This window comes from Gossypium arboreum, chromosome 5 (assembly GCF_025698485.1).
Source record: "Gossypium arboreum isolate Shixiya-1 chromosome 5, ASM2569848v2, whole genome shotgun sequence".
NCBI lineage: Eukaryota > Viridiplantae > Streptophyta > Magnoliopsida > Malvales > Malvaceae > Gossypium > Gossypium arboreum.
The window spans coordinates 75,898,861-76,043,039 of record NC_069074.1 but is presented as its reverse complement, the minus strand read 5'-3'; the positions used below and the strand labels follow the sequence as shown (position 1 = coordinate 76,043,039).

General features: G+C 36.0%; 1 protein-coding gene across 1 annotated transcript; it reads left to right on the top strand.

The window, feature by feature from the left end:
* The first annotated feature begins 40,903 nt into the window (after nucleotides 1–40,903).
* LOC128292697 (uncharacterized) lies at nucleotides 40,904–43,115 on the top strand. The gene is made up of 7 exons (XM_053027589.1): nucleotides 40,904–41,005; nucleotides 41,081–41,194; nucleotides 41,327–41,421; nucleotides 41,938–42,010; nucleotides 42,232–42,405; nucleotides 42,929–43,001; nucleotides 43,096–43,115. The coding sequence occupies exons 1-7, from the start codon at nucleotides 40,904–40,906 to the stop codon at nucleotides 43,113–43,115; spliced, it is 651 nt and encodes a 216-aa protein (XP_052883549.1).
* Nucleotides 43,116–144,179: the final 101,064 nt, after the last annotated feature.

Here is a 144,179-nt window from a genome sequence, read left to right as displayed (position 1 = left end):
CATATGCATTATTTTTAAGCATATATAATTATTTCCTATTATAATTCCATTTAACCAAATGTATAAATAGTCAAAACCAACATAGTATCATTTATCCACCAAAGCCGAATATTCCTTTTACACTTAGTTCCTCTACACAAAATGCAAAACTCTTATATTTAATAAAATTTTACTATATAAGTTAACCATATAACTGCATATATACATTATCACTCATACATATATACACAAGAGCTATTCATAGTATATTTACTACGCATTCACAAGTCAACTATACACATTTATATAAGCTCAAAGATCCGGTTATATGATCATGTACATAATTTACTTTCATAGCCGAATATTCATAGGCACATATAAATGCAATTAAAGAATCATTTCCATAATAGATACACCATTCGTTCAAGGCCGAAAACACATATTTGAACCAAGGAAGTTTATCCTTTATATCATATATAACACATTTTATCAATAAGTCACATACTTCCCTTATCATCGATAACCAATAAACTAAAACATACCTATCCCCTTTTGCTCATCTAACACATCCAATTATGTTTTCCTTTTCCCGATGAACCACTCAGAATTAGGTAGGACACTCAAATAATTCACACATATATCATACAATGCCAACGTCCCCGACGTGGTCTTACATGCAGCCACATATTGATAGCACTGTCTCAGACAGGGTCTTACTAGTAAACACATATCGAAATCACAAATTGATGTCATGGACTTACTCGCACTCATATATTGGAATCCTATGTCATGACATATGTATCCTAGCTATTCCTAAGTTTCATACGGGGCTTTAGGACGTCGTAACTTGGTCGAATCGAACTCAGAAGTGTAATAGCCACATTCAATCACATTCGGCCATAATATATTTAGTTTCTAACATTTCAAAACAGCAAGTAAATGTAACATTAAGTTACCAATAAACATGTCTATTTGCTTATAAACTTACCTCGGACGTCGTAAAATGGGACGGGGCTGCTAGTCGATAACTTTCATTTTTCCCTGATCCAAATCTGATTTCTTTGGTTCTTGATCAAAAAAGATTCAAATTAAGCTCATTCAAACATATTTTCATTCAATTTAGTCCAAAACACATAAATGGGTAAATTACCATTTTACCCCTAATATTTACAATTTTTACAATTTAGTCCCTATTACACAAAACACAAAATACATCAAATTTCTCCACACCCAAGCTAGGCCGAATATTACCCATGTCCATACAAGCCCTTATAATTCATTAATTTCACATTTTAGTCCCCCAAATTATTATTTTTGCAATTAAGTCCTAATTACTCAAAATCATCAAAAACTCCAATACAAAATATGTTAATCTAAAATACATGTTTCATTTTTCATCATCAAACAACAAATATCACAAGTTATCAACAATGGCACAACTCAAAATATCCATCAAAATAAAAAATTCAAGCATGGGTTTTGTAGTACTTGAAGCAATGATCTCAAAAACGTAGAAATTATCAAAAACCGACAAAGAAGGAACCTTGATTTTTGCTTGAAAGATGGCCGAACCTAGTCTTGTGCTATTTCTTTTTCTTTTTGTTTATATTCAGTGCAAGAGAGAATGAAAAACATAGTTTATTTTATGATATTATATCATATATATGCTTTAATAATTAACTTACTTTTATAACCTTAATAATTTAATATTAAAAACCACATATTATAAGTCTTTAACCATCCCACTAATTTCTTTATAGGTTATTTACAACATAAATCCCTCATCCTTAAAAGCCACTAACAATTCGACCCTTTATAAATTAAACTACCAAATTTTCAATTTACGCGATTTAGGTCTTTTTTTTTTAATCGAACACCTAAACGACGAAATTAATTCACGAAAATTTCACCAATATAAATTCACACAAAATAAATACAGAAAATAATTTTAAAATATTTTTCGGGTCAGATTCGTGGTCCCGAAACCACCGTTCTGATTAGGGTCTAAATCGAGCTGTTACAACTCTCCCCCCTTATGGATTTTCATCCTCGAAAATCTTACTAGTGAATAGGTTCGGATAGCGTTCTTTCGTTGCATCTTCTGATTCCCATGTTGCTTCCTCAACACCGTGCTTATGCCACAATACATTAACTAACAGAATTTTCTTATCCCGCAACTTTTTAACCTCATGAGTCAAAATACGAATTGGTTTCTCTTCGTAGGTCATATCAGGCTGAATTTCAATCTCAGACGGGCTAATCACATGTGAAGGATCAGATCGATACCTCCGGAGCATTAAAACGTGAAATACATTGTAGATCTTTTCTAACTCAGGTGGCAACGATAGTCTATAAGCAACCGGCCTGATACATTCTATAACCTCATACGACCCAGTAAATCTCGGACTGAATTTGCCTTTATGACCGAATTTGAGTATTTTCTTCCATAGTGAGACTTTCAAGAAGACTTTGTTTCTGATCTGAAACTCTATATCTTTACGTTTCAAATCCGCATAAGATTTCTGACGATCTGACGCTGCTTTCAGACTTTCATAGATCACTTTCACTTTCTGCTCAGTATCTCTGATCAAGTCAACCCCGTGTATCTTATTTTCACCGAGCTTAGTCCAGTACAATGGTGTACAACATTTACGACCGTACAAAGGCTTGTAAGGTGCCATTTTGATACTCGAGTGGTAGCTTTTATTATATGCGAATTCAATCAGAGGTAAGTATCGTTCCCACGTACCTTCAAACTCAAGAATGCAACATCTCAACATATCCTCAAGTATTTGAATGATTCGCTCAAACTGGCCATCTGTTTGTAGATAGAAAGTAGTAATGAAATGTAATTTCGTACCTAGTGCATCTTGCTATTTCTTCCAAAATCACGATGTAAACCTCAGGTCTCTATCCGAAACAATAGATATAAGCACACCATGTAGTCTTACAATCTAAGAAACATACAATTCAGCCAGCTTATCAAGTGAATAGGCTGTACATATCGGAACAAAATGAGCTGACTTAGTCAGTCTATCAACAACAACCCAGATTGCATCTTTCTTGCTCGGTGTCAATGGTAAACCAGATACAAAATCCATCGTGACTCTGTCCCACTTCCATTCTGGTATCATAATCGGCTGAAGTAACCCTGAAGGTACCTGATTCTTAGCTTTCACTTATTGACAGACTAAACATTTTGCAATAAAGTTAGAGATGTCTCGTTTCATACCATGCCAACAGTAAAGCTGTTTCAAATTATTATACATCTTTGTACTACCTGGATGAACAGATAATCGACTACTATGAGCTTCATTCAAAATTACCCGAATCAACTCTGAATTCCTTGGAACGCATATTCGGTCTCTGAATCTGAGACAGTCATCAACATCAATTCTGAATTCTGAATCAGTATCTGTCTCGCACTGAACTCGTTTTGCAATCAATTCCTTCGGGGCATCACATATTTGTTGAACGAATAACGATCTTGCTTTCAATTCAGTTACTATCGAACCATCCTCAGACATAGTCATATGCGCATTCATTGTACGCAAAGCAAATAGTGATTTTTGGCTTAAAGCATCAACAACAACGTTAGCCTTTCCTGGGTGATAGTCAATCACAAGCTCGTAGTCTTTTAACAGTTCTAACCATAGGCGTTGTCTCAAATTTAGATCTTTCTGAGTCATCAAGTATTTCAGGCTTTTATGATCAGAATAAACATGACATTTCTCACCAAACAGGTAATGACGCCAAATTTTTAATGCGAACACAATAGCTGCCAATTCCAGGTTATGTGTCGGATAGTTTCTTTCATGTGGCTTTAACTGTCTCGAGGCATAAGCTATCACTCTGCCTTTCTGCATCAAAACACAGCCCAAACCGTTTGATGATGCATCACTATAAATAAAAAATTCTTTACCTGATTCTGGTTGAACTAGTACTGGAGCTTCGGTCAAAAGGGCTTTTAACCTATCAAAGCTTTTCTGGCACTTCTTTGACCACTCAAACTTAACATCTTTCTGCAATAGCTTTGTCATCAGGGCTACAATCATAGAGAAACCTTTCACGAACCGTCTATAATAACCAGCAAGTCCCAGAAAGCTTCGAACTTCAGAAACATTCTTCGGAGGTTTCCAATCTAGTATAGTTGAAATTTTACTCGGATCCACCTGAATACCTGATGTTGATACTGCATGGCCCAGAAAACTAACTTCACTTAACCAGAACTCACATTTACTGAATTTCGCATACAACTGCTTATCTCGTAATGTTTGCAATACAAGTCTCAAATGTTCGGCATGTTCAGCTTCACTACGAGAGTAGATCAGAATGTCATCTATAAACACAACCACAAATCGGTCCAGATACGGTCTGAAGATTTGATTCATCAAATCCATGAAAATAGAGTTACATCAGTGACTCCGAAAGGCATAACTAAAAACTCATAATGTTCGTACCTCGTTCTGAAAGCACTCTTTGGCACATCTGAATCTTTAACTCGTAACTGATAGTAACCTGATCTCAAATCTATCTTCGAAAATACTGTGGCCCCTTTCAGTTGATCAAACAGATCATTAATCCGTGGCAACGGATACTTATTCTTTATAGTCACCTTATTAAGCTTTTTGTAAACAATGTACATTCTCATAGTTCCATCTTTCTTTTTCACAAACAACACAGGTGCACCCCACAGAGAGAAACTCGGTCGCGCGAAACCTCTATATATCAATTCTTGCAACTAAACTTTCAATTCTTTTAATTCTGTAGGTGCCATTCTATATGGAGCTATGGATATTGGAGTCGTCCTAGGCACTAACTCAATACCAAACTCTACTTCCCGAATAGGTGGCGCACCTGGTAATTCTTCTGGAAACACATCTGGATACTCACACACAATAGGTACTGATTCAATGTTTCTTTCAGCCATTTTACTGTTGAGCACGTAGGCAAAGTAAGCTTCACACCCTTTTCTCACATATTTCTGAGCTAGCATCGAAGAAATCACTGTTGGTAAACCATACAAATCACTAGATTCGATCTGAATAACTTCATCATTCTGGCTCCGTAGATCAATGGTCTTTCTTTTACAGTTCACAATAGCATCATGTAAAGCCAGCCAATCCATACCCAGAATTATATCGAACTCATCGAATGATAGCAATATTAAATCAGTTGGAAAGCATAGATCTCGAACCATCAAGGGACAATTCTTATACACTTTATCAACCATAACATATCGGCCCAAGGGGTTTGACACTCTGATCACAAACTCAGAAGACTCAACAGGTAGAGTCTTGTTGAATACTAATGTCTCACACATATAAGAATGAGTAGAACTAGGATCAATCAATGCAATTACATTAGTATCATAAAGAGTGAATATACCAATAATAACATTTGGGGATGAAGCCTCCTCTCGCGCGCGAATAGCATAGGCTCTGGCAGGTGCACGAGCCATAGATCTGGCTGCTGTATCTTTAGTCCCTCTCTGACTGCCACTCGTATTATCAGCATTCCTGGGTGGTCTACCTCGAGCTGCAGTATTACTCGATCTCGTATTTTGCACTGGATTTTCTTCAGCTAACATTGGGCAATCTCGAATATAATGATCTGTCGATCCGCATTTAAAACAGGCCCGATCATGCAATTTGCAACTGCAAGGATGTCATTTACCATAGTGTTTACACTCGGGTTGATTTGATCTGACATTACCCACACTCACTACCAAAGTAGCTCTCGAGCTCACTGGTGGTCTATTCTGATCCCGTCTGGAATAACCTGAAGTGGCTTTAGAACAGCTGAAATCATCTCAAAACTTCTTTGATGTCGACTGGAATGACTTACTGGGTGTTCTTTTGTGTGCATCTCTAGCTTCAAAGTCAGCTTTTCTTTTCTCTTTCCCGAGCTCTTCAGCTTTGCAGGCTCGCTCAACCAGTACAACGAACTCTTTTATCTCAAGTATGCCAACTAACAGTTTAATGTCTTTATTCAGCCCATCTTCGAATCTTTTACACATTATGGCTTCAGTGGAAACACACTCTCTGGCATACCGACCGAGTCTCATGAATTTTTGTTCGTACTCCGTCACGGTCATTCGAACCTGTTTCAGCTCCAGAAATTCTTTATGCTTCTGATCAATAAATCTCTGGCTGATATATTTCTTATGGAACTCAGTCTGAAAGAATTCCCAGGTCACCTGCTCTATCGAAACCATTGATACTAGGGTATTCCACCAGTGGTATGTCGTGTCTCGAAGTAAAGATATGGCACATTTTAAGCACTCATCTGGTGTACAGGACAACTAATCAAACACACGGATGGTATTATCAAGCCAGAACTCCGCCTGCTCAGTGTCATCCTCATTGGTAGCTTTAAATTCTTCATCCTTATGTTTCCTGATTTTATCAACAGCTGGCCTATATAATCTCAACGAATCAGTTACTTGAGGTACAACAGGCATCGAAGATGGATTAGTTGGGGGTGGAGGTTGTTGTGCAGCCGGGCTAGTCCGGATATATTGAGTAAACCAATCATTCATAATCTGATAGAAGTCTTGTTTAGCCTCACTTTCTTGATTACTCGAAGTCGGTAGAGAATCAGCAGGCGCTGTCCCTTGCACGGGAGTAGGCGCTACACTCTCGACATCATCAGCTACAGCTCTATCGGGATCCATTTACTATATGAAAACACATTTCAAATGTCAGAAGTCATCACACTATCACAGTATATAATTATGGCATGTATAGTTAAACTCACACACGCTACGTTAATCCTAGAACTGACTAAATCGTAGCTCTGATACTAATAAAATGTAACACACCTAACCCGTATTCGTTGCTGGACTAGGGTTAGAGACATTACCAATCATACAAATTACTTATACAAATATTTATTAATATAAATGTCTATACCGACTTCATTAATAAATCGGGACCATTTCATACAATAGTGTAAACTTTACACACAATTATCCCTATCAAAGTTCGAAACATTTTGAACGCCTAAAATAAATGAGACAAGATAAATTGTATTTAAACCACTAAATTACCTAAATTATGTTCGATCATTTTATGCATCCATATTAAATCATTAGTGCGGCTTTTATTCCTAAATTTTTATCAACTTTGCATGTATTATATAATTACACAAACTAAAGTCAAACATTTAGGAATATACAAAGAAAATCCATTCCATTCTATAGCTATTCGGCTATCACAAGCTAAATTGCATAATTTCGTAGCTTTACAAAAAAATTCAATGAATCAATATAATCATGCATGTTTGCAACCCAATCATAATACAAACATCTATAAATATATATAACAAGACATACAAGGATCCATCCGTATGTCATGATCAAATACTCAGTCACATATATCCATTTCTAATATCCAACTAACTTAAATTTTTAACTACCTAATACTAAGGTTGATTTAACCCATACGACGACCTCATAAATACACAAAATATGCATGCAAATATATTAATTTATCTAAATGACATTCTCATATATATATATAATCCCATACAAAATATCAAAACCAAACCAATAAAATAAGGTACACATAAAATATATGTGTCTTACTCGCAGTAGAGACCTTACTTAACATAAAGTATATAATTTTAAACACATTAGTTGTCCACAAAATATCTATACACTATTTATCATCAATCAAACTTAGTGAACATTCAATACCATTTGCATAAACCGAATAGGAACATGGCAATATCCATATTTCAGCACATGCAATACCTAACACAAGTGCATGCAAACATGACACATAATTTTATAAGGCAGAGTGGGCAAAGATCGAGCTTAACACAGATAATTTTTAAGGATAATTGCTTAGCCATTTTTGCATGGCTTTATATACAACCCCCAAATTAACATTTCCAAAACATACTTTAGCTTATACATGCCATAATTTCTAATTCAACTTATAAAAGTACCCAAAGTAGTGGATAGTGTGATGAGCTTCATAGACGATCCCTGAGCTTGTAACTTGATTTTCCAAAATCTATAAAACAGAAACAAACATTCACACAATAAGATATTTCAACTTAGTAAGTTATAAGTGAATAAATAACTCAATGATAATAACGAATTAGAAAAACTAATCCGAATATTTTATCATTGTACATTTAAATATAATCATTTATAGGTACGTTCATATGCAGTATTTTTAAGCATATATAATTATTTCCTTTTATAATTCCATTTAACCGAATGTATGAATAGTCAAAACCAACATAATATCATTTAACCACCAAAGTCGAATATACCTATTACACTTAGTTCCCCTACACAAAATGCAAAACTCTTATCTTTAATAAAATTTTACTATATAAGTTAACCATATAACTGCATATATACATTATCACTCATGCATATATACACAAGAGCTATTCATAGTATGTTTACTACTCATTCACAAGTCAACTATACACATTTATATAAGCTCAAAGGTCCGGTTATATGATCATGTACATAATTTACTTTCATAGTCGAATATTCATAGGCACATATAAATGTAATTAAAGAATCATTTCCATAATAGATACACCATTCGTTCAAGGCCAAAAACACATATTTGAACCAAGGAAATTTATCCTTTATATCATACATAACACATTTTATCAATAAGTCACATACTTACCTTATCATTGATAACCAATAAACTAAAACATACCTGTCCCCTTTTGCTCATCCAACACATCTGATTATGTTTACCTTTGGCCGATGAACCACTTGGAATTAGGTAGGACACTCGGATAATTCACACATATATCGTACAATGCCAACATCCTCGACGTGGTCTTACATGTAGCCACATATCAATTGCACTGTCCCAGACAGGGTCTTACTCATAAACACATATCGAAATCACAAATTGATGCCATGGACTTACTCGCACTCTTATATCAGAATCCTATGTCATGACATATGTATCCTAGCTATTCCTAAGGTTCATACGGGGCTTTCGGACGTCGTAACTCGGTCGAATCGAACTCGGAAGTGTAATAGCCACATTCAATCACATTCGACCATAATATATTTAGTTTCTAACATTTCAAAACAGTAAGTAAATGTAACATTAAGTTACCAATAAACATGTCTATTTGCTTATAAACTTACCTCGGACGTCGTAAAATGGGACGGGGCTACTAGTCGATAACTTTCATTTTTCCCTGATCCAAATCTGATTTCTTTGGTTCTTGATCAAAAAAGATTCAAATTAAGCTCATTCAAACATATTTTCATTCAATTTAGTCCAAAACACATAAATGGGTAAATTACCATTTTACCCCTAATATTTACAATTTTTACAATTTAGTCCCTATTACACAAAACACAAAATACATCAAATTTCTCCACACCCAAGCTAGGCCGAATATTACCCATGTCCATACAAGCCCTTATAATTCATTAATTTCACATTTTAGTCCCCCAAATTATTATTTTTGTAATTAAGTCCTAATTACTCAAAATCATCAAAAACTCCAATACAAAATATGTTAATCTAAAATATATCTTTCATTTTTCATCATCAAACAAAAAATATCACAAGTTATCAACAATGGCACAACTTAAAATGTCCATCAAAATAAAAAATTCAAGCATGGGTTTTGTAGTACTCAAAGCAACGATTTCAAAAACGTAGAAATTATCAAAAACTGACAAAGAACGAACCTTGATTTTTGCTTGGAAGATGGTCGAACCTAGTCTTGTCCTATTTCTTTTTCTTTTTGTTTATATTCAGTGCAAGAGAGAATGAAAAACATAGTTTATTTTATGATATTATATCATATATATGCTTTAATAATTAACTTACTTTTATAACCTTAATAATTTAATATTAAAAACCACATATTATAAGTTTTTAACCGTCTCACTAATATCTTTATAGGTTATTTACAACATAAATCCCTCAACCTTAAAAGCCACTAACAATTCGACCCTTTGTAAATTAAACTACCAAAATTTCAATTTATGCGATTTAAGTCCTTTTTTTTAATCGGACACCTAAACGACGAAATTAATTCACAAAAAATTCACCAATATAAATTCACACAAAATAAACAAATAAATAATTTTAAAATATTTTTCGGCTTAGATTCATGGTCCCGAAACCACCATTCCGATTAGGGTCTAAATCGGGCTATTACAAGAGTATTGGCTAACTATGGGTAATCGTTAAAGGGTTTCAATGAGACAACAACCAAGGGTTGATGAATGCTGAAATGGCAATGTTTTGGGTGAATAGATCTTTTACAAGGAATAAATAAACAAATTAGTTGAGTATTCTCTAGCGTATGTGGCGAACACAAAAGAATGAGTCATTTAAGCTTGAATGACTAAATTGAGTAAGGTATCTGTCTGACAAGATATGAATGAAAGATCTATGAGTGTCTATGAACTCCATGAATAGTTAAAGAAACGATGTTTTAGAATAGGAACGTAAAAACAATAGTACTCTGCCTAAATGGATTTTTGAAATGAGTCTAGTTAAGGAAAACATGAGAAGGTGAAGTGATGAACGTGAGTATTGCATAAGGAAATGAACAAATCTAAGGTATGATGTTAGGGTAAGGCACAACATTACGGCATAAAGAAGAAAAAACCTAGAACAATATATGCCAAAGTTAAGTTGAAGAATAAGTATAAGGAGGTAGATAAAGGAAGTGTAAAATACAATTCAGGTAATTGATGTTTGCCTTACTAAGATCACATGAACTTAATTCTATGCCTTATGTTTTAGGTGAGCTGAATTGGGTCTACGCCTGGAGGGACGATGCCAAGAATATGCCAAAAAAGTGGCAAGATGGGGCTATTACGTTGGAAAATCGGGTTTGTAACACCCCCTGACCCGTATCCATCATTGGAATAGGGTTATGAGGCATTATTGAACAATACAAATCATTCATATACATAATACATACATTTATGCATTCCTTAATCAAATACATTCAACACATTCACATTGTCCCTAATAAGGCCTTACATGTGACAGCCCTAATTTGGCCCCAGTGGGAAAGTGGTTTCGGGATCACAAAATCGAGTCACAAAAATAATTAGATGTTATATTTTGTGTTTGTTTCATGTGAAAGTGCATGTGTGAAAATTTCATGCTTTGATTTTGTCAATTGTGAGTGAAATTATGAAACAGGACTTATGTGAAAATTTCTGAAAATGCTATAGGCTAATTTGTAGTGGCCAAATAATTTGTAGAGCAAAATAGGAGGATTTGCATGTCAAACCTCCCATTTTATGTGTAGTGGCCGCCCATCATGTTGGTGGTAGACAACATGTGCACTTGATAATAATAAATTAAGACACGAAGTTATGGTACTAATTGATATGTGTCACTTTATGTCATAAATAAAGAGTAATAAAATAACAAAAGGAAGGGAAGGGCAAAGTTTTGTCCATCTTTGTTCATCATAGCCGAAAATAGGAGAGCAAGAGAGGAGAAAGCTCTTGACAAATTCGGTCGCTAGGGGGAAGAAGGTGCAAGGTAAGTTCATGGTAGTTTGCTTCTATCTTGATGTTCATGAGTTCTTCTTGATTCTACCTTAAATCATGAAGCATATTTTGATTTTTTGGTTGTGTTGTGAGCATTCGGTCATGAATTGAAATGAGAGAAATGGTTGTTGTTTCATGTTCTTTTGATGAAAATTGGAAGATAGGTGAAGTTGAGCCAAGTAAATGAGCATGCATGTGCCTTAGATGCTAAGGGGGAAAATCGGCTAATATGTTGTGTGTATTATGGCAGAATGTGAACTTGGATAATATTGAGTAATGTTTGTGCTTTAAAATGATGAAATAGAGATTATGCTTAAGTGAAATCATAGGTATGTGATGATTGATTTGTGATATGCATGTTTAAATAACATGCATGCAAGGTGTGTGTGAAAGAGTGATTTGGTAATAAATTTGCTTGGGACAGCAGCAGTAATGTGGTTTTGGAAAATCACCATAAATTGTGGGAGATGAGTTAGAATAATAATAAATTATGTAATTAAAGCTTAATGAGTCTAGTTTCTTATAAAAGAAACCATGTCAGCAAAAGAATTTCCGATAATGAGATATTTGAAGTGATGTGGGACAGGGTCAAAATGACTTCTAGATCCTCTGTTCTATTTTTATAAAATAATTATAAATTGTAAAAAAATGGTTACACAATTAAGTTTATATTCTTAGACTCCTTAATGAGTCTAGTTTCAAATGAAATAAACGAAAACATATTTTGAATTCTGTACAATGAGAAATTTGATTCGTAGTGAAGAGTGATCAGATTAGTCAAACAGTGAAACAAGGGAAACTTTAAGAAAAATCTGGTATTGATTGGCCAAACAAAAAATTCTGAAAATTTTATGGATGGAATGTGTATGAGTCTATTTTCAGGGAAAATTAACGGCAATTGATTTGGGGTTTCGTAACTCCAGTTATAAATGATTTAGTGACTATTTCTCAGGAAGATAGCTTACAGTGAAATTTTGATTATGTGGTAAACATTGACAAAAATTTGTTAATGAGTTGCTTATTGATTTCTTATAAGCTTACTATGATCTGTAGGTGTGGAATTCGAATATATATATATATATATATATAATATTTTGAAAGTGATGCTTGAATAGTTGAATAATGACTAAGTTTAAAATTGTTGAATTTAAGCTCAAGAGCATAGAGGGGCAAATTCGGATAAGGGAAAAGAGAAAGTAATCGAATAGTCGTTGTAATCGTTCGGCAACATTCGAGGTAAGTTCTTAAGTGTTTAAGCTTGATTCCTTTTTATATGCCTAAGAGTTAAATTAATATGGCAAAGAGAATGTAAATTTTATTTAGTTAATGTGCCAAATATGTAATGATTTAAGGCTATAAGCCGATTATGGCTATTATGCTTAAGTTGAATTGGATTTGGAAATTTGATGCACTAAATGAGTGTTACAATGAATAAACTATGCCGTATATGTTTTGGTAGAGATATTACGATATGTGGATTCGTTTCGTAAAGTAAATTATTCATGTACGAACAACCTAATTAAGTACATGTGAATTAAATGAATTTGATGATTGATGTGAATCGAACATATAAGAAATGGTTTCATGTTTATGTTCAACTATGAGACCTTGTGTTAAATCGACAATCGATTTTGTTCAATACATTAAGTTGGTCAGGTATACGATATGTACTTATGCATGTTAAATCGATTGGAATTGAATCATGAATGTGAATTGAGAAGCATAGGTGAAAATACCTATGACATATAAGTGAGTAAGGGTAAAACCATCGTAAATTATCAATAAGGATGGGCTATGTGCGGAACCATCTTATAATTGCTAATTTGAATGGTTGCGTGCGAATCAGTGAGCAAGATGTATTGTATTGAGATGATGCTTCAGTGAAAATATACATATGTTCTTTGTATTGAATGAACATTAAATTTAAGTTATGAGCCGTATGTGACTAGCATATCTAGTCGAATTTCATACTATTAACTGATGTACTAAGACATGTGTTCCAATGTGAAATTAAACCCTATGTGGTTGAAAGGATGAAAATCTTTGTTCATAGATATGTGTTTCAGTTATACATGATTGAAGTATAAGTTATGAAAGTGGGAAAGAACAAGTGAATTGTTTATCGAAATATGATATCCGGGTTAAATCCCGCAGGCTTCGTGCTAGTATTATATCCGGGTTAAATCCCACAGGCTTCGTGCTGGTATTATATCCGGGTTAAATCCATGAGCTTCGTCTTGGTAATATATCCGGTTAAATCCATGAGCTTCGTCTTTGGTATTATATCCGGTTAAATCCCGAGCCTAGTCTTTGGTATTATATTAAGACCTTTGAGCCTAGCAGACTATTATGCGGTGAGACATTATTCGGGCCTTTCGAGCCTAGCAGGCTATAATGCCGGTGAAATGATATCGGGCCTCGAGCCTAGCAGGCGAAATTTCGGTGAATGAATAAAAGTCTAAGGTTAAGGCACCTTGTATTAGTTTGACAAATGAATACATTCAATACGTTAAGTGGGCCAGGTACGCATTATGTACTCATATGTGAGTTCGATTTGAATGGAATCACGAGCGTATAATGTGATACATATGTTAATAAATGTTATAACTATATCTATGACCATGATACATTCGGTCAAGGTGTGAAAGTATTTTATTTATTTATATTATATGAATTCAGATTAAATGTTATAAGAATGCTGAATGTGCATTATGTGCTTGTGTATATTCGGCCAAATGGTAATATACCTAGAAAATGGCCTTTTGAGAAATTGAATAATCGAAATATAATTGCATTTAATTGTTTGCACTGCTTAAAACTTACTAAGCTTATGAAAGCTTACTCCGTTTGTTATGTTCTCTATTTTGTAGATTGTTGGCTCTAGTTACTTGCTCGGGTTGGAGTTCGCCGGAGATATTATCACACTGTCGAGCTCATGCTATTGGTGTAAGTAAATCCTAGTATTTCGAGTCTATGGCATGTATAGGGTTTTAATGTTGAGTATATGATATTATAATTTAGCCAAAGGTGGTGGCTTGTATTGATAAAGTGTTTTGGCCATGTAAATAGGCCTATGTTGGCTATTGATGTTTTGGGCCTCGTAAGCCCATATATGGACAGATTACATGTGAAAAGAAAAGTTTTAAATTGATTGAAATTTTTCGGCATGGTTTTTGTGTGATTGACTGAGTTTAAGTTGGGTAACACCTCGAACCCTGTTTCAGCAAGGGATACGGGCGAGGGGTGTTGCATTACAAGACCTTAAAACATGCTTAAAAGAGGTTGGAGACTAAATCGATAACATTTGAAAACTTTGGGGAAACACCCTTGTGAACAGGCTGTGTGCCTCATACGGCCACCAGACACGCCCGTGTCACAGACAGTGTGAAAATAGGGCATACATAGTAACTTGCACCACACGACTGGAGAGATGCCCATGTGCTATGGTAGTGGAAAAACTGAAGGGGTTACTGACTTGAGTCACACGGGCAGTCACACGCCCATGTGCTAGCTCGTGTGCTACACACTGCCAGAAGACACGCCCTTGGGTCTAGGCCATGCCAAGCCTGTAGGGTATACTGACTTAATTCGAAGGGTTATCCCAGGGGACACACGGCCGTGCACCAAAGCCATGTGTCACACACGGTCAAGCCACATGCCTATGTGCTCGACCGTGCAGAGTGAAAATAGGCTTGGTTGAAGCCACATTTCTCACCCTTTCTCAAGCATACTTAAACCACAACATTTGTACCAATTAAATACATTAATAGGCAACCGAAACATGCTATTTCATACAAATTTCATGCTATTTAAAAACCATCCTCTTATCTACTCAAATCCATAGCCAAAACATACCAAATCAATATGCCAAAATCATCAAATTTACATAACATCTAAATGCATTTCCTCATCATCTTATCATCTATTTCATGCTTCAAAACATACCATTTCATCATCTCAAAATCAAGCCACAACATATCATCTTTCAAGCATTAGCTCACCAAATGACAACCAGCTACTTGAGCAATCATATAACCATACCAAACATACTAAAACATAACGCAACTTATACATCATGTATTACTTACCAAACACCTAATTCAAACCAACTTAAATGGCCATACACACCAACATTTACATCATTTCACAATCCAGCACACATGGCTAATATCATATCTCAAAATTTATCATCAACTTACTAGCCTATACATGCCAGATACCATATTTACAAAGCATTCAAAAATACCAACAAGTAGTCGATAGTGTGATGATGTTTCCGATGATTCCTAACGTCCGAGCTAGCTTTGATTATCTATAAAACAGGGAAATAACAAAGAAAGTAAGCTTTAAAAGTTTAGTAAGCCATATACAAATAAAATTACCACATGAATCAACATTATTTCCATCAATAGGCAAAATAAAAGTAAACACATATAAGTTTACAAAACCTTTCTCAATGAATACTTATTCAAATTCACATGTAACTTCATCAAATACTTCCTTTTTCAATACTCGTATGAATCTCATAGTACCTGTGTCTCTTAATTCAATCTCATAATCTTTCTTGTCTTGACTTTACCCGTTGAACCATTTGGAATCATTAAGGATACTCAGAAATCACATATAGCTCGCACAACACCATATCCTAGATATGATCTTACATGATGTCACATATCGATGCCACTGTCCTAGACAGGGTCTTACAAAAAATCATATAACGATGCCAATGTCCCAGACATGGTCTTACATGTAATCATAATTCAATGTCAATGTCCCAAACATGGTTTTACATGTAATCACATCTCGGTAATCCAAATGTCATGACATTTGTATCATATACTATTTCTAAGGTTCGTACGGGAATTTCAAATATCGTAACTTCGTTGATTCTTACTTGTATTTGTTCGTTCAAAATCCATAGAAATTCAATGACAAATAAAGTTATATAAATCAATTTAAAAGCATTCATTTGTATATGAAGTTACCTCATAGTCAAAATAGAGGGACTGGATCGATTATTCGATAACATTCGATTTTCCCCGATCTAAATCTAATTTCTTTCGTTCTTGATTTATATATATTCAAAATTAACTCATTTATTCATCAAATTACCCAATTTAGTCTACAAACACATATTTGGGCATTTTTACACTTTAGCCCCTAAAGTTTCACATTTTTACATTTTAGTCCTTATATCATAAAAACACAAATTACACAAAAGCTCAATATTCCATGCTAACCCGAATTACCCTTAGGACCCTAGCAGCCCATATTTATCAACATTCCACACATTTAACCACACATTTTACAAATTTCACAATTTAATCCTATTTAAGCATTTTCATCAAAAATCACTTTACAAAACATGAAAATCTATCAATAATTTTTCATTTTCCATCATCAACATTCAAAAACATCAAGCTATTAGTAATGGCACTTCATGAAATCATCAACAACTTCAAAAATTAGGACATGGGTTAGCTAGAACACGAAGGAACGATCACAAAAACATAAAAATCATCAAAAACTGAGCTCAAAACATACCTTAATCAAGAATACAAAAAGCTAAACCCTAAAATGCCTCCAAACTCTCTTTTCTTTCTTTTTATTCGGTTAAGGAAGACAAAGATGGACTAAATTTGGCTTTATTTTTATTTAATTAACCTTTATTTTCACAATTACCAAAATATCCTTAATTAAAACATTAATCAAACTTATAATGGATGACCATTTATGTCATAATCCACTAATTATGGTCTAGTCATATCATAAGGACCTCACATTTAATAAATCATAGCAATTAAACACATTTAATATATAGAATGCCACTTTTGCATTTTACGCGATTGAGTCATTTTCTCTAATTAAGCATTCAAATGCTAAAATTATTTCACGAAACTTTCACACACATATAATCACATGATATAAACACCAAAAATAATATTAAAATATTTTTTTACCTCAAATTTGTGATTCCAAAACCACTGTTCCGATTTAGCTAAAATCGGGCTGTTATAAGGTTTGGAAAACGCATCGGAAAATAAATTTAGGGAAAAACGAGAGTTTTAAATTTTTTTTTTCTAAAAACAAGAACTTAGTTGTGATATCTAAAGTAATAAACACTTAATCAAAATGACACCTTTTTTATTTTTCTAAAATGAACTCTTCGACCGAGTGGTCTTTTTTGCAATCCTCAAGGTCATGTCTGTCGAGTGTGGGCTAGTAACGAATCATAAATTTTTTCAAAAAATTACTAGTGGGGTAGTTTCACAATTTCTCTAAACTTTTGAGCCAAATTGTAAATAAGAAAAATACCTTTAGAAATTTTCTCTCAACTTTCTCTTGAATTCAAGTGTGTAAATAATGACCAATGCTTTCTTTATATATGGATAGTTTAGAGAGTTCAACTATGATTAAACTTAATCTTTAATATTAAATTAATAGAATATTTATCTACAAGATAAACATTAAAGAAAATTTAATATTAAGATATTAACCTTAATATTAAATTAATAAAATAATATTAAGATTAGTACTAAATTAAATTAAATATTAAACCTATTAAAATAATATTATTTTTGGAATAGTTAATCTGAAATCAAATTCTCTGATAGAGTCCTAGTAGGAGTGTAATTCTTCTACTGCTCAACCACTGAAGACCCATGCTCGCTGATCATTTTTCGGCTACCGTCATAGCCATCGATAGCCCGAGCAGGTTTTGTTGCTGTCGGTTCGGTCCTGGGTCAGTGACAACTCGACCGATCAAGTCCAGCCACCTGTTGGACCATCGACTCGATTTCGCATACGAAGCCCTATTCAACAAATTTTTGTGTCTTGGTGTCAGTTTTGGCCACCTATGCCCAATTTACAATAACAGGTCCAATTTTCAAGTTCAATTACCCAAGCAAATTGTTTGACTTGAAAATTAATTTCCAAAAAAATCATATTAACTTTAATTAATTTGATTAATTTAATTTTACTTGATCAAAATTAATTTTCCAAAAATCTCTAAGATTTTCCAAATTAAATTTTCAAGAAAATTATCTAATCAAATTCTCTAGTTGAATAATTCTTACGATCGCCCAATTTAATTCCACATCGAATAAATCAACTCAATTAAATTATTTTTGAAGTAGTAGAATTTTCTTCTAATTCAAAAGCAGTTTGATCAAGCTTTTATTGAGCTAGTAGAGGGATCAATCAAACATATACAATTAAGGTCTAGTAATTGCAATTATGCCCAGAAGCATTGTTCTGATAATTCGTAATTACTTAATCATGGAGTCAGTGCATAAGAAGTACCATGATTAAAAACTACATATTGTATACTCTTCATGAAAGTAATTCATCCAACTACTCTGTCCAATGACCTCGTCATGTGTGTGTTACCCTTATAAGATATCTTTGATTCCTTTGAGTTAAATCCGTTCACTCAATACAATCTTATTTCTCATTGTCATCATTATGTCTTAATGTTTAATATGTTCACTATCAATAAATGACTGTGATAAATTGATCGTTCGAGAGCAAGCAATCTATGGACACGATCCATATTTATTAATTCACACAATTCCAATGAGAATATATCATTAACTCTTTAATTTAGCTATAAATTCTATTGTTTCTAGTAAAGCCTTGTACCCAACATACCAATTATCGGCTAGATCATCTTTAGAGCATAAGCCTCCACTTATATCAAAGCACATGAGTTACATACGCATGGTTAGTGGCTAACTCAGGATTTAGGTAAATCACACCATGAACATCACAAGTGAATTAATTCACAAATGGGTTTAGAATTAATTCATCTTGGGTTCAGTTTAATGTATCATTCTACCAATAAATACATCTATGTCTCTACCTGTGGAGTCAACTGCTTTGATGGCCAAGACTAGCCATCTCCTCAAATGGAATCTTAGACGACATAAAAATCATTCTCAGTATTTGAATCAAATGCTCACTTTGATTCTTTTACGGAATTACGGACTCGATTAGATTATCTAATGAAGTAAGTTGTCTTTCTGGCAATGTAAATGTTCTTGCAATGCCACTTATAATCAGTTTGAACTTAGACACTCAATGAGCTAATATTTGCTTGTTACAATTTTGCTAGCATGCAAAATATGAAAGACAGAAGTAGAAAAGACATAATAGTGAAATGTGAAATTTATTTATTCATCATTCAAATACATAGAAAACAATTACATGTTTACTACAATACGGACACATTTCCCAACAAATGTTACATAAATTTCATGGCAAATTGATCATTTACTAACCCTATTCAATTTAACTAACAATACTTAACTTATTTAATTACTAAACATATTTCACATATTTCTATGTTTAATAAACTTAAAATTTCATAAGCAAAACATTTTACAGATGTAAAAGCCCATTTTTTAGCGGTGTCAGAAATAGTGGTTTCGGGATTACAAATCTGATGAATGAGTTCATAAATATTATCATTTAAAATTTATGAGTCAATTGTAATATTATATTGAATGCTGGTTTAATAATTTTTGCAAAATGAACGAATAGTTAAAGTACAAGTGGCTGTCCCTAAAGTCAAGTGGTTTTAGAAAATGAGGTATCAAGACCTCATTTCTATAAATCGAGCTCGTAAAATTTTCATTAAATATTTATAGAGTTAAAATTTAGGTATATTAAAATTTGGTCCAAAAATTTTGGTAATTTGATAGTTAATTAAAGAAAAAGGACTAAATCGTAAAACCTGCAAAAGTTAATTGCTATTAATTATTATGGGTTAATTGAGCATAGAAACATATTTAAATGGCTTTATATGGCAATTTAGCCATAATTATTAATATTGGACGGTTTGCCCATGCATGGTTGTAATATTTGGTTGTTAACTAAAGTTAATTTTGTAATTTAATCATCGATTTAAGAAAATAAAATGTAAAAATGCTATCATCTTTCTCTATTGACCGAAATTGAAGGAAAGAAAGCCATAAAACTCCATTTTTGAATGCTTGAGATTCGACCAAGTTTATAATTCATGCATGGTAAACTTTTTCAATTCCACTTTTAGTGATTTTTATGTTTTGAGATCGTTGTAGCTTCTATCCCAAGGACTAATTCGTAAAAATTTTAAATGTTTTAAATTATGCCATTAATGAATTGGTGATGTTTTTGAATTTTTATGATAGATTTATAAGCTTGATAGTTAAATGGGACAATTTTGTAAAGTGATTTTGGTTAATTTTTATGTTAAAGGACTAAATTGATAAAAATAGTAAAGTTATATGATATTATTGTAAAAATATGATGAATATGGGCTGTATGGGAATTATATAAAATTCTACTGGCCTTGTTTGGATTAATTTATGATTGAATTGAATATTTCGGGTTTAGCAACTAAATTGAATAAAAATTAAAGTTTGTCGTAAAAGTTTAAAATAATGATTAAGGGTCATATATATGAATTTCATTATTTTATGATGTTTGAATGGATTAATTGAACAAAAATATTATTTAGATCAAGGAACAAAATAATCAAACTTGAATCATGGAAAAGTTAAATTAACGGATTAATCATCGGCCTTGTTTTTGCAACGATTTTTGTCTAGGTAAGTTCATACTATCTTCCGTAATTACAATCAATTATTAGCTGTTTCTAATTAATTGTATATAAATTTATAAAATTGGAAATTAGACTATGTGTTAATAAATCAAATTCTGAGATAATTCCGATGGATCGGGTAAAAGTCTCATACACGAGGTTCTATATAATTCCCATTTTGGATCGAGCTCCAACATTTGTTGTAGACTCGGATATACATGTGACATGAATTTAGCCTGGATTGGTAATCTGTTGTCATTTTAAAGGTTTAGCTTGGACTGGTAACCTTACATGTATACATAGCCTTGGCCAGGTTATTTTTTGGTGTTGTCACTAGTTTACCCCGGACGGGTTACCTGACACTTAATTTTATATATCTGATTAGCTCATACAAGCATAATTTGTTTCCCAAACTTGTGTATTGAGTTCTTTTACAAGGTTCCATCGGAAAAATAAATGATGTACAGTGCTAAATTGTTTTATTAAAGTGAACAAAATTATGAATTCTGAATATTCGTATAATTTTTGTTTACTGACTTGGAAAATGTTGAATCATGTAGAGATAAGGTCGAAAATTGAAATGAGTATATCTAAATTTATTTATGTAAGAAACAATTATGAAATTGCTATATGGTATCTAGCTTTGAATGGAATGTGTCACATATTATAGATTGAGAGGGGTGATTGAATTGCAATTGTTATTTATGAACATTATATGATATGATATGCTTTAAGTTCTTATATATGTAAAATGAAAAGAATATGCAATAGCTACAGGAATCATTCATTGAAAGGAGAAATTGGACATGGTTTAAAAAAATGGAATGTGATTTACCATTTGATTATGAGTTGGAAGAATTGATTGGAAAATATAGCATTTGAATGTTTTTGCTATAGTATGCTCAAGTTTCATGTATATATGAGAACTCACTAAGTTATGAGAATTGTTGTGTGTGTAGGAAATGAATGAATTCATAAGATTGTTAGTGAAATTATGCATGAAATGTACAAAATGATTCAAATTTGGTAAGTTTAATTTCTGTTATGTACTATCTTACTAAGCATTGATTTGCTTACATTTGTTGTTTTCTTTCTTTGTAGATCATCGAAAATCTTGATCGGTTGGAAATTCAAGTTGGAGCATACACATTATCTGTTCCCAAACTGGCAGAAGTTTTAATCATTTTGAAATTGGGTTGTAAATGACATGTACTAAGAGTTTCAAATTTAACAATCTATAATGATGTTGTTTTAAACTTTGGTTAAGTGAGGTTTGATGATGTGTATATATTTGGTAATTTGGCTCATGTATGTTCATATGAGTGATTTGGTTGTTTGGTTCATGCCTTATGAAAGTGTTGACGATATGGTATAATGGATGTGTTGAAATGGATGAATTGGTATGTTGGTATATCTTTAAGGTATTAACTTGAGATGATTCAATGTGTGTTTAGTTTGGTGTACGAAATGTGGTGCTAATGAGGGCATATTGTTTAGGCACTTAAGTTGAATGTTTTAATATGTTTTAAGCTTGTTTGAATATGTTTTGAAGATATGATAATGGATGATTCTTGTTTGGCTTGGCACCTAAGGAATGGGAAATGTTTTGGCTTGTTTTAAAAGTCATTTTAGGTGCACACGACTTGGGACATGGGCTGCCACATGGTCATGTGTCATACACAATCACTTCACATAAACGCATGACCCTATTTCGAATCGCACATGATTTGGCACATGGTTTGAAACACAACTGTGTGACCCTATTTTCGAACTGTACATGATTTGGCCACATGGTCGTGTGACCCCTATTTTTAGTTATTTTTTCTGCAGTTTTTTATTTTGTTTCAAGTTAGTCCCTGTGTGTTCCCAAATTGATTTTAAGGTTCCGTAGGCTCGGTTTAAGGCCATTTATGTATAAATGTTATGATTATTGTATGGACATTGATTTATGATATTTTTAATGATTCTTTAAATTGTTTTTAAGTATTATCAAATTTGTTTTTAAGTATTATCAAATTTATTATCAAAGGAAAGGCTTAAAAAGTGGGGGGCAGTTGGAAAGATCATGTGGAGAAGTCTAGGGGCTGTTTTTTTATAAATATTTTTAATTAGCTTTGGATGCTGATTTAGGAAAGTGAATGGACAGTTTGGGCTGCTGTTGGGCTTGTGATTCTTTTCTCCTCAATTGGACACTTTAGGCCTCTTCGTTTGCATCAGGCTGTAAAATTTCATCAACCCAATTTTCTAACTGAAAATGAATTAAGAGAGTCCAAGAAGGTTAATTTGAGCATTTGTGGCTATCTAACAATCAAATCTCTCTTTTATGATGAAGATGCTTCAATAATTTGATCTTCCCAAGGTGACTTCAAGGTTGGTTTTCCTTTCGTTGCATAAAATTACTTAAAATTGACAGAATTTTGTATGTTTAGCATAGAAATAGATGAAAGTAGCAATTTGTCCAAGTTAGATATTTTGTAATAAAATTACAAAAATATGTGAAAAAGAACTCGAAATTTACAAGAATTGTCAATCAAAAGGTACTGAAAAAGTCTTTATATTTTCAAGTTTCCAGTAGGACTATTAGAATTAGCTCATTTTTTCCATCAAATTTTGACCATCCTCTATAGACTTCAATATAGACTTCAATGCCAAATGTTGCACAAAAACCATGTGAATCTACTCCAGCAAATTTTATTGGGAATCCAGTAATACCATAATTCTAAAGCCATATAGGTCCTTTCTATTTTTACCAAGATTACTACAACCATTCTTAATTTGTTTCCTTTTTTTTCGATCAACTACAATATGTGGCCTGCGTTTCTCTATAGTTGTTTGAGAATCCATTTCATCAGAATAGTAATTTTTGGTGATGTTTTGCCATATCATTTAGTTTGATTGGTAGGGTTCACCTCTTTGATATGCTTAAAACAACAAAGCTTTTGATAAATTCGGGTAATCAAAATGTAACGCCTTAAAATTCTTATATCTAGTTTTGTGAAAATCTGACACAATTAGGTATCTGCTGTAGTGGTTTAAGTGTTCTGGGAGTGTTTGAGACGTCCCAAGTTCAAGCACTGCCTTTGGTAAATTTTGGTATTTATCTGATATAAGCCTTATACTTGTTCAGTGGGCTTCTATTAATTTATTTGTAGAACTATATCAGAATGTGCCTGCTGGTCTGAGTGGTAAGGGTTTTGGTGTGTTGGGGGTCTTGTGTTCGAATCCCTGCGCGAACAAGAGAGTTTATTTTTTCTCATTTGATTGAGAGAGTTTTGGTCAAACTGGAAGTATGAGGAAGTTATGTGTAGTGGGATTTGTGGGAGTAAAATTAGGGGAAAGTAGTTTTCTAATTTAATTTTTGTTCCTTTCCCAAAAAGTTTCTTTTCTTCTCTAAACATTTTCTTCTCCTTTTCTTACTATTGTTATTTCTTTTCTCTCTTCCCACTTCCAAATTCGAGTTCTTTTTGAATTGCTGTCATTTTCCTTGGTTGAATTGTTTCTATTGCAGGGGTTCTTAAATCGGTTTGGTAAGTGAAGGTTTTACTATTAGCAATTAGGTTTTAAGTCTGTGCAATATTATGATAAACATTAGTTGGTGAGTAATTGATATTTTTGTGTATAGGTGAAGGCGGTGAAGCATAGATTTTCACTTTAGTGGACTGATTCGAAGTCGTGGTCATTTTAGTAAGTGTTAAGGTTGATGATTGTGTAGTTGCGTAACCGTATTAAACTCATAATTTTGTTGCTAAGGGTTTGAATACTCTATTGTTAGGTTTTGGAAGGCCCGAGAGTCATTTTGCATCGAATCGTTACCAGGTGTGTACCCGAAACGCAAGAAAATGAGGTTTCAGCAAAAAGCAAAAACCTCACTGTCGATGCCACACGGCCATGTGGTAGGCCGTGTGCCACAACATAGCCGTGTGATCGACGAAGGCTAGGCCTTGCGCAAGACACAACCGTGTGATGGCCAGGGTGTGGCCGTGTAGGCCACAAGGGCTATGCCAATTTGGACGTCTGGGCTACACAGGCATGAGGACCCACACGGGCTTGTCTATTTGGGCCAGGCCGTGTGATCCAGACTGGCAAGGTCAATTTGGACGTGTGGGCCACATGGGTGTGTGGACCTATTATACTGAAATTTTTCATAGGGTAGCATGGGTCGTTCCAATTGACTGTGGGCCTACCATAGGGTCGGTGAACACTATCCAACCCTAAAACTAAGTGATATGTTAGGCTGAGATATGACCATGAGCATGCCTAAGATTGTATATCTGTACTAACATGATTTGTTTGTTAATTCTGTATGTATGATCTGATATTGTGATTGGGGTGGGATGATATATATTGGAGGAAGTGTTCTGAAAGGTAGGTTATACCTATTATTTGGCAGCTCAGCTGCATTATATTTGGTATGTGCCGCAGTAGGTACAGCATGGTGTGTAGGGTTGGGTGGGTGTTTTAAACCCCACATGGTGTGTAGGGATGACCGAAGATGGTGTGTAGAGGCTGGGGGTAGGATCCTAATTTCTTTTTCTAATTGCATAGTTGTATCTGTATCTTAGATAGGCCAAGGCCCAAATCTGCATCTGAATCTATAATGGGCTTAGGCCCAAGACAGTATCTGACTGATATCTGTTATTCTGTATGTGTGCATGTTTAACTCTGCTGGGTTACACACTGAGTTTACGTAAACTCACCCCTTTTCTATTCATCTGTACAGGTAAGCCATAGTCTTAGGCGGATCGGAGTTGTGGAGTCCTTCCGTGACCACATGTTTAGATTGGTTTAAGTTTTAACCAATTTATATGTTCTAGTTTATCCTGGGTTTGTTTTATGTAAATTGGACTTTATGGACTGTTTTACTTTAAATTGGGCTAGACTACGAATTTATGATTTAATAACTACAAGACACTTTTTAACTTGGATTTTATCAGAAGCATGGATTTTTTTAAACCTTGAATGATTTTCTAAAAATAACAACTTTTAAAGCTTCTACTATGAATTACGTTTTATCGTTAGATAATTAAATGAAAGAAGGTTTTTGTAACACGCCGTACCCGAGACCGTTGCCGGAGTCGGACACGAGGGGTTTGCAGACTTAAATCACTTATTTGCACAGTCCATTTTAAATTTCCAGACGAGCTGGCTAATTGCGTCACTGTCACCTTAAAAATCATATCTCGAGTTCCAAAACTCGAAAACCAGTTCCGTAAATTTTTTCTGAAACTAGACTCATATTTCCATCTACAAATTTGTTTCTAGAATTTTTTGTTGAGCCAATTAGTACAGTTTATTAGTTAAAGTCTCCCCTGTTTCAGGGTTCTACTACACTGACCTTTGCGCATTACGACTTAAATATCTCCCTGTACAGGGCTTCAATACTAATGCCGTTTGTTTCTATAGAAATTAGTCTCGAAAAAGAATCTATACATATATGGTATGACTTCTAATTATCTCTGGTTAATTTATAATGAATTTCCAAAGTCGGAACAGGGAATCCAGAAACTGTTCTGGCCCTGTTTCGCAAAAACTTAAATATCTCATAATATACTGTTCATATGATTGTTTCGTTACTTTCCTATAAAAATAGACTCATCAAGGTTCGATTACATAATTTATTCACTATTTAATTCCATTCCTACTATTTTTAGTGATTTTTCACATTCACGTCACTACTGCTATTAGCATCTATTTTTAAGGTAGACTTTACCTATTACATAGTTTCCATGATTCAACTAGCCCTTTAGCATATATAGCACAAAATATGATCATGATTAACCATTCCAACGGCTAATCGTTCCCAAACATTTCCATACCTCTTAATGAACATCATACAAGACGATTATAATACTAAGCTCAAAGTGTATATAAGCCATTTTCGCATGGCTATCCAAATTTATACAAAACCAAAGGGTCCATGACCAACAACAAAACGGGTAGTCCTATACATGCCATTTCAAAGTTCAACCAAAAGTGTACCAAAGGGGGGGGCTTTGATAGTGTGGGCGACTTCGACTTCAATAATCCCGAGTCCGATAGCTGACGAACCAAAATCTATAAAACAGAGATTCAAGGAACGGAGTAAGCATTTAATGCTTAGTAAGTTTGAGCCATAAAATTAGACACAACTAAAGTGTAGCATTCATATGGCTAAACAGATAATTTCATATGCACAAATTCTCAATATCATACTTACTTCACATTACCAACCCTTATATTCATACACAAAAGATCAACTTAGCCAAAGGCCGGTAGCTCATTTATCGACCGAGCGAATACTAACTGTAAGGGATCAACTAATTCAATGCATATACGAGACATACCTCATTGCTGGGATTTTACGAGCATATTAATTGAAACTATTACAGCAAGGTCGCTCATTCCCAAGCCAAGTACCTTCGGGATTTAACCGGATATAGCTACTCGCTCAATGCCTTGGGACATAGCCGGATATAGTAACTCGCACCAATGTCTTGGGACTTAGCCGGATATAGTAACTCACACAAATGCCTTGGGACTTAGCCGGATATAGTAACTTCGCACAAATGCCTTGGGACTTAGCCGGATATAGTAACTTCGCACAAATGGCTTGGGACTTAGCCGGTTATCATCCAAATATTCATGCATATATCAATAAATCATGACACATCTATATTTCATTTTCATAATTAGAGTTCAAACACAAGTCACGTATTAAGCAATCCCATTTTCGGCTCACTAGCCACATACAAACAGCATGGTTTAGTTTGCTTTATGACACGATCTCTATGCACATACGGCTACCCGTCATACGTATAGACTAATTAACTCAACATATAATTCAAGTAGAATCATCATATCACCGTATATTTGTTATGCTCATACGTCATGACTTAATCAAATCGTAAACTAAGTCTCGTTACTCGAAAACTTACCTCCGAGGTGGTCGAACAATTTTGGCGGCTATTCGATCACTTTAACCTTTCCCTTATCCAACTGTGGTCCTCTAAGCTCTTGAGCTAATTCAAACAAATTTAACTTATTAAAGTCTCATTATGCTTGCTTATGGCCGAATATGACAAGGAGTTTGATAGGTCATATGGCCACCTTTAGCTCAAATACAAAATGGTCATAGGCATTTTTAATCACATTGAGCAATTTAGTACAATTAATCAAACATTTCCTCATGTGCACCTTTATGACCAAATACACACATCATTAACCTAATATCAATTAACTAAGCACTTAACCAATTCTCCTTGAGCCGATTGTCTAAGTCAAGATAGGATCATCATTATGCTTACCTATAGCCGAATGTACAACATCAATCTATGCATTCATTCATGTGGCCGAACAAGCATGTCTATGTTGAGGTCGATTGCATACTTAATACATTCTACAAGTATGGTCACTTGTATTGACCAAATACCATTTTGTTTCAAGTTCAAAACTTGGCTAATACACATATATGCACTATTAAAGCATCCTCTCCATTCCATCAATTCAACACATGCATTACTCATTAATATACAAAATTATATTCGGCCTTAGCACACATCTTGCTGGCCAAATTTTTCTCCATCTAGCAACATTTTATGTACTATGCCGAACCAAAAGATCAAACACCTAGCTTAATCATTTCCAAAACACTTAACCGACCTTTGACCAAGACTTTAAACAAAGTCTATGTTCGGCTATCACACATATGGGCATTATTAGTTCAATGTTTTAACAAGATTAATTTCTTTGATCTTAACCTAAGTGACAACCCCCATTGTTCATTAATTTCTTTGATCTTAACCTAAGTGACAACCCCCATTGTTCATCTAGATTTAGCATGAAACAAACACCAACCAAGAAAACAACACCCATGGCCGAGTATCATCTTCATCACATAGCAAGATTTAAACCATGGGCTAGGTAGAACTCAAACTAACATAAAAAATATGCATGAATCTCATGGAACAACATCAAACTTACCTTAACCTAGCTACAAGCATGGCCGAATCTCTTCCACATTTCCTCCTTTCTTTCCTTTTGAATTTCGGTCAAGAAGAATGAAAAAGGATGGACATTTTTTTTTCTTTATTTTCATCATTTTCCTTTTTCCATTTCTTTATTACTAGCTTTTTATTTTATTGTTTCCTACATACCACATTAGCACACCATGCTTAAAATATGCTATGCCCCATAGCATGGTTACCACTAGCTCAAATATTGGGCAACTTGACATGCAAACCCACCATTTCTATAACATGCATTAATAGGCCACTTTACATTTGCCTAGCACATTTCCAAATTTTCTCACATAAGTCCTATTTACTAAAATTCACCTACAATTAAACAAAATTCAAATATGAAATTTTCACACATGCATATATACATATAATAAGCATCAAATATGACAGCTAATTATTTTTATGACTCGGTTTTGTGGCCCCGAAACCACTTCCCGACTAGGGTCACATTAGGGCTGTCACAACTCTCCCCCATTTAAGAAATTTTCGTCCCCGAAAATCTTACTGGTAAATAGGTTTGGGTATTGCTCTTTCATAGAGTTCTCAGGTTCCCAAGTAGCTCCTTCCATCCCGTGTTTTAGCCATAACACTTTTACTAAAGGAACCTTTTTGTTTCGTAACTCTTTCACTTCACGAGCTAGGATACGAATCGGTTCTTCTTCATAACTCATATTGGCTTGAATTTCAACCTCTGATGGACTAATTATGTGAAACGGATCAGATCTATAACGTCGAAGCATCGTAACATGAAAGACGTCGTGAATCTTTTCAAGTTTAGGGGGCAAAATCAATCGACACGCAACTGGACCGACTCGTTCGAATATTTCATATGGCCCGATGAACCTCGGACTCAATTTGCCCTTACGCCCAAATCTGAGTATCTTTTTCCAAGGTGAAACTTTAAGAGACACTTTATCTCCCACCTGATATTCAATGTCCTTTCGTTTCAAATCCGCATACGATTTACGACGATCCGTGGCGCCTTGGACTTTCACGCATTACTTTTACTTTACATTCGGCATCTTTAATCAAATCAATTCCAAAATTTTACTTTCATCGAGCTCGGTCCAAAACAATGGTGTACGACATTTACGCCCGTACAAAGCCTCGTAAGGTGCCATCTTAATACTTGATTGAAAACTATTATTGTAAGCGAATTCAATCAAAGGTAAATACCGCTCCCATGAACCACTAAACTCGAGGATGCAACATCTCAACATATCCTCAAGTATCTGAATTATCCGCTCGGATTGACCATCGGTTTGTGGATGAAAAGCGGTGCTAAAATGCAGCTTGGTACCCAAAGCTTCTTGCAATTTCTTCCAAAATCGTGAGGTGAATCTCGGATCTCTATCCGACACAATAGAAATCGGTACCCCGTGTAATCTCACAATCTGAGAAACATACAATTCAGCTAGTTTATCCAATGAAAAATCCGTACGTACGGGAATAAAGTGAGCCGATTTAGTCAGTCTATCAACAACAACCCAAATCGTATCCTTCTTACTTGCCGACACTGGCAACCCAGATACAAAATCCATCGTGACTCGATCCCATTTCCATTCAGGTATCATGATCGGCTGAAGTAAACCCGTAGGCACTTGATGTTCCGCCTTCACTTGTTGACATATTAAACACTTCGATACAAAATTGGAAATATCTCGTTTCATGCCACGCCACCAAAACTGGCGTCTCAGATCGTTGTACATTTTTGTACTCCCAGGGTGAATTGACATTTGGCTACAATGAGCTTTGTTCAGAATCATCGAAATGAGTTCTGAATTTCTTGGAACATGCAAATGACTTCTGAACCTTAAACAATCGTCGTCACCAATTTGAAACTCTGATTCCATATTCGGAACACATTCAGCCCATTTTGCAACCAATTCATCATCGACTTTCTGGGCTTCACGAATTTGATGAATCAATAATGGTTTGGCCTTTAATTCAGCTACTAACACATTGTCGGATAGAACAGACAAGTGTACATTTATCGCTCGTAAAGCAAACAGTGATTTACGACTTAAGGCATCCGCAACCACATTAGCCTTTCCCGGGTGATAGTCAATGACAAGCTCATAATCTTTTAACAACTCGAGCCAACGTCTTTGTCGCAGATTCAAGTCTCTTTGAGTCATCAAATATTTGAGGCTTTTGTGATCTGAATACACATGGCACTTCTCGCCAAATAAATAATGTCGCCATATTTTCAAAGCAAATACGATGGCAGCTAGTTCGAGATCATGGGTTGGATAATTTTTCTCATGTGCCTTCAATTGTCTCGACGCATAGGCCATAACTCGACCTTCTTGCATCAATACGCAACCCAACCCAAGTAGGGATGCATCACTATAAATGACAAACTCTTTGCCTAATTCGGGCTGCACTAGAATTGGAGCTTCGGTCAAATAAGTTTTCAGTTGATCAAAATTTTTCTGACATTTTTCCGTCCATTCGAACTTAACATCTTTTTGAAGTAGCTTCATTATTGGTGTGGCTATCATTGAGAAACCTTTTACAAATCGTCGGTAGTAGCCGGCAAGTCCCAAAAAGCTCCGAACCTCAGTAATATTTCTTAGAGGTTTCCAGTTAAGTATGGCTGAAATTTTGCTCGGATCAACTCGAATACCCGATGTAGATACCACATGACCCAAGAAGCTAACCTCTCTTAACCAGAACTCACACTTACTGAACTTAGCATATAACTGCTTATCCCGTAAAATTTGCAACACTAATCTCGGTGCTCTCGGCATGTTGGTCTCATCTCTTGAATAGACCAAGATGTCATCAATAAACACAACTACGAACCGGTCCAAATCATCGTCTCAAGATCCGATTCATCAAATCCATAAATACCGCAGGGCATTAGTGAGCCCAAACGGCATCACTAAGAACTCGAGTGGCCGTATCTCGATTCGAAAGCGGTTTGGGTATATCCGAATCTCGAATTATGGCGGTAATAACCCGATCTCAAATCTATCTTTGAAAACACTGAGGCTCCCTTTAGTTGATCAAACAAATCGTCAATACGTGGCATCGGATATTTATTCTTTATCGTCACCTTATTCAGTTGACGATAGTCGATGCACAACCTCATGGTTCCGTCCTTCTTTTTCACAAACAATACTGGTGCACCCCATGGTGAGAAACTTGGTCGAGCGAAACCTCTACCCGTCAATTCTTGCAACTGAGCTTTCAAATCTTTTAACTCGGTTGGTGCCATACGATACGGAGCTATCGAAATCAGTGTAGTCCCAGGTACAAGCTCAATACCAAACTCTACCTCCCGAACAAAGGTAAACCGGTAATTCTTTGGGAAAAACATCCGGTATTCACAAACCACCGCATGATTCGGGTTTCTTTTCTAACTCTTTGTCATCAAGTACATACGCAAGGTATGCTTCGCACCCCTTTCTTACATATTTTTGAGCCAACATTGATGATATTACAGCTGGCAACCCCTTTAAGTCCATAAACTCAACTCGGATTATCTCGTTATTTGCGCACCTCAAATCAATAGTCTTGCTTTTGCAATTCACAACCGCATCATGCACGGTCAACCAATCTAAACCAAGAATAACATCAAATTCATCAAACGGCAAAAGCATCAAGTCCGCCGAAAAGCGGAACCTCAATTACTAGGGACATTTCTTACACACTTTGTCGACAAGCACGTAACGACCCAAAGGATTTGACACCGAATTACAAACTCAAGAGACTCAATAGGTAAAGTCTTCTTTGGATGCTAAGGTTTCACATATATAAGAATGAGTAGAACCAGGTCAATCAAAGCAATCACATTAGTATCAAAGAGAGTAAAAGTACGGTAATAACATCTGGCGAGGAAGCATCCTCGCGTGCGCGTATAGCATAAGCTCTAGCAGGAGCACGAGCCTCAGATCTGGTCGTAACATCTCTAGATCCTCTCTGACCACCACTAGGATTTCCCGTGTTTCTAGATGGTCTACCTCGAGCAGTGGTAGCACCCGGTTTCCAACTCTGATTTACATTTGGTTCAGACAACCTCGGGCAATCTTTAATAAAGTGGTCAACTGATCCGCACTTGTAACAGGAGCGGTCATGGAATCTACAACTCCCCGAATGCCATTTACCACAATACTGGCACTCCGCTCTGTCTCGACGATCATTTCCAACATCTTGGCGATCAAGTGACTCGTGCACTCATTGTGGGGTCGATCGCGATCTCGTCTAGAAAAGCCCAAAGTGTTTCTAGATCGGCCTAAATCATCTCTAAATTTCTTCGATGACTATTGAAAGGGCCTCCCTGAAGACCTCTTACGAAACTCCTTTGCTCCCATATCAGCTTTTCTTTTCTCCATCTTGAGCTCCTCGGCTTTGCAAGCTCGCTCGACGAGTACCACAAATTCTCGATTTCTAAAATGCCAACACACGCCTTTATATCATCATTCATCCATCTTGAAACGTTTACACATCACGACTTACGAAGAGATGCATTCTCGTCGCGTCTGGCTAAGCCTCACAAATTTTCGTTCATAGTCGGTAGAACCGACATGGAACCTTGTTTGAGTTCAAGAAATTCCTTCCGTTTTTGGTCAATGAATCTCGATCGATATACTTCTTTCAAACTTCGGTTTGGAAAAACTCTCAAGTTACTTGCTCTCGGGCACTGTGAAGTCAACGTATTCCACCAATAGTAGGCGTAATCACGTAGCAAGGAGATAGTACAATTTAGGCACTCATCGGGTGTGCAAGTTAGCTCGTCGAGTACCCGAATAGTGTTGTCCAACCAAAATTCAGCTTGCTCAGCATCATCGCTGTCCGTAGCTTTAAATTCAGTAGCCCCATGCTTTCAGATTCTGTCAACTGAGGGCTTATTTGACCTTATTTGGTCGGCTACCAGAGGTATCGTAGGTGCAGGGATGGTATTAGTCAGGAATGGAGGTTGTGGAACAGCCATATTAGTCCGAATATATTGATTGAACCAATCATTCATCACGCTATAAAAAGCTTGTCTAGCTTCATCATTCGGGTTACTAGCAAGAGGTTGAGAGTCCATCGGTGTTGTCCCTTGTGTGGGAGCAGGCGCTACACTCTCAAGATCATCAGCTACTGCTCGATCGGGATCGGGATCCATTACTATAAGTAAACACATTGGCAAATGTCAGAAATCACCACACTATCAAATAATCACATAATGACATGTATAGCTAGACCCAAACGTATTACGGTAGTCCTAGAATCGACTAAACCGTAGCTCTGATACCAATTTAATTGTAACACCCGTGCACTCCGAGACCGCTGTTGGAGTCGGACACGAGGGGTTTGCGACTTAAATCACTTATTTGCACGATCCATTTTAAATTTCCAGACGAGTGGCTAACTGCGTCCCTTGTCACCTTAAAATCATATCTCGAGTTTCAAAACTCGAAAACCAGTTCCGTAAATTTTTCCTGAAACTAGACTCATATTTCCATCTACAAATTTTTTTCTAGAATTTTTTGTAGAGCCAATTAGTACAGTTTATTAGTTAAATTCTCCCTTGTTTCAGGGTTCGACTACACTGACCTTTGCGCATTACGACTTAAATATCTCCCTGTAAAGGGCTTCAATACTGATGTCATTTGTTTCTATAGAAACTAGTCTCGAAACAAAATCTATACATATATGGTATGACTTCTAATTATCTCTGGTTAATTTATAATGAATTTCCAAAGTCGAACAGGAATCCGAAACTGTTTCGCCCTATTTCGCAAAAAACTTAAATATCTCATAATATCTTGTTTTTCTGTGAAAATAGATTCATCAAGGTTCGATTACATAATTTATTCACTATTTAATTCCATTCCTACTATTTTAGTGATTTTTCACATTCACGCCTTCGCCGCTATTAGCATCTATTTTTAAGGTAGACTTTACCTATTACATAGTTTCCATGATTCAACTAGCCCTTTAGCATATATAGCACAAAATATGATCATGATTAACCATTCCAATGGCTAATCGTTCCCAAACATTTCCATACCTCTTAATGAACGTCATACAAGACGATTATAATACTAAGCTCAAAGTGTATATAAGCCATTTTCGCATGGCTATCCAAATTTATACAAAACCAAAGGGTCCATGACCAACAACAAAGCGGGTAGTCCTATACATGCCATTTCAAAGTTCAACCAAAAGTGTACCAAAGGGGGGGGGGGCTTTGATAGTGTGGGCGACTTCAACTTCAATAATCCCGAGTCCGATAGCTGACGAACCAAAATCTATAAAACAAAGATTCAAGGAACGGAGTAAGCATTTAATGCTTAGTAAGTTTGAGCCATAAAATTAGACACAACTAAAGTGTAGCATTCATATGGCTAAACAGATAATTTCATATGCACAAATTCTCAATATCATACTTACTTCACATTACCAACCCTTATATTCATACACAAAGATCAACTTAGCCAAAGGTAGTAGCTCATTTATCGATTGAGCGAATACTTCTTGTAAGGGATCAACTAATTCAATGCATATCTGAGACATACCTCATTGCTAGGATTTTACGAGCATATTAATTGAAACTATTATAGCAAGGTCGCTCATTCCCAAGCCAAGTACCTTTGATTTAACGGATATAGCTACTCATTGAATGCCTTGGGACATAGCCGGATATAGTAACTTCGCACCAATGCCTTGGGACTTAGCAGGATATAGTAACTCGCACAAATGCCTTCGGACTTAGCAGGATATAGTAACTTGCACAAATGCCTTGGGACTTAGCCTCGGATATAGTAACTCGCACAAATGCCTTCGGGACTTAGCTTTGGTTATCATCCAAATATTCATGCACATATCAATAAATCATGACACATCTATATTTCATTTTCATAATTAGAGTTCAAACACAAGTCACGATTAAGCAATCCCATTTTCTACTCACTAGCCACATACAAACAAACATGGTTTAGTTTGCTTTATGACACGATCTCTATGCACATACGGCTACCGTCATACGTATAGACTAATTAACTCAACATATAATTCAAGTAGAATCATCATATCACCGTATATTTGTTATGCTCATACATCATGACTTAATCAAATCGTAAACTAAGTCTAGTTACTCGAAAACTTACCTCGGAGGTGGTCGAACAATTTCGGCGGCTATTTGATCACTTTTTCCTTTCCCTTATCCAACTGTGGTCCTCTAAGCTCTTGAGCTAATTCAAACAAATTTAACTTATTAAAGTCTCATTATGCTTGCTTATGGCCGAATATGACAAGGAGTTTGATAGGTCATATGGCCAACTTTAGCTCAAATACAAAATGGTCATAGGCATTTTTAATCACATTGAGCAATTTAGTACAATTAATCAAACATTTCCTCATGTGCACCTTTATGACCAAATACACACATCATTAACCTAATATCAATTAACTAAGCACTTAACAAATTCTCCTTAAGCCGATTGTCTAAGTCAAGATAGGATCATCATTATGCTTTCCTATAGCCGAATGTACAACATCAATCTATGCATTCATTCGTGTGGCTGAACATGCATGTCTATGTTGAGGCCAATTGCATACTTAATACATTCTACAAGTATGGTCACTTGTATTGAAGAGCGATGGGATTATCTGTGGAATGTGATCTCAGCACTGATAGCTAAGAAACTGGTCCGAAAAGGGTGCGAGGCGTACTTGGCTTACGTTAATACTACTGCTTGTGGGAACTCTTCGATTGGGGATATCAAAACTATGAGGGATTTTTTGGATGTTTTTCCTGATGAGCTACCGGAATTGCCTCTAGATTGAAAGGTTGAATTTGGGATCAAGCTTCTTTCGGGTACAGCTCTGGTGTCCCTATCGAATGGCACCAAAAGAGCTTGTGGAACTTAAGGCTCAACTGTAAGAGTTTTTGGACCGTGACTTTATCTGTCTGAGTGTGTCTCTATGGGGAGCACCAATACTATTTGTTAAAAATAAGGATGGGACCATGAGGATGTGCATAGACTATCGGCAGTCGAACAAGCTTACTATTAAGAATAAGTATCCACTTCCGAGGATCGACGACTTATTTGATCAATTTCGAGGGCTTCTGTGTTCTCTAAGATAGATCTTCATTCTGGGTACCATCAGCTCAGAATTAAGGATGTGGATATTCATAAGACTGCTTTTAGGACACATTATGGGCATTACGAGATTCTAGTTATACCCTTCGGAGTTGACGAATGCACCTGTAGTATTTATGGATTTGATGAACTGAGTGTTTCAGCCCTGTTTGGATCAATTCGTCGTAGTTTTCATCGACGACATTCTGGTTTACTCTAAGACTGAAGATGAGCATGATGAGCATCTAAGAGTAGTGCTTCAGATTCTGCGTGAGAAGTAACTCTACGCTAAATTCAGTAAGGGTGAGTTCTGGCTTCGTAAAGTCACTTTTTCTGGGCCGTGTAGTGTCTGCTGAGGGGATCCAAGTCGATCCTAGGAAGATTGAGGCTATACTGGATTGGAAATAGCCAAAGAATGTTCTGAGATCTGCAGTTTTTTGGGTTTGGCAGGTTATTATTGGCGGTTTGTGGAAGGCTTCTCACTGATCGCAACGCCCTTAACTAAGCTGTTACATAAGGGTGTTACCATTTGTCTTGTAACACCCCTAACCCGTAACTGTCGCTGAAATAGGTTAAGAGGCATTACTGGACTTGTAACTCATTTTAGTAACTATCATTCAATCACATTCAATATGTACTTAAATCGAGCATACAAAGCTTAAAACATGCATTCGGGACTAAATTGATAACATATTAAAATTTTGGAAACTTACAAAATTTTCAACATTTCAAGTATCACATGCCCGTGTGAATAGGCCTTGTGCCTCACATGGCTCGTAGACACACCCGTGTCTTAGACCATGTGAAAACAGGGCATACATATTGACTTATGTCACACGGCCGAGGCACGCCCGTGTGCCATGGCCATGGGAAAACTAAAGAGGTTATTGACTTGGGTCACACGGCCAGCCGCACGCCTATGTTCCAGCCCGTGTGCCACACACGCCAGTAGACATGCCTGTGTGTCTAAGCCATGCCAAACCTGTAGGGTATACTGACTTAATTCGAAAAGGTACTCGACCATGCAGCATGATCGTGTGTTGCACACGGTTGAGACACACACCCGTGTCTCTGTCCGTGTGGACAAAAATAGGCCATTTGTAAAGCCATTTTGCCACCCTATAAACACAAGCATGCACAATCATAAATGACTATATTTTACAACTCAATTGACAGCCAAAATAACCATTGCAATACACATTATTAGCCACATCAAAACCTAACAATTACATACCCAATACCTATTCAACATCATACATAATCCATTCATTTAACAACTATATAATAAGACTTCATTAGCACATTTTGATTTCCTTCATTCCTTGCCAAAACATACCATCATTAAACACATATATATACACAATCAAAATATGATACCAACATAAGCCAAATCACATGACTTAACTAATACACAAAACATACCAAAATCATGATATCAATTAACATAACCATCATCTTTTTAACTAGCCTATACATGCCATATTTACAATATCCACAAGTTCAAAAGTACCAATCGGAATTTGGATAGTGTGATGTGCAACTCTGACTTGTCCGAAACAAGCGAGCTAGCAAGCCTCTATAAAACATAGAAAAAGAAATAGAGTAAGCTTTATAGCTTAGTAAGCCCGTAAAATTTAGAATTAAACTTACCATTTATACATAATCGAAGCAATACTTAAAGTGCAACCAATTCAATTGATAAACTCCTAATCACAAGTATTCATCACATGCTAGTCATTGTAGAAATATATGGAACTATCCATTAATTCAATACTTTGCATCATTCCAAATTTCATATATTATATATAACATTAGTATCATTTATAAACCATAATTCATTCGTATAAACATTATTTATATCCGTTGAACCTATTAAAAACTAAAAGGATACTCGAGTGAACAACGTTAGTAATCTATCAATTCATTATCATATATGCCCTTTTGAAACATGATCGATAAGCTCCTCCTGAGCTGAAACGGTAAGGTCTATTGAGCTGAACAGTAAGCTCTAATGAGCTGAACCGATAAGCTCCAATGAGCTGAAGTCAGTAAGCTCTTATGAGTTGATATATAGGTAAGCTCATACGAGCTGTGGTGAGTCCGCAATAAATGCAGGAGATCGACCAAAACGGTAATTCCATTAACTTGTCACTCGTATCCAATGAATCTATTCAGTTCAAATAGGACTCAATAACAAATACATTATATCAATAAGACATTTATACTTCAAATGTTTCTATTATACACATTCATTTCAATAATTACAAGTATATAAAAATTCGGTTCTAATTATACGAACTTACCTTGAGTTGCTCGGATGGAAATTATCGTTTATTTGGCAACCTTTCTTTTTCCCCGATCTAGTTCCGGTATTTGCTTATCTTGATCTATAATATATCAAAATTAACCCATTCAATAATTATTCAATTCAATTAAGCCCATAGTTCCTAATTTTGGAAAATTACACATTTGCCCCTAATTTTTTACATTTTTTACAATTTAGTCACTAAGCTCGTAAAAATGAAATTCATTCAATTTTCATGAAACCCAAGTCTAGCCGAATTTATTATACAATACGAGCAGCCCATAATTTTACTTTATTCACACTTTTACCACAATATTTTACAATTTCACAATTTAATCCCTATTTTGCATTTTTGTCAAAAATCACTTTACAAAACTAGTTTAACTATTATCAAACTTCCATAACCTATTATTAATCATCAAAGAACTCAAGTATTCAACAAGGGAACTTTACAAAATCATAAAAAAATTCAAAAATTAAGGTACGGGCTAGCTAGAATACAAAGTAACGATATCAAAAACGTAAAAATCATCAAAAACTAAGCTCAAACCGTACCTCAATCAAGCCAAACCCTAATATCTCTTCCTTGGCTTCTTTTTCTTTTGTTATTCGGTTATGAAGGAGAAAATATGATGATAATATGGCTTTTTTTATTTAATCTTTACTTAATATGCATTTTACTAATTTAACCTTGTAATAACAACTTATAAATCACTTAAATCATGGACATAATTGTCCACTAACCTTAATCTTAGTATAATAACATTATAAGAACATTTAATTTTCTAAATCATAGCTATTAGGTACATTAAACCAATAGCACACAAGTTTTACACTTTACGCAATTTAGTCCTTTTTACCAAAATAAGCATTTAAACGGTAAAATTTCTTTACGAAACTTTCACATAATTAATCTGTCCTACTGTAGACCTTATTAAAATAATAAAATAAATATTTTGACTTTATATTTGTGGTCACGAAACCACTATTCTGATTTGATCTAAAAATGGGTTGTTACATGTCTGGACTGATGCACAGCAAGAGAGTTTTAAAAAGCTCAAGACTATTCTGACTGAGGCTCCTATTTTGATATAGCCTAAACCTGGAAAAGATTTTGTAGTATACAGTGATGCATTGCATATTGGGTTGGGTTCCGTTCTAATGCAGAATAGTAAGGTGGTAGCTTATGCGTCTCGTCAGCTTAAGACGCATGAAGTAAATTATCTGACGCATGATCATAAATTGGCTGTGGTAGTCATTCCATTAAAAATCTGGAGGCATTATCTGTATTGTGAGAGGTACATCATCTACACCGATCACAAAACTTTCAAGTATCTCCTTACTCAGAAGGAGTTGAACCTTAGATAGCATCAATAGATTGAGCTACTCAAGGATTATGATTGCACCATTGAGTATCATCCTGGTAAGGCCAATATGGTGGCCGACGCTCTAAGTCGAAGAGTGATGTTTAATTTGAGGGCGATGTTTGCTCGCCTTAGTCTGTTTGATGATGGGAGTTTGTTAGCCGAGTTGCAGGTTAAACTGACTTAGATTGATCAGATTCAAGATAAATAGTTAGTGGATGAGACTCTGGGTGTACGATTCTGTCAGGTGAAGAGTGGTAGTACTTCTAATTTTGGGTTGAATAATGATGATATTCTGTGTTTTCAAGGCCGGATTTGTGTGCCAAACGATTCTGATCTAAGACAGTCTATTTTGAGGGAGGCACATAGTAGCCTTTATGCTATGCATCTCGATGGTAATAAGATGTATCGCCATCTCCACGAGTTGTACTGGTGGTCGGGATTGAAGTGTAAGGTTACAAACTTCGTTGCTTAATGTTTGACATGTCAACAGGTTAAGGCTGAGCATCAGCTACCTTCGGGTTTTCTACAACCAGTTAAGATTCCTTTGTGGAAATGGAAGCGAGTAACAATGGATTTCATTAATGGGTTGCCCTTGACACCCACTAAGAAGGATTCTATTTGGGTCATCATGGATCGATTGACCAAGTATGCCCAATTCATTCTGGTTTTTGGATGAACTTTTCTCTTCAGAAGTTGGCGAAATTGTATATCTCCGAGATAGCTAGACTGCATGGGGTTCTAGTGTCAGAGATCCTCACTTTACTTCTCGGTTCTAGAAGAAATTACACGAGGCTCTGGGTTCAAGGTTGGACTTCAGTACTGCATTCCATCCTCAGACCGATGGTCAATTTGGGAGGGTGATTTAGATACTGGAGGATATGCTTCGGAGCTACGTGATATATTTTTGAGGTAGTTGGGAGGATTATCTAACTTTAGCAGAGTTTGCCTACAATAACAGTTTCTAGGCTAGTATCAAGATGGCACCTTACGAGGCTCTGTATGGTTGTAAGTGTCATACTCCTTTGTGTTGGACTGAGTTGGGCGAACATGGTGTGTTGGGTATTGAATTGCTTTTGAAGACTGATTCAGAATCATTTGAAGGCAGCAGAAGTCTTATGCGGATCTGAAGAGACATGAGATTGAGTATGCTGTGGGGGACTTAGTGTTTCTGAAGGTCTCTCTATGGAAGAAGATTTTGAGGTTTGGTCGTAAGGGCAAGCTACGCCCTAGATTTATTGGGTCGTACCAGATTTTGAAATGTATGGGACCAGTTGCCTATCAATTAGAGTTACCTCCAGAGTTGGACCATATCCATGATGTTTTTCACGTCTTAATATTGAGGCGATATCTGTCTGATCCATCTCACGTTGTTTCTGTTGAGGAGATCGAGGTTAGGCTAGATTTGACTTTGAGGAGGAGCCAGTTCAGATTCTGGATCGTGATGTTAAGGTTTTGGGGAAGAAGTCCATTCCGTTAGTGAAGGTTATGTGCAGCATCATAGCACTGAGGAGGCCATGTGGGAACCTGAGTTCTCGATGCGTCAACAGTATCCTCATTTATCTTGATCAGGTAAATTTCGAGGTCAAAATTTATTTTAGGGGAATGCCCCAAAATTCTTATATCTACTTTTGGGAAAATCTGACACAATTGGGTATCTGCTATAGTGATTAAGTGTTCTGGGAGTGTCTGAGGGGTTCCAAGTTCAAGCCCTGCCTTTGGTAAATTTTGGTATTTATATGATATAAGCCTTATACTTGTTCAGTGGGCTTATATTAATTTATTTGTAGAACTATATTAGAATGAGCCTGCTGGTTCGAGTGGCAAGGGTGTTGGTGTGTTGGGGGTCTTGTCTTCGAATCCCTGCACGAGCGAGGCAGTTTATTTTTGCTCATTTGACCGAGAGAGTTTCAGTCAAACTGGAAGTATGAGGAAGTTATGTGTAGTGGGATTTGTGGGAGTAAAATTAGAGGAAAGTTGTTTCCTAATTTGATTTTTGTTCTTTTCCTAAAAAGTTCCTTTTCTTCTCTAAACGTTTTCTTCTCCTTTTCTTACTGTTGTTATTTCTTTTCTTTCTCTCCACTTCTAAATTCAGGTTCTCCTTCTTGAATCGCTGTCGTTTTCCTTGGTTGAATTGTTTCTATTGCAAGGGTTCTTGAATCGACTTGGTAAGTTAAGGTTTTACTATTAGCAATTGGGTTTTGAGTCTGGGCAATATTATGATAAACATACTTGGTGAGTAATTGATATTTTTGTGCGTAGGTAAAGGTGGTCAAACATAGTTTTTCATTTTAACGGATTGGTTCGAAGTCGTGGTCATTTTTGGTAAGTGTTAAGGTGATGATTACGTAGTTGCATAACTGTATCAAACTCATAATTTGGTTGCTAAGGGTTTGAATACTCCGTTGTTAGGTTTTGGAAGGCTCGAGATTGGTTTTGCATCGAATCGTTACCAGGTGTGTACCCGAAATGCAAGAAAATAAGGTTTCAAAAAATGCCGAAAACCACATTGTCGATGGCACGCGGCCGTGTGATCGATAAGGCCGGGCAGTGCACAAGACACAGCTATGTGTTGGCCAGGGTATGGCCATGTGGGCCACACGGGCTACGCCAATTTGGGCGTATGGGCCACACGGGCATGTGTTATTTGGGCCAGGCTGTATGATCCGCAAGGGCAAGGTCAATTTGGGCGTGTGGACCACACGGGTGTGTGGACCCATTATACTAAAATTTTTCATAGCTTCGCACAGGTCGTTCCAACCTACTGTGGGCCTACCCTAGGGTCAGTAAACACTATCCAACCCTAAAACTAAGTGATATGTTAGGCTGAGATATGACTATGAGCATGCCTAAGATTGTATATCTATATCTATTTATATAAGCATGCTAAGTATGGTTTTTCTGTTAATTCTGTATTATGATCTGATACTATGATTGGGGTGGGATGATATATATTGGAAGAAGTGTTCTGAAAGGTAGATTATGCCTATTATCTAGCATCTCAGCTACATTATATCCGATATGTGCTGCAGTCGGTACAACATGGTGTGTAGGGCTGGGTGGGTGTTTTAAACCCCTTATGGTGTGCAAGGATGAACGGAGATGGTGTGTAGTGGCTGGGTTAGGATCTTGATATCTGTTTATAACTGCATATCTGTATCTGTATCTATATATGTATCTGAAATAGGCCAAGGCCCAAATCTGCATCTGAATCTGTAATGGGCTTAGGCCCAAGACTGTATTTGACTGGTATCTATTTTCTATATGTGTGCATGCTTAACTCTGCTGGGTTACACATTGAGTTTACGTAAACTCACCCATTTTCTGTTCATCTGTACAGGTAACTCACAATCTTAGGTGGATCGAAGCTGCAGAGTCCCTCGATGACCAGTTGTTCAGACTAGTTTAAGTTTTAACCAATTTATATGTTCTGGTTTATTCTGGGTTTGTTTTATGTAAATTGGACTTTATGGACTGTTTTACTTTAAATTGGGTTAGACCACAATTTTATGATTTAATAACTACAAGACATAATTTAACTCAGATTTTATCAGAAGATGGATTTTCTTAAACCTTAAACGGTTTTCAAAAAACAACGACTTTTAAAGCTTTCGCTACGAATTACATTTTATCGTTAGATAATTAAATGAAAGAAAGTTTTGAAATTAATAACGGTGAAAAAGGGTACACGGACTGAAAAGGATTTTTAGTTTAATGACAACAATTTTTCAACTCATTCAATGTGACGCTTCCGGATTCGACCATAACGACAAACCCAAACAACAACTTTGTTGGGGAAATATTTCAAGGTAGAAAGAGTCATCGACCATGGTTTTATTGTTAAGTATTGACCAAACACTACACAACTTCTTGTTGGAACATTTTCAAAAAATATATAATGTTTCAATAGTTTCAAATGAAAAGTTATAAGTAATCAAAAGTTATGCCAGTTGGGTATTAACCAAAAGTTATCACTATTTATAGTGAAGAGTTATTACTTTTAAATTCAAAAGCTATGTCACTTGATTATTAACAAATAGTCATAATTATTCAAGTAGATATCTATTGAGATATGACTAACTGCTTTGGATAGTTATATCCCTATAAAGAGACATGACACCTCCTATAAATAAGAGTGAACTTTCATTTGTATGACACAACCAAAACCATAGAATCAAAGTTTCTTTCTATTCTTCCATCATCTTTTATATTTCTAGATTATTTTAGAAAGAATTGCTACATAAATTCTTTATAGGAATTGATATCCTTGCTATGCTTCTCTTAGTGCTTAGTGGATTGTTTTCTTCAATGAAAAATGTAAACAATCATTGGGCTTCATTATATCCTCGAGGTTCATTTACTAGTAACTCTATTGCCTATCGTAAAATAGGTGGGGGTGAATAGAACCTTAAAAAAAGTGACATTAGTACACGCCTTGAAGCTTTCGTTAATTTTTCATAAGCTTATTTATCCTCCAAACTCCAAAAATTTTAAGGTTCTGTTTTTGCAATTTATGAGAAATTTCACCGTGCATTCACATGCTACTACAAGCATGGTACTATGAGGATGAATATTGGAAAATGTGGTTGCATCTAGGTCAGTGACTTTCTCAAATTTTAATTTAGAAGAAATGTTTATCACAATAAAATGTATGTCAAATTTATTATTTTACACTTATTGCATGAATTAGATTTCAATTGTTATGTGTTTATTGAATTGTATTATGCAAAATATGTAGGTGTTGTATGCAGCAATTACTTGACAAATATCAAATGCTAGTTCATTGTATGCATGACATTTTAATATGCATGATTATGATTGATATAGAATTATATAATATATATTATATATCAAGCAAGAAAGAATGAATGAAAGAAGTTGGATGAAATGAAAATTCACGGTTAGCAAATGATCTATTAATGGATCAAAAAAATATTTTTATTTCACATGGTAATGACATGGTTCAAACATTAGTTGAATAGACTTCTATCTAATAGAAGCCAAAAAGTTGTGTTATTGAATCCAACAGTTACTTTTAGAAGATTGAGTTGAAATGGTTTCTTAAAACCGAAAAGTGCAACTTGAAAAGTGATTTTTTAAATCGGTGCATTATAAATAAATAATATGTTTGGAGAATTGACATTTAATTCATTCAATCTAATTTGTGAGTGAATTTTTTAGTATAAAAGTTTTCTTTCCTTTTTATGATATATATTCAATTCGAGATATATATTTTATTTAAATTATGATATTAGTAACTAGCATTTGGATGATATTGATGAAACACTATTTTCATTGCTAAAATGAAAGTTTGTAGATGATCATATAATATAAAGAATTTTGGTTGTTTTTTTTCAAATTACCATAAGCTAAATGAGTTTTATATATGATTGCACATTTTGTCTATGTTATAAAGTTCAAACTAGAAGTGATTTTGACTAGAAATGAAATAAGCCATATGTATATGCATGGTTAATTTTTCTAGTCAATATAGAATTGTGAAAAACATTTGCTTTTTTAATAAGATCACTATTCTTGTATGAAAACTTCTTGTGAGAATATATAATGTGACAATCATATATTTGACATCGAGATCATACTGTGCATATTTCCAATGGTGCATGTGGCTTTTTATATATGGCTTGGATATGATCTATAATCTTGTGGTTCTGTAAAATTTTGAGATGTATAGTAAATTTTGAAAGTTAATTAGAAAGCCATGAATCAAAGATCTTGTGAGTATGAAAATAGCAATATAAATGCTATTTGAGCCATTTAGGTGATGCATATGATTTTGATCATAGTCAAAAAATGTGTAATTGATTGTGTAATTGATGGTCCTCTAATATGAATATATATGTTACACCATTTTATATATACGGTGAATTAAGAAAAATGAATACAAAAAATGAGTTTTAAAGTCATGTATTGACTTTGAAAAGAAGCTATGACAAATAGAAAATATGTTTTCTAATTTCACCAATGAATTCGAGGCCACTTTGATACAACTTACTTGGTGAAAAAGACATGATGTATGGTTTTATAAAATTTTTATTGTTAAATTAATTTCTTGGGTATCAAAAAAAAATTAAAGTAGCCAAATATGAAATTGTCATGACAAGAAAAGATAAAGTGATCACTATAATTTGACAATAGTAGAAATGATATCCTTGATACTATTCTTTTGAGAAGAATGGGTAATTAAACATGGTAGGGATGCTGGTCTTGTGAATTTTTAAGACAAATAATTATAAAGTTTCACCATATAGTATAGATAATTAACATAGCTATGTTGAAAATTTGGAAAATTAGGGATGATGTACAAGCCTATAATATTTGAGTCTCCCAGATGGAAAAACAACTCAACATTTTGTATAACGTCAAGTCTTGAGTTTAATGAGACAAAGTACATCATCAGTGTGTGATTGATAGCACTATAAAATAATATGTGTAAAAAGTGTTAGGTACACGTAATGAAAAGGGGAAGGATGAGTATTATACTCTTAATAGACCCATGACATAAATATGTTAGAGTGCTACACTTATAGGAATACTCTTGATTGGATCTACCTATGTGAGTGGATGTAACGCCCTAAACTTGACCTAGAAGTTTAGACCAAATTTTCGGAGGTCACATTGATCACCGAAGTGATCGATGGAAAGTTTTACAAAACAAGTTGTAACAACGAACCGAAAACATTTAATCGTTTAGAACTCAGTTAGAAACATTACGATTAAGTTTAATATATGAACAAAATAAAATGTTCAAGCGAAAAACTAAACATTCCAAACAGAACTTGTACCATAATTTTATAAAATCCTATAGATCAAAGTGGTAAATCAAAATGAAAACTGAAAAGATAACTGAAATATTTTTTTTCAACTAAGACTGTCCGAGACCTCCATATATTGCGTCCAGCGTTAGAGTTCAAAAACATACCTATAAGGGGAAACACTAAGGGGGTGAGCTACATGAGCTCAATGTGAGTTCAAAATGAGTAACAACATATTTTTGGAAACTGATTTGAAAGCAAAACATATATACAGAACCAGAAAGTGAAATTGGAACCAATGTCCCAATAGAATGAAACAATCAGATAGAACACAGTCAAATAATCTTCACCCAGAACATTCAAACAAATGAGTATGAATCCAATCAAGTAATAATACCTACCCATTCAGCCAACACCCCTCTCTGTCCCTCGATCACACCCCATAAGAGCTGATTAAGCTCATCCAACCAAACACCACATAGGACCATGAAAGGCCCATCCAACCCTACACACCATGTATGTGGACTAAGTCACTCAGATATTAATACGCAGTAGGGCTGGCTTATATACAGTATAATGCAATGTGGTAATCCACTATACAGACATGTTGCAGTTTAAACTGCCAGATCAAATAATAGTACGCAGCAAAGCTGACATACACGCGGTACAGTACAGTAAACCGCTGTACAAATAAGTTACAGTAGAACTGCCAGATCAGATCTGAATCAATCTCCCTTCTCTTCGAATCTAACCCAAAATTTTACTTTATGCAAGTGTATATATGGATACAATCTCATAGAAACAATGAACACAACGACAGGCAGTTAAATAGAATAGATATGCACACACACTCAACTAACCGGGTTCAGAATCAGTCATCTCACACAATCAGTCACAAATAACACATAAGCCGAAGCCCAGATCAGAGTGTTAACTACCCTAACTAAAGTTTAGCCAAGGGTTGAAACACACAGACACATTTTTAGATAAAAAAAACACATACAGAACCCAAATAAGTGCCTTAAGACCATACGACTGTGTGCTCTGGCTTTGTGGAAAAACCTAGGCCGTGTGGGGGTCAAAATGCCTGTGTGAAAGAAGGCAAATAGCTATGTGGCAGAGGCACACGCTCGTGTGGGCCAGGGACATGGTTGTGTAACTCTTTGTCCATTTGTGCTAAAATAGAGTGCAGGGCATACACGGTCGTGTGAGGGTCTCACATGCCCGTGTGCCCACCAGACATGGTTGTATATCCAAAACACACGCCCGTGTGGGATCCCTAAATCCCTAAATTAGCCACACGGCTGTATGGTACCAAATCATTAAATCGCTAGTTCCCAAACACACACGCCCATGTGTCCAGGGAACATGGGCGTGTGAAAAATGACAAAAAACCCCAAATTAGCCACACAACCGTATGACACCAAATTTTGTCTCGAAACCTTAATTCCTAATTGCACACGGCTATTTGAACCGGCACACACCCGTGTGGCCACCCGTTTGGTCACGAAACCACCCTAAAATAGCCTCAAAAAACATGTTTTCACCCTCGAAGCACTTTTCTGCCCTCGATAACTCGAGATTATACCAAAACTAATAGTTCTAAGCATAAAACAATAGTACAACTTCAAAAATAACCGATTTACGAACACACACACACAAACTGTTAACTTTTCACAGATTCGCATCGAAATTCATAAGTAAATTAGAAAAGGTACTAAACCCACACCTGATTCACAATCAGAGATGCCAAGACACTGACTCGACGGCGGAGGAGCAAAATTCCTGAAATCAGCTAGCAAAACCGTTTTTGTAACACCCCTATCCCGTAACCGTCGCCAGAATAGGTAAGGGGCATTACCAGACTTGTAACTCATGTCAGAACAGTAAAATTTTGAACTTTTTCTTGAAATAAAGATCATTCATTTAAATAAGTACTAAGCACAGCCAGGGATAAAATTTAAACTTCTCTAAGTAAACATTCAAAAGATGCCATTTTCGCATGGCTTATATACATTAACCAAAAATATTCTCCGCCACTAGTCTATTCTATACATGCCATAAAATAATTCTAAACATAACAATAACAAGCGGTGGATAGTGATAGTGTGACTAGTTCTTGACGATCCCCGAGCACAGTAGCCGCAATGAGATCTATAAAGCAGAGAAAACAAAGTAAGCGGAGTAAGCATTACAATGCTTAGTAAGTTTTAAGCAAAGTGTCAACAGATAACAATCAAATTATAACATAGTTGTTCGTATTTTTATTTCACTCTTCCTTCGGGCATACCAACCCTTTACCGAATATGCACATCTCATCATATACAATAGGCAGATAAACTTTCACATAAAAGTGAGCTCATGTGACATAGATATATTGTATGATTTCACATAACCTCTCACACTAATCCGATGTCACATAATCATAGGAATAGTCTCACAGATTGCTCTCGCATGCATCACATAACTACCTTATGATTTAGTTCCAAGCTCACATATAAACTTGGAGTACATACCTGTTTAACCTTTCGCATTGAATATATTTATAAGCAATTCTTATTACGAAGTCTTATAGCTTTAACCTCTACTTGGATTGTCGGCGAGACCTTTAGCTCAGACGAAATCTCCACACGAAGTTATCGGGTTTACCCGGACAAAATCTCCACACGTAGTCATCGGGTCTTACCCGGACATAACCTCCAGACGTAGTCATCGGGTCTTACCCGGAATATATTTCCAAGTTTCATGTACATTTAATCACATGTTACAACATTCACATCGACTGTCATATTTGTAATTCATTTGCCTCATCAAATATCTAATAATACACACCTTTCACATTTGGTCGTTCGGCCACAATATACGCACATCACCTACATATTTCACACTAGCCATTCAGCTTTACCACATATACATATCTCATAAATATATTTCACATTGACCATTCGGCTTTACCACATATGCATATCTCATACATATTTCACATTAGCCATTCGACTTTACCAGATATATGCATGTTCATATTCACCACATTGGCCATTCGGCCTTATCACACATATGCATGCTCACATTCATCACATTGGCCATTCGGCCTTATCACATATATGCATGTTCACATTCATCACATTGGCCATTCGGCCTTATCACATATATGCATGTTCACATTCATCACATTGGCCATTTGGCCTTATCTCATATATACACATTCACATTCATCACATAACATCCTAAATCAAAATATAAATTTTCATGTATTCACATCACAATTATCCAAATATACTTCACATACCACATATACTATCATGTATACACTTTGTCTTGGCCGAACCTAAATCAATCATTTTCCAATGAATAATTCAATTTCACGCCATACTATCATTTCATATTCGAATATTCATAAACTTACAATTTCACAATTTTTAATATCAAAGATCCGTCTAACACTCATATATCGTTTTACAATATCACGATTTAGAATTCACGTATGGGTTTAATCAATAGCTTATGAGCAACTAAAACAAGTTTTATCCATGTTTACAACAAAATCACATATTCACTACGAGCTGTTTTCCTGAGCAATAGTCACTAAATTATTTATAACTGGAGCTACAAAACTCCAAATCACTTGCCATTAATTTTCCCTGAATATAGACTCGTATATCTTCCATCCATAAAATTTCCAGAATTTTAGGTTTGGCCAATCAATACCAGATTTTTCTTAAAGTTTCCCCTGTTTCGCTGTTTCACTAATCTGACCATTCTTCACAACGAATCAAATTTTTCATTGTACAGAATTCATAATGTATTCTATTTGATATCATTTGAAACTAGACTCATTAAGGAGTCTAAGCATGTAACACCCCGAACCCGAGACCGTCGCCGGAGTCGAACATGAGGTGTTAACAGACTTCAAACCACTTATTGAGAATTTCCCAGACAAGTTGCCAATCTGTGTACTAGTCGCTTCAAAAATCATAACTTGAGTTTTACAACTCGAAAATCAGTTTCGTAATTTTTCCCTGAAACTAGACTCATATGTCCATCTACAAAATTTTTTTATAGAATTTTTGGTTGAGCCAATTAGTACAGTTTATTAGTTAAAGTCTCCCATGTTACAGGGGTCGACTACACTGACCTTCGTGTGTTACAACTCGAATAACTCCCTGTGCAGGGCTTCAATACTGATACCGTTTATTTCTATAGAAACTAGACTCAAATAGGAATTTATAAATATATGGTATGACTCCTAATTATCTCTGGTTAATTTATAATGAATTTTCAAAGTCGGAATAGGGAATCCAGAAACCATTCTGGCCCTGTTTCACGAAAACCCAAATATCTTTTAACATACAACTCATATGACCATTTCGTTTCTTCCATATGAAAATGGATTCATCAAGGTTCATTTAAATAATTTATTCACTATTTAATTCTATTCCTACTATTTTTAGTGATTTTTCACATCCACGTCACTGTTGCTGCCAGCATCTATTTCTAGGGTAGACTTTCTCTAACACATAGTTTCTATGATTCAACCACCCCTTTTTCATATATAGTCCAAAATATAATCATGATGACCCATTCTAATGGCTGGTCATTGCCAAACATTTCCGTGCCTCTTAATGAGCATATAATACCAAATGATTATAACATTATGCTCAAAACATTTATAAGCCATTTTCGCATGGCTATTCAAAATTTTACATACCAAGTTCAAACAAAACATAACACCTATACATGCGAAATGTACTCCAAGACCAACTACGAAGAAAATACCAAAAGTTGTTAGCGGTGTGATGACTTGATGACGGTCTCGAATACGCAAAAAGTCGAGTCCAAGAAACCTAAAATAGGTGACAAGCAAACACCGAATGAGTATATAACTCAGTAAGTCATAAGCAATGCACTAACAACCATTAATAACATTATTGCATGAGGAAACAAAATGGAACGAGGCTAATTACTCCATTCAAACCGAACTATACCATAGTTCCTTAGACCTTTCGATTCAATCACATACCAAGTTACACATTCACATTCCATATACTAATCAATAGGATATTTGAAGCATTTTTTATACACCATTTTGTTTTCGTCACAATCATACATCTACATGACCTTTCAGTCATTCCACGATAATTCTTATGTACGTGACTTCAATTTACATTGTCACATAGATTCAAACTTACCAAGCTCGACCCCAAATATAAACATAGCGCCTATTAGCCATGAACTCAAGGTACTTACCCGATCCGCTGTCCGTGATCAACTCAATAGTGTCGCACACTCAGTGTCAATAGTGATTCAAAAGCATATAGTGAGTCCGCACACTTAGTGCTATATAATCAACTCGCACACTTAGTGCTATATGATCAAACTCGCACTCTTAGTGCTATACAAGTTTTAAACCCGCACACTTAGTGCCATTCTCATGATCACAAATGTTTATACCCGCACACTTAGTGCCGAAATCAACAACTCAATACATCTCACCTCTTTTCCTTTCATTCAATACTTCCATCACCACATACACACATGTATATAAATTCATCATTCCTTTCGGCATAATTACATAGACATTATGTCTATTCAAATCAATACAAAATATATGCTTAGTGACTTACCTTGTGTTGGGTAAAACAGTCCAAGTCGGCTACTCGATGACCTTCGTCTTTCCCTTGCTTGATTCTCCTTCTTTAACTCCTTGAGCTTAATCAATAAATCAACTAGTTTAACCATCTTGCTAAACATTCATAATTCAATTACACATGCATATGTATGTTTGTATATTCGGCAACCATCCTCACTTATTACCCATTTAGTCAATTATCAAAGTCAAGATAAGGCTTCAATATGGTTGCCTCTAACCGAATACATGCACACCAATCTACTTCATTTGGCCGAATATGCATGTCTATGTTGAGGCCAATTTTTACACTTAATACCACACAAAAAAACAGCATACATTTTACTAACTAACGCATTACATATTGTAGCTCAATACACATCTCTCATTTACTACATAACCGAAACATCATCACAAGCAAATATACACCTTGAAATAGTATATATGTCATACCAATTCATCATGTGCAAACATATATTCATGTAGGTGCAAGGGCCGAATCTCAAGTTGTTTATATCCAAATATAAACACATATCCAAAGCTCAAATCTTACCTACCATGCAACATGCATGAATCATACTTATGGATATACCATGACCGAATACATCACAACACCATAATTTTGGTCATGATTAAGCAAAGAACTTAATGTCTTACTCAAAAATACTAAAAAGAAAGTCCAAGAGCCATCAATCCACCATCACATATACCATTAGCAAGCTTCAAATTTAACATGCAATGGCATTAACACAAAATCCACCTTGGCCAAATACCATCCCCATGATATAACAAAGATTTGAACCATGGGCTAATAAGAACATCAAGCTAGTAACTAAAAACATGCATGAATCTCATGGCACAACCTCAAACATACCTTAATCTTGATGCAAGTATAGCCAAACCCCTTCCTAATCCTCTTCCAAACCAAACATGAAGCAAAAATTCCCTCTTCTTCCTTAGGATTTTCGGTCAAGAGAGAATGAAAGGATGATCAAATTTTTTTTCTTTTCTTTTCTTCAATACACGGCAATGGGGGGGTTCACTCACACACATTTTTTTTTCATTCTTTATTACCCATACTTATTTGTTTATTTCTTTTCTCCCTAATGCACCAACAAAACATGTCTATGACATGTTTTGCCCATCCCTCATTGTCATGGCCGGCCACCTCTTACAAAAAGAGGGATATTTGACATGCAAGGCCATTGTTTTGCATGCATGCTTTAATTAGTCATTACACATTCCCCCATCATACTTCCAAAGTTTTCTACTAGGTCCTTTCTAGTGAAATTCACATTTATAACTCTAAATCAAAACATCAAAAATGTCACACATGAGTTAACACATATTATGGGCAATAAAATAAATATTAAATTATTTTTATGCCTCGGTTTTGTGGTCCCGAAACCACATTCCGACTAGGGTCGTTTTAAGGCTGTCACAACTCTCCCCCACTTAAGAAATTTTCATCCCCGAAAATCTTACCGGTAAATAGATTTGGGTATCGCTCTTTCATAGAGTTCTCAAGTTCCCAAGTAGCTTCTTCTATCCCGTGTTTGAGCCATAACACCTTCACCAGCGGAACCCTTTTGTTTCGCAACTCCTTCACTTCACGAGCTAGGATACGAATCGGTTCTTCTTCATAACTCATATCGGCTTGAATTTCAACCTCTGATGGACTAATTACGTGCGACGGATCAGATCTATAGCGTCGAAGCATTGAAACATGAAAGACGTCGTGAATCTTTTCAAGTTCAGGGGGCAAAATCAAACGATACGCAACTGGACCGACTCGTTCGGATATCTCATATGGCCCGATGAACCTCGGACTCAATTTGCCCTTGCGCCCAAATCTCGATATCTTTTCCAAGGCAAAACTTTAAGAAACACTTTATCTCCCACGATACTCAATGTCTTTTCGTTTGAGATCCGCGCACGACTTCGACGATCGGAGGCTATCTTGATTTTCACGGATTACTCTTACTTTCATTCAGCATCTTTAATCAAATCCACTCGAAAATTTTGCTCTCACCGAGCTCGGTCCAAAACAATGGTGTACGGCATTTACGCCCGTACAAGGCCTCTTAAAGCGCCATCTTAATACTTGATTGAAAACTATTGTTGTGCGAATTCAATCAAAGGTAAATATCGTTCCCATGAACCATCGAACTCGAGGATGCAACATCTCAACATATCCTCAAGTATCTGAATTATTCACTCGGATTGACCATCGGTTTGGGGTGAAAGGCGGTCTGAAATGCAACTTGGTACCCAAAGCTTCTTGCAATTTCTTCCAAAATCGCGAGGTGAACCTCGGATCTCTATCCGACACAATGTAAATCGGTACCCGTGTAATCTCACAACTGAGAAACGTACAATTCAGCTAGTTTATCCAATGAAAATCCGTCGCATACGAGGATAAAGTGAGCCGACTTAGTCAGTCTATCAACAACAACCCAAATCGCATCCTTCTTACTAGCTGACAATGGCAGCCCGGACACAAAGTCCATTGTGACTCGATCCCATTTCCACTCGGGTATCATGATCGGTTGAAGTAACCCTGAAGGCACTTGATGTTCCGCTTTCACTTGTTGACATATTAAACATCTCGAAACAAAGTCGGAGATGTCTCGTTTCATACCATGCCACCAAAACCGACATTTCAAATCGTTGTACATCTTCGTACTCCCTGGGTGAATTGACATTCGGCTACAATGAGCTTCGTTCAGAATCATCGAAATGAGTTCTGAATTTCTTGGAACACACAAACGATTTCTGAACCTCAAACAATCGTCATCATCAATTTGAAACTCCGATTCCTTGTTCGGAACACACTCAGCCCGTTTTGCAACCAACTCATCGTCAACTTTCTGAGCTTCGCGAATTTGATGAGTCAATAATGGTTTGGCCTTTAATTCGGCTATTAACACATTGTCGGGTAGGATAGACAAGTGTACATTCATTGCTCGTAAAGCAAACTCAAGCCTTTCCCGGGTGATAATCAATGACCAGCTCATAATCTTTCAACAACTCAAGCCAACGTCTTTGTCTCAGATTTAAGTCTCTTTGAGTCATCAAATATTTGAGACTTTTGTGATCCGAAAATACATGGAACTTGTAACACCCCACACTCGTGACCGACGCCGGTGTCGGACACGAGGGGTTAACGGCCAAATCCTCTCAAGATACCAACCAATTTGACATTACCAGTCAGGCTGGAAAACTGCGTCACCGTCGCCTTAAAAATCATATCTCGAGTTTCAAAACTCGGAAACTGGTTTCGTAAATTTTCCCTGAATTTAGACTCATATACCCATCCATGGATTTATTTTTAGAATTTTTGGTTGGGCCAATTGGTACAGTTTATTAGTTAAAGTCACCCATGTTACAGGGATCTACTGCTCTGACCTTCGCGCGTTACAACTTGAATATCTCTCTGTACAGGGCTTTAATACTGGTGCCGTTTGTTTCTAATGAAACTAGACTCAAAATGGAATCTTTACATATAAGGCATGACTCCTAATTCTTTCTGGATAATTTATGGTAAATTTTCAAAGTCCCGACAGGGGACCCAGAAACCGTTCTGGCCCTGTCTCACGAGAACTTTAATATTTCTCAGTATACAGCTCATATGGTCATTCCGTTTCGTCCATATAAAATAGATTCATCAAGGTTCAGTTCCATAATTTACTCACTATTTAATTCTACTTATACTATTTTTAGTGAGTTTTCAATCTCATCCCACTGCTGCTGTCCGCAACAGTTACTGCAGTAGACTATGCCAATTTCATGAATTTTCCTTGGCCTTAATCATCCATCATACATGACACAAATTATGGCCACCTTATCAAAATTTGAGTTTCTAAGACTCATGGCTATAGGTTCTAGCATCCCACTCGGCGACCACATAGGCCATTTTCACATGGCTTAAAGTTTACAACCCACAATTCGACAAAATATAATAGCCTATACATGCCAAATGTTCTTCAACAACAAAACAATACCACAAGGTTTCAGCCGGTGTGATGACTTCAACGACGGTTCCGAGCACGCAACAATACGAGTCCAAGAGACCTAAAATGGGTGACAAGAAAACACCGAGTGAGTTTACAACTCAGTAAGTCATAAGCATTCCACAACCATCCATTAACAAAATTATTACAACATGAAATAATGAACGAGGCTAAGTACTCCATCCATATCGAACTATATCATAGTTCCTTGGACCTTTCGGTTCAATCTCATACCAAGTCATACATCCACATTTCATATTCTATACAATAAGATATTTGGGGCATTTTTACACACCAACTCATTTTCACCACAATCATACAATTGCAATCATCACATAGATTTAAAGCTTACCAAGCTCAACCCCGAGCATGAACATATTACCTATTCGTCATGAGCTCAAGGTACTTACCCGATCCGCTGTCCATACTCAACTCGATGGAGACACACCCTCCATATAATTGTTCGATCGGAGATATTTATATATATATATAGAGTACGCACACGATTGCTTAATACTCGATTTCGCACACTTAGTGCCATGCGATTTAAGCCCGCACACATAATGCCATGCCCTTCGAGCTCGCACACTTAGTGCCATATATTTCCAACATGCACACTTAGTGCCATATATTTCCAGCACGCACACTTAGTGCCAATCTCGTCACCGTACACACGTATTGCCAAGACACTTAGTGCCGAAAGCAAACTTTCTACACATTTCACTATTTCTTTTACATTCAACAATTGTCATCACTCCATACACATACAATTTCATTTATATATATATAGCATCCCATTAAACACAATTGCATAGATTTTACAATCATTTAAGCAATATCAAACATATGTGCTTAATGACTTACCTCGGACATTGTCGCACGTCTTCAACGGCTATTCAATTACTTTTTCTTTTCCCTTGTCCAACTTCGATCCTTTGAGCTCTTGAGCTAAATCAAACAAATTTACTTCCCAATCAAACACACACATACGGCAACCATATATTGTTTTTAACACATTCGGTCACTTGGGCGACCCATTTAACTTTTAAGCATTCATTTCAAATTTTTAGTTAAACAATGCCGAATGCTATTAGCTACTAATGCCACACACACATATGCATAAAATTTAATCATACATGACCCATAGCTCATTTGGTCATTCATCTCTCAAACTTACCAAGCTTCATACCACACTTCCTTGGCGAATACCTATATAAGCACAATTTAGCATTTTCATTTACTTAATATTTCATACCTATCATGCTAGCGAATATTGTTTAATCAAGTTCAACATCCTCCTATACGGCATTAGCATCCAAACAACCTATATGAACATTTAACTAATTCAAGCTTCACCCATCCACACTTATTCATTTAACATAAAGAAAATATATCAACCTCTTCACTATCAACCATGGCGAATGCTTCATGGGTTTAAGGTAGATTCAAGAAAGAACCTCATAATTATTAAGATGTAAGCAACTACCCTTGTTCATCTAGATTTAGTATGAACAACAACTATCACCATTATTAATCACCATAGCGAAAACCTCACCCTCATGGCGAATGTACCAAACATTTCCTAACTAAACTTTCACAAATTTTAACCTCATATCGACCTCAACTTGTTCAATACAACATGAAACAATCCTTCTCCTAACCTCTTGATACACGGCTTGATGTTCAAACCCCATGAAAGTTTGATTTTCATGACATTACCAAAATGCATTATGACAATTAGCTCAACAAACTCAAGAAGTTAAAGCCAACATCTCAAAGCTTACCTCCAACTAGAAGAAGGGTTGCGAATTTGCTTAATGAAAAGCTCTCCCATTTCTTTCCTTTGGTTCACGGCAAGAAGAACAAAGCATAACCAAATTCCCTTTTTTTTCTTTCTTTGGTTAGTCACGGCAATGGGGCATCCACACACTTTTTTTGTCAACATTTTCTTTAATGCTAGCACATTATTTTATTGTTTCATACATCACTCACTAACCAAACATGTTGGGAGCATGTTTCCTTTGCCCATCAACACCCACCTTGGCCGCCACTATAGTCAAATTTGGGGAATTTGACATGCAAGGACAACATTTCTAGTGTGCATCAATAGACCACTTCCACATTTGCCTATCTCAATTCTAAATTTTCTCACACAAGTCCTTTCTAGTGAAATTCACCTTTATAACACTAAATCAATCATCATAAAATGTCATACATGAGCACACACATATTATAGGCATCAAAATAAATTTTAATTATTTTTATGCCTCGGTTTTGTGGTCCCGAAACCACATTCGACTAGGGTCAATTTTAACATTCTGAACTTCTCACCAAATAAGTAATGTCGCCATATTTTCAAAGCGAATACAATGGCGCTAATTCGAGATCATGGGTCGAATAATTTTTCTCATGTGGCTTTAATTGTCTCGACGATAGGCCACAACTCGACCTTCTTGCATCAAAACGCAACCTAACCCAAGTAGGGAGGCATCACTATAGATGACAAACTCTTTGCCGGACTAAATTTGTACTAGTCTTGGAGCTTAGTCAAATGAGTTTTTAATTGGTGAAACTTTTTCGACACTTTTTCATCCATTCAAACTTGACATCTTTACAAGCGGTTTCGTCATGGGTGTGGCTATAATCGAGAATCCTTTTACAAACCGTCGAGTAATGTAAGCAAGTCCCAAAAGCTCGAACCTCGGTAATATTTCTTGGAGGTTTCGATTAAGTATGGCTGAAATTTTGCTCGGTCGACTCGAATACCGATCTGAGATACCACATGACCCAAGAAGCTAACCTTTCTTAACGAACTCACACTTGCTTGAACTTAGCATATAACCGCTTATCCGTAAAATTTGCAACACTAATCTTAGGTGCTCCATATATTCGGTCTCATCTCTTGAATAGGCCAAGATGTCGTCAATGAACACAACTACGAACCGATCCAAATACGGTCTGAAGATTCGATTCATCAAATCCATAAATACCGCAGGGCATTAGTGAGCCCAAACGGCATCACTAAGAACTCGTAGTGACCATATCTCGTTCAAGGCGGTTTGGGTATGTCCGAATCCCGATTCAAGAATCGATAATAGCTCGATCTCAAATCTATTTTTGAGAACACCGAGGCTCCTTTAGTTGATCGAACAAATCGTCGATACGTGTAGCGGATATTTGTTCTTTATTGTCACTTTATTAAGGCGACGATAGTCGATGCACAATCTCATGGTTCCGTCCTTCTTTTCACAAACAACACGGTGCACCCCAAGGTGAAAAACTTGGTCGAGCGAAACCTCTATCCGTCAACTCTTGCAACCGAGCTTTCAACTCCTTCAACTCGGTTGGTGCCATACGATCACGGAGCTATCGAAATTGGCGTAGTCCGGTACAAGCTTAATACCAAACTCTACTTCCGAACGGTGGTAAACCCGGTAATTCTTGGGAAAAACATCCGGTATTCACAAACCACCGCACCGATTCGGGTTTCTTTTCCAATTCCTTATCATCAAGTACATACGCAAGGTATGCTTCGCACCCCTTTCTTACATGTTTCTGGGCCAACATTGTTGATATTACAGCTGGCAACCTCTTTAAGTCCGTAGACTCAACTCGGACTATCTCGTTATTCGCGCACCTCAAATCAATAGTCTTGCTTTTGCAATTCACAACCGCATCATGCACGGTCAACCAATCCAAACCAAGAATAACATCAAATTCATCAAACGGCAAAAGCATCAGGTCCGCCGGAAAGCAGGACCCTCGGATTACTAGGGGACATTTCTTGCACACTTTGTCGACAAGCACGTAACGATCCAAGGGATTTGACACCCGAATTACGAACTCAGTAGACTCAATAGGTAAAGTCTTACTGGATGCTAAGGTTTCGCATATATAAGAATGAGTAGAACCAGGGTCAATCAAAGCAATCACGTTAGTATCAAAGAGAGTGAAAGTACCAGTGATAACATCACGGGAGGATGCTTCCTCTCGTGCACGGATGGCATATGCCCTAGCGAGAGTCTGGTCTCGGATCGAACAGCCGTGTCGGTGGCCCCTCTCGACTACCACCCCTACCTCCTGAAATTCTTGGTGGTCTACCTCTAGCTGTCATTCCACTAGGTCTTGCACCTTGCATCCTATTCTTCTCATCAAGCTCCGTGCAATCTCTAATGAAGTGGTCCTTGAACCGCATCCGTAACAAGCCCTATTGGTAGACTTACCCCAACATTCACCTATGTGTCTTCTCCCACATTGGGGCATTCAGGTTTCTCTTGACGGTTATTGCCCACACTAGCTACCGAAGTAGCTCGGAGTCCAAATCAATGGTCGTGCTCTAATGGAAATTCCCTGATCGTCCTCGATTTATTGGTGTCCTCCACGAACTTCTTTTACCGAGAACGGAGCTTTACCCGTCGATCTTTTGCGATAGTCTCTAGCTTCAAATTCAGCCTTCTTCTTTTCCTTTCCAAGTTCCTCCGCCTTGCGTGCTCGTTCAACTAGTGTTACGAATTCTTTTATCTCCAAAATACCCACTAGTAGCTTTAGATCTTCATTCAATCCTTCTTCAAACCTCTTGCACATAGCAACCTCATCAGCCACACACTCCGGGCATACTGGTCGAGTCTTACGAACTCATGTTCGTATTCGAGATCTTGTCATACGGCCTTGCTTGAGTTCCAAGAATTCCTTACGCTTTTGATCGATGAACCGTTGACTAATATATTTCTTTGAAACTCCGTTTGAAAGAAATCCCAAATAACTCGTTCGTTTGGAACTATGGAAATCAAGGTCCTCCACCAATAGTAGGTGAGTCTCGCAACAAGGATATAGCACACTTTAGACATTCATCGGTGTGCATGGCAGTTCATCAAACACCGAATGGTGTTATCAAGCGTAACTTCGGCCCTTTCGGCATCATCCGTAACTATGGCCTGAACTCTTGACCCGCGCTTCCTAATCAAGTCTCTGGTGGCTTACTCGGCCTCACAGGTCGATGGATGGCATTACGGGCTCTTGGGGTGGATTATTCAAATTCGGGAATTGTTGGACAGCCGGATTGGTTCGGGCATATTCGCGACCCACTCATTCATCATGGTAAAGAAGGCTTGTTTAGCCCCTCACCACGATTATTCGCAGATGACTAAGGTTCAACAGCGGCGTCCCTTGTGCGAGAGCAGCCGCTACACTTTCAACGTCATCCGGCAAGGTTCTCTCTACACGGGATCCATTTACTAATCAAAACAATAATTTTAACCGTCAGAAGTCATCACACATTTAAACATTAACATTAAGGCATGTATAGCTAGACTCATACGTGCTATGGTAGTCCTAGAACCGACTAAACCATATCTCTGATACCAATAAAATTGTAACACCCCGAACCCGAGACCGTCGCCGGAGTCGAACACGAGGTGTTAACAGACTTCAAACCACTTATTGAGAATTTCCCAGACAAGCTGCCAATCTGTGTACTAGTCGCTTCAAAAATCATAACTTGAGTTTTACAACTCGAAAATCTTAACATGGGTCAACTACACTGACCTTCGTGCGTTACAACTCGAATAACTCCCTGTGCAGGGCTTCAATACTGATGACGTTTGTTTCTATAGAAACTAGACTCAAAGAGGAATTTATACATATATGGTATGACTCCTAATTATCTCTGGTTAATTTATAATGAATTTCCAAAGTTGGAACAGGGAATCCAGAAACCGTTCTGGCCCTGTTTCACAAAAACCCAAATATCTTTTAACATACAACTCATATGACCTTTTCATTTCTTCCATATGAAAATGGATTCATCAAGGTTCATTTACATAATTTATTCACTATTTAATTCCATTCCTACTATTTTTAGTGATTTTTCACATCCACGTCCTTTATGTTGCCAGCATCTATTTCTAGGGTAGACTTTCTCTAACACATAGTTTCTATGATTCAACCACCCTTTTTCATATATAGTCCAAAATATAATCATGATGACCCATTCTAATGGCTGGTCATTGCCAAACATTTCCGTGCCTCTTAATGAGCATATACATACCAAATGATTATAACATTATGCTCAAAACATTTATAAGCCATTTTCGCATGGCTATTCAAAATTTTACATACCAAGTTCAAACAAAACATAATAGCCTATACATGCCGAAATGTACTCCAAGACCAATGTAACACCCTGTACCCGAGCCCGTTACCGGAGTCGAACACAAGGTGCACACAAACTCAGCTAAATTGTTTTCACAGTCCATAAAAATTTTCCAGACTAGCAGGTTACTGCATCACTGTCGCTTCAAAAATCATATCTTGAGTTTTAAAGCTCGAAAATAAGTTTCGTAATTTTTCCCTGAAACTAGACTCATAAGTCCATCAACATATTTGTTTCTAGAATTTTTGGTCAGGCCAATTAGTACAGTTTATTAGTTAAAGTCTCCCCTGTTGCAGGGATCGACTACACTGACCTTTGTGCGTTACGAATTGGATATCTCCCTGTACAGGGCTTCAATGCTGATTCCGTTTATTTCTATAGAAACTATACACAGAGATGAATCTATACATATATGGCATGACTCCTAATTATCTCTGGTTAATTTACAATGAATTTCTAAAGTCGAAACAGGGGATCCAGAAACCGTTCTGGCCCTGTTTCACGAGAACTTTAATATCTCTTAACATATAATTCATATGACCGTTTAGTTTCTTCCATATGAAAGTAGATTTATCAAGGTTCATTTACATAATTTATTCACTATTTAATTCCATTCCTACAATTTTTAGTGATTTTTCAAATCCACACCACTGCTGCTGTCAGCATCTGTTTTTCAGGTAAACCTTACCTATTTCGTGGTTTCTATGGACCAACTAAAGTTTTGTCATACATAGGTCCACATATAATCATTTTTAGCCATTCCAATGGCTGATCATTTGCTCACACTTCCATTCAGTCCGTAGTAACATCATAAAACCATACATATATACATAAGCACAAATGGTCTAATGCCATACTCCACTTTTACGAGCCATTTTCGCATGATCGTACACACATACATCACAAAAGTACTTAAAACGCAACAAAAGGGTAGTCCTATACATGCCATTTCAAAATCCAACCAAAATATATACCGAAAGGGACTTTGATAGTGTGGGAGACTTCAACTTCCAGAAATCCCGAGTCCGATGGTGACAAGCCAAAATCTATAGACAGAGAAACAGAGAAGCGGAGTAAGCAATTTATGCTTAGTAAGTTAGAGCAAGGATTCCAGCACAACAAAAGCATAACATTCATATAGCTAACGGATAATTTCATATGCACAAATTCTCAATATCATACTTATTTCACATTCCAACCCCTATATTTATACATAAGGGTTCATCTTAGCCAAATGCCAAAGCTCATTTCTCGATTGAGCGAATATTATTGAAGGAATCAACTATTCCAAAGCACATACGAACATACCTCGTTGCTGGAATTTTCAAGCGTATTAGCTGAAATTTTACAGCAGGTTCATTCATTCTTGAATCACGTATCTTGAGTTTAACCGGATATGGCTACACATTCAAATGCCTTCGGGACATAGCCCGATTCTGATAACTTCGCACGAATGCCTTTGGGACTCAACCCGGATTTAGTAGCTTGCTCGAAAGCCTTCGGATCTTAGTCCGGATTTAGTAACTCGCACGTATGCCGTCGGATCTTAGTCGGATTTAGTCACTTAGCACAAAGCCTTCGGGACTTAGCCGGATATCATTGAATAACCATGTACATTTATCAATAAACCATAACACATTCACATTTCCTTTTCATTAGCAAAATTGAGACACAAGTCACTTATCACATTTGTAATTTGGCTCAATAGCCACACACAAAGAGCATGATTTTAATTTGCTTTAAACATGATCTAATCAATTGAATTTAAGCTCTATTGCTCAAGAACTTACCTCGGACGTGGTCGAACGATTTCGACGGCTATTCCATGACTTTTTCCTTCCCTTATCGGATTTAGCTCCCTTTGCTCTTGAGCTTAATTTAACAAATAAATTGGTTTTATCATGTGAGCATCGAAGAGGAATTCAAGATACTTAGCCAATATATATACTCATTAGGCATCAAAGTCGCATATGTACGAAATCATGAATCGAACTCAACACATTAGTTAATATTCCTCTTAGCAATTTTCTAAGCCAAGAATAGGCATCAATATGCTTGCCTCTAACCGAATGCATGCACACCAATTTCCCTCATGTGGCCGAATATACATGTCCAATTTGAGGCCAATTATACACTTAATACCACACAAAACAGCATACATTTTACTACTAACGCATTACATATCGTAACTCATTGCACATCTCTCATTTACTTCATAATCGAGACATCATCACAAGCAAATATACACCTTGAAATAGCATATATGTCATACCAATACATCGTAATGCGAACATATATACATATATATATGCTAGAGCCAAATTCTCAAGTGGCTTATATCCAAATATATACACATATCCAAAGCTTAAATCTTACTTACCATGCAACATGCATGAATCATACTTATGGATATAACATGGCGAATACCACAACACCATACCATTTCAATTTGGTCATGGTAAAACAAAGAACTTAGTATCTCATTCAAAAAATGCTAAAAGAAAATCTAAGAATCCTCAATCCTCCATCACATGTATCATTATCAAGCTTGATATTTAGCATGCAATGGCATTAACACCATATTCACTTTGGCCGAATTTCATTCCCATGACATAACAAAGATTTGAACCATGGGCTAACAAGAACATCAAGCTAGCAACTAAAAACATGCATGAATCTCATGGCACAACCTCAAACATACCTTAATCTTGATGCAAGTATAGCCAACCTCTTCCTAATCCTCTTCCAAACCAAGTATGAAGCAAAACTCCCTCCTTATCCTTAGTATTTTCGGCCAAAAGAGAGTGAAAATGGATGAACAAAATTTTTGTTTTCTTTCCTACCTACGGCAATGGGGAGGAGAAGCCTTCACACACACACATTTTTTTATTCCATACTCCTTATTTTATTTATTCCAACATAACCCACTTACCAAACATGTTTCATGACATGATTTTTGCCCATAATTCCTTGTCATGGCGGCCACTAGCTATTGGGGGAATTTGACATGCAAGTCCATTGTTTTGCATGCATGCTTTCATTAGTCATCACACATTTCCCCATCATACTTTCAAAGTTTACTACTAGGTCCTTTCTAGTGAAATTCACATTTATAACTCTAAATCAAAGCATAAAAAATGTCACACATGGGTTAACACACATTATAGGCAATAAAATAAATATTAAATTATTTTTATGCCTCGATTTTGTGGTCCCGAAACCACATTTCGATTAGGGTCGTTTTAAGGCTGTCACAACCAACTACGAAGAAAATACCAAAAGTTGTTAGCCGGTGTGATGACTTCGATGACGGTCCCGAATACGCAAAAAGTCGAGTCCAAGAAACCTAAAATAGTTGACAAGCAAACACCGAATGAGTATATAACTCAGTAAGTCATAAGCCATGCACTAACAACCATTAATAACATTATCGCAAGAGGAAACAAAATGGAACGAGGCTAATTACTCCATTCAAACCGAACTATACCATAGTTCCTTAGACCTTTCGATTCAATCACATACCAAGTTACACATTCACATTCCATATACTAATCAATAGGATATTTGAAGCATTTTTATACACCATTTTGTTTTCGTCACAATCATACATCTACATGACCTTTCACTCATTCCACGATAATTCTTATGTACGTGACTTCAATTTACATTGTCACATAGGTTCAAACTTACCAAGCTCGACCCCAAATATAAACATAGCGCCTATTAGCCATGAACTCAAGTTACTTACCTGATCCGCTGTCCGTGATCAACTCAATAGTGTCGCACACTCAGTGTCAATAGTGATTCAAAAGCATATAGTGAGTCCGCACACTTAGTGCTATATAATCAACTCGCACACTTAGTGCTATATGATCAAACTCGCACACTTAGTGCTGTACAAGTTTTAAACCCGCACACTTAGTGCCATTCTCATGATCACAAATGTTTATACTTGCACACTTAGTGCCGAAATCAACAACTCAATACATCTCACCTCTTTTCCTTTCATTCAATACTTCCATCACCACATACACACATATATATAAATTCATCATTCTTTTCGGCATAATTACATAGACATTATGTCTATTCAAATCAATACAAAATATATGCTTAGTGACTTACCTTGTGTTGGGTAAAACAGTCCAAGTCGGCTACTCGATGACCTTCGTCTTTCCCTTGCTTGATTCTCCTTCTTGAACTCCTTGAGCTTAATCAATAAATCAACTAGTTTAACCATCTTGCTAAACATTCATAATTCAATTACACATGCATATGTATGTTTGTATATTCGGCAACCATCCTCACTTATTACCCATTTAGTCAATTATCTAAGCCAAGATAAGGCTTCAATATGGTTGCCTCTAACCGAATACATGCACACCAATCTACTTCATTTGGCGAATATGCATGTCTATGTTGAGGCCAATTTTACACTTAATACCACACAAAAAACAGCATACATTTTACTAACTAACGATTACATATTGTAGCCCAATACACATCTCTCATTTACTACATAACCGAAACATCATCACAAGCAAATATACACCTTGAAATAGTATATATGTCATACCAATTCATCATGTGCAAACATATATTCATGTAGGTGCAAGGGCCGAATCTCAAGTTGTTTATATCCAAATATAAACACATATCCAAAGCTCAAATCTTACCTACCATGCAACATGCATGAATCATACTTATGGATATACCATGACCGAATACATCACAACACCATAATTTTGGTCATGATTAAGCAAAGAACTTAATGTCTTACTCAAAATACTAAAAAGAAAGTCCAAGAGCCATCAATCCACCATCACATATACCATTAGCAAGCTTCATATTTAACATGCAATGGCATTAACACAAAATCCACCTTGGCCAAATACCATCCCCATGATATAACAAAGATTTGAACCATGGGCTAATAAGAACATCAAGCTAGTAACTAAAAACATTCATGAATCTCATGGCACAACCTCAAACATACCTTAATCTTGATGCAAGTATAGCCAAACCCCTTCCTAATCCTCTTCCAAACCAAACATGAAGCAAAAATTCCCTCTTCTTCCTTAGGATTTTCGGTCAAGAGAGAATGAAAGGATGATCAAATTTTTTTTCTTTTCTTTTCTTCAATACACGGCAATGGGGGGGGTTCACTCACACACATTTTTTTTTTCATTCTTTATTACCCATACTTATTTGTTTATTTCTTTTCTCCCTAATGCACCAACAAAACATGTCTATAACATGTTTTGCCCATCCCTCATTGTCATGGCCGGCCACCTCTTACAAAAAGAGGGATATTTGACATGCAAGGCCATTGTTTTGCATGCATGCTTTAATTAGTCATTACACATTCCCCCATCATACTTCCAAAGTTTTCTACTAGGTCCTTTCTAATGAAATTCACATTTATAACTCTAAATCAAAACATCAAAAATGTCACACATGAGTTAACACATATTATGGGCAATAAAATAAATATTAAATTATTTTTATGCCTCGGTTTTGTGGTCCCAAAACCACATTCCGACTAGGGTCATTTTAAGGCTGTCACAAAGCATATAAATCTTATCTTATAACCATTATTGTACAAATTATAACACTCTTTCAAAATTGCATCACTTATACCCTTATAATTCAATCCAAATCGAAATTCAAATACGAGTACATGATACGTACCTGATCAACTTAATAATTTAGGCATATCTAAGTGAAGTTATATCGCAAATTCTCATAGTTAGAAGCTTGCTACAGCTCGATCGGGATCAAGATTCATTACAATACAGCAAACACATTTTAATAGTCAAAAATCATCACACTATCATTTTATCACTTTATGGCATGTATAAATAGACTCACGCGTGCTACGTTAGTCCTAGAATCGACTAAACCGTAGCTCGATACCAATAAAATGTAACACCCTATCCCGTGAATCGTCGCGGAATAGGTAAGGGCATTACTGGGACTTGTAACTCATGTCAGAACAGTAAAATTTTGAACTTTTTCTTGAAATAAAGATCATTCATTTAAATACGTACTAAGCACAGCCAGGGATAAAATTTAAACTTCTCTAAGTAAACATTCAAAAGATGCCATTTTCGCATGGCTTATATACATTAACCAAAAATATTCTCCCACCACTAGTCTATTCTATACATGCCATAAAATAATTCTAAACATAACAGTAACAAGCAGTGGATAGTGATAGTGTGACTAGTTGCTGACGATCCCCGAGCCTGTAGCTTCGCAATGAGATCTATAAAACAGAGAAAACAAAGTAAACGGAGTAAGCATTACAATGCTTAGTAAGTTTTAAGTAGTGTCAACAGATAACAATCAAATTATAACATAGTTGTTCGTATTTTTATTTCACTCTTCCTTCGGGCATACCAACCCTTTACCGAATATGCACATCTCATCATATACAATAGGCAGATAAACTTTCACATAAAAGTGAGCTCATGTGACATAGATATATTGTATGATTTCACATAACCTCTCACACTGATCCGATGTCACATAATCATAGGAATAGTCTCATAGATTGCTCTCGTATGCATCACATAACTACCTTATGATTTAGTTCAAATCAAGCTCACATATAAACTTGGAGTACATACCTGTTTAACCTTTCGCATTGAATATATTTATAAGCAATTCTTATTACGAAGTCTTATAGCTTTAACCTCTACTTGGATTATCGGTGAGACCTTTAGCTCAAACGAAATCTCCACACGAAGTTATCGGGTCTTACCCGGACAAAATCTCCACACGTAGTCATCGGGTCTTACCCGGACATAACCTCCAGACGTAGTCATCGGGTCTTACCCGGAATATATTTCCAAGTTTCATGTACATTTAATCACATGTTACAACATTCACATCGACTGTCATATTTGTAATTCATTTGCCTCATCAAATATCTAATAATACACACCTTTCACATTTGGTCGTTCGGCCACAATATACGCACATCGCCTACATATTTCACACTAGCCATTTGGCTTTACCACATATACATATCTCATATATATATTTCACATTGACCATTCGGCTTTACCACATATGCATATCTCATACATATTTCACATTAGCCATTCGGCTTTACCACATATATGCATGTTCATATTCACCACATTGGCCATTCGGCCTTATCACACATATGCATGCTCACATTCATCACATTGGCCATTCGGCCTTATCACATATATGCATGTTCACATTCATCACATTGGCCATTCGGCCTTATCACATATATGCATGTTCACATTCATCACATTGGCCATTCGGCCTTATCTCATATATACACATTCACATTCATCACATAACATCCTAAATCAAAATATAAATTTTCATGTATTCACATCACAATTATCCAAATATACTTCACATACCACATATACTATCATGTATACACTTTGTCTTGGCCGAACCTAAATCAATCATTTTCCAATGAATAATTCAATTTCACGCCATACTATCATTTCATATTCGAATACTCATAAACTTACAATTTCACAATTTTTAATATCAAAGATCCGTCTAACACTCATATATCGTTTTACAATCACGATTTAGAATTCACGTATGGGTTTAATCAATAGCTTATGAGCAACTAAAACAAGTTTTATCCATGTTTACAACAAAATCACATATTCACTACGAGCTATTTTCCTGAGCAATAGTCACTAAATTATTTATAACTGGAGCTACAAAACTCCAAATCACTTACCGTTAATTTTCCCTGAATATAGACTCGTATATCTTCCATCCATAAAATTTCCATAATTTTAGGTTTGGCTAATCAATACCATATTTTTCTTAAAATTTCCCCTGTTTCGCTGTTTGACTAATCTGACCATTCTTCACTACGAATCAAATTTTTCATTGTACAGAATTCATAATGTGTTCTATTTGATTTCATTTGAAACTAGACTCATTAAGGAGTCTAAGCATATAAATCTTATCTTATAACCATTTTTGTACAAATTATAATGATTTTCCAAAAACAGAACAGGGATTTGAGTCATTCGACCTTGTCCCACACAACTTTAAATATCTCTTTATAGGAAATTTCTTTGCTTCCACGGTCTCTTTTATAAGAAACTAGACTAACTAATATTTGATTACATATTTTATTCAGCCTATAATTCCACACCAACAATTTATAGTGATTTTCTAAAATCACGTTACTGCTGCTGTCCTAAGCAAATTATTACAATTTGCTCTTAAATTTCCAAGTCCAAACACTTAGGAACTTACCATTTGAGTTTAAGACATATCATGGCCACATCATATCTAATTAAATCAACTCATTATGTCCTATTATAATTGAATTTACTCAATGTTTAATCACTTAAAACTTACCTCGGATGTGGTCGAACGATTTCGGCGCCTATTCGATCACTTTTTCCCTTCCCTTATGCAACTTTGGTCCTCTAAGCTCTTGAGCTAATTCAAACAAATTTAACTTATTAAAGTCTCATTATGCTAGCTTATGGCCGAATATGACAAGGAGTTTGATAGGTCATATGGCTACCTTTAGCTCAAACACAAAATGGTCATACGCATTTTTAATCACATTGAGCAATTTAATACAATTAATCTAACATTTCCTCATGTGCACCTTTATGACCGAATACATGCAACACCAAGCTATCTATTCATTCATGTGTGCATCATATTTAAGCATGTATATCCACAATCGAATTCATCATATAAATATCTATGATTTCACTCAAATAATCTCATTACAACACATGGTGCTCCAACCATTATTTAAATTCAAAGCTCAAGCTAGTACACATATATACACTAGCAATCAAATACTAACATTTGCACTTCATCTTAATAGCTAGCTTAGCAAACCTTAATTTAACACATAATTCATACATATCACATTCCAAGCATTCACTCAATTCTATCACTTAAAACACACACATTACTCAATAACTTCATAGTTCAAATTCGGCAACTACACCACTAATATTCAAAATCATATTCGGCCTTAGTACTCCCTTGTTAGCCGATTTTTCTTCATTTAGCAACTAGTGCACATATGTGCTCATTTGCTAGACTCTACTTCACCCAACTACCCTTTCTCATCCAATTAACATGAACAACATTTACTCATGACATCAAGCATTCTTTAATTCGGTTATTACTAGTATGAGCTTTAACCATTCATATTTTTAGAAAGACCAAGTTCTTTCCTCAATACATTCATCATCAAGATTCAAGTAAAGCAATCAAAATTCCTTCCCTTATAACCTTAGCCGAAGGCTCTATTCACCCATCATTAGTGGAAATTTTTGCATGGGCTAAGCAAGAACCATGATAATTTACCTAAAACAAGTAATTATTTCACAATTTCAACACAATGTACTAACCTTCCTTTGCTTCTTCTATTCGGCCAAGTTGAACAACAAAGAAAGAACTTTGTTTTTCTCCTCTTTCACTAGTCACGGCAATGGGGAGTAAGGGGGAGACAACTTTGGTTTCTCCTCCCACTCACCTCATGTTTTATCATTCTTAATTCATTCTTTTATTTTCTAAACTCATAGTGCTAATAAAAGAATTCATATTATCATCAATGACCCATCCATGGCCGGCCACTACTCATTAATAATGGATATTTGACATGCAAACCCTTTATTCATATGACATGCATTAATTGATCCTTATAGATTAACTATCACATTTTAAAAGTGTCATACATAAGTCCTATTAACTAAATTCACATGCAATTAACTATATCGAAGCTTAAAACTTTCACACATTCATATTCACATATTTTAGACAATAAATATCATATTCAAATAATTTGGTGACTCGGTTTAGCGGTCCCGAAACCGCTTTCCGACTAGGGTCAATTTAGGGGTGTCACAGTTTTTGAAAACTTCTTAAGAAAAAATAAAAAAGAACAAAAGGAAGAGAAATAGGGAGAAAAAAAGAAGAAGAAGAGGAGAACCTCCAAGACAGAAAGAAAAAGAAATAAAAATAAATAAGTAATCATATATTTTAATTTAAAACAAAAGAAAAAAGTGGAATAAAAATATTCCTCCAAAACGAACACACAATGACTCAAACGCGGAACCTAAAGACAAATTAACACACAACAAACCACCAGACCAGTAGGCCCATTCTGCCACTTAAATGCACAACTAAACACAATAGCACACCTCTCTCTCTGACCCTTACCATAAAACTCAAAGCTTCTAGCCCCAAAATTCAAGGGCTTGGCTCTGACAACACTAATGAAAAGAGGTTACATAGACATGGCCACAATACGTCATGTCCCTCAATACTGTGCATTGACTAGTGTTAAAATCATTGTGTGAGATGTGCTTGGTTAATCAAATGAAATATTTGGTTCAAAGCATAATCTACCATGCGGTTTCGATTAACTTTAACATGTTTTCGCTAAGGGAAGGTTTAATCGTAAGACACATTCATTTATGCAACTGATTTCAAAGATTATCAAAATCTAAAATATTTTGAAAATGGGGGAGATTGTTGGAACATTTTCAAAATATAAATAGTGTTCCAATAATTTCAAATGAAAAATTATAAGTAACCAAAAGTTATGGTTACTAACCAAAAGTTGTCACTATTTGTTATACCTAGCTTTATTTGATAATATGTTTTGATATAACAAATTAAAATGTTTTTGAATAAAAGTTAAAGTTGAACAAAATTAGAAAAATGATAAAATCAAGTTAAAATGGTTTCAATTGAGTTATACATTTTCAATCAAGAGAAAACTATTTTAAAACAAGTCAGTATTTCTCTAGGCAAAAAAGTATCAATAATTTTTGGCTAAGTATCGCTAGTTTTCAGAATATCAATACCTTTTCTAAAATTGATACCAAATTGACATTCTATTTTCAATCAATTACAAAAAAGTATCAATAGCTTTTCGAAAAGTATCAATACCTTTTACCAGATATCAGTAAATTGTCTTTGGCATCGTTGTAAACTAACTTTAATGGTCATTGAATTTGGCATTAAATGTTAATAGTATCGATACTCATAGAAAAAGTATCGATACCTTTTACTGTAGGTGAAGTTAATGATATGGTATTTTCATCCCCAATGACTCTATTGATATTTCCAACAAACACAACAGTTGGAAATGAATAAGAGGGTATAATACCATCTTCCCAAGGTCTTACAACAACAACAAAAATCATCAAGCCAAAAGATCAATCAATACAACCTTAGTGTTTAATTCTTTCATATACAACCTTAGTGTTTAATTCTTTCATACTTTTCTTGTACACACTTGTGAGCCTTCATTGTTACTCTTTAGCTCAAGTCTATTCTTATTTGTTTGAGCTCAATTGACAAACTATTCTTATTTGTTTGAGCTCAATTGACAAACATTCTTATATTGTAGGGATTAGTTCTTAGTTTGCTATTTGTATATACTCTTTGAGTGGGTTGAGTCTTAAGGTCTGGGTAGAAACCATAAGGGAGTTGCAATATTAAGATTTTCGGTAGAAATCTTAAGGGAGATTGTAAGGTTAAACCTTTTCTTCAAAGGTTATCAAATTAGTGAATTTGGGGAAATCCTTAGTTGTGTGAATCTAATGCAATGGAGTAGACAATTGGGGCTGAACCACTCTAAATACTTATATTTATTTCTCTATCCTTTCTCTTTAGCTTTCACAAATTTTTTAAATGCCAATTCACCCCTCTTGGTAATTTCAGTTTGATCTTTTGAGCTAGCAATTAGTATCAAAGCTAGTTTCTAAAGATGGTTTAACAACTAAGAAATGATTCTTGGAGAAGCTCAAATGATCATTAACTCATTCTACAACAATGGTAATTACTTTAGGGTCAATTTTCTTTGGCTAGTCTCAATCTATCTCCAAACCTCATTATTTCAATGATGCTAACTATTCTTATTGGAATACTAGGATAATGTTGTTAATTTATGAAAATAATCTTGTCGTATGAGACATTATTATGGATGGTCCTTCAATTATATCCAAACAAGAAAGACAACTTTTAGTTCTTAAAATCAAGAAGGAATAGAATGAGGAAGATAAGAGAAGCATTCAACTCAATTCCAAGACAATGCACATTCTATTTTATACACTTGGTCCGAATGAGTATAGTAGAGTTTCATCTTGTTCAAACACCAAGGAGATATGGGACAAGCTTAGCTTTACCCCGATCTAAATTCATACGAGGTTTATCTTGATCATGCAAGCAAAACAAAGCAACCGAACTCTATCTCCTCTTTCCCTTGAAGAAACAGTTAAAGAAAAATAAATGGAAGAAGATGAGCCTTTTTCTTACTTAATTTTTTATCTTTATTTACCAATTTACTTATTTTACTTAATTACAAATTTAACCTTAACAACTTATTAAAATTTAAATAAAACCATACCATGTTTGTCCACTAACACATAAATGGTATAATTACCATATAAGTACTCTTACATTAAAGTTCTATAGATATTTGATACATTTAGCTACTAAAACTCAACTTTTACACCTTTTATGATTTAGTCATTGTTACTTAATTGAGCATACAAAAGTTAAAATTTCTTAATGAAAATTTTATACGACGCTACTAACATACCATAGACATTAAATTAATAATAAAATAATTATTTACTCGTTGAATTTGTGGTTTCGAAACTACTATTTTGATTTCACTGAAAACAGGCTGTAACATTTCTTATGTTTCATATTCTAGAGCCTTTTTTACTCTTATTCGTGAAATTTGGCAGAATAAAAAAATTTTGACACGAAAAATTCCTATTTTCCCTTCTACCCAAAATATCCCTAAACACCATAGTTAACCCATTTTTCATCTTTTTAACAACTTTGGTGAAGATAAAATTTCTTTAAAAAATACCCAAAATACCCTCAAACACCTTTTAAACCTATTTCCTCCTTTTTGCCACAACGTCTTTGAAATTCTTGATTGTGTTCTGTTAGTTCTATTTAGAATCGAGAGAATAACTTTTGAGAGGTAAAAGGCACAAGTGATTGAGATTATTCGAGAATCGAGTGAAACACAAATGGAGTGATTTTTTGAGTGAATCTGTGAGGTTTGTTTTGGTAAGGTATTCATTTTTCTACTTTAAATTCTTTTTTTTTTCTAATCCTTTTGATAAATCATGTCACGAGAATTTTTCAATTTTGAACTACAAAGTTTGATGAAAGAAATACAACGGATGATGCGAGTCGAGTTGGAGCCTATTCATAAACGGCTTGATAACATGAAGGAACGTTCGCAACAAGGTCGTTCATTTCAGGGTTCTAATCTATAGGGTGATTGAATGGTTATGAGGTAAGCATGATAGTACACAAATTAAAACTGTATATACTACCTCTTGCATACCAAAATGTTCATCTACATCCACAAGGAGGGGCGAATATGTTCTCGATGATGATCTTCCATTTCGAGTCCAAAGGAAGTCCATCCATATAGAATCATACGTTTCAACATCACTTGATAAAGATCAAGCCCGATTGGTGTGACAAAAAGAACTCGAGTCCAAATATCTTTCCAAAAGAACTGATGAGGGTTGAACCCCATTTGTTTTAACATCAATGAAGAGTAAACTGACTTAGTCGTGAACGAACCTAGAGGGTAGTGGAACCACATCACTCTATCGCTTTAGCATTTATCACCAATCAGCAAATTGCAAATTTGATCCCCCAAGTCTTGCCCGTACAACTCACACACTCTTGCATTGTTCCATCTCTTAATATTTTCGATCCATAAGTCTTTCTTGTTGTTTTCATTAGGGTTCAAAATGTTGGAGTTAATAGCCTTACCATTTAAATTTTCAAGCCTCCAATTATTGGTCCAAATATTGATACAATCACCACTGCCAACCAAAACCATTCTTAAGAGCTTTAGCTGCTTCAGCAATACTCAACCAAGTGAACGAAGCTTTGTCCACTATTTTGGGATGAAAAATATTACCTTCGGGGAAATTTTTTGAGCTCACCATCTTGTAACATAAGGTATCTTTGTTGTTTAAGATCCCCCACATCTGACACCTAAGGAAAGCCAATTTGAAGAGCCGAATGTCCCTAAAGCCAAGCCCTCTCATGCCCTTTGGGTGGCATAAGCTCTTCTAGGACAACATTATCCAAAATCTTCCCCTCTCCTTACTTGTCCACCATGTCCTACAAATCTTAGCTTGCATGTCTTCTATAACAACCTTAAAAGCCAAGAAAACCGAAAAGGCATAAGTTAGAAAGGATTGAAGAACAGCTTTGATAAAGATTTCTTTACCACCGAAGGAGAGAAGTCTCTTTGACCAACTGTTTATCCTACAAGAAAATCGATTAATGCTCTCTTGGAAAGCCAAAGTTTTCTTCTTGCCAACCGAGAAAGGTAATTCAAGGTAGTTGTCCAATTTATCCACCACCTTTATACCAAGTAAATCACCAAAAAGTTGTCTTTGCACCTTAGGAGTGTTTGGGTTAAAAAGAATCATAGACTTTTCAAAATTGATTTCTTGACCAGAAACATTAGCAAAATCCTTCAGAATATTTAGAAGGCATCAACATCACATTTCTTATTCCTCACAAAAAGAAGGGCATCATCAGCAAAAAAGAGTTGGTTAATCCGAGGGCCATTTATACTGGCCCAGGTCCCTCTCAAACAATTATTTCCCTGTGCATGTATGAGCATCCTCAAAAGTGCCTCCATGAAAAATAAGAAAAGATAAGGGGAGACGAGATCCCCTTGACGAAGTCCTGGTTCAATTAATTGTTGCTGTCCAAAATGAGGGATGAATAATGCTTTTGGATGTTTTTCTAGAAGGAGTCTTTTGATGTTTCCATTCACATTAAAGCCACCGTCCACCAAGGGGGGAAGATGAAGACTTTTGAAGATTACTTCATCCTGAAGAATGCATGAATTTGTCCCAACAACTTAATGAGCAACTACCATCATTTACTTCAAGTGCATGGACGATCATGGATCATGTATTTGTGTTTAAAACCACATTTAAGTCATGTACTTTACATTAACTTGCATACCTAGGTCTATATATATGTCGTTTATGTCATTTTGTAAAGGTTATAATCAGATTTGAGATAATTCTCTTTGTTCTTCAAGAACTTACGAACTTATCAAGAACTTGTTCGTGTGGCATTCAACAAAATTGATCTTATCACTTTCACAAGTGTGGAAATCAAATCCTTATACCTTTGGTTCCTATCTCCCTATAGGTAGCGGGTCAAAGTCTTTATTTTTCTTCCAAACTTTCGAGTGTTAACAACAATATAAAAACTGGGTCGCTTTGTTATATAGCATCAGTTCTTTTTTGGTTGTCTATATTTGCAAGGAATATCTGAAACCTATCCTTTGTTTTATCCTTTGTTCCATAATTCACCCAAATTTTGTGCAAGTACCTATTTAGACGATCAGGACACTTAAATCGTGAATCAACTCATAACTGAGTTCGCATCTGTTCGAGCTCACACTCGAAGTAATTTGTGGTACTAGAATAGCGAAGAAGGCTATTCAGTTGAAAGTCGATAATGACAATGATCCATCTCGCACAAAGCATAGGTACTTTTCAGGAAATTTTTATTGCTATAAATATCACAAACCGACCCAATTTTCAAATTTTGTATTTTTCCCCCGTGACAGAAAATTGTTTTCAAACCAGAATTTTTTTCCAACACCATCACAATGCTGCTTCACTATTTTATGAAAAGCGAGCCCTCCATGACTTGTGTATAGTACGGGACACTTCGGAACACCTATAATTTGATTCAAAATGATTTTAACAAGCTTCTAAAATTATAAAATTTATTTTATCTATTTTCTTTGATTTTATAAAAATGTTTTAATATTTAATTTATTAAATAAATTCATAATTTTGTGTCATTGAAGTGTTCCAATAACATCTCCTATCCGTATTGGTGGTCGAGACGGGTGAAAGTTGTTACACCAGTAAAGCTTGGGCGATTGTCTTGAGCACTACCTCTTTGCCGTGTGGCGAATGCAACAGATTCTTCCAACTAAAAATGTGCTTACAGAGACGATCCCGAATGAAAAAGAACACCTGCTTCTAATTCTGCCTAATGAGAGATGGGAGGCCCAATTAACGACTTCGATCGATAGGAGCAACGACATCCAAAATTGAATGCACCATCTACCTAATATCCAAATGAATATTCGAGTTGAACATGACACTTGACTTGTGCAAATTAACAGCTTGGCCAGAAGCGGATTCATAAGTGGCCAAAATACGCTTCACAACACGACATTCCGACTCCTCTACCCAAAAAAGAAAAAATTGTAATCAACTAAGAGTATATGAGAGGCTACTAGGCTATTACGACAGACACAAATCTCTTCTAGTTCCCAGATAATTATTATAAATTCATAATTTATTTATATATAAAATTAATATATTATATGTAGTTAAATGTGTATATTTATTATTTTTATAATATAATATAATATATTAAATATAATTATGTTATATAATAAAATAAATTCATTTTATAATATTATTTTAATTTTAATTTTTTTGTTTTAAAGTAATTTAACTAAGTTGATTAAATAATAAAATAGATAATTACAAATTTAGGAATTCGATGATCTTTCTCCTTATTTAGTTTGGTTTATGATTAGAAAATAATATAATTTAAGAGAAACTAAATAAGATTTAAGAGAATAAAATACGAAAAGACTAATAAAAATTTACTTTGTATAAATTATAATCAGTGTTTAACATAAGCATTGATAATTATATATAAAACAACTTATATTCAAACTTTATTGGATGCAATTATTTTGTAACCAATATCCAAATATACAATTATAAGAATCTGAATTCCAATAATAAATATTTGAAGAGATATTATCAACATTGTATAATGGGTAATCCCAATTAGGATCCTTATTCCAACAGATAACCTATTTTCATAAAAGACATTCGTGACCTAACCTGACACGTACTATTACCCACTCGATTTTGACCAATTTAATTGCAAAAACCGACTAACTACCAAAGAATTAAAGAGGTGCAGATTACGTGGGAGTAGGAACATGTGATATGTGCCTTTCAAGTAAAGGGTGGAGCAGGGATTTCCAAGTGCAACTCAAAATAGATTGTCCCCCTTCTTCCCATGAATTTTATGCTTGAAACTTGGAATCATGCTTCTTGCGTTCGGGTTTCCTTTTGTGCAGTGCTTTAAGCTTTCCACATCCACATTTGAAGGAAACAACAACAAAAGTTTAACTTGGGTAAATATGGTGTTACTTTTTTTTGGTACATAGGTAAATACGGTAATATTACGCATAAAATTTCATGCTATAAACATAATATATGTATAATGACTTATTTGACTCTCTAATTTTATATAAAAAAAAAGTCATGTTAATTCTTTATTTAATTTTTCAACTTGAATTGTTTGTTAAATTACCTCTAAATGGATGGAAAAATTAAATTTACTGTCGTGACATCCACCTGACAGTCCACATGTATGTCATGTAAGCAATTAATTAATTTTTAAAATTATAAATATTTTTATACTTTTTATACTTTTTAAATAATTTAAAATTTTTATTATTTTCTAATTTTTAAATTTTAAAATTAATTAATTGTTGAAGTGACATCCACATGTATGTTACACTAGTAATGTAAACATGTATTAACCTTTTCATCTATTTTTGGATGATATTGACAAACAACTTGGAGGGTCAAATAATAATTGAAACATTGTATAAATAGTAAATAAATCTCCAAGTGTCTTTAAATTTACATAATATAAATTATTAATCTATAAAGTTTACAAAAATATAAATATTATTAAATACATTTATAATAGACATGATGACTTATTCTGTAACGCCCCTTACCCGTGTCCTACGCCGGGACAGGGTACGAGGCATTACCGGTCTTAAACACAAACAATCATGCAAACCAGGCCATAAAATTTCATTTATATTTTAAAACATTCAATCACATGCACATAATCCCTTATTTGGGTTTATGAAGCCCAAAAAATACTTTAGAAAGGGTTTGGGACTAAATTGAGAACTTTGGAAAGCTCTGGGAAAAACTTAGAAAATTTTCCCATGAAACAGAGTCACACGCCCGTGTGGACACAAGGGCATGCCCGTGTCCTCAGGCCGTGTAACTCTCTGTTTATAACGTCAGCAGATAAATTGAACCACACGGCCAGGCCACACGCAAGTGTCACCAGGCTATGTCCCTCACACGGTTGAGACACACGGCCGTGTCTCATCCCATGTAGTTAACTCTTAGGCTATTTTCCAAGCCTTTTTGTCACCCTTACATGTACACACATATACATGGATCTAATGCCATTTAACATCCTCAATTATGATACAAACATATCATTTACCTATCAATATGCATGTGTTACACATTCTCACATTAAACAAAGACTAGTCATACCATAGTTATCTTTGTGCCAATTTATTTCAACTTATCATCAAACATCGATGTTCTAAGCATTATTAGTTTATCCCTATATTACACATTTAATTCATGGTCATAAAACACACATTCAACACACATGACATATTGCCAACCATGCATGACAAACAAACATAATCGTATCTTCACATCATAAGCAATAAATCATAACTTGACTAGCAATACTTACAACCCATAATCAATATGAGCCACATCTCATGGCCATATACAATAGCTCAAAATAGGCCAATACTTTGGCCAAATCATAATAACACATGTCATAGAACTAGGTCCTTATACATGCCACTCACTGGATATTTCTAACATATGTATCAATACTCCAAAGGTATTGGCTTGATAGTGTGATGCTGCCTCCGACGATCTCCAACCCCGAGCCGACCTGACAACACTAAAAGAAATAAAAAGGAGGGATTAAGCTTTATGCATAGTAAGCTCGCATGATAAATAATAAGTAATGTATTAACATGTTATTTTTCAATTCCTCTCTATTTATTCAAAGTCTAGTTAAGCTATTTTTTCAAGTCACAGTCACTAAATTATTTATATCCTGATCTACGGGACTCAAAATTGAGAACCACTAATTTTCCTAGAAACTAGACTCACATATCTTCTTACCATAAAATTTTCAGAATTTTTGGTCTAGCTAATAAGTACAGTTTATTATTCAAAGTCTCCCCTATTTCTTTGTTTGATAGCTTTGACCTTTCTTCACTAAAATTTATTTATCTCATAGTACGGGACTCGGATGATGCTCCAGTCTATTTCCCTTGAAAATAGACTCATTAAGTATTTTAATTATATAATTTATAACCACTATTATTTTCATACAATTTTTAATTATTTTCCAAAGTTAAGACAGGGTAGTCCCAAATCACCCTGACTCTGTTTCACAAACATCTAAATATCTCATAATAGGAGATTCTTTTACTTACACTGTTTCCTTTATAAGAAACTAAACTTGATAATAATTAATTCCATATTTTCTTTGGCCTTTAATTCAACTTCCACAATTTTTGGTGGATTTTCAAAGTAGGACCACTGCTGCTGTTCACACTGTTTTAGTACAATATAATGATACCATCACAAGATTTTCATGAAATTACTCTCATAAGTATCACTCATTCATTTTCATTCTTATCACAAGTCCATGGGTTTCGAGTATTTACTTGTGCTATCATTTAGCACAACAATCGTCCAAACGTGACAATTCATTTGCATCATAACAGTATCATATAACATAAATTAGTTTATCATGGCAAGTGTAACGCCCCGAATTTTGGGCCTAGAAGTATTAGGTCTTGAGTATGGGAGCAGTTAGGAAGATGCTCATAAATATTTAGTTGTGTAAGAAAGTTTCACAATTGTGTATCTGTTTCAGTGGTTAAAGTGGTCTAGGAGTGTCTAAGAAGTCTTGGGTTCAAGCCTAGGCAGGTGCAAAAAGTTTTGTTTTTTTAAAGGATTAAGCACAATCTCTTGGCAGTAGGCTTTTAAATAAAAATGGGTAAAGCATGTTAGAAAGGGGCCTACTGGTCTAAGGGATAAGTGGCGTGCTATGGTTACTTGAGGTCTGAGGTTCGAATCCTACTTTGAACAGTAGAGTGTTTTATTTTGCTGCACTAGCCGTATGGGTAGTAGAGGGTGACTGAAACACTACTGAGTGGAGTGGAGTTTGAATTGGTCTTGGAGGGATTTGAGGAGGGATTTTAGGAGAGAATTAAGGGATAAAAATGTGGAATTTGAAATATGGAAGAGTTGTGCCGAATTGAATAAGAGATTCACATAAATTTTTGGCTGAGTTTTGCTATTCTCCCAATTTTCGGTTTTGTATGCTCATTCCCTTTTGCGTTTTGGTTCTTTTTTGTCCCTTGGTGCTGAATTCTGCCTTCAGTGATCCCTTTGTCTCTTTTCATCGGGTTCTTTCATTTTTCTCTTCTTGGGGCCGAATGTAACAGGAATCTTTAGGTATTTGAGTTCTCTCTCGGTTTCCTTTCTTAATTAATCTACTCTATCTCTTTCCCCCATTTGGTTTACTGTTTGATCAGATATCTTATCTTCCCTTATCTGCTCTTTTTCTCAACACTCTCTTCTTGTCATCCATTTATATTAGTACCTTGACTGTTTACTACATCTCTCCTCTCCTTGTATTCTCTGTCGATTTTTGGGGGTAATTACAAGTGCTCGATTTTATGCTCGGTAAGTCTAACTTTTGGTTTGAGTTCAAACTGCTCTTTTATATAGTCGTTAAAAGGAGTTTGATTGGATTTTAGGTTGTATCCAAGGGTTTGAGTGATCGTCATTTCTTGACTAATAAGGTGAAAATGGATTCAGTTGACTCAGTGAAGTTAAGGGGTATCGACTGAATGTTTTAGTGCATTAGTATAGTGTTATTTGATGCTGGTTGATTAAATGTTTACCAATGTTTGATTGGTGCATAGGAACTTTCGAGGGAGGGGGGAAAGGCCCTTAGTTGGCGTAGGGTGGATGGATCTCTCCTCGTGGCTTGTTTGAAGGTATGTTATCATGTAAGTTTAACGATTAGGATAATGGAGTATATGCAATTGGGTATTGGATTAAATGTGTAACTGAAGACTGTTGTTTAAGTGTAGGATCAAATGTGCGGGTAGTCTCTTCTCTCAGAAAATAGAAGCAAGGTGTGTAAAAACACTACCCTAATCGTAAGTCCGCAAAATCCAAAATAAGTGACCGTCGACACTACAGAGGCGTGCGCTCACTTGTGTAGTAGTCTATATGCCTAAACAGGGGTGCATGATCGATGAGTCCGGCTATGAGCGATTTCATGAGGTGAGATCATTTCTGGCCACGTTGGGCTGAAATGGGCCGTGTAGGCCCCACGACTTGTGGGCCTCACATGGGTTAATCACACGGACGTGTTGGGCCAGGCTGTGTATTCCACACGAACAAGGCCATTTTTGGGCTATACGGGGCACACGGGCATATGGGCCCACATGGGCTCGCAATATGGGCCTTGGTTCCATTTTCACTGTTAGACTGTTAAGGTTGCACAGGTCGCCCGAGATGACTGTGGACCTACTATTGGGTCGGTAAGTATACCTAAACCCTAATTTGATGAAATGACTATTTTTCCCTTATGTGGTAAAATGACTGAAATGCGCCTATATGGTCAATTGACTGGCTTGCACCTATGTAATGTATGTTTATATTTTAGCATGCTATTTGTAACTGTATTGAGTACATGTGTAATATTATGGTATAGCATGTCACGTCACATGATGCATTGCATAAGGATGGGTTTATATATGATTGGAGGAAGGGTACTGTACTGGCAGCTCTACTGCAAATCACTAATGGCTTTAAGCCTATTATACTGGCAGCTCTGCTGCATATTACTGTCTAGTGCCGCAACTAGTGCTAATTCTGGAGTGTAGTGATGGGTAGGTTGATTATATCCCCACATGCAGTGTAGGGTTGGACGGAGATGGAGTGTAGACGCTGGATGGGTAGGATTTGCATACTGTTTTCTATTTCTGCACTATTTACTGTTACTGTAATGGGCCAAGGCCAAAACATATGATTGTTTCTATGTTGAAATAGGCTAAAGCCCAAATTGATACTACCACTGTTACTAAAAAGTGCTTAGGCCTAGATTATATTTGTTAACTGTATGTTTGATTGTCTATTTATTAGGGGATTGCACACTGAGTTTTTGTAAACTTACCCTTCTGCGTATTTATACAGGAAATCCTTAGGCGGATCGGTACTGCGAGGGACTCGAAGGTGTCCACACAACAGTTTATGCATCCATATTTATCTTTTAATTTATAAGTAGTTTAATTTGGGTATTTTTATGTACTAGGGCCTCTCGGGATTTTATTTTTATTTTGGGATTTATATTTGTTTTGCTTTAATACTACTAGCGGTAGGAAAAACACGCGGGTTTTCAAAAAGATAAATGTTTTTCACAAATACCATGAATACGCAAACAGTTTAAGAGCTACCATAAGAAAACAACATTTTACAAGTAAACACTAGTATGCAACTGTTTTAAAAAGCTTCCGCTACAAACGAGATTTTGAAATTAATAATGTTTTAAAATAAATACTTTTGATAGTGACGTAAGTTTTAAAACCATCTTCTAGATCACACAATGAGGCTTAAAAAAGATTGGGCTTTGCAAACGATATCATGCTTTATGAAAAACACTTCAATATGACATCGCCAGATTTAGTTGTAACGTCCAGGCCCGGTTTGGGGTGTTACCTTTAGTGGCATCAAAGCCAGGTTGCAAAACTCAGCTGTGGATTTGGGTTTCTTCCTAAACTTGGAATTTCTAAAAGAGCTATTTTAAATGATTTGAAGTATTTTGAAATGTTATACTGAATGTGTGGTACACCGAGTCTCCGCGCTGATCCTGTAAGTTCTCTCTGAGAACTGTATTTTGATTTTGGCTGAAACTACCATAGGTAGGATTACTAAGGCTGCTGTAGGTAGTATATCATACTAAAAACTCTTTAGTAGTGTATACTAAAACTTTAAAGAAACTGGTAGACACCAATAGGCACTGCTTTGTATGAAAATAAAACTTTATACTTTTGATACTGTCTCCATAAAACATCTATTAATAAAAACTGGAACCTTAAACTGATGTAAAAAATTGTTAACATAGATAAAATGTAATTCGATAATAAACACCGTAGGTACTCGCGAAATGGGTACAAGAGGCTGTGGTGAAGGTAGGGGAGGTGCTTGAGCTTGGTTTCATGATCGTGCGGCTGAGTATTGGATTGACGCATTGTTTCAGTCTATCTATAGACTTTACTGGGATCATTCAAGTTAAATGTGGTAGCGCTTTAGAATTAGAGTGCGCAGCAGGAGCTTAGTGGTGTAGTCTATGTATGCGACTGATTTCATAGTTGAAAATTTCGGGGATGAAATTTCTTTAAGGATGGGTGAATTATAACGCCCCGAATTTTGGGCCTAGAAGTATTAGGTCTTGAGTATAGGAACAGTTAGGAAGCTACTCATAAATATTTAGTTGTGTAAGAAAGTGTCACAACTGTGTATCTATTTCAGTGGTTAAAGTGTTCTGGGACTGTCTAAGAAGTCTTGGGTTCAAGCCTGGGCAAGTGCAAAAAGTTTTGTTATTTTTTTAAAGGATTAAGCATTGTCTCTTGGCAGTAGGCTTTTAAATAAAAATGGGTAAAGCATGTCAAAAAAGGGCCTACTGGTCTAAGGGATAAGTGGCGTGCTATGGTTACTTGAGGTCTGAGGTTCGAATCCTACTTTGAGCAGTGGAGTGTTTTATTTTGTTGCACTAGCTGTGTGGGTAGTAGAGGATGATTGAAACGCTGCTGAGTGGAGTGGAGTTTGAATTGGTCTTGGAGGGATTTGAGGAGGGATTTTAGGAGAGAATTAAGGGAGGAAAATGTGGAATTTAAAATGTGGAAGAGTTGTGCCGAATTGAATAAGAGGTTCACAGAAAGTTTTAGCTATTCTCTCAATTTTCGGTTTTGTATGCTCATTCCCTTTTGCGTTTTGGTTATTTTCTGTCCCTTGGGCTGAATTCTGCCTCCAGTGTTACCTTTGTTTCTTTTCATCAAGTTCGTTCATTTTACTCTTCTTGGGGCCGAATGTAAAAAGAATCTTTCGGGATTTGAGTTTTCTCTCAGTTTCTTTTCTTAACCGATCTACTTTATCTCTTTCCCCCATTCAGTTTGTTGTTTGATCAAATACCTTCTCTTCCCTTCTCTGCTCTTTTTCTCAACACTCTCTTCTTGTCATCCATTTATATCAGTACCTTGACCGTTTACTACATCTCTCTTCTCTCTATGTTTTCTGTCGATTTTTGGGGGTAATTACAAGTGCTCGATTTTGCGTTTGGTAAGTCTAACTTTTAGTTCGAGTTCAAACTGATCTTTCATATAGTCATTAACAGGTTGGATTTTAGTTTGTATCCAAGGGTTTGGGTGTCATCATTTCTCGACTAATAAGGTGAAAAGGGCTTCGATTGACTCAATTAAGGTAAGGGGTATCGACTGAATGTTTTAGTGTATTAGTATAGTGTTATTTGATGCTGGTTGATTAATGTGTGCACTCCCTTGTGTGATAGTCTATATGCCTAAACATGGGCGTATGATCGATGAGTCCAGCCATGAGCGATTTCATGGGCTGAGATCGTTTCTGGCTACGTTGGGCAGAAATGGGTCGTGTGGGCCCCACACGAGTTAATCACATGGACGTGTGGAGAATTGTGGGCCAGGCTGTGTATTCCACGCGGCCAAAGCTATTTTTGGGCTATGTGGGCCACACGGGCATGTGGGCCCACATGGGCCCGCAATATGGGCCATGGTTCTATTTTCACTGTTGGACTGTTTAGGTTGCACAGGTTGCCCGAGACGACCGTGGACCTACTGTTGGGTTGGAAAGTATACCTAGACTCTAATTTGATGAAATGACTATTTTGCCCTTATGTGGTAAAATGGCTAAAATGCCCCTATATGGTAAATTGACTATCTTGCCCCTATGTGATGTATGGTTATATTTTAGCATGCTATTTGTAACTGTATTGAGTACATGTGTAATATTATGGTATGACATGTCACGTCGCATGATGCATTGCATGGGGATGGGTTTATATATGATTGGAGGAAGTGTACTGTACTAGCAGCTCTGCTGCAAATCACTGATGGCTTTAAGCCTATTATACTAGCAGCTCTGCTGCATATTACTGTCTAGTGTCGTCCGGTGCTAATTCTGGAGTGTAGTGATGGGTAGGTTGATTCTATCCCCACATGGAGTGTAGGGTTAGACGGAGATGGAGTGTAGAGACTGGATGGGTAGGACTTGCATACTGTTTTATGTTTCTGCATTATTTACTGTTACTGCAATGGGCCAAGGCCCGAACATATGACTTTTTCTGTATTGAGATGGGCTAAAGCCCAAACTGACACTACCACTGTTACTAAAAAGGGCTTAGGCCCAGATTGTATTTGTTCGCCATATGTTTGACTGTCTGTTTGTTAGGGGATTACACACTGCGTTTTTGTAAACTTACCCTTCTGCGTAATGCGCAGGAAATCCTTAGACGGATCGGTGTTGCGAGGGACTCGAAGGTGGCCACACAATAGTTTACGCATCCATATTTGTCTCTTAATTTATAAGTAGTTTAATTTGGGTATTTTTATGTTCTAAGGCCTCTAGGGATTTTATTTTTGTTTTGGGGTTAATATTTGTTTTGCTTTAATACTACTAGCGGTAGGAAAAACACGCAGGTTTTTAAAAAGATAAGTGTTTTTAAAAAATACCACGAATACGCAAATAGTTTAAGAGCTACCATAAGAAAACAACGTTTTACAAGTAAACGCTAGCACGCAACTATTTTAAAAAGCTTCCGTTACAAAAGAGATGTTGAAATTATTAATGTTTTAAAAGAAATACTTTTGATGGTGACGTAAGTTTTAAAACCATCTTCTAGATCACATAATGAGGCTTAATAAAGATTAGGTTTTCCAAACGATATCATGCTTTACGAAAAACACTTCAATATGACATCGCCAGATTCGAGCATAACGTTCAGGCTGGGTTTGGGTGTTACGTTTAGTAGCATCAAAGCTGGGTTGCAAAACTTAGCTGTGGATTTGAGTTTCTTCCTAAACTTGAAATTTCTAAAAGAACTGTTTTAAATGATTTGAAGTATTTTGAAATGTTATACTAAATGTGTGGTACACCGAGTCTCCGCGCCGATCCTATAAGTTCTCTCTAAAAACTGTATTTTGATTTTGGCTAAAACTGCCATAGGTAGGATTACTAAGACTGCTGTAGGTAGTATACCATACTGAAACTCTTTAGTAATGTATACTAAAACTGTAGACAAACCGATAGACACCAATAGACACTGCGTTGTGCGAAAATAAAACTTTATACTTTTGATACTGTCTCCATAAAACATCTATTAAAAAAAATTGGAACTATAAACTGATGCAAAAAATTGTTAACAAAGATAAACGCAATTCGATAATAAACATAGTAGGTACTCGCAGAATGGGTACAAGAGGCTGCGGTAGAGGCTGAGGAGGTGCTCGAGCTTGGTCTCATGATCGTGCGACTGAGTATTGGATTGACGCATTATTCTAGTCTATCTACAGAATTTACTGGAATCATTCAGGTTAAATGTGGTCGCGCTTTGGAATTAGAGTGTGCAGCAGGAGTGTAGTGGTGTAGTCTATCTATGCGACTGATTCTATAGTTGGAAATTTCGGGGACAAAATTTCTGTAAGGAGGGGTGAATTGTAGCGCCTCGAATTTTGGGCCTAAAAGTATTAGGTCTTGAGTATAGGAACAGTTAAAAAGCTATTCATAAATATTTAGTTGTGTAAGAAAGTGTCACAACTATGTATCTGTTTCAATGGTTAAAGTGTTCTGGGAGTGTCTAATAAGTCTTAGGTTCAAGCCTGGACAGGTGCAAAAACTTTTGTTTTTTAAAGGATTAAGCACTGTCTCTTAGCAGTAGGCTTTTAAATAAAAATGGGTAAAGCAAGTCAAAAAGGGGCCTGCTGGTCTAAAGGATAAGTGGCGTGCTAGGGTTACTTGATGTCTGAGGTTCGAATCCTACTTTGAGCAATAGAGTGTTTTATTTTACTACACTGGCTGTATGGGTAGTAGAGGGTGACTGAAACGCTGCTGAGTGGAGTGGAGTTTGAATTGCTCTTGGAGGGATTTGAGGAGGGATTTTAAGAGAGAATTAAGGGTGGAAAATGTTTAGTTTGAAATGTGGAAGAGTTTTGCAGAATTGAATAAGAGGTTCACAGAAATTTTTTGCTGAGTTTGGCTATTCTCTCAATTTTCGGTTTTGTATGCTCATTCCCTTTTGCGTTTTGGTTCTTTTCTGTCCCTTGGTGTCGAATTATGCCTCCAGTGTTACCTTTGCTTCTTTTCATTGGGTTCTTTCATTTTATTCTTATTGGGGCCGAATGTAACAGGAATTTTTCGGGATTTGAGTTTTCTCTCGATTTCTTTTCTTAACCGATCTACTCTATCTCTTTCCCTCATTATGTTTGTTAATTGATCATATACCTTCTCTTCTCTTCTCTTCTATTTTTTTCATCCATTTATTTTAGTACCTTGACCGTTTACTACATCTCTCTTCTCCTTGTGTTCTCTATCGATTTTTGGGGGTAATTACAAGTGCTCGATTTTGCGTTTGGTAAATCTTACTTTCAGTTTGAGTTCAAACTTCTCTTTCATATAGTCGTTAACATGTTGGATTTCAGGTTGTATCCAAACATTTGGGTGATCGTCATTTCTCGTCTAATAAGGTGAAAGTGTAATATCCTGATTTTGGGCCTAGTCGGAATAGTGGTTTTGTGACCACAAAATCTGAGATAGAAATAATTATTTTATGATTATTTTGAGGTCTATGATATGATTGCATGATTGTGTGAAAATTTCTTGAAGAAATTTTATGCATAAAGTGCTTAAATTGAAATTAGGGACTAAATCGAACAATTTGCAAAACTTGCATTCTAGAAGTTTCTAGTATGAAATTGTTTTGAAATACTAATTAGGAGGTCTTAAATAGCAATTTTACTAATTTCTAAGTCTATGGACAAAAATTGGACATGGATGGAATTTTTGGAAAGTTTAGTAGTAAGGGCATTTTGGTCATTTAGGGGTAAAATGAATTAAAATACAAAGCTAAAAGCCAATTTTGCTCATCTTCAACCCCATGGCTGAATATAGCAAGGAGAAACCATGGCTAGGGTTTTTCAAGCTTCCAAGCTCGATTGTAAGTCCGTTCTAGCCTCATTTTTAACGATTTTTACGTTTTTGAAGTCCCGGTAGCTCGATTAAGCTTATGCTAGCAATGATTCAACCTAGGGTTCATATTTGGAAAAATACCCATAGGTGAAATTTGTGTATTTTGGTGTTTTATGATAGAATATGAGGTTTTAAATTATGTTAGACAACTTGTACTACTCGGTTTTAAGCGAAAACAAGCAAAAGGGCTTAATTGGTAAAAATACCTAATAGTCATAAGTACATGTTAGAGTGAGAATTTGATGTTTCCATAGAAGGGAAAAATGATCATCATGTCATAAAACATAATAAAATAGGCTGAAGTTTAATTTACGAGCTTTGGGGCAAAAGTGTAAATATGTGAAAGTTTAGGGGCAAAACTGTAATTTTGCCAAAATATGAGTTTGGGTCAATTTGAATAATGTGAGTCCTAATTAGACTATAGTTTAAATGATAGAGCAAGGAAAACTAAAATTCGGGCTAAAATGGGGAAAGTACCAAGTTGTGGACGAAATGGTAAAAGTAGCCATTTTTGCATACGAGGTAAGTTCATGTGTAAATAATGTAGTATAATTGTTATTTTTAAGTTATTGATGTTAATTATATGATATGCTGATTTTTATCATGAAGTATATGCTTTGCGGTTATTTTCGAATAAAATGCAAATTATGTGAATTATTTGTTAAATATAAAGTGCTACCGAGTATTGGTTTCGGTATTTTAGGGAAGATGGCATGGAGATGTGTTCGAGGAAAATCCCGTTTGAACCTTAGGAATAGATTAGGATACAAGTGACATGTCACTAGAATATTTGGGCATCCAAACTCGTTGAGTTGAGTCCGAGTTCACTTATGGATGCGAATGTTTGAACTCGTTGAGTTGAGTCCGAGTTCGAGAGATGTAACTAGGCATCCGAGCTCATTGAGTTGAGTCCGAGTTCACTTATGGATGTGAACACCCGAGCTCATTGAGTTGAGTCCGAGTTCACTTATGGGCGGGTTACATGGTAGCTTGGCTACATATGTGGCACTTATGTGCAAACTTTCCATGTATCCGAATTATATTCTGATGTGTTCAACGGGTAAAATTCTACTCAAATGGAGGAATACTCGAGATGAAAGGGACGTATTGGTAAGTGTTGTGAAATGAATACTTTGAACAGGTATGTACTTAACCCTCGGGTTGAAAACTCGATATAACAACAATATGGTAAGATGATAAATGAAAATGTGATATGAATGTCTCGGTGATGATTATGCAAATGATGTTTTATGTTTGCTTATATAGTTGTGTTACTTGCTATTTGCATGTGAGCTTACTAAGCATTTATGCTTACTTCCTCCTTTTCATTCCTTGTAGTGTTGACAAGCCAGCTCGAAATCGGGAGCAATCGGAGGCATGCTCACACTATCCGTATACCATCTTGGCATAATGGCTTGCATATTTTGAGTATGGCATGTATAGCATTATAATCATTTTGTATATATGGTCTTATGATATGGTTATTGAGTGGTATGGAAATGCTTGGTAATGATTAGCCATTGGAATGGCTAATCATGATCATATTTGGTGTTATGTATGCTAAATTGCTAGCTAATTCATGGAAACCATGAAATAGGTAAAATTTACCATAAAATAGATTCAGACACCAGCAGTGACTTGAGTTTGAAAAATCATTAAAAATAGTAGAGATACAATTAGATGATGAATAAAATATGGAATTGAAGAATTATGAGTCTATTTTCATATGGATGGAACAAAACAGGTATATGAGTTATATTTTATGAGATGTTTAAATTTTTGTGAAACATAGCCAGAGCGATTTCTGGATCCCCTGTTCTGACTTTGGAAATTCACCATACATTGTTCAAAGATAATTAGAAGTCATGATTTATATGTAAAGATTTCTTATTGAGTCTAGTTTTATTAGAAATAAACGGCATAGTCATTGAAACTCTGTACAGGGAGATATCTGATTCGTAATACACAGAGGTCAGAGCAGTTGAACCCTGAAATAGGGGAGACTTTAACTATTAAACTGTACTAATTTGCTTGACCAAAAATTCTAGAAAACAATTATTAAATAGATATATGAGTCTAGTTTCATGGAAAATTTACAGAATTGGATTTCGAGTTTTGGAACTCGAGATATGAATTTTTAAGAAACTGTGACGCAGATTGCTAGCTTGACTGAAAATTTTAAAAATAAATTGTTTGAGCTGTTTAAGTAATGAATTAAGTCTGTTAACACCTTGTGTTCGACTCCGGTGACGGTCTCGGGTATGGGGCGTTACATTTGGTGGTATCAGAGCAAGTTTAGTCGGTTCTCGGACTAACCTAGCATGTGTAAAAGTTTAGCTATACATGCCACTGATCTGTGATAGTGTGATGTCTTCCGACGCGTATAAGTACCGTCTTATTTAGACAGGGTACTCTCCAACCGAGCTGCCCCGACCATGTTCAATGCTATGTGAAGGTATTTGAGTAAAATTATGATTATGATAAGTCTCGGTTCAGAAAAGTATGAATAAAAGTTTATGATACATATGTGATAAATATTCATATTTGCTTAATGCTCATATGATGTAGTGTATGTGGCTTACTTGATAAGATGAACAGAATAAATAGAAAGTAGTAGAGGTATGAATAAAAGTCATAATATTATGATACGAATGAAAATGTCTTTGTCTTGATTTGGACGTCGAATGTTGATGAATGCTAATGATATATAATTTTTATGAGATAAAGGATTATAATGAAATGAACTTATCTATGTTAAATTGTTGGACTAAATTATATGATTGTAATGATATGTACGTGATGATGCACGAAATGAAAGTTGTGATTGTGATGCAAATATCTATGTTTTTTTGGCCTTATATGATGTCATGAGCGTGAATTAATTTAATTAAATGAATGGATAAGTAAAGCTATCTAGAAAACATAGAATGTATGCATAAGTATATTGTCTAAATGGGACAATAGGAAAATTTGTGTAAGCCAACATGAATGTTGCATTGCCTGAATGAATGACATGATTTTGATGATGTTGCTATGATGATGGAAGTTGTGTCATATGTGTATGTATAAGAAAGTCGAGTCAGAGGTCCTACAACCCCTCCCCCTTACCGAAATGGTACTTATAATGGAATTTCATGAGATTTGTATTGAATAAGTTTCTGGTTGAGAACCCAAAGAGTTTAGTGATAGAATAATTATAAGTATTATCAGAGATTGAAAATGAGCTGATAAGTAAAGTCAGAGTCAGTAAAGTATCGGATTGATATAAAGATTATTGGAATTATGCACTGTCCCAGTTAGAGAAGGAATTCTCTTTGGTAAATCGAATTACTCAGGTGCAAGGTTGAGAAAAGTGTAAATCGAAATTTATTCAGAACTGGCCTTCTTTAGTGAATGGTTTAATATGAAATTTGTGATGGCAGAACTAGTTGGGGAAATGATATTTGAAATGTAAACTATCTAAGTGTGACAATTGTATTTGGATGATTTAGCGATCTCTTTTGAGATGTTCTATGTGTTTACCGTTCTCGTAAATATTTCTATGGCTATTGATCTTGAAGAAATTCTTGTTATATGGGAATGTCTTCTAATTCGGTGTTGGATGAAAGCATTGGTAGTCCGATTGGTTTATAATTTATTTGCTCTATTTCATCGGGTATTCTATTTCATTTAAATCGATAAGAATTGATGAGAGAATACATATGATATTATGATTCTGTTTCTTCTACTTGATGCTTCATCTGATATATATGTATGGGAAGATATATTGATCTTGTTATATTTGATTTCAGTGGGATTAAATGATGTTTTCTTTTGGACTTTCTTTCTTTGAAGAATTATCGGGGTATTCTGTATTTTCTCTATGAGTTTGGTTTTCGATTTTCCGGCATAATATCGTATCTTGGGTTTCTTTATCTTGGATCTCTTTATTCTGGATTTCTTTATTCTGGGTTTCTCTATCTTGGGTTTCTTTTTTCGGTTTTCTTGTTATCTTTGTTCCATAATTTGTCAATTATGACTCATGTTTGAAGTACGTTCTTCAGCTCGTGATAATCATGTCAAATATGACTATACTTCTAATTTGATCTTGGTAATGTGGTGATTTTAGTATTGGGATTTTTCTAATTTACGTAAGGATTTGACATCGGTAAAGGCATAGGTGATAAAAGCGCGAGTTTCAGTCGGTATGGTGAATTATTTATTGGAAAGATTTCATGTGACTATTATGCCAGGATTATTTTTCTCAAGTCTGATAATATAATTTCATTTTTGTACTGATAAAATAGTAAATAGTCTGAACGAGAAGTGTATATTTATTAGAAAGAGTTGGATATTAGTTAAAGTCACTACGAATGATAAGGTTTTCGTCTTGTGAAAGCTGAAAAGTTTATTACATGTTGACAAAGTTTGGATAGATGAGAATATTGGTAACCGAAGCGTCTGAACTAGACTAGTCTACATTGAATAAAGACTTCCTGACTTTCAGTAATGTACTGTTGTATGAATTGTGATGTGTTTCAAGACAGTGAGGTAATGTGATAGTTTAGAGCATTCGATGTTACATAAAATCGGAGTTGTTAAAGGGGTTAAAGCCGAGCATTGGGATCTATCAAAATTATCCTTGTCAATGTTGATATTAGGATGGAAATGAGAAGGATTATTCTTGAGGCCATATCAGAATTATTTCCATGGCGGAAAGAGGAAAATGTGATGTATCTTATTGTTAAATGTTTGGCGAGATCTATAAATCATATCTATATTGAATGAATTCCTACTTATCAGATTCATGGAATTTCAAGTCTCTTTGATTGTTGGATTTCTTCGAATTTCGGTCTCCATTAATCAAGTTAAGATCCGGGTTTTATGTCATGATATCATGGGAAAGCGAGAAGGGTTGAAAATTTAAGAACGATTGAGATTTGAGACCGTAAGCTTTGGATCATATGAGAAATTAAAAGATGTATTGGAGGTACAGCCTAAGTGAAATTTCTTGACGCATAGAATATGAGATTAAAAGTGAAGACCACTTTTTCGGTAAGATTTTCGGGACGAAAATCCTTAAAGGGGGGAGAGTTGTAATATCCTGATTTTGGGCCTAGTCGAAATAGTGGTTTCGTGACCACAAAATTTGAGATAGAAATAATTATTTTATGATTATTTTGAGGTCTATGATATGATTGCATGATTGTGTGAAAAATTCGTGAAGAAATTTTATGTATAAAGTGCTTAAATTGAAATTAGGGACTAAATCGAATAATTTGCAAAACTTGCATTCTAGAGGTTTCTAGTATGAAATTGTTTTGAAATATTAATTAGGAGGTCTTAAATAGCAACTTTACCAATTTCTAAGTCTATGGAAAAAAATTGGACATGGATGGAATTTTTGGAAAGTTTAGTAGTAAGGGCATTTTGGTCATTTAGGGGTAAAATGAATTAAAATACAAAACTAAAAGCCAATTTTGCTCATCTTCAACCCCATGGCCGAATATAGCAAGGAGAAACCATGGCTAGGGTTTTTCAAGCTTCCAAGCTTGATTGTAAGTCTGTTCTAGCCTTGTTTTTAACGATTTTTACGTTTTTGGAGTCCCAGTAGCTCGATTAAGCTTATGCTAGCAATAATTCAACCTAGGGTTCATATTTGGAAAAATACCCATAGGTGAAATTTTTGTATTTTGGTGTTTTATGATAGAATATGAGGTTTTAAATTATGTTAGACAACTTGTACTACTCGGTTTTAAGCGAAAACGAGCAAAAGGGCTTAATTGGTAAAAATACCTAATAGTCATAAGTACATGTTAGAGTGAGAATTTGATGTTGCCATAGAAGGGAAAAATGATCATCATGTCATAAAACATAATAAAATAGGATGAATTTTAATTTACGAGCTTTGGGGAAAAAGTGTAAATATGTGAAAGTTTAGGGGCAAAACTGTAATTTTTCCAAAATATGAGTTTGGGTCAATTTGAATAATGTGAGTCCTAATTAGACTATATTTTAAATGATAGAGCAAGGAAAACTAAAATTCAGGCTAAAATGGGGAAAGTACCAAGTTGTGGACGAAATGGTAAAAGTAGCCATTTTAGCATCGAGGTAAGTTCATGTGTAAATAATGTAGTATAATTGTTATTTTAAGTTATTGATGTTAATTATATGATATGCTGATTTTATCATGAAATATATGCTTTGTGGTTATTTTGAATAAAATGCAAATTATGTGAATTATTTGTTAAATATAAAGTGCTACCGAGTATTGGTTTGGTATTTTACGGAAGATGGCATGGAGATGTGTTCGAGGAAAATCCCGTTTGAACCTTAGGAATAGATTAGGATACAAGTGACATGTCACTAGAATATTTGGGCATCCGAACTCGTTGAGTTGAGTCCGAGTTCACTTATGGATGCGAATGTCCGAACTCGTTGAGTTGAGTCCGAGTTCACTTATGGGCGGGTTACATGGTAGCTTGGCTACATATGTGGCACCTATGTGCAAACTTTCCATGTATCCGAATTATATTCCGATGTGTTCAACGGGTAAAATTCTACTCAAATGGAGGAATACTCGAGATGAAAGGGACGATTGGTAAGTGTTGTGAAATGAATACTTTGAGCAGTATGTACTTAACCCTCGGGTTGAAAACTCGATATAACAACAATATGGTAAGATGATAAATGAAAATGTGATATGAATGTCTCGGTGATGATTATGCAGATGATGTTTTATGTTTGCTTATATAGTTGTGTTACTTGCTATTTGCATGTGAGCTTACTAAGCATTTATGCTTACTTCCTCCTTTTCATTCCTTGTAGTGTTAACAAGCCATTTCGGAAATCGGGAGCAGTCGGAGGCATGCTCACACTATCCGTATACCATCTTGGCATAATGGCTTGCATATTTTGAGTATGGCATGTATAGCATTATAATCATTTTGTATATATGGTCTTATGATATGGTTATTGAGTGGTATGGAAATGCTTGGTAATGATTAGCCATTGGAATGGCTAATCATGATCATATTTGGTGTTATGTATGCTAAATTGCTAGCTAATTCATGGAAACCACGAAATAGGTAAAATTTACCATAAAATAGATTCAGACAAAGAAGCAGTGACATGAGTTTGAAAAATCATTAAAAATAGTAGAGATACAATTAGATGATGAATAAAATATGGAATTTAAGAATTATGAGTCTATTTTCATATGGATGGAACAAAACAGGTATATGAGTTATATTTTATGAGATGTTTAAATTTTTGTGAAACAGGGCCAGAGCAATTTCTGGATCCCCTGTTCTGACTTTGGAAATTCACCATAAATTTTTCAAAGATAATTAGAAGTCATGATTTATATGTAAAGATTTCTTATTGAGTCTAGTTTTATTAGAAATAAATAGCATAGTCATTGAAACTCTGTACAGGGAGATATCTGATTCGTAATACATAGAGGTCAGAGCAGTTGAACCCGGAAGCAGGGGATACTTTAACTAATAAGATGTACTAATTTGCTCGACCGAAAATTCTAGAAAACAATTATAAATAGATATATGAGTCTAGTTTCAGGGAAAATTTATGGAATTTGATTTCGAGTTTTGGAACTCGAGATATGAATTTTTAAGCGACTGTGACGCAGATTGCTAGCTTGACTGAAATTTTTTAAAATAAATTGTTTGAGCTGTTTAAATAATGAATTAAGTCTGTTAACACCTCGTGTTCGACTCCGGCGACGGTCTCGGATACGGGGCGTTATAGAAAGGGCTTCGGTTGACTCAATTAAGGTAAGGGGTATCGACTAAATGTCTTAGTGTATTAGGATAGTGTTATTTGATGCTGGTTGATTAATGTTTACCAATGTTTGATTGGTGCATAGGAACTTTTTAGGGAGGGGGAAAAGGTCCTTAGTTGGCATAGGGTGGATGGATCTCTCCTGGTTGCTTGTTCAAAGGTATGTTATTGTGTAAGTTTAACGATTAGGATAATGAAGTATATGCAATTGGGTACTGGATTAAGTGTGTAACCGAAGACTATTGTTTAAGTGTAAGATCTAAAAGTTCAGGCAGTCTCTAATCGTAAGGCAGTCTCTCGGCAAATAGAAGCAAGGTGTGTAAAAACACTGCCCTAATCGTAAGTCGGCAAAAGCCAAAATAAGTGGCCTTCGACACTACACAAGCATGCGCTCGCTCGTGTGGTAGTCCGTTTGCCTAAACATAGGCGTATGATCGATGAGTCCGGCCATGAGCAATTTCATGCGCTGAAATCGTTTCTGGCCACGTTGGGCCAAAATGGGCCGTGTGGGCCCGACAGGCTTATAGGCCCCACACGAGTTAATCACACGGACGTGTGGAGAATTTTCGGCTAGGCTATGTATTCCACATGGCCAATGCCATTTCTGGGCTATGTGGGCCACACGGGCATGTGGGCCCACAATATGGGCCTTGGGTCTATTTTCTCTATTGGACTGTTAAGGTTGCACAGGTCGCCCGAGACGACTGTAGACCTACTGTTGGGTTGGTAAGTATACCTAGACCCTAATCTGATGAAATGACTATTTTACCCTTATGTGGTAAAATGGCTGAAATGCCCCTACTTGGTAAATTGACTGTCTTGCCCCTATGTGATTTATGTTTATATTTTAGCATGCTATTTGTAACTATATTGAGTACACGTGTAATATTATGGTATGACATGTCACGTCGCATGATGCATTGCATGGGGATAGGTTTATATATGATTGGAGGAAGTGTACTGTACTGGCAGCTCTACTGCAAATCAATGATGGCTTTAAGCCTATTATACTGGTAGCTCTGCTGCATATTACTGTCTAGTGCTGCAGCCAGTGCTAATTCTGGAGTGTAGTGATGGGTAGGTTGATTATATCCATACATAGAGTGTAGGGTTAGACGGAGATGGAGTGTAGAGGCAGGAAGGGTAGGACTTGCATACTATTTTCTATTTCTGCACTGTTTACTGTTACTGCAATGGGCCAAGGCCCGAACATATGACTTTTTCTGTATTGAGATGGGCTAAAGCCCAAACTGATACTACCACTATTACTAAAAAGGGCTTAGGCCCAGATTGTATTTGTTCACTATATGTTTGACTGTCTGTTTGTTAGGGGATTACACACTGCGTTTTTGTAAACTTACCCTTCTGCGTAACTGTGCAGGAAATCTTTAGATGGATCGGTGTTGCGAGGGACTCGAAGGTGGCCACACAATATTTTACGCATCCATATTTGTCTTTTAATGTATAAATAGTTTAATTTGGGTATTTTTATGTACTAGGGCCTCTCGGGATTTTATTTTTATTTTGGGATTTAGATTTGTTTTGCTTTAATTCTGCTAGCGGTAGGAAAAACACGCAGGTTTTCAAAAAGATAAGTGTTTTTCAAAAATACCACAAATACGCAAATAGTTTAAGAGCTACCGTAAGAAAATAACGTTTTACAAGTAAACGCTAGTATACAACTGCTTTAAAAAGCTTCCGCTACAAATGAGATTTTGAAAGAAATAACGTTTTAAAATAAATACTTTTGATAGTGACGTAAGTTTTAAAACCATCTTCTAGATCACACAATGAGGCTTAATAAAGATTGGGCTTTGCAAACGATATCATGCTTTACGAAAAACACTTCAATATGACATCGCCAGATTCGGCCATAATGTCCAGGCCGGGTTTGGGGTGTTACGTTTAGTAGCATTAAAGCTAGGTTGCAAAACTTAGCTGTGGATTTGGGTTTCTTCCTAAACTTGGAATTTCTAAAAGAACTGTTTTAAACGATTTGAAGCATTTTGAAATGTTATACAGAATGTGCGGTATACTGAGTCTCCGCGCCAATCCTGTATGTTTTCTTTGAAAACTGTATTTTGATTTTTGCTGAAATTGCCATAGGTAGGATTACTAAGACTGATGTAGGTAGTAGACCATACTACAAACTCTTTAGTAGTGTATACTGAAACTGTAGACAAATCGGTAGACACCAATAGACACTGCATTGTGCAAAAATAGAACTTTATACTTTTGATACTGTCTCCATAAAACATCTGTTAATAAACACTAGAACTGTAAATTGATGCATAAAATTGTTAACAAGATAAAATGTAATTCGATAATAAACACCGTAGGTACTCATGGAATGGGTACAAGAGGCTGCGGCAGAGGCCGGGGAGGTGATCGAGCTTGGTCTCATGATCATGCGACTGAGTATTAGATTAACGTATTATTCCAGTCTATCTATAGACTTGACTGGAATCATTCAGGTTAAATGTGGTAGCTCTTTGGAATTAGAGTGCGCAGCAAAAGTGTAGTGGTGTAGTCTACGTATGCAACTGATTTTATAGTTAGAAATTTTGGGGACGAAATATCTTTAAGGAGGGGTGAATTGTAACGCCTCAAATTTTGGGCCTAGAAGTATTAGGTCTTGAGTATGGGAACAGTTAGGAAGCTACTCATAAATATTTAGTTGTGTAAGAAAGTGTCACAACCGTTTATCTGTTTCAGTGGTTAAAGTGTTCTAGGAATGTCTAAGAAGTCTTGGGTTCAAGCCTAGGTAGGTGCAAAAAGTTTTCTTTTTTAAAAGATTAAGCACTGTCTCTTGGGAGAAGACTTTTAAATGAAAATGGGTAAAGCATGTCAAAAAGGGGCCTGTTGGTCTAAAGGATAAGTGGTGTGCTATGGTTACTTGAGGTTTAAGGTTCGAATCCTACTTTGAGCAGTGGAGTGTTTTATTTTGTTGCACTAGCTGTGTGGGTAGCAGAGGATGACTGAAACACTACTGAGCGGAGTTGAGTTTAAATTGGTCTTGAAAGGATTTGAGGTGGGATTTTAGGAGAGAATTAAGGGAGGAAAATGTGGAATTTGAAATGTGGAAGAGTTGTGCCAAATTGAATAAGAGGTTCACAGAAATTTTTGGCTATTCTCTCGATTTCCAATTTTGTATGCTCATTCCGTTTTGCGTTTTGGTTCTTTTCTGTCCCTTGGTGCTGAATTCTGCCTCCAGTGTTACCTTTGTTTCCTTTCATCAGGTTCTTTCATTTTACTCTTCTTGGGCCGAATGTAACAGGAATCTTTCGGGATTTGAGTTTTCTCTCAGTTTTCTTTCTTAACCGATATACTCTATCTCTTTCCCCCATTCAATTTGCTGTTTGATCAGATACCTTCTCTTCCCTTCTCTGCTCTTTTTCTCAACACTCTCTTCTTTTTATCTATTTATATTAGTACCATGACTGTTTACTACATCTCTCTTCTCTCTATGTCCTCTATCGATTTTTGGGGGTAATTACAAGTGCTCTATTTTGTATTCGGTAAGTCTAACTTTCAGTTCGGGTTCAAACTACTTATTCATATAGTCGTTAATAGGTTGGATTTCAGGTTGTATCCAAGGGTTTGGGTGATCTTCATTTCTCGACTAATAAGGTGAAAAGGGCTTCGGTTGACTCATTTAAGGTAAGGGGTATCGATTGAATGTTTTAGTGTATTAGTATAGTGTTATTTGATACTGGTTGATTAATGTTTACAAATGTTTGATTGGTGCATAGGAACTTTTGAGGGAGGGGCAAGAGGTCCTTAGTTGGCACAGGGTGGATGGATCTCTCCTCGTGGCTTGTTCGAAGGTATGTTATTGTGTAAGTTTAACGATTAGGATAATGGAGTATATGCAATTGGGTACTGGATTAAGTGTGTAACCGAAGACAGCTATTTAAGTGTAGGATCCAAAAGTGCGGGCAGTCTCCTCTCTTGGCAAATAGAAGCAAGGTGTGTAAAAATACTAACTTAATCGTAAGTTGGCAAAAGCCGAAATAAGTGACCGTCGACACTACACAGGCGTGCGCTCACTCGTGTGGTATTCTGTATGCCTAAACATAGGCGTATGATCGGTGAGTCCGACCATGGGCAACTTCGTGGGCTGAGATCGTTTCTGGCCACGTTGGGCAGAAATGGGCCTATGGACCCCACACGGGTTAATCACAATGACGTGTGGAGAATTTTGAGCCAGGTTGTGTATTCCATAAAGCCAAGCCCATTTCTGGTCTATGTGGGCCACATGGACCCGCAATATGGGCCTTGGGTCCATTTTCACTGTTGGAATGTTAAGGTTGCACGAGTCGTACGAGACAACTGTGGACCTACTGTTAGGTCGGTAAGTATACCTAGCCCCAATTTGATGAATTGACCTTTTTTCCTTTATGTGTAAAATGACTGTTTTGCCCTTATGTGGTAAAATGACTGAAATGCCCCTACATGGTAAATTGATTGTCTTGCCCCTATGTGATGTATGTTTATATTTTAGCATGCTATTTGTAACTGTATTGAGTACATGTGTAATATTATGGAATGACATGTCACGTCACATGATGCATTACATGGGGATAGGTTTATATATGATTGGAGGAAGTGTACTGTACTAGTAGCTCTGCTGCAAATCACTGATGGTGTAACATCTCAAAATAGGGCCTAGTCAGAATAGTGGTTTCGGGACCACAAATCCGACATCAAAATATTTATTTTATGATTATTGTGAGGCGTAGAATATGAGAATATGCATGTGTTAAAATTTCATGAAGAAATTCTTTGAGTAAGGTGTCTAATTGGAAATTAGGGAGTAAATTGAATAAATTGCAAAACTTGAATTCTAGAAGAAATTTGTATGAAATTGATTTATATTATGAATTAGAAGGTCTTGGGGAGCAATTTTCCAATTTCTAAGTTTTTGGACAAAAATGGGCTTGCATGGATGAAATTTTAAAGAAATGGCTTAAGGGCATTTTGGTCATTTGGCATTTTAATGAAATAAAATGGGAAAAAGAAAGCCAAAATCAGGCATCTTCTTCCCCATAGCTGCCGAAATCCCTAGAGCCCCATAAGCTAGGGTTTTCAACATTTCAAGCTTAATAGTAAGTGCTCCTAAGCGCTGTTTTTAATGCTCTTTATATTTTTGAGATCCCGGTAGCTTGTTCTCTCCATTTCTACCCATATTTCATGCTAGGGTTCATGCTTAAAAATTTACCCATGCATGAGTTACTTGTATTTTGATGGAATATGGAAAAATATGAAGGTTGGATGTGTGTTAAACATCTTTCCTAAGTGATTTTCATGAAAAAACCCTTAAAGAGACCTTTTTGCAAAAGTTGTAAAATGTGTGGTAGAAATGTGAAAATAATGGAAAATTTGGGCTGCCTTAAGAGTTAAAAATGTTCGGCTAGGCTTGGGTAAGATAGAAATTACTTGTGTTTCATTATACGAGCCTAGAGACTAAATCGTAAAAATGTGAAAGGTTAGGGGCAAAACGGTCATTTGGGTCGGGGGTGGAATTTAGGCTTGAAATGTATAATGTAGAGTGTTAATAATTTAATTTTGTTGTTATAGACCCTGAGGAACAAATTCTGGATGTCAATCGAGGAAAACAAAAGGTTTCGGAATAACCAAAACACAAAACCGAAACGATTACCAGGTAAGTTCGAATGACTTAAAGTAAACTTATAATATGCATAATTTTGTAAATTATGAATGTATGATAGTTGCATTTATTGATGACATGAAATGCATCTTTATTAATGACATGTTGATAAATGTCCCGGTTAGGGTTAAAAAGGGAATTCGATGGATAAACCATAAGTGACATGTGAATTGAGATCCTACATGTGTTACAGCAAGGATTTAGCCCAGACGGGTAATCTGTGATCTCAAGTATAGAAAGGATCTAGCCCGGACTGGTGTTCCTTGAATGATCGAGCCTCCCAAAGAATACATGTGCATTATGGATTTAGCCCAGACGGGTAATCCGATAAGGGTCTGAATTTATCCTGGACTGGTAATTCAGATCCGAGCTCATTAAGAGTGTTTGTCACAATAAGGGATTTAGCCTAGAATGGTAATTCCGACATTACCTTATGAGTTTGTAAAATGGGGGATTTAGCCTGGACTGGTAGTCCCGCCATAAGATGTGAGGTTCACGGGAGTGCATATCTAAAATGATCATTTGTATGAATTGACGGTTAATGGATACTCCATTGAGATTTCATAGAAAATGAACAGGATTATCATGAGATATATGTATAAAATGAGATACAGAATGATGAGCTCATCTAAGATAAGTTATATGATGCTTTGATATGTGGCTAACTCATTGGTTGAGTGCATGTGATAGGGAACCATTTCATACATGTTGGTTTCCTTATCTATTATAGATGTATGCTAATTACTAGGTAAGTTTACTTTCTAGTTATTTGAGCTTACTAAGCATGAAAATGCATACCCTTCTCTTTTCCCTATTTTTTAGAGCTCAAGGACTTGTGAGGATTGGAAGACGGTTGGAAAGCCAGCACACTATCAAATAGGCCAGCTTTGGTATAAAGACATTTCTATTTTGTTCAATGGCATGTATAGGGTTTTGAGTATTTTGTTATATGTGTCATTTGATTTTCCAAATGAGGGCATGTAAAGATGTATCTATCTTTTTGTATATGGTCATAGGAATTGGCTTATTTTGATGTAGGCTATGACCTACACTTCTATGTTTACTTGTTTTTACATATGATGGTTTATCATAGTTGGCAATGTGTCACAAGAACGAGCCAAATTTTGAATGTGTTATATTGACATTGAAACCCTTAAATACAAGGTGGGAAGAATAATCTAGCATGCATGAAACCAATGATATGAGGTTTCCAATGCAATAAGCTTTGCAAAGAGCATTCCTAAGAGTATGATTACATTTTGCCTGGTATTTGGTAACCATTAAGTAAAAGTAGTAAAAAGGGTGACTAAAGGCTTGGAAAACAGCCTATTAGGGTCCACAGGGTAGGGAACAAGGGCGTGTGTCTAGGCCGTGTGTGACACACGGCTCACTCCCATGGGTGTGTGCTATGGTCGTGTGTCCTCTGCACTTAAAATTTTAGGTCAATGTTGAACACGAGAAAACCACACGAGCGTGTGCCTTGGCCATGTTTAAAAGACAGTATTGAACACGGGTAGGCCACACGGGCGTGTGCCAAGGCTGTGTTGAAAAGTCAGTGTTGCACACAGACTGAGGACATGGGCGTGTCCCAAGCCACACGGACGTGTGTGACCACACTGCCCACCCATATGGGCGTGTGATACTTCAAAATAAGAAAAATTTCCTTAGGAGTCCAAGGTTCATTGAACGTTCTTGGTCATGTCCCGCACTACCTATAGGTATTATTTTAAGCCTCGAAATCTTACTATAGGGACGGGATGTATATGGTTGAAAAATTTTTAAATTTGAGTGAAACTTTGTGACCTGAGTTGGTATAAGGAAAATGTAAAGTCCCGGTAATGCCTCAAACTCTATCCCAATGTCGGATATGGGTGAGGGGTGTTATAGATGGCTTTAAGCCTATTATACTAGTAGCTCTGCTGCATATTACTGTCTAGTGCCACAACCGGTGCCAACTCTGGAGTGTAGGGATGGGTGGGTTGATTATATCCCCACATGGAGTGTAGGGTTGGACGGAGATGGAGTATAGAGGCTAGATGGGCAGGACTTGCATACTGTTTTCCGTTTCTATACTATTTACTGTTACTGTAATGGGCCAAGGCCCGAAAAAATGACTATTTCTGTATTGAGATGGGCTAAAGCCCAAACTGATACTGCCACTGTTACTAAAAATGGCTTAGGACCAGATTGTATTTGTTCACTATATGTTTGACTGTCTATTTGTTAGGGGATTACACACTGAGTTTTTGTAAAATCACTCTTCTGTATATATGTGCAGGAAATCCTTAGGCGGATCGGTGCTGCGAGGGACTCGAAGGTGGCCACACAATAGTTTACGCATCTATATTTGTCCTTTAATTTATAAGTAGTTTAATTTGGGTATTTTTATGTAATAAGGCCTCTCGGGATTTTATTTTTATTTTTGGATTTATATTTGTTTTGCTTTAATACTGCTAGCGGTAAGAAAAACACGCAGGTTTTCAAAAAGATAAATTTTTTTCAAAAATACCACAAATACGCAAATGGTTTAAGAGCTACTGTAAGAAAAAAAAGTTTTACAAGTAAACGCTAGCACGCAACTGTTTTAAAAAGCTTCCACTACAAACGAGATTTTGAAATTAATAATGTTTTAAAATAAATACTTTTTATAGTGATGCAAATTTTAGAACCATCTTCTAGATCACACAATGAGGCTTAATAAAGAATTGGCTTTGCAAATGATATCATGCTTTAAGAAAAACACTTCTATATGACATCGCCAGATTTGGCCATAACGTCTAGGCCGGGTTTGGGGTGTTACAGCAAGAACCATTTTATTTCATTTCTCATATTAATCTCATTGAATTTCTCAAAATCTCGATGGATATCCCATTCACCGTCAATTCATACAAGTGATCATTTCAAGTACGTACTCCCGCAAACTTCGCTCTTACAGTGGGATTAACAGTCCAGACTAAATCCCCTGTAGTATAAACTCATATGGTAATGTCGGGATTACCAGTCTAGGCTAGATCCCCATAGCGACAATTATGCTTATAAGTTCGGATCTGAATTACTAGTCTAAGCTAAATTCAGACCCTAATCAGATTACCCGTCCAGGCTAAATCCATTTCAGCACACATATTCTTCGGGAGGCTAGATCACTTTACAAGTTCATGTCCGTCAAATCGTATTTTCCCTTTCTAAAAAGCACACTCCCGCGAACCTCCTTTCTTACAGCGGGATTACCAGTCTAGGGTAAATCCCCTGTAATATAAACTCATAAAGTATCGCTGGGATTACCACTCCAGGCTAAATCTCCTACAAAAGATGAATAGGGAAATATCGATTCCGAGGATTAAGTCAAAATTTTGAAATTTTTATTCAATATAGTTATAACTAATCCCAAAAAACAAACAATTAGAAAAAATCTATTGGAATAAAAGAAATAAATAAAAAAGTTCCTCGATGGTCATACAAATTAATCGATGATTTAGAACAACAGGAGGGAGAAAACGAGGAAAATGTAACAGCAGAGCATGAAATTCATTCAAGAAAATCCAAGCGTGTCGTGATTTTTACTAATAACTAGGCAAACGCTGATACTTATACTAATACCAAGGATGCTAATGATCCTAATCAAATAGACAAAGTGACTTTGATACGCTATTGGCAACAATTAGATTTTCAGTGCTACATAATAAAAGGTTCCATGTATGCCCAAAGGCGTAAAACAATTACTTGGGAGCTGTTTCAAGCAAATGTACATTCCCCCCCTTTTTTTGGACAGAGTAGACAAACCAATCTTTTTTTCTTTTGATATTTCCTGGACCGTTGAAACGAATATCTCGAAATTGGATATGTAAAAACAAAGAATCAAAAATTTCTGATTATACAGAAAAAAAGATCGAGTAAAGAGACGAGGCCAAAAGAGAAAAATACAAAAGAGAAGAGAAAAGAGGAGAAGTTTTTAATATGGCCAAATGGGGTTTCTCTCGAACCATACAAACACTATTTTGAGAGGGAGAAATATAGGGAAAGGAAAAGGAGAGAAAAGAGAGAACAAATAGAAGATGAAGAATGAAAGATGGAAGAATGAATTGAGTGATGAATGAATGGCAAGGTGAAGGCCTATTTGTAACAACTCGTTTTTCAATGTTGTAAAAAACAGTAGTTTCGGGATCACAATTCTGATAAGAGAGTTCGTAGATATATTTAATTAATAATTATAAGTTAAATATAGTATAATGATGAAATTTGATTGAATAGATTTTATTAATTGGTTAGTTTTCAAGATACAAGTGGTGCGTATCAAAAGTTAATGGTTTTGGAAAATGAGGTATCGGGACCTCGTTTTCATAAATAAAGCTCATAAACATTAATTTTGAATAATTACGTAGTTGTTGAATAAGTGGATTGAAGTTTGGTTTGTAATTTTAATGATTTGGTCGTAATTAAGAAAAAGGAATAAATCTTAAAAAATGTAAAAGTTAATCGCTATTGAATTTTATTAGTTAAAAGGTTTAATTAATAAATGTTTAAGGTTTTATGTGGAAAATAACTGTAATAGCCCATTATTGGTGAGATCAGAACAGTGGTTTCGGGATCACAAATCCAAGCCAAAAATAAAATTTATTTTATTTTATTTTATGGTTGGTATCATGATAAGAAGGTTACATGAAAATTTTGGTACAAAAAATTTACCGATTGTGTCTTTTATTAGGGAAAGGACTAAATTGCATAAAATGAAAAAGTTGGGTTCTAGTAGCTATAGGTATCAAATAGATATCGAATTCAAAACTTAAGGTCCTTATATGGTAATTAGATCATTGAAGAGTAGTTAGTAGATATTTTAATGACTCATCCATGGAAAAATTAGAAAAAGGGTAGGGACTAAATTTGACATCAATAAAATTAATAAATGATAATTAATTAAAAAAAAAATCATCTATTTTCATATCATCTTCCCAAATTTTTCTATGGAAACCTTAGGAGAGAGGAAGAAAACTTTTCAAGCTTAATAAGATCCGAAAAGACCAACCATGGAACTAGATCGAGGAAAGCAAAAGGTTTTGGATTAGTTGAAATTCAAATATGAACCATTTTCAAGGTAAGTCCGTTTAACATAAAAATGTATGTTAATATGCTTGAATTGAATTGCATGATTGTGTTGATATGTGTGAGATGATATATACATAATAAAGTAGCCTTAAGTTGTGTAATATGGACAAATTATCATGTTCCGATTGAATGTTGAATTTCGATGGGTTAAGAATAATAGTGCATATGTTGCAGATAGAATTTAGCCTGAACAAGTAATTCTAATGTAAGCCCTCTTGAGCTTAAGTTATAAATTGGATTTAGCTCGGACGGGTAATTCATATTAAGCTCTCTAGAGCATATGCTACGGATAAGATTTAGCTTGGACTGGTAATCCTACTATAAAATGTATGGCTCAAGAGTGTGCCTTTTTATTATGTACCCTAATAGGTACTTTTGCACATGTGTATATTACCCGAACATCCATCGAGATTTCAATAGTTCAATGGAAAAGACTGTTGAGGTGTGGAAAGGTGAAATTAATGGAAGCTTGTAATGTGATGAGCTCATCTATGTGTACTTGATAGTCATATGAGATTATGTGACTAACTTGTTGAATAAGCGTATGTGTTTAGGTAACTTACCCAAAATTGATGGAATGTAAATTTATGTATGTGTAACAACCTATTTTTAGTCAAATCAGAATAGTGGTTTCAGGACCACAAATCAGACGTCAAATAATTATTTTATTATTATTTTAATGTTTACAGTATGATATCATGTTGGTGTGAAAATTTCATTAAGAAATTTTATTGTTTAATTGCTCAATTTGAGAGAAAGGACTAAATCGCGTAAAATGTAAAAGTGGAGTTCTATTAGCTAAAAGTATTAATAGCTATAGAAACCTAATGTTAAAGTCCTTAAGTTGAAATTAGACCATTTTATTGGTAAGCAGACATATATGGACATATGTTAAGCTGTTTTAAATGTTTTAATGTTAAGGATAATTTGGTAATTGTTAAAATACATGTTAATTAAATAAAAAAAAGCCAAAATTTTGATGGTATCATCTTCATAGCCAAAAAATTAGGGATTAGAAAAGCCATGGAAACACCTTGAAGGTTCAGTCACATTGAAGCTAATTAGTAAGTTCATTTTTGCTCGGTTTTTAATGATTTTTATGTTTTTGTGATTGTTGCATCTATTACTCGCTAGCCCAAGGACTAATTTACAAAACTGTTAAAGATTTTGAATGATGCCATTGATGAATATGTATTATTTTTATGTTTAATGATAGATTATGAATACTTGATGTTAATTAAACAAGTTTTGTTAAATGATTTTTAGTGAAAATGTAAAATAGGGATTAAATTGATAAATGTGTAAAGTTAGTGGTTAAAATGTGAAATAAATGAAAAATATGGGCTACTAGGGGCATTATGGTAATTTTTCTATCATGGGTCTATTGTGAATTTTCATTAATTTGTGATTTTATGAAATAAGGACTAAATTGTGAAAAATGTGAAATATGTGGGACAAAAGTGTAAAAATGTCTTAAAGTATGTTTTGGACTAAATTGACTAAATAGCTGATTAAATAAGCTAATTTTGATTACTTATAGATCAAGAAAAGAGGAATTTGGACTTAGATCGGGGAAAAAGCAAGGTAATTAAATAGTCAGTCCATTCTATTATTTTCGTACATGAGGTAAGTTCATATATTTGAATTTGAATGTGTAGTTATTCAATTGATGGATGGTATTGAGACTCTATTTAGTCTATGGCTAAATGTGATGAATTTGATTTAAATGTACGGTTTAAGTTGACGAGATACTGAATAAGACCATAGTTGGGCTATGGCAATTGGATAATAAGACCATAACCGGGTTATGGCATGTGAATGTAAGACCACGAAAGGGCCTTGGCAATGTATGTATAAGACCATAGTTGGACTATGGAATAGAACAATTAACTTACTTATATCGTAAGCATTTATAAATTCGAAGTGATTTGTTAAGCGGATTGGTGAGACTAGAATGTATCAGTAAAGGTATGTACAGAAAATTGTTTGAATGACGAATTAAAAGAAGATGAGCACTTATGAGTTACTTTGTAGTTAAATTTTATGTTATCTTGTAGTTAAATTTTATGTTATCTCATTGATTGAGGTTTTAATTGCAAATTATGTATCTAATTGGAAATGTAAATGAATATGTTGATTATTTCATATTTACCTACGAACTTACTAAGCTTTATAGCTTACTTTATTTATTTTCTTCTGTCTTTTATAGTATATCAAAGCTAGCTCAGAACAGGAGATCGTCAGAAACTTCATCACACTATCGGACATCTATTTGGTACATTTGAGTTGTGTAAATATGGTATATGGCATGTATAGGTTTGAGTCATTTTGGTAGGTTTGATGAACATGTATTTTTGGCCATTTGAGTTGGCTTATGATAATAGAGTTGATGATGTTTATAAATGTGCAAATGATTCTATTTTGAATTTGGTAATTGACCTATAATGAGTGAATGAGGTTGAATTGATAATGCATGTTTGGAATGGTTTAAATTAAATGAATCATATATGTGAATCATGTCTATTAAAGCAAGTTGAGTTTATAGGTATTTGAATGGGTAAATGGCATTGAATTAAGTATTGAAATGGTTGAAATGAATATAGTATCATTGTGTATTGGTTGATTACTTTTGGCTGCATATTAATGTCTTGAAATGGTACCAATTGATCTTTTATAGGTATGTGCAAAATGGGAGGCAAAATGGCTTGGTAAATGGCCTATTTTTGTCCACACGGGCAGAGATACAGGCGTGTGTTTCAGCCGTGTATAACACACGGTCATGTTACACGGCCGTATGTCCCCTCGTGTGAAATTGAATTGAAGTCAATATGCTCCACACAGTCTCACACACGGGCGTGTGACTGGCCGTGTGGTACAAGTCAGTATACACCCTAATTGGCACACGGCCTAGCACACGGGCGTGTGACTTGGCCATGCTGCATAAGTCAGTATACCCTACAGGTTTGGCACGGGCTAGACACACGGGCGTGTGGTTGGCTGTGTGACCTAAGTCAATATGTATGCCCTGTTTTCGCACGACCAGAGACACAGGCGTGTCTAGAGCCGTGTCAGACACACGGCCTGTTCACATAGGTGTGTGACCCCTGTATGGTTGAAATTTTTCTAAGTTTCCAAAAATTTTCATATGTTATTGGTTTAGTCTCGAACAACTTCTAAAGCATGTTTTAGGTCTCGTAGGCTCGTTTGAGGGACATTATGATTGGTTGTGATTAAATTGTTTTTGAATTGATGAATTATATGTGAAAAGTGTATTTAAAAGTGTTGTAAATTCGATAATGCTCTGTAACCCTATTTTGGTGTTGAACACGGGTGAAGGGTATTACAATATGCTTATATTAGTAAATATGACCGGTAAGTTTATTTTTCGTTATACGAACTTACTAAGCATAAAATGCTTATTCCGTTTAATTTTCCCTGTTTTATAGTGCTCAAAGCTCGTAAAGGTTGGAAGTTATTCGGAGCAGTCATCATACTATCCACTATCTCATTTTGGTACAAATAGAAATCTCATTTTGGTATACTGGCATGTATAAGCTTATTTGGCCAATGATGGCTTGTAATTGTTGTTTTGTAATCTAGCCATTGGAATGGCTAGTGGTGGTCTAAGTTTGAAAATTTTTGAATTAATATTTTGGTAAGCACATAAATGCTTATTATGTGTTAGTTTGTTGGAATTATGTTATCATATAAGTTTATGATAAGAGTAAGTTTATATCTTTTGATGCATGAGATAATACAACATGATTGATGGCTAAATTTTATTTGAATATGATGTTGGATTGGTGGATATATACTTGTGAGTTTTGGTGCAGGAAAATAGTAAGTTTTGGGTGACAAATGAGGCTAGCAAATGGCTTTATTTTGTCTACACGGGTAGACACGGGCGTGGATCTTGGCCGTGTGTGACACTCGGCTTGTCCCATGGGCACGTGGTCCGGCCGTGTGTCCCCTGCATCTTAAAAATGAGAAACAAAATGATCAGAAGTGGGCACATGGGTAGAGACACGGGCGTGTATCTCAGCTGTGTGGTTGACACGGCCTTGAACACGGGCGTGTTACACGGTCGTGTGAAAACTGAACCTAAATTTCAAAAATAAAATTTGCCAGACGGCCTAGCACACGGGTGTGTAACTTGGCCATGTGACTTCAATTTCTTCTTGGCTCAAAAGTCAGAGAGTTACAAAGGTTAGGGACACAGGCATGTGTAGTAAACGACCACACGGGCATGTCCCTAGACCACAGGGGCGTGTGAACCCTGCACCTTGGAAAATTTTTTAAATATCGCAAAAAATTTTACGAGTTTTCGATTAAGTCCCGACTTGATTCTAATACTCGTATTGGACCTCGAGGGTCTAATTAAAGGACATTCTAAATGATCTCGGTAAAGGAACAATAATTTAAGTAAATTATTTGTAAAATGTTTTTAATGTTTCAATAATACTCTAAAACCCTGTTCTGACGACGAATGCAGGTTTGGGGTGTTACATTTAGTGGTATTAGAGTTACGATTTACCCGATTCTTAGACTAACGTAGCAAGTACAAGTCTAACTATACATGTCATTATATAAATTATGATAGCGTGATATATTCTGACCACTTTTAAATGTATTTTCATATAATAATGTCTTCCAACCAAGCTAGAGCCAAGACTGAGGAAGTCTGTTCAACAAGCTACATACAGTGGTAGTAGAAGGCCCGTATCTGAGGGCTGAAGTGATGCGGCAAAAGAAGCCTTCTTTGAATTGATGGATGAATGGTTTAATGAATATATGAGAACAAACCCTATTGTTCAACGACCTCCTTCATCTACTTCACAACATGATGAAACGCCACAGGATGCTAGACCTGTTAGAAATGGTAAGGCTCTAGTAGATAAAATCAGAAAAAATAGGGCTAAAGAATTTAAGGCTACAGTCGATGACGATCCAGAGAGGGCCAAGTTCTGGCTAGAAAATACTATTCGGGTTCTAGATGAGTTATCATGTACACCAGCCGAATGTCTGAAATGTGCGGTATCTTTGTTGAAAGACACAGCCTACCGTTGGTGGAAAACCATATCTTCTATGATACCAAGGGAAAATATTACATGGGAATTTTTCCAAATAGAGTTTGAAAAGAAGTATATTAGTCAGAGATTCCTGGACTAGAAAAAGAAGGAATTTCTAGAGCTCAAACAAGGAAAAATGACAGTGTCCGAGTATGAATGAGAATTTGTTAGATTGAGCAAATATACTAGTGAATGGGTTTAGACTGAAGCCAAAATGTGCAAACGATTTGAAGAAGGGCTAAACGAAGATATCAAGCTGTTAATTGGAATTATGGAATTAAGATAATTCGTGGTGTTGGCTGAACGAGCACACAAGGCCGAGGAATTAAGCAAAGAAAAGAGGCAAGGGGAAGGGAAGCTCGGGTTACGAGCAAAATATTTATGAACAAGACGCAATCATCTGCTTCAAAGAAATCAAAGAATTATCATGAGCGTTTTGTTACATTGAGGGAGTATTCGGAAAAGGAACGAAGTTCTAAACGCACCAACCCGAGGTCTTCGTCTCCCTTAACAACCAATGTTGGGAGTGTTGGAAACCCCAAGCCACAATGCAATGTCTGTAATAAATTGCATTTCGGAGAGTGCCGGATAAGAAGTGGGGCTTGCTTTTAGTGTGGTTCTCTCGACCATTTTCTTAAAGATTGCCCGGAAAGGGTTGAGAAAGACATTGAACAGACCCTGGAGTCGAGTAATCCTTCCTCGAGGGGTAGAGCACCATGGTATTCCAAAAATGTCAGTGGTAGTCATAGTGCTGCAAAAGATTCAACAGCTAAATTCGAGGCTTGGGCTCTGGCAAGAACATATGCAATACGTGTAAGGGAAGATGCTTCGGCACCAGATGTTATCACTGGTACATTCTCTCTACTTGATACTGATATTATTGCTTTGATTAATCCTAGTTCCACGCACTCATATATATGCACAAAATTTGTGTCTGTCAAAAATATGATTGTTGAATTCACCGAATTTGTGGTGAAAGCTTCAAACCCCTTGGGTCAGCATGTTATGGTGGATAAAATTTGTGAAAATTGCCCATTGATGATAGAGGGTTATTTTTTTCTGGCTAATTCGATGTTGTTACCCTTTGATGAATTTGATGTAATATTGGGAATGGATTAGTTAACCCAACATGATACAGTGGTAATGTAACAGCCCAATTTCGATTAAATCAAAACAATGGTCTCTGGACCACAAATTCGAGTTGAAAAATAAATTTTATTTTTATTTCATTATATGGTTCGTATTATGATAGACAAGTCATGTGAAAATTTTGATAAGAAAATATTATCAGTTAAGTGTTTAATTACGGGAAGGACCAAATCGCATAAAATGTAAAAGTTAGATTCTAGTAGCTAGAAGGATCAAATAGCTATGGAATTCAAAACTTAAGGTCCTTATATGGTAATTAGACCATTAAAGAAAGTATGTAGATATTTTGGCATGACTCATCCGTGGAAAAATAAAAAAAAAGGACTAAATTAGAAAGATGAAAAGTTATTAAATGACAATTTAATTAAATGAAAAAGATAACAGTTTCATATCAACTTCCCCAAATATTTCCATGGAAACCCTAGGAGAGAGGAAGAAGACTTATCAAGCTTATTTGGGTAAGCAATCAAGCCCCGTTTTTAGTAATTTTTATATTTTTGAAACCGGGATAGTCTATTCTATTTATTTGGGGGGATCAATTTGAGAAGTTATCAAAGTATGAAAATTATAAATTTATGGTAGAAAATGAAAGATTGTTGATAGATAAAAAAAACTTTTATAAGGTGATTTTTGATGAAAAAATGATTTAGGGACTAAAATGTAAAGTTGTGAAATTGAAGAAAAATGTTGAATTTTTATGAATACATGTGCTGTAAATTTTGTAATGGGATTTTGGTTAGGCTTGCAATAGGGAGTAAATTGCACAAATTTTATTTTCCGAGCGTAGGGATGAAATGAGAATTTATGAAAAAGTTAAAGGCAAAATGGTAAATTTTCCTAGGATGTAATTTGAGTCCAAATGTATATGAGATGTGTGAATTTGATGTTAAATTTACTCGTATAGATCCGGATGGACCAAATTCGGAGCTAGAACGAGGAAAATGTCGGATTAGTAGTTGTTTGTACACGAACCTTTGTCAAGGTAAGTTCGTATAACTAAATTGTGTTTATTTACATGCTTGCATTAATTGTGTTTATGTAAATTGTATAAATGTGATAAATATGTGAATTGATTACATATCTGATCAAGCCCGGTAAATAAAAAAATGTTTAAATTAATTGATAATGCCCGATAGATGATAAAGGATAAACAATGAGAATGTTACTTATATGCTTGAAATGAATGTGGAATGTGTTTATTTGAATTACACGAATGTTGTGGATGTATGAAATAATCACATACCGATAATGCTTGAGAAAAATGTTTAAATCCCGGTTGAATGAAATGGAAAATTGATGGATTTGTGATTTCCCGAAATGAATGAGTCCTATATTTGTTGCTAACGGGATTTAACTTAGACGAGTAATCCTATTGACCTCATTACAGAAAGGATTTAGCCCGGACGAGTAATCCTGACATAAGTCCTCTCGAGCACATGTTATGGATTGGATTTAGCCCGAACAGGTAATCCATATCAAGCTCCTTAGAGCATATGACATAAAAGGATTTAGCCTGGACTGGTAATCCTATTGTATACATGTATGACTGGAGAGTATACTCTCTGATATAGTATTTTATGGGTACCATTGGACATGAATTGACGGATCCTAATTCGTACACCTCGAATGTATTACTTGCGTATCCATTGATACTCTAAATAAATTCAATGGGTGATAATTCTAGGCATGAGAAGATATGAATGATAAAATGAGTTATTACACGTATCTGTCCGAAATACAAGAAAATGATGATACTTGACAAATGATATATGAAAACATGAGATGATGATATTTGTACATGGACTTTATTTGATAAATATATGTTCATCCTTGATTATAGGCTTGTACACCTTGAGTGTACTAATAGTGACCTTTATATTTCAAATGATATGAGTAAAGTTCTAACATGAAATAATCTGAACTCTAGATGAACTATTATGAAATTATACTTGTAATATAAAGAGATATTTGTACATGTTAAATGAATACATGTTGTGAAAAGCATATGTGCATGGAAACTTGATGGTTGTTGAGCCCATATATATTTGATGACATTATAGAATATATGACTAACAAGGGCAATGAGAATATGTGTAGGGCTTGAGGTCAAATTGATTGATTATGCCTTACATAGTTACCTCAAAATAGAATGAATGGTAAGTTAAGTACCATGTTATACGAACTTACTAAGCATTTTATGCTTAGTTTTATTCCCTGTTTTAAAGTAAATAGGAAGCTTGCTGGATTGAAAGCTCGACAGAGATCACTCACACTATCCATCGGCCCATGTCAGTACAATATGGTAAATCAATTATGGTTGTAATGGAATGTATAGGATATATTAGCCATATTGGCATGTAAATGTAAATAAAGCTTGTAATCTAGCCGTTGGAATAGCTAGTAATGATTTGTTTAAATATACTTGTAATGACAAACTATGGTAGCTACATATATGTTAAGTAGTTGATCAAATCATGTTTAATACATGGATTGAACTAAGGTATGATTGTATACATGTATGCATGAAATGATATGCCATGATGAATGATGGAATTTTCTAAATTTGAATGCTTGAATTGGTTGGTTTATGGATGTGAGTTCAAGTGCAAGTTATTAGTGTGAATTTGGGTGAGAAATGAAGCTAGAAATGGCTTTATTTTGTCCACAAAGGTAGGCACATGGGCGTGTGTCTAGACCGTGTGTAACACACAGCCGGGTACATGGGCATTCAGTTAGGCCGTGTGTCCACTGCACCTTAATTTTGAGAAAATAGAATGCTCAGAATTGAGCATACAGGTAGAGACATAGGCGTGTGTCTTAGCTGTGTGTGCTACACGGCCTAGAACACGGGTGTGTGTCTCAGCCGTGTGAAACCTGCACCTAAATTTGAAATGAATTAATTAACCACACGGCCAAGAACGTGGGCGTGGGGCATGACTGTGTGCACAAGTTAGAGAGTTATAAGGGGTCGAACACGGCCTGTTGCACGAGTCTGTCCCAGGGTCACATGGGCGTGTCCCTTGGACCACACGGGCGTGTGAGCCTTGCACATTGGAAATTTTTTGTAATTTCGCAAAAAATTCTTAGAGTTTTCGATTAAGTCTCGACTCGATTCTAATGCTCATTTTGGGCCTCGAGGGTCCATTTAAATAACAATATAAATAATCTCGGTTAATGAATATAATTTTACGAGAATTATCTGAAAATGTTCTGAAAGTTTCGGTAACGCTTCATAACCCTGCCTCGGTGACGGATACGGGTTAGGGGTGTTACAGGTAAATTGTAAGAATAAATACATTATATTGATGTGTTAGAATGGTGAGTTACTCCGGGTTGAATCTGAGAAACTGGATGGGTTGTCTAATGTAATTTCAGCAATATCAGCACAAAGATATATTAAAAAGGGGTATGAAGCTTGTCTTGCTATTGTACCAAAGTATCAAAGTTGAAAATCCAGTCGGTACTAGTTGTTTGTGAGTTTCCTGAGGTATTTCCAGAAGAACTACCTGGTTTACCTCCAGTTAGAGAGGTGGAATTTTCCATAGAACTTGTGCTAGGGACAACGCTGATATCTATAGCACCATATAGAATGACTCCTGCTGAATTGAAAGAGCTGAAGGTACAGTTGCAGTAGTTGATTAATAGAGGATTTGCTCAAACCAGCTTTTCACCATGGGGTGCACTGGTATTGTTTGTAAAGAAAAATGATGGATCATTGAGATTATGCATCGATTACAGACAGCTTAATAAAGTCACAATAATGAACAAATACCCATTGCCTTGTACAGATGACTTGTTTGATAAATTAAAAGGTTCCACTGTATTTTCAAAAATTAATCTACGCTCAGGTTACCATCAGCTACAAGTAAAAGATTTAGATGTACCGAAGACAGCTTTCAGAACCAGACATGGGCATTATGAGTTTTCGGCTATACCATTCAGATTAACTAATGCCCCGGTGGTATTTATAGATTTAATGAACAAAATTTTCAGACCATACCTGGACAGGTTCGTGGTTGTTTTTATTGATGATATTTTGGTTTACTCTCGAGAAGTGAATGAGCATGCTGAGCATCTGAGAATTGTATTACAAACTTTGCGTGAGAAATAGTTGTATGCTAAATTCAGTAAATGTGAATTCTGGTTACGGGAGTTAGTTTCCTTGGACATGTTGCATTTGCAGAGGGTATTCGGGTGGATCCGAACAAAATTTTAGCTATTGTAAGTTGGAAGCCACTGAGGAATATTTCAGAAGTTAGAAGTTTTTTGGGACTAGCAGGATATTATCGGAGATTTGTTAAAGGGTTTTCACTTCTTCGATGACTCGATTGTTGTAAAAAGAAGTGAAATTTGAGTGGACAAAAAAGTGCTAGTAGAGTTTTGATAGAGTGAAAGCTTTATTGACGGAAACGCCCGTATTAGTCCAACCTGAATCGGGTAAAGAATTTATAGTTTACAGTGATGCCTCATTGAATGGTTTGGGATGGGTATTGATGCAAGATGGTAATGTAGTGGCTTATGCATCTAGGCAACTAAAATCGCATGAAAGAAATTACCCTGTACATGATTTTGAATTAGCAGCTATTGTTTTTGCATTGAAAATATGGCGGCATTATCTTTTTGGTGAAAAATGTCACATCTTTACAGATCACAAAAGTCTGAAGTATTTAATGACACAAAAAGAATTGAATTTGAGACAATGTAGGTGGTTAGAATTATTGAAAGATTATGATCTCGTTATTGATTACCATCTGGGGAAAGCTAATGTAGTGGCAGATGCCTTGAGCCGAAAATCTTTATTTTCCTTACGGGTATTAAACACCAAGTTGTCTTTATCTAATGATGGATCAATCATAGATGAGTTAAAAGTTAGACCGACGTTTTTGCAACAAATCTCTGAAGCTCAGAAAAATGATAGTAAGTTACAAGGAAAATGAATACAAAGTGAATGACTTCTTGACTCAGAATTCCAGGTCGGGACCGATGGTTATTTGTTATTCAGAGGCAGAGTATGTGTACTGAAAAGTTCAGAACTAGTACAGAAGATTTTGGATGAAGCTCATAATGGTAACATGTCTATACATCCTAGTAGTAATAAGATGTATAGTGACTTGAAAAAGATGTACTGGTGGCCAGGAATGAAACGAGATATTTCTGAATTTGTATTGAAGTGTTTGATATGTCAGCAAGTGAAGGCTGAACACCAAGTACCTTCGGGATTATTGTAGCCAATAGCAATACCAGAACGGGAATGGGAAAGAGTTACCATGGACTTTGTAATGAGGTTACCTTAATCACTGAAAAAGAAAGATGTCATTTGGGTAATTGTCGATCGTTTAACGAAGTCTGCACACTTTATCTCAGTATGGATGGATTTTTCATTGGATAGATTGGCTGAATTATATATTTCTGAAATTGTAAAACTACATGGAGTGCCAATTTCCATTATTTCAGATAGAGATCCTCGATTTACATCCCGATTTTGGAGTAAGTTGCAATAAGCTTTGGGCACTCGTTTACACTTTAGTATTTCATTCCATCCTAAAATAGATGGGCAATCTGAACGTGTGATATAGATTTTAGAAAACATGCTTCGGTGTTGTATACTTGAATTTGGAGGTAACTGGGAAAAATACTTGACTTTGATTGAATTTGCTTACAATAAGAGTTATCAGTCGAGTACTAAAATGGCGCATTATGAGGCTCTATGTGGTCGCATATGTAGAACTCTATTGTATTGGACAGAGTTAAGTGAGAAAAAGATACATGGAGTTTACTTGATCTGGGAGACCAAAGAAAAGGCAAAGATAATTAGAGATAGTTTGAAAGCGGCCTCAGACCGTCAAAAGTCTTATACTGATTTAAAGCAGAAAGAGATAGAATTTCAAGTTGGTGATAAAATATTCTTGAAAGTGTCACCTTAGAAGAAAGTTCTCTGATTTGGCCGTAAAGGAAAACTGAGTCAACGGTTCATCGGGCCATATGAGATTATTGAAAGAATCGTGCCTATTGCATATCAGTTAGCATTATCACCGGAGCTTGATAAAATTCATAATGTGTTTCATGTGTCCATGCTACGACGATATTGATTGAATCCTTCACATGTTATTACTCCAACAGACGTTGAGATTCAGCTTGATATGACTTGCAATAAGGAACCGATTAAAATACTGGCATATGAAATGAAAGAGCTAAGAAATAAAAAGGTCGCATTGGTAAAAGTTCTCTAGCAACATGGATTAAAGGAACCTACTTAGGAGCCAGAGGATACTATGAGGAAGCAATACCCTAATATCTTTTCTAGTAAGAATTTTCGAGGTCGAAAATTTCTAAGGGCGAAGAGTGTAACAACCCATTTTTGGTGAGATCAGAACAGTGGTTTCGGGACCACAAATTCAAGCCAAAAATAAAATTTTATTTTATTTTATTTTATTTTATTTTATGGTTGGTATCATGATAGGAAGGTCACATGAAAATTTTGGTACGAAAATTTTACCGATTGTGTCTTTAATTAGGGAAAGGACTAAATTGCATAAAATGCAAAAGTTGGGTTCTAGCAGCTATAGGTATCAAATAGATATGGAATTCAAAACTTAAGATCCTTATATGGTAATTAGACCTTTGAAGAGTAGTTAGTAGATATTTTAATGACTTATCCATGGAAAAATTAGAAAAGGGTAGGGACTAAATTGGAAATCAATAAAATTAATAGATGATAATTAATTAAAAAGATAAAAAATCATCTATTTTCATATCATCTTCCCTAATTTTTTCTATGGAAACCCTAGGAGAGAGGAAGAAAACCTTTCAAGCTTAATAAGATCCGGAAAGACCAACCACGAAACTAGATCTAGGAAAGCAAATGGTTTCGGATTAGTTGAAATTCAAAAACGAACCATTTTCAAGGTAAGTTCGTGTAACTTAAAAATGTATGTTAATATGCTTGAATTGAATTGCATGATTGTGTTGATATGTGTGACGTGATATATACATAATGAAATAGTCTTAAATTGTGTAATATGGACAAATTATCATGTTCTGGTTGAATGTTGAATTTCGATGGGTTAAGAATAATAGTGCATATGTTGCAGATAGAATTTAGCCTGAACAAGTAATTCTAATGTAAGACCTCTTGAGCTTAGGTTATAAATTGGATTTAGCTCGAACGGGTAATCCATATTAAGCTCTCTAGAGCATATGCTGCGGATAGGATTTAGCCTGGACTAGTAATCCTACTGTAAAATGTACGGCTCAAGAGTGTGCCTTTTTATTATGTACAGTAATGGGTACTTTTGCACATGTGTATATTACCCGAACATCCATCGAGATTTCAATAGTTTGATGGAAAAGACTCTTGAATTGTGGAAAGGTGAAATTAATGGAAGGTTTTAATGTGATGAGCTCATCTATGTTTACTTGATATTCATATGAGATTATGTGACAACTTGTTGAATAAGTGTATGTGTTTAGGTAACTTACCCAAAATCGATGGAAAGTAAATTTATGAATGATTGTATTAATAAATATGAACATTAAGTTTATTTTTTTGTTATATGAACTTACTAAGCATAAAATGCTTACTCCATTTAATTTTCCCTGTTTTATAGTGCTCAAAGCTCGCGAAGGTTAGAAGTCAGCCAGAGCAGTCATCACACTATCCACTATCTCATTTTGGTACAAACAGAAATCTCATTTTAGTATAATAGCATGTATAAGCTTATTTGTCCAATGATGGCTTGTAATTGTTGTTTTGTAATCTAGCAATTGGAGTGGCTAGTGGTGGTCTAAGTTTGACTATTTTTGAAGTAATATTTTGGTAATCACACATGTTCTTATAATGTGTTAGTTTGTTGGAATTATGTTAGCATATCAGTTTATGATAAGAGTAAGTTTATATCCTTTGATGCATGAGATAATACCACATGATTGATGGCTAAATTTTATGTGAATATAATGTTGGATTGGTGGATATATACTTGTGAGTTTTGGTGTAGGAAAATGGTAAGTTTTGGGTGACAAATGAGGCTAGAAAATGGCTTTATTTTGTCTATAAGGGTAGACACTCAGGCGTGGGTCTTGGCCGTGTGTGACACACGGCTTGTCCCATGGGCATGTGGTCCGGTTGTGTGTCTCCTGCATCTTAAAAATTAGAAACATAATGCTCAGAACTAGGCACATAGGGAGAGACATGGGCGTGTGCCTCAGCCGTGTGGTTGACATAGCCGTGTGAAAACTGCACCTAAATTTCAAAAATAAAATTTGCCACACGGCCTAGCACACGGGCTTGTGACTTGTCCGTGTGACTTTAATTTCTTCATGCCTTAAAAGTTAGAGAGTTACACGGGGTTAGGGACATGGGTGTTTGTAGTACACGGCTCGACCATATGGGCGTGTCCCTAGACCACACGAGTGTGTGAGACTTGCACCTTGAAAAATTTTTGAAATGTCGCGAAAAATTTTATGAATTTCTGATTATGTCTCGACTTGATTCTAATGCTCGTATTGGACCTCGAGGGTCCAATTAAGGGATGTTTTGAATGATTTCGGTAAAGGAACAATAATTTACGTAAATTTTTTGTAAAATGTTCTGAATGTTTAATTCACCCCGAAATTTCAAACCAAAACACAATATTTGAATGCTCTAAGGTTAGGACAAGCTTGCATATATGCATGTAAGTCCTCTCATCTTCTATTTTTTTTTTTGTAATTTTTAGGTTTTTGAGATCATCACAATTAGGTTCAACTTGTAACACCCCTAGTTCGTATTCATCGTTAGAATAGGGTTACGAGGTATTACCGATCAAATCATAACACATAGCTAACATTTATCAATCTTAAGAAATCATTCACATACGTCATTCAATACAATCACATTCTCCCTTATAAAGGCCTACAAGGCCTTAAACATGCTCTAGAAGTGGTTTGGGACTGAACTAATAACATATGAAAATTTTAGAAACTTAAAAAAAATTTCAAACATATAAGGGTCATGCGCCTGTGTGAACAGACCGTGTGCCTCACACGGCTTCAGACATGCCATGTCATAGGCCGAGTTAAAATAGGGTATACATACTGACTTGGGTCACACGGCCGACCACACACCCATGTGTCTAGCTCGTGTACCCTTCGAAGTGGCCACACATGCCCGTATATTAGGCCATGTACTAGGTCGTGTAACTCACTAACTTGTACCACACAGCTAGTCACACGCCCGTGTGTGAGACCGTGTGGAGCATACTAACTTCTATTCAATTTCAACACTAGAGGACACATGGCCGTATAGCATGACCGTGTGTCACACACAGCTAAAACACACGCCCGTGTCTTTGCTTGTATGGACAAAAATATGCCATTTGTAAAGCCAATTTGCCACCCTTTTTGCACATACATATACAAGCTCATATGGTATTATTTAAAGACACAATTATGCAGCCAAGTTTATCAACCAATACACAATCATAACAAGTCCATTTCAATCATTTCATATCATTGATAATTAACCAAATCAATTAACCACTTAGCCATCATAAAAACCATACCAAACTTACCAAAACATAAGGCATTATAAACCACCTTACATGGCTAAAAACATACCAACCATTTACATCATTTACAAGCCAACTCTCATGGCTAATTTTCATAACTCAAAACATATCACAATAACACTAGCCTATACATGCCATATACCATATTTACAAAGCATCAAAAGTACCAATAAGTTGATCGATAGTGTGATGATGTTCCCTGATGATCCCTGAGTCCGAAATAGCTTCGATTATCTATAAAACAGGGAAAGAACACACAGAGTAACCTTTAAAAGCTTAGTAATCTATATACAAATAAAACTACCTCATGAAACAACATCATTTCCATCAAATAGATAAATTATGACTAAGCACATATAAATTCATAAACCTTTCCCAATATATACATATCCAAGAATACTTGTACATTCATCAAATACTTCCCTTTTCAATACTCGTATGAATCTTATACGTATCTGTATTATTTAATTCAATCACGCATTTTTCCTCGTTTTGAATTTTCCGGTTGAACCTTTCAAAATTGTTAAGGATACCCGGAAATCACATATATCTCGTACAATGCCTTATCCAAGATATGGTCTTACATGTTATCACAAATTGATGCCAATAGCCTAGCTATAGTCTTACATGAAATCACATAACGATGACAATGTCCTAGACATGGTCTTACACGTAATCACATCTCGGTAATTTTAGTGTCATGACATTTGAATCCTATACTATTCTTAAGGTTCGTGTAACACCCCAAACCCAGCCTAGACGTTACAGTCGAATCTGGCGTGTCATGTAGAAGTTTCTTTCGAAAATTGGACTTGAAGGTAGAAATTAATTTCTGAGTTGAAATCTTTTTGTTAAAAACTCAAAAAATCTTAACCATTTATTAACCATTCAAAATGTCTTTACTTTAAAAACATTATTTGTTTCGGAAGAAATATCCAAAAATGTTACAAAAATGCAGTGTTTTCAAAACAGTTAATCTTTTCGAAAACCAGCATTCTATCACTATCAGTTAAGTATCAAATAAATAAAGCCCAAATAAAATAACTTAAGTTTAAGAGGCTTTATTACAGAATCAAAACCTAAAGAAAAATTTTAAATATAAATAAAGTTAAGCATTAAAAGCTGCGGTCGTGTGGCCACCTCCGAGTCCCTCACGGCTCCGAATCATCTAAGGCTGGGGATTACCTACATAGTTAAAAACGGGGTGAGTTTAAGAAAACTCAGTGTGTAGTCCCCTAAAATAAAAACAGCCAGTAAGATAATAGAATGTAGAAGCAGTCTGGACCAGAGCCCTTTTTAGTAACAGAGCAATGTGGGCCTTAGCCCCATATAGTAACAGAATTAGAAACAGAATACATGTGGGCCTAAGCTCATTACAGTGACAATATCAGTAACATAAATGCAATAGTACAATAATGCAATCCATCCCAATCCAGCCAACACACCACCCGTACCAACCAACACACCATGTGGGGATAAAATCGACCCAGCCACCCACCCAACACACCAATATTGCAGCATAGCTGCCAAAAATGATAACACAGCAAAGCGCCAGATATATACATGGCTTATAGCCATCAGTAGCAGTAATTTGATCGGCACAAATCCATCAGTAGCTGTAATATGATTGGCACACAGCCATGGGTAAATATGGTCGACACAGAGTCATCAATAAATATGATAGGCACATAGCCATAGGTAAATATGATTAGCAAAAAACCATAAACAAGATGACACAATGCCATATTTAGGTTGGCATAGAGCCATAATCAGATTAAGCGGCATTAAGCCGTCCGTCGGTCCACAGTTGTATCGTGTGACCTGTGCGACCTTAATAGATCAATACTGGATCTACAGTCGTCTCGTGCGACTGGTGGAACCTTATCAGAACAGTACTTCCTCCATATCAATGTCCCATCCCCATGTAATATGTCGTGTATGTCATGCTCAATCATCACACGTGTATGCAGAATGGATAACAGTCATTTAAACATATATTAAAAGCATATCAGTTTTACAACCACAATCAAGTCAGTTAAAACACAATCATACAATCACAGTCAAATCAGTCAAATTCATAGTCTAAGCCGGTCATTTACCCACAAGGGTAAAATAGTCATTTTTCCCTACAAGGGAATTTTGGTAATTTTACACTATAGGGGTATTTCGATAATTTTACATTACAGGGGTATTTCGGTAATTTTACACTACAGGGGTGTTTCAGTACTTTTACACTATAGGGGTATTTCAATAATTTTACACTATAGGGTATTTCTGTAATTTTACACTACAGGGGTATTTCAGTACTTTTACACTATAGGGGTATTTCAATAATTTTACACTATAGTGGTATTTCTGTAATTTTACACCACAGGGGTATTTTCGTAATTTTACACGACAAGGGTATTTCAATAATTTTACACTACAGGAGTATTTTGGTAATTTTACAAACTAGGGGTATTTTGATAATTTTACAAATCGGGGTCTTATCGACCCAACAGAAGGTCCACCGTCGCCTCGAGTGACTTAAGGAACCTAAACAGACCTAACGGTGTAAATGGGCCTAAGGCCCATACTCGGCCCAAGTGGGCCCACACACTCGTGTAGCCCATTTAGCCCAAAAACAGCGAGAGCTATGCAAACGTCACAGTCCAAACAACACTTAACACATCACATACATTTTATCCATGTAGGCCCACAAGCCCACTGGGCCCACACGGCCTATTTTGCCCCAACGAGACCCAGAACAGCCGAAGACCATGAGAGCGCTCGTGGTGGCCTTTACAGTCTAACGCCTATATTTGTAGGCTTGGGTCACCACACGTACGATCGCACGCTCGTGTGGCATCATAAGCCATATTTCTGGCTTTTCGTCATTTTGCCGATCGATAGTCATAGTAGTGTGAACAACACATACTTTCAGCTTTTAAATGATTATCAAAAACCGCATACAAATACACAGACTTTTAGCTCTTCAGCCGAATCATCAAACATAGCATACGTTTACACACCTGATCACGTACAGTACTAAGAATTCCTAAGCGTCAGAACCTATTCAAACATAACAACGATTAATCACTTATCAACAAGTTGAAAGAACATTAACCAAACCCCTAGCCAAAGGATCGACTACCACTTGCCTTGACTCGAACGGTCAACTGTGATTTTCCTACTTAATCCAAAGTTTGGTGCAGTCACCTTTCTGCAACCTGGCAGAAAGTCCTAAACCGCAAATACCCTATGTCACTTAAACTTGGGGGCAGAGGCTAAGTGTCCACTCCTAGTCAGCGCCACTGTTATCACTTTATTGCTTGAACCCCTTTTGCTCATCACGAGTTCGATTAACAGAGATTACTTGCCAAATCGAGCAGAAATGGAGAGAGTATGGGATGTAGAAGCAAAGAATCCATTAAATCAAGGCTAAACTAAAAAGGGTTTGAGAGGGGAAAAACAAGGAGTATTCGGCCAATGATTGAAAAGGAAATATCAGAGGAGGAGGAAAGTAGAGATTCGGCAATTAAGAGAAAAGATTGAAAGGAAAAAACTAAATTTGACTTAAAGAAAGAAATAAGAATACCCAAAATGAGAGTGCCTATTCGGCCAAAGCAAGAAAAAAAGTCAATATTCGATCGCAAAAATTGAGCAAGAAACACAAGAGAAAAGGTAATAGATAATTCAGCACACAAGGAGTAGAAACCAAAACTAGATGTCAAACACCACCAAAAACCCGAAATTGAGCAAAGAAAAACTGAATTGTGACCACCATTTTCCTCTAGCCAAAATTCTCCCTTTCCACCATCCTAATTCGGCACAAACACTTCTCCCATGCAACTCTCCTATTTCAAATTCCTTGATTTTCTCCCCAAATCACTCGACATCCAATTCAACTTTCCTTGAAACACTCATGACCAATTCAACCTCAGAGTCTCAGTCCAACTCACCTTCTTCCAAGCTCAGCCAACAAAATAAATAATTCCTTTACCTATGCCACGAATTGGACCTTAGACCTTACGCACACCACACACGCCACCTTGCCACTAGACCACAAGCTCCTTTTGTGATATATTTAACCACAAATATTTAAAAATCCTACTTCCAAGAACTAAGGGTTTTATTCACTAAAACAAAAATTTAGCTAAAGCCTAGGTTTGAACCCAAGACTTCTTCAACACTCCCAAATATGCCCAAATACTTAGCCACTAAAGCCAACATGTAAATTGTGATATTTCTCGCATACCTAAACTTTTGTGTGTTCCCAAGCTCAAGGCCCAATCCTTCTAGGCCTAAATTTGGGGCATTACAACTCTACCCCCTTAAAGAAATTTCGTCCTCCAAATTTCCAACCATCAGAACAATTGCACATCCTAGCCTACCACATTACGCTCTTGCTGCACACTCTAATCCTAATAATACAAGCACGCACCAAGCCATATATCCATCGGAGCGGATAGATATCACATGTCTACCATTTCTAAAGCACACACAAAATAAATACAAACTCTAACTTTAAGTGTAACAATACTGTCTAATATCTAAGAAATCACAGTATTTCTATCTACTGCTTTTTTAATTAAAACAACCTCAGTTTCAGAAACTTAAGAATTCGGCACCGAAGACTCGGTATGCCACACTTTTCAGAAGAAATATGTCAAACAAATCACATATGTGGAAACAACTTTCTGAAATTCAAAATTTTAAAACCTATTCCACAGTAGAGTTTTGCAACTCAGGCTCTAATACCACTAAATGTAACACCCCAAACCTGGCCTAGACATTATGGCCGAATCTGGAGTGTCATGTAGAAGTGTTTTAGAAATTGGACTTGAAGGTAAAAATTCATTTCTGAGTTGAAATCTCTTTGTTAAAAACTCAAAAAAATATTAACCATTTATTAACCATTTAAAACGTCTTTACTTTAACAACATTGTTTGTTGCGGAAGTAATATCCAAAAATGTTGCAAAAACGCGGTGTTTTGAAAACAGTTAATCTTTTCGAAAACCAGCATTCTATCACTATCAGTTAAGTATCAAATAAATAAAGCCCAAATAAAATAACTTCAGTTTAAGAGGCTTTATTACAAAATTAAAACCCAAAGTGATATTTTAAAAATAAATAAAGTTAAGCATTAAAAGCAGCGGTCGTGTGGCCACCACTGAATCCCTCGCGGCTCCGAATCGTCTAAGGCTGGGGATTACCTACACAGTTAAAAATGGGGGTGAGTTTATGAAAAAATAGTGTGTAATCCCCTAAAATAAAAACAGTCAGTAAGATAATAGAATGCAGAAGCAGTTTGGACCAAAGCCCTTTTTAATAACAGAGCAATGTAGGCCTTAGCCCCAAACAACAACAGATTTAGAAACAGAATACATGTGGGCCTAATCCCATTACAGTGACAGTATCAGTAACAGAAATGCAACAGTGCAATAATGCAATCCATCCTAATCCAACCAACACACCACCCGTACCAACCAACACACCATGTGGGGATAAAATCGACCCACCCAGCCAGCACACCAATATCGTAGCCTAGCTGCCAGAAATCATAACGTAGCAAAGCTGTCAGATATATACATGGCTTACAGCCATCAGTAGTGGTAATTTGATCAACACAAAGCCATCAGTAGCTGTAATATGATAAGCACACAGCCATGGGTAAATATGGTCGACACAGAGTCATCAATAAATATGATAGACACATAATCAGAAGTAAATACGATTAGCATAAAGCCATAAACAAGATGGCACAAAGCCATATTTAGGTTGGCATAGAGCCATAATCAGATTAAGCGGCATTAAGCCGTCCGTCAGTCCACAGTCATCTCGTGCGACCCGTGCGACCTTAACAGATCAATACTAGATCCACAGTCATCTCGTACGACCTGTGTGACCCTATTAGAATAGTACTTCCTCCATATCAATGTCCCAACCCCATGTAATATGTCGTGTATGTCATGCTCAATCATCACACGTGTATGCAGAATGGCCATGCTCAGTAACAATCATTTAAACATATATTAAAAGCATATCCGTTTTACAACCACAGTCAAGTCAGTTAAAACACAGTCATACAATCACAGTCAAATCAGTCAAATTCATAGTCTAAGCCGGTCATTTACCCACAAGGGTAAAATAGTCATTTTGCCTTATATGGGTATTTCGGTAATTTTACACTATAGGGGTATTTTGGTAATTTTACACTACATGGGTATTTCAGTAATTTTACACTACATGGGTATTTTGGTAATTTTACACTAGAAGGGTATTTTAGTAATTTTACAATACAGGGGTATTTTGGTAATTTTACACTATAAGGGTATTTCAGTAATTTTACACTATAGGGGCATCTCGATAATTTTACACTACAAGGGTATTTCGATAATTTTACACTGCAGAGGTATTTTGGTAATTTTACAAATCAGGCGTATTTCAGTAATTTTACACTATAGGGGTATTTTAGTAATTTTACAAACCGGGGTCTTATCGACCTAACAGAAGGTCCACCGTCACCTTGAGCAACTTAAGTAACCTAAACAGACCTAACGGTGTAAATGAGACAAGGCCCATACTCAGCCCAAGTGGGCCCACACACTCATGTGGCCCATTTAGCCTAGAAACAGCCACAGCTATGCAAACGTCACAGTCCAAACAACACTTACCACATCACATACATTTTATCTGTGTGGGCCCACAAGTCCACTGGGCCCACACAGCTCATTTTGGCCCAACGAGGCCAAGAACGGCCCAAGACACGAGAGCGTTTGTGGTGGCCTCTACAGTCTAACGCCCATATTCGTGGGCTCGGTTCACCACATGTGCGATCGCACGCTCGTGTGGCATCATACGCCATATTTTTGGCTTTCTGGCATTTTGTTGATCTGCTGTCATAGTAGTGTAAATAACACATACTTTTGGCTTTTAAACGATTATCGAAAACCGCATACAAATACACACAATTTCAGCTCTTCAGCCGAATACACACCTGATCACGTAGAGTACTAAGAATTCTCGAGTGTCGAAACCTATTCAAACATAACAACGGTTAATCACTTATCAACAAAGTTGAAAGAATATTAACCAAACCCCTAGTTGAAGGATCGATTACCACTTGCCTTGACTCGAACGGTCAACTGTGATTTGCCTACTTAATCCAAAGTTTGGTGCAGTCACCCTTCCATAACCTGGTGGAGAATCCCAAACTGCTGATACCCTACGTTGCTTAAACTTGGGGGCAGAGGCTAAGCATCCACTCCCAGTCGGTACCACTGTCATCACTTTATTGCTAGAACCCCCTTTGCTCATCGCGAGTTCGATTAACAGAGATTACTTGCCAAATCGAGAACAGAAATGGAGAAAGTATGGGATGTACAAGTAAAGAACCCGTTAAACCAAGGCTAAACCGAAAGGGGTTTAAGAGGGAAAAAAAGAAGAAAGAGTATTCAGCCAATGATTGAAAAGGAAATATCATAGGAAGAGGAGAGCAGAGATTCAGTAATTAAAAGAAAAGATTGAGAGGAAGAAACCAAATTCGGCTTAAAGAAAGAAATAAGAATGCCCAAAATAAGAGTGCCTATTTGGCCAATGCAAGAAAAGAAGCCAATATTCGATCCCAAAAATTGAGCAAGAAACACAAGAGAAAAGGCAACAAAGAATTCGGCACACAAGGAGTAGAAACCAAAACTAGATATCAAACACCACCAAAAACCCAAAATTGAGCAAAGAAAAATTGAAATGTGACCACCATTTCCCCCTAGCCAAAAGTTTCCCCATTCCACCATCCCAATTCGGCACAAACACTTCTCCTATGTAACTCTCTTATTTCAAATTCCTTAATTTTCTCCCCAAATCACTCAACATCCAATTCAACTTTCCTTCAAACACTCATGACCAATTCAACCTTAGAGTCTCAATCCAACTCTACCTCCTTCCAAGCTTACCATCCGGGTAAGGCTAATGTGGTAGCCGACTCACTAAGCCGTAGGGCTGTGACTGATCTGAGGTCAATGTTTGGTCGACTCAGCTTGTTCAATGATGGCAGTCTGTTGGCCAAACTCCAGGTTAAATCGATGTGGACTGAACGGATTAAGGGTAAACATTTGGAGGATGAGTCACTGGGTCTTCGATTCCGTCAGATAGAGAATAGGGAAACTTCAGGTTCTGGACTGAATAGCGAAGGGTACTTTGTTTTCGTGGGAGAATTTGTGTACTAAAAGATACTAATTTGAGGCAGTTGATACTGTAGGAGAGACATAGTAGTCCTTATGCTATGCATCTTGGTAGGAATAAGATGTACTGAGACCTTCGTGAGTTATATTGGTGGCTGGGTCTTAAACGTAATGTTACCAAGTTCGTGGGTAAATGCCTTAATTGTCAGCAGGTTAAGGCTGAACACCAGTTACCTTCAAGGTCGCTTCAGCTAGTCAAGATTCCACTTTGGAAGTAGGAGAGAGTAACCATGGACTTCGTTAGTCGGTTACCCTTAACACCTACTAAGAAGGATTTAGTTTGGGTCATCGTAAATCGATTGACTAACTCTTCCCATTTTGTACCAGTTCGCACTGATTACTTGTTGCAGAAACTAGTTGAGCTGTATGTGTCTAAGATAGTGCGACTGCATGGGATACCGGTTTCAATAAGATCTGATAGAGATCCTTGCTTCATGTTTTGGTTCTGGAAGAAGTTACACGAGGTATTGGGTACAAGGTTGGACTTCAGTACTATGTTCCACCCTCAGATAGACAGACAGTCAAAGAGGGTGATTCAGATACTGGAGGACATGTTAAGAAGTTGTGTGATTGACTTCTGGGGCAGTTGGGAGGATTACTTTCTATTGGTTGAGTTTGCGTACAACAATAGTTACCAGTCTAGCATACAGATGGCACCTTACTAGGCATTATATGGTCGTAGGTGTCGTACTCCTTCGTGTTGGACTGAGTTGGGAGAGCGGCATATTCTGGGTCCTGAACTGATTTTTGATACTGAGGATAAGGTTAAACTAATTCGGGATCGACTGAAGGTAGCATCAGATAGATAGAAGTCGTACGCGGATCTGAAGCGTAAGGAGATTGAGTATTCTATGGGAGACTTAATGTTTCTCAAGGTCTCGCCATGGAAGAAGGTGCTGAGGTTTGGTCAGAAGGGTAAGTTAAGCCCTAGGTTTATTAGGCCTTACCGTATATTAAAGCGTGTGGGACCAGTTTCCTATCAACTTGAGTTACCTCCAGAGTTGGACCGGATTCATGATGTGTTCCACGTCTCTATGTTGAGGTGATATTGCTCTGATCTTGCGCACATCGTCTCGACTGAGGAGATTGAGGTTAGGCCAAATCTGACTTTTGAGGAAGATCTGATTCATGTTTTAAACCGTGATGTAAAGGTTCTGGGGAGGAAGTCTGTTCCACTGGTTAAGGTGCTATAGTGTAATCACAGCTCTGAGGAGGCCACGTGGGAACCTAAAGAGATGATGTGTCTGCAATACCCTCATTTGTTTTTACCAAGTAAATTTTAAGGTCGAAATTTTCTTTTAAGGGGTTAGAGTTGTAATGCCCCAAAATATACGTGCTTATTTTTGTATGTTGTGTAACATAAATGCATGCTTATCTCAATGGTTAAGTGTCCTAGAAGTGCCTAAGAAGTCTTGAGTTCAAGCCTGGGCAGCTACAATAACTTTGGTTTTTTTTAAGAATGACCCTTACCTTTAGTTAGTAGTCTCTTGAATTATTGTGGGTAAAATTTATCATAAAAAGCCTATTAGTCTAGTGGTAAGTGGCGTGGTAGAATACCTAAGGGTCTTGAGTTCGAACCCTCCTATGCGCAAAGCTTTTCTATTTTGCTACATAAGCCATGTGGGTAGTAGAGTTTGGCTGAAACACTGCTGAGTAAAGTGGAGTTTGAATTGGTCATGGAGGGAGTTGAGGAGAGATATGAGGAGAGTTTTTAGGAGAGAATTAAGGGATTTTGAAGTTGTGGGGAGTTGGTGCCGATGGAGGACTCTAGGCACTCAAGAATTCTGCCTAGAGGTCATGCTTCTCATTTTGTCAATTTTGTGTACACATTTTGCCCTTTTGCGTTTTGGGGTTCTTTTCACTCACTTGTTTGGTAGCCAATTTCTTCTAGGGGTTTTGGGGGTACTTTTCTTTGAGACCATTCGGACATTTTGGGGTCTGCCTATTTTGTTTTTGCTCTCCACAATAGTGCTTTCTTGATCGACTGTCTCCTCTCCCTCTCCTTCATTACTTTTCGGCTGTTGGTTCTTGATTCTTTGACTGACGGTTTCCCTTTTCTTCTCTCTTCAATAAGCTTTCCCTTGGCCGAATCTCTGCACCCCACTCCTTCACTCAAGAAGTAGCCGAATATCCTTTTCTTTTTTTCTTTTTTCTCCCTTCATCTTAATTCCTTGGCTGTTTACTACATCCCTCTCTACCTCTATTGTGTTTTAGCTTTTGAAGTGGTTCTTTGAACAATCGGCTAGGGGTTAAGTGCAGGGTTCTTTCTCCCTTTCCATAACTTTATTTCTTTTCTTCCCTCTTCCCTCTTTAGTATTGGCTGAAATAACCTTTGTTTCATAACTCTCCTTTTTGATGCTTCTGCTAGGGAGCGAGATTGTTTAATCTTATGCCTCGGATCTAAGGTGTGCTTTGGGTGTTAGCCAAATACTGCTGTCCCTCACTCCTAGTCTACACTTTTAGTAAGTTACTATACACTTGGTTTAATGGATTGTGTGTATGGTAAAAGTTTACAAGTGGTGTGTGGATTGTAGGTAGTTTCTATGGATTGGAAACAATTGCTTGCAACGGTTCTTGGATCGATCAAGGCAAGGGATATGTAATTAAACAAATGAGTTTTCTATTAGGGTTGTTTTAATTTGATTTTAGGCTATTAACCTAAGCTCTTGTTTAAAATAGATCGGAGTACTCGTTGGCCAGTAGCGCATTTTCTCAATCAGCTGTGTAACCACTACCTAAGTCATAAATCGGCGAAAGCCAAGAACTGTTACCATTGATGCTACACGGGCGTACGTTCGCTCGTGTGGTCATTTGAACATATAAGCATGAGCATTTGATCGTAGAGGCCAGAACGAGCTATTTCATGGGCATAGGCCCATGTTGGGCCAAAATATAGTCCGTGGGCCCTACAGGGTAAACCGCACGGACAGGTGGAGATTATTGGGCCAGGCTGTGTAGTTTACATAGCCAAGGTTTTTTTTGGGCTTTATAGGCTACATGGGCGTGTGGGCCCACATGGGTCATGTAATGAGCTTTGTTCCCATTTTCACTGTTTGATTGTTAAGGTTGCACGGGTTGCCCAAGACGACTGTGGACCTACTGTTGGGTCAGTAAGTACACTTAGACCCCATACTGATGAAGTGACAGACTGTTTGTTTAATAAGGGATTACACACTGAGTTTTCATAAACTCACACTTTTGCTTCCCTGTGCAAGTAATCATTAGGTGGGTTGGTGCTGTGAGGGATTCGATGGAGGCCACACAATTGCTTTTGCTATCGTTTAAAATTATTAATTTTCACGCTATTTGGTTTGGAGTATCTGCTTTGTAATAAGGCCACTCTAAACTTTTACTTTAATTTGGGTTTTACTTACTTTAATTTATATCTGCTAGAAGTAAGCTGCGATTTTCCATAAAAACATATGTTTTCAAAACATCACGCAATCACACCATATGTTAAGAAAGAAAAAATTCCGCAAACAAACATTGTTTCTAAAAGCGCAATAATAACTTAATATGATTAACCTTTTGTTAAACTAACTTAAGTTTTAATAACGACCAAGATGTTTTCAATTTTCATAAAGATAACCTACGAGATTTCAACAAGAACGGATCCTTCAAACTAGTTTTCATAACTCATTTCAATGTGGCATCATAGATTCAGCCATAACGTCTAGGTCGGGTTTGGGGTGTTACAATTTTTGGAACACTCACTTGGAATTTCCCTATGATGAGATTTCAATTCCTCTCTGAGTGCCTATGGTACTCTCAAATAATTATTTAATAGCATTTTATTAAAAATAAAAGTAACATATTGTACTCAAACCAAAGATTTAGATCCCACACCTTATATTGAAGATTCGATTGCCACAATCCTATTAGAAGAGGTTTTGCTTAGATCTAAACCCGATAGATGAATCTATCGCATCAAACATGTATTTTAGTTATAAATCTTTTGGATGTGTCTTATTACTTAAAGATTAATCATTGAAATAATTCTCACCAATTACTTACCATTAAATTGAGACTTAGATTCGATGATTTCGTTATCACACAAAGGATCTCTTGGATTGGATTTGTTTAATCCTTCAAAGAATATAGGAACAAAATTTTAACACACGAAAAACAAATGTGTCTTAACACCATTCGGCTATGAGGAAAAAATAATAGAGAGGCATGAATGTTCCCAACGCCCCTTATGCACTTACACTACTCAACAACACTATGAGATCATTTATAAGTCTTGACAAAGGAGTGGAGAGGTTTAACGATCTAAAAAATATATATGATCGACAAGTCTTGGTCACAAAATAAATAAAATAGGATGATCAAATCCTTAGAAGAGATAGGAGAGACTAAAAGAGAGAAAAAAGTGGAAAGCTAAAACCCGATGGAAAAAAATGGCAACAGTAACAGTCTAGCGATGGTTTAATGAAGTGAGAAAAAATATTAAAATAGTGGGAGGGTTTGGTCACAATATTAAGAGAAAAGAGAAAATAAAAGGAGTGGTGGAGGAAGCTTTTCTTGCAATGGTTCGTGGTGGTTCACAGTGGTGACAGTGGCAGTGAAGGGCGATGAACGAAAGAAAAAGAAGAGGAGATGAGAACATTAGACAATGGTGTGGAGGTGGTGAAGCTATAGCTCGTAGTGGAGGAATTTTAGATGGTAGTTGAAGGTGGTGGTTGTTTTTCAAATAGGAGAGAAAATTAAAAAAAAAAGGAAGAAAATAAAAAAATGAGAATATGGGAGCAAATAAGTGGTATGGATGACAAGGAGGTGGAATAAGTTTGGTCAACTGTGACCGGGTTCATTGAACCATAACAAAAGGCAACATATGAAGTTTTGGCAAGGGAGGGAAACATGGGTGAAAAGGGGATCATGTTACCATAACATATCGTAAGTTTGACTTATAAAGAGGGAAATGAATCCACTAAACATGGTAACAATGGGGTGGACGGTAATCACATTATATACATGGAAATTGTGTTAAAAAATTAAATAAAAAGATGAGAATAAGGGGACTTGAACTTAGGACCTTTAGGATAGGTAAGGACCACTTAACCATTTAACCACTTCACTTCCTTGTTTTAATTACTACCACATTTATTTAAAAACATGGTGTGACCTTTGCTAAGATTTGAGGAAAAATTGTTAGAAAATAATGTGAGGGAAGGGATTTGAATACAAGTCATCATGGACAGCTCCACTGTTACTCAACCACTATACTTGATATTTATTATAAAAGATTATCTAAAATAAATAAATAAAATTTGGGCAACCACTCTCTCGGTTCATTAACCCAATTTCCACTAACCGGTTTTGGGGATGTGACATATACACGTCGGATCAAGTAATAAAGTGATATGTAAGATCATCTCCACAGGGATCAAATTACATATAAAAGTGGTTAATTTATTATAATGAATTATAATTAATGTTATAGGTAAACAAAGATAAGTACACAGTGGTAATTTAAAGGAATAATAATGTGTGTGATATGTGTAATTGATAAATAATTTAAAAAGCTATGGCAATGCAAGAGTAAAAATGCAATGACAATTACGAAAATGACTATATGAATAATATGTAACTAAACAAGTAAACAACTAAGAATGTGATGGCAAAGATACTAAGACAAGGGATAAGGGATATACGATGTCGATTTGGAAGGTCGAAATTACTAAGAATCTACCCTTACTGTCAGTAATGCCTCGAAAAAATCATAATCAATCTACTGCTTAGAAGAGTTCTAAAGTGGTCTGCTTCTTTCAAGAGCAAAAACCTCAAGTTACCTTGCCAGTGTCTATAGGCATTTAATACGATACCCTACACTATTTTCTTCTATATGAAAGCTTCTCTATGTCTAGAGTTTACTACAAGTATCTATCGATTACTTGCTGATATCATTCAATTTTGGTCTAATTAGTCTAACCTTTTCAGAATTAAATTAGTTTATGGGCATGTTGCACAGTCGTCTATGTCTAGGGATTGCATGCATACAATTTAGAAATAAAACAATTAAATGAAATAATAAATTAATTCAGATCTATGCTTCAACCATTAAAGAAAATAAATGTCTCATTAAATAATCCCAACCCTATGAGATTTAGCTCATGGGTTGGAAAATAAAATTCAAAACCAAAATATCATTCAACATTGTTTCAATCAAATTAATTCACAGAGGAATAGATTAAGAAATAACAGAAACACATTGAGTAGACAACTTCACATGTCCAATTCACACTCTAACGGCACAGTGTACTGTGATGGTTGAGAGGAACGACCTTCGTCTTCCTCTTTCCTTCTCTACTCAACCGCTACCCTCTAGTTTGCCTATGGACATCCACACTTGTTCATCGCTATTTCTTGTTCTTGTTTAGGGATTCCTCATTTGGCTTTTTATAAGCTTTTTCCCTAGGGTAAATCCAACAACCCAAGATATATTCTCCTCTTTTTTAGATTTTCTTTTTGGTTTAAAAATCCCTTACTTTAAGGTAGGTGGTTATCAGCCCATGATCTCATGATCCTTTTTCCTATTTTTTAGGCTGATTTTTCTTGTACAAGTAGAATTGAGCTAAGATTGGTATGCGTTAAATTTTGACTCTGTAATCTTCCTAGAATTACCACGGCATACAAGCTAGAAAACTATCTAACCTTTTGCCCCAAAAAACCTTCACTCATTTGTTTCTTTCTCCACATCCTGCAGCTGCCAAATCACCAAACACAACCCTTCCACAAGAAATTAAAAGTAATAACTAATAATATATAAGCACCATCCAAGCTTCTTATGCAATGTTCTAAAAATTGTAAAATAATATACTAAAATGCAACTAAATTTACTTATGTATAGGCAATTAATTAGGTCTAAAGGCATGAAATATAACTCTTTTCAAGAGTTATCAATATTGGATTGACATGCCATGAGTATAGTTCTTATATTATTATGTAATAGTTACAAATATTGCTTATAGTGGGATATGGTTGTGCTATAAATACTGATTTTGGATATACCACAATCCATGTAATAGTCACAAATGTTTTTTGGATTATCATTATCTCAACATTGTGAGTCATATATTTTGATATAGTCAAATATATATTGTAATAGGTTGTGCTATAAAGACTGATGTTGGATATACCACAATCTATATAGTGGGATATGGTTGATCAAGATAAGATTTATCCCTCTTACATAATGGGAGCAATATCTTAGGCCTCTTGATGGAGTGAGACTAGAAATGCATGGCCATGATAGAGTGTAATATCACACTTATTTGTTTATTGTAGTATACTAAAAAAAATCAAGAAATATGATATTAGACTATACAAGTGTGACTATTCCATAACTTGTGTCAAATCTAGATATTAAGGATAAAGGACATAATACATGAAAAGATTATCACAGAAAGATTATGTCGAATCACGACTTCTTGTAACTTGGGTAGCAATGATGCATTACTAGATGCCACTCATTACTTGTAATGTTAGAAATGCTCTAGTATTACTACCAACATTACAAAAGTCTACAGGGTCACACCCTATAGTTGAATCGAACATAATCCAAATACATTTGGTATTGTATTTAACTGTCACATGAATTAAATTAATTGTTGAATTAATTTAATTTTATAGTTAAATATTAAACATATTATCTATATAAACTTGTTGTACACAAATAGAGAACATAGATAAAATTAATATATGAATTTGATTAATACAAAATATTAATTATATATATTTTACTAAAATTATTCATATAAATAGTTATAATAATAATTTCGCTCAAAATATAAAAGGACATGGAAAGTGATATTCTTTTGGAAAGAATATAATCTTTGTCTTGACTTTCCATTTTTTTCTCTAATAATAAGGGAATAATCTCATTTTTATTTTTTGATATATGATATAAAATTAAATAAAAGGAAAGGAATAATTTAGTGTGTTAGGCTACCAAGAAAACAAAAATAAAAAAAGTTCTAGCAGTCGTTCTTGAAAAGTCTCTTCAAAAAGTTTAAGAAAATTTTGTTGTTCATTTTTTGACTAGGTGGATTACGTAGAGGTCGAGACGTTATTATTGCAGCTTGGAATCAACATCTCCAAAAGGGATCCTATGAACAATGTCATTCATCATTTTTCAATTTTGAAAGGTATATATTTTTTACCCTTGTTTCAACCCAATTCGTTCCTCGTGCATGGATCATTGGTTGATGACCGTTGGAATAATTTTTTGCTGCGCCACAGGGTGGACTAGCTATCTAATAGGTGGTATAGAGGGTGATGAAGCTGAGCCCAATAACCATGAGGTAAGCACACCAGTGAGACCCTCTTCTTCCTATGTTGAACAACCGAGAGGAGATGGTCTGAAATATGGGTGCTAGAGGGGTAAAACTATCTTATTTTGCTTATGAATTCAACATAGTTCATGGTGAATGTCAACTAAGTGATAGCTTTGACGGTATCATCCTTCCCTTCTACTTGTTCAAGGTTGAGTTTCACCTCCCACTACATTCCTCCTTTCGTACAGTGCTAAATAAATACGGGATCATGTCAGGACAACTTGTCGGCTTATCTTTGTGTACTTTGGTTGCCTATTTTATCGACTACAGCCTAAAGAACGAGCCACCCATCCTTGGAATTTTCCAATGGATCTAGCAACTAAAGGTGACCACTCGAGTAACTACTACTGGGATGGCACATTTCAGTACTGTCCAAGGATGCAAGCCAATAGTTAGGAATTAGACCTCTAATCTTCACCTTAACAGAAACAAATTCATTCAGGTGAGGAGCAAGCTGAGGGGTGGCTTTGGCTTCCCAACACAATAGTCCATTCCCTTAGAGTCTGTCTATAATTGCAGGCAACCACTCGATAATGAGGTAGTAGAGGAGTAGTTTAATTGTTTAAAGTTGGGCTGCTCTCTTATGTTAGAGAATCTCATCATTGTCAAGAATGTTTTTCACTTTTATTTGGAAAATCAGAGCCCAATTGGCTATAAGCCCACAGATGTTGCAGCCAGAGTTGATCCCCAAGATGTACGCTCCACCAAAATAGTATTGCCCTACAATGCCTCTAATGACCTGACCATCGTGCTAGTAGGGAGTACAGATGAACCCCCATACTTTTTCTACTCTATTTGTGAGATGTGCGCACCTCGCTGGCTACCTCTCCAGCAGTTGTCATAAGTGAGTCTTCTGGTAAAGGTTTTGTTCGTCATATGGTTGACCCTAATTTTTACTGTTGCAGGTTCTATCCAATCTTCCATCCCATCACAAACCTCAAGCAATATAGACGTGGAGGTCGTAATGGAGAAGGCATAAGCAGCTGTTGTAGTAGCATAAGCAAGGGTGCAGCCAGGCAGTAGCAGCCATAAGAGGCTAAGGGCTAAAGGGGGCTCCTATAGCACTGAGGAAAGCAGTGGCAATAGACTGGTATACCATAGGCGAGGCAAGAAGCCAGTCCTCTATGAAAGGGAAGTTACTTTGCCATCCCTCATTTCTTATCTAGAGGTACAGATGGGGATCGTCACTCTGGAGGACTTAAATCCCTTTCCCAATGTCGTCCTAAAGTGCCCGCTCCCAGCACTATCCACTCTACTCCCTTACCAAACCCTACAGGCTCAAGGCCAATTGTCTTTGCCTCTAGCGGAGCATTAATTTTTTTCTAATGGAAAGACCTCTTCAACATTAGTCAATATCCCTTCTCTCCACTCGAAATCAGCCAGTAATGGGAAAGTGGCATGCCTCAGTAGCTAAAAAAATATACTCTTCCTTCCTCTTCTAAAGCTTGCCACACAGCTATCTCAGAGTTGGTAGACTCCTACCGAATAATGGTGGAGGAGTGTAGCTTGCTTGGCTAGGCCCTCTGCAAACACTATAGTCAAAGTGAAGCTAAATGGGCTTAATTAGAACTGGCCTTGGCTTTTTAAGATCAAGAACTGACCCAACTTTGCAAAACACAGGAGGCCATAGCCCGCTAGATTCA

Bases quoted from the DNA above. Each gene is read 5' to 3' on its own strand.
- LOC128292697 (XM_053027589.1), top strand. From the start codon at position 40,904: ATGGTGGCCGACGCTCTAAGTCGAAGAGTGATGTTTAATTTGAGGGCG. The intron at 41,006-41,080 runs GTTAAACTGACT...CGATTCTGTCAG, and splicing joins GTTTGTTAGCCGAGTTGCAG to GTGAAGAGTGGTAGTACTTC. The intron at 42,011-42,231 runs GTCTCTCTATGG...GATCGAGGTTAG, and splicing joins GGGACTTAGTGTTTCTGAAG to GCTAGATTTGACTTTGAGGA.